Raw genomic sequence first — 144,179 nt, 5'->3', positions numbered from 1 at the left:
ATTTGGAAAAAGTCTGAAAGTATAAAAAGTATGAATATGAATATGTATGAAAAAAGTATGAATAATGAGTTTGGGTAATAGTTCAGTTTCTTAAAAAAATGTTAAAACTTAATCTTGTTCTCAGTCTCCAAACTGTTCTTCTACGATTAGTAGGAACAGGCCTTTATACATATGCCTGTATTTGTTATTCAAAAAGAATTACAAACTTCCGTGTTTCCTGAGGCAATAGATACTATGTATTTCCGTCTCTTTAAGGCATAATTGTTGTTTTTTAGCTCCGTGTCAAGTAGATGGACTTTAATCTATGGGAAGAGCCTTTGTGTTCTTTTATGTGGAGGCCTTTCAGATCTGCAGGGCACTGTGGGGTTTGGGACTTGTCCATAGGATCACTCTCTGCATTACACTTCTCAGCCATGCTGTGTGCAATCCATGTGTTGGCAAAAGCGGCCCAGCAGCATCTCTTCTGCTCTGGGTCTCCATATATAAGATGCATTAGACCACCCTGCTGGCCAGCAGTGTCTTCTGTGTGATCCTGGGAATCAGACACCACAGTGCTTAGCAGTATCTGCAGGATTTTATGCCTCCAAGTGAAATCCTGAGCTCAGGGAGATCTATCTGCCAGCAGGCATTTTGTCTGGAGTGAGAGCCCAGGTAACAGAACTGCTGTGTAAAGTCTTATACATTGGGACAGCTGAGGTGTCTGACTTGGGAAATCATTTCTCTGCAGTGTTCTTTCATATTTGCCACAGATTGGAGCAATCCATTGAGACATTTGAGCCGCTCAGACAGTTAGAAGCTCACAGCCCTGCTGCCAACATTCTTACCTGACCTCATGATAAACATTCTTCCTCAGGTATTTGCCCTGAACATCTGGAAAGTGCTTCAGGCAAGTAATGTGGCAGGTGGTAACTTGGTTCTCTTGGTGGTGGTAACCCAGCCTGCTCCGCCCCAGCAGCTGCTGCCAAAACACTGACCCTGGTAGGATCTGCACCTTCTCCTCAAGACAAGGGAGGACACCCAAAGCAATGGGGCAGGGGCCATGTGGAACAGAGCAGGGGGTGGGATGGGATAAGGGGAGAGGGTTTTGAGGGGTTGAGGAAGGCAGGGAGGGACTGGAGCAGGGACCAGTGCCATGGGATTAGCCATGGGAGAAGGGCGTGGACAGTGATTTGTGTAAATAGCTGGTGTAAGTAGAATCTGCCTTAGAACGATGGGAAGATGACAGGGTGGAGAGGTCTGTTCTGAAGGGAAAGAAGGAGCAGTACAGACATGTCTCCACCTGTGCACACTTGGCATTCATCACAGAACTGGGAGATGTCATTGCCAATGTGTTGGTACCAAGAAACTTCATTGCTTTTGGAAGAGTTTGAAAGCATTGAAAGTAAATGGAGTTGAGGCCTACTTATTAGATTTCCTGCTCTCTTAATGCAGTAGTACAGTCTTGATGAATGTGTTAACAAATTTGTCAAACTTTTGTTAAAAAACCAAAATACTGTGCCCTGGTGCCGTTCATTTCCCGCACTCTACCTTTGCTGCTGCTTTCAAGGGGTTTCATAGCTTTTACTCATTCTTCTTTCCCTCATAGTCAGCAGATGACCGATTTTTAAAAATTTTCTGCTGCTACTTTTGTGAGTCTTGTTGCTGGCATTGGGCTAATGGAAAGGTCTAGCAGGTACTGGATTCTGTTCTAAAGACTTTCTGTTAGTCTCTAACACAGGAGTTTTTTGGTGGATGCTTCACATCAACTTTGACAGCATAACCCATAATTTGTCTTCTTACATCCTGAAACTTGCCCAAATTGAATAGAGGTGAAAGATTACTTCCTCTGTCCTTGGAGCTACACATCTCTATTTAGAAACGTTAAAAAGATTATTGACTCCTTGTTTGTCAAATATTGCTGATGTATATCAAGCTTATAATTCACAGGAGCTCTAGATTCGTTTCTGAAAAACTGCGGCCTACTCAATTATCACAATTTTGTATTAGCGTCATTAATAATTTCTGCCCAGGTACATTACCTGTAGTCCTGTTGCATCTCATCCAGTGCCATTTCAGGTTTATTTTATTTGCAAGGTAATTTTGAATTTTATTCAGTTGCTCGTTGCCCTCCTAGGTTCATTTTTCTACAGGTTTAATAAAAATGTTTTCTATTCTGTCATCTAGGTTATTAATAAAAATGTCAAATAGAACAAAACTAAGGGCAGAAACCCAGCTGATGCATTCTTGGTAATTACTCCATGGATTCCCTAGTCCAAAATAGGTTTGCATCTGTGTGATACCATGGATATGTTTGTTTTGCTCCTAGCTTGCTTATAAAAATATTTAAGATGTCAAAGGCCAAAATAAAGTCAAGGTACGTGACATTTGCTTTCTATGAGGTTTCTTTTCCTGCTGAGAAGGAAATTAGGTTGTTTTGGCATGATTTGTTCTTAAATCAGTGTTGAGTGTTACTCATCTTTTATACTTAGCTGCTTAAAAGCTGGTTTGATACATTCTTCACTACTTTTTCTGGGAATTAAGCTTAAATTCTGTGGCTTGGAATTTCTCCATTCTCCTTTTTTGTTCTCCCCCTCCTCTCTTTTTGCATGGTAGGTACTAGATTTATTATTTGAGTCTTTTGTTGTCTTCTACAAAGTCACAAAGTCTGCTTTAGACAATTCTTTAAGGAGACCAGTATGAATTCATATACAAATGACTTGAAAAATATTTAACTTAGCTTAGTACTCTCTTACTTGTTTGCCATTTGTTCTGGAGTAAGACCATGCCCCTCTTTGTAGGAATTAAGTTAGAGAATAATTATCCATGTCTCTCCACTTGAAATTTTGAATGAATGGTGGTAAAAAAAGGTGTTAGGCATTTCAGCCTACTCACATCATCTGTCAGTTGAACTTCCTCTACATTGATTAACAGAGCCACATTTTTCCTCATCTACCTATATGTGCAAATAGAATGGATTCTTGCTATTCTTGACATTCCTTGTTAATTTTGTGCTTTGGATCATTATGACTTTGTCTCTACATGCTTGTGTAATTTTTATACTTAGATATTCTGATCCTCTATTTGCTTCAGGATTTTCTTCTTGTCTGGTAGCTGTAAAGAGCTCGTACTTTAGTGATGTTAAAATCCTGCTATTCTCTTTCTTTCCTCTTTATTAGGATAGCCTCTAGTTTTATTATTACTATATTACATTATTATTGTTGTAGCTGTTCTTGTTGTTATGTTTCATTATAAATTGTTGTTTAGACTTCGCTGTTAGAATTTTTTTTATCCACCTGCCACTTTTAGTCCTTGTAAAAGACCTTCCAGTAGGTTGGCAAGTTAATGCCCAGTCATCTTCCTCCTTTTGTGAGAGGTGAATGTCCTCTTGTTCTTAACCATATTTCTCATGGTCAAATAAATAAAATATCTCGTTAGAGGTGCCAATTGTATCCATGTGTGATGCAGTTATCTCTAGTCTTTGTGTCCTTGCCTGATCCCTGCCTCTGCTCTGAGGACACTGAGGAACACTGATTCCTTCAGTCTTGCTTCTAGAAAATGGTAGTCACTTTTGAGCCTTGATAGCCTTCAGGTGTTTTTTTGGGTTTTTTTTTGTAGATTTTTTTTTGTTGTTGTTGTTGTTTTATATTCCTTATGGTCTCTTTGTTGTATCTTCTTCCTGTGTTACCCCCCTGAACTGGAATGTTCAGGAGAGTACCCTGGCCTCACTTAAAGGCCACTTAATTCGTTTGCAGTCTGAATTTAGTGACCTGAAAGTGGCTTCTATTATTAATATATTTCTTTTCTTGTATTTCTGGTTTCCATTTTCTTCTTAAACTCCCCCTTCCTTTCATCTTTAATTTTTTTTCCTTTCTCTTAGCTTGCACATTCCTTGTAGCAAGTGTTTGTGTTTTCTCATGTCAGCTATGTCTTAACAGACTCACTCTTCTTCTCTCACTTTTCCTCAGACATAATTTTCTGGAAGTTTTTGGAAGTTTTGCAGATCAGTGCCATTGCAACCATATGATTTCCGATAATTGTCCTCTAAAACTAAACTTTTTTCCTGATTTCTGTCCCAGCTTTGTGTAAGTCTTCTCTGAGTAACTTTGTTCATGCTCATTTTCTGTTTCAACCTGTTTGAACCAGATGAAGGTCAAATGCTCTTCACCAAACTTCAGTCACTTAATAACTACTTCAGAGCATTTGAACCCTGCCTCTAAAGGCAGTGACAGTTTTCTGTCATCCTGAACCTGTCATGTTACTACAAATGTTCAGAGGCTTGTATGGAGGGAAATCTTTCATGCAAGCAGATATTTAGTAGTCCTTGATTTAGCACTTGGAAAGGACATCTGAACATGAATGTGTAAATTTTTATCTTTTTTTTGTCTTTTTTTTTTTTGGTTTTGTTTTTTTTGTTTGGTTGGTTGGCTTTTTTTGGGTTTTTTTTTTGGTTGGTTAGTTACTTGCTTGCTTTTTAATACAAAATAATTGGAAAATTCCAGAGAAGATCATATTTAAAGTGCCTGCACAACATGATTGCTTATTTTAATTCCTTTAGAGACCAACTGCTATAAATGATGTTTGGGTACAGGTTACTTAATTTTAGTCATCTTCAAGGAAAATGCAATTGAGACAGCTATTTAGTGTCCGTCTGTTATCAGTGGAGAGGAGGAGAAATACCTCTAGAGACCTATTCATCCTAAATATATTACAGTTTTAGGATGGGATTAATGGTTCTCTGGAGATGATTATGGTGGCTTCAGTTAGATATCTAACTTTTAGGAAGATAATAGTTAGATTATATGCATTTTGGTCCCATGCCTGATCAGATTTACCCGAAGAATATTTATACAGTCACAATATACAACACAGTAAGCTACCATGCTTTCTTTTATTTTGTAGAGATTTTATGTGCTTTAATTTTCCAGAGTTTGGAAGAGTTGTATCTATTTTAAAATATTTCCTTTTAAAAATGTTGCTTTGTCTCCTTACCTCTTTGATTGTAATTTTCTCCTTAGTTTGGTTTGTGGTGAAGAAACTGTTTGGATTCTTAGTTTCTGTGTGGTCCCTTTTCTGTGGGTCCTGTCTTTTGAGACTTCCCTTCAGCCAATTGCACTTGAGTATTGCAGGTAAATACTGTTCTGTGTCACCTTCCTCAGGGATGTCAGGTTTGAGTATACTAATCTCTTGTCTCTGAGTTAGTATTTTTACGTGGATATTTGTACTTGTGTTTCAGAGTATTTCATAATGCAGCCACTAAAAATAAGTGATCCTGAACAACAGATTAGACATATTTGTTGATTTTTGGGGAAGAGATAACGTAAATTTGGTGTTGCACAAGTTTCCCTCTTTATCTCTGTTAAGCCGTAAGGTGTCCATGACACTATTATTCTGGCCACCCTGTTGCCAAAAACTTGTCAAGAATTCAGTGGAGAATTCAGAAAGGAGCAACAGAAGTTAAGAGGCTTAAGAGATTGAAATATGAGCAAAGATTACAAGATTTTAATATGTACAGTTTGGACTAAATGATGACTAAGACATATGATAACAATCTACAAGTATTTGAAGGGTGTAAAATATTAAGACAAAAAAGGGAATTATTTTAAGATTTTCAAAGGGGTAAAACTCAGCAAGGAAAAATTTCAGCATGAATCATAAAAGACTTCCTGAGACTTACATGAGCTGAAGTCCTGGAGTGTATTCTGCATGAAGGTGGTAAAAAGCCTACACTCTACACAGCCCAGAGATCACACACAAGAGCACACAGAAGCTCCCCAATTGGTGCCACACATTTCTGAGAGTTGCCAAGACCAAGTGATGCTTCAGTGGTGGCTGTTGGACTCTGGGCAGGCGGGGTCACCTGTGTCCCAAGTTGGGCTTTCCCAAGGGCTTCTGCAGGATGAGCTGCAGCATGGAGGGTTCATTCTGGTGGCAGCAAGCTGCTCTCCACTGTTTTCCTTATGGAGAGGCCCTTTTCCCATCATATGGCTATACATGCACCCATCCATTTGATAACTATAGTCAGAATCAAGCTGTCACTAACAGAGTATGTGCAGAAGACTCAAGGAAATGTAATGAAGAATAGCATTTTGGAATATCCTGACAAAGGATTAGCATGACATGTTAGATGTTTTCTTTTTCCTTTTATCATCTTCTTTCATCTCTGTAAGTTGGTAAAATCACATTAAAAACTCTTTTTCCTAGACTTTTCCCTGCAATTCAAGTAATCAACACATACTTACTTATTCTGGTAAAGGCTGCATATTTAGACTGTTTAGTTTACTTAGGAGGTTCTAGTGAATTGTAGTGGACTAATTTAAGTCTAAAAATATTAAACTGTCATGACCACTGTGTAATTGGGATGGCATTTTTGCTAAATAGGGACTTCTTTACTGTTTACAGCTGGTTTTGCACTCATAACAGATACAGACAGAAGGAGCGAAGACTACAGTTCTTGCTCCCCCCTCTGCCCTCTGTTCCACATTTTTATTTTCCTGTGTGCAAAACCATCCTGCATGCCAGCTTGGGAAGCTGGCATCCCTCCTGTTAAGACCAAACTTGCTCTCTATTGCAGTATAAATAGTGCTTGCTTCCAACTTAAGAGCAGTACCCAGCATTGCAAACATACTGTAACTCACTGGGAACCAAGAGCTTTGTTAAAGGGTTTTCTGTGCATAGAATGGGTTTGTGCTTGTGGCTTTGAATTCACTGGACAACTGAGCAAACATCTGGGAATAGGCCCTTCAGCTTGTGTGATATCAGGTTACTGTAATATTTTGATTCTGGAGTGGCTGAATATAAGGAGGTCCTGCTTCACAAGTACGTACTGGAGAAAGCAAACCAAATGCCATTCTTTACAGTACTCCAGATAGAAATCTGGGAGCACACCCAACTTCAGTAATTTTTAAACTTTAAACTGCTGGACGTGGAGGGAGGAATTGCACCCGGTGAGCCACCTATGTTTTGAAATGTCCTGTAGTATTCTAGACTGGGGATTTTGATTTCATAAAAGCACATTCTTCTGCTTTGTAAAAGTACCTCGTTGGGCAAAACAGGAGACTGGTTGGTAAGACAGAGGCCACAAAGGAAGGCTGTTGAGGGACAGCTGAAGGGATGGGCCATTTTCAATCACAGAAGAGATTTGTTCCAGAAAACCACTGCAGTATTTCTTGACAGCATTTGAAGTGTTGCTGTGACCTATTTAGTACTTCTGCTGTTGAAAAATGTCTGTGAAAAGGTTACATGATGGATAGCAGTCACTGTTTTCCTTAGGTTCACTAGAAGTCCTATCTTCCCAACTGAAAATGCTGAGCTGTCTGCTCCAGTTGTACTCTAGGGAAAAACCTTCCCATCCTTAGCTATCAGTCACGTGTGGCCACCTACAGTATAAGACTTCAAGAATAAGAATTATTTTATCCTTATGTCAGTTGTTTAATTTTTCAGGTATGGATTATCTGCTTCTGCACCATCAGCCATCGTTTAGCTTCAGCCTGGATGTACCAGAGCAAGTGTTGCTGAGAGGGATGCTGGGTTTTTGGGGTTATGCTGTGTTGCTACAGATCATATCACCTCAGTGGGTAAACAGTCCAAAAATAAAACCAGCAAATGATACAAAAAGGAATCTGGTTATATTTTTATATCTCATTAAGTTTCACTCCTCCTTCTCTTTTTATGGGCAGAGATATCAGGGGAGGGTATGTCTGCATTGGAGAAGAGGTGAAAAGATTTGCAGTTGCTGTTTGGCTGAACAGTTTTGTTTTTTTTTCCCTATGGATGTTAAGTAGGAAGGGGTTTAGGATCTCCCACACCAGTCTCATTTGAGGAAATCTTTATTTTATCATGTTTAGAAAACAGCTGCTGATTTATGATTTGTTACTAGTAGCCTGCCTGGGGGTTCTTTATTTAGTTACTTGGCTCAAAGAGGTGGTGTCTCAAGCTGTCATTTAACAGAGACACTTGCTTAATATTGCTGGGAGCCAAAGTTATAGGTGGGTGGACTGTCTTAGGAAGCCTAAATTTGCCCTGTGTGGTAGTGACAGATAAGCAGGGGTTGAAAAAAGGTGAGATTCCACCAACACTGGCTTTAGGGTTAACACACATGACTTTTAATTTATGTCTGCAGAATACTGGCCACAAGAGCCTCTTCTCTTCAGTCCCATGTTTCAGTGTTAGATTAATAACTAATCAATAATACTATCTTCTGTTATTTTTTGGGGTGTCCCTGACTACCTACTTGTCCATTCCAGGGGGACAGCTGAGATGTGGCTGGACATTTTGTAGGAACTCAACCAGCATTCTTCATCCAAACACCTAGTGCAGCCTAAGTCAAGAAAGGTGGTAGGAAAGAATATTTGCATGTGTTTGGGTTTATGTCACCGAGTATTTCCTTACTTATTATGAGGACTTTGTTGTTTTTTCCCTAGCTTTGTGCTCCAGCATGCTCAGCACCTATGTGGTTAATGGTTTTTCTGAGAGTGAATTATATCTGTCAGGATAGCTAAGGCCCTATCTTAGATATGTTTCCACATCATGTTGAGAGTTCTTTCTCAGATTATGGTCCAGCCAGCTTTTGCTACTTTTAAGTTGGAATAGAGAACCTTTGTCTTAGGTTCATCTGTAGTAAATGTTTTACCTCTGTCAGATTTTGATCTTGAAAACTTGTTTTTCAGACAGTAGCTATGTGTTTGATAGAATGGGAGTTGTTATGACTCTCTTTATAATAATACTGTGCTGTAAGAATTCTGTTTGTCTCATGTCCCCTACTTATGATTTTTATGTAGTTATTTTTTATGTAGTTATCCATGCCTACTGGATCTGGGATGCATGTGGAAGGGGCATGACTCCCCAGTGTTTGGATCTGCAAACATGATGGTGCAGGAAAAATTGTATTTAATGAACTTCTTCATATATTCAGTATTAAGACATTGCTGAGAATACAAGCCTTGAAAAGTAGAAGTATCAGCTTTTTTGTCTCTCTTTGGTACTCAAAGCACTGAACTTAAGCCCACTTGAACTCAGTAGCTAGAGGAAAATATGCAATTTCCCTAAAATAATTTGTCAGTTGATATTGTAAGATGGTCTTGCAAAGGCCAAAAAGTGAGCTATTCCCAGTGAAAGTGTTAAAAAAACCCCTAATTACAGAAATCCTTTGGTATGTAGAAGTTGTGACTATTTTTTCTCTGAAAACACCACTGCTTCTGTCACTTCACTACAAGTTCCTTTGTACAGTAGACAAAGAGACATAAGGAAAATAAATGACATTATATCTGGGATTAAAAAAAGAACAAACAGTATTTTCTTTGTTCCAGTTAATCTATGCTGTTAATTCTAAAAGTTAAATAGAATATTTTTCTAAAACCTTAGTATGTAGTTCATGCATTTTCATGGAATGTCCTTAACTATTCACTGACTCATTCTCTATTCATTTATAGCTAATATATGGCACTTTTATTGTGGTTTCTCAAGTATGGAGGTTATGTGAGTCAGATGCAATTTAGAATAGAGATTATTTTTAAATAATCAAAAACATACTTTACCAAAAATACTAAAATAGGAAAGAAAGCATCCAGTGTTCTTAAAATATGAAGTGCTTTCTAAAATTTTTTTCAATAAATAAGGGGGAAAAATGTTATGTAAACCTAAGTGTTTGGCAGATATCTGTTTACTTCGTCCAAGGAGACAAGGAGTTTTAAGATTTTCTGAAGCTCATGAGAAAGGCACATCCTTGAGTTCTTGCACCAAGGCCATGATGGAAGCATTTTTCCTTGAAAATTTTCAATAAGGAGACATAAGGTTAGAGGTGGCATGAATGATAACTTTCTTAAAGAATGTAATCAAGGACATTAGGGAGAATGTGGGTGTTTGGATCTCTCCTTCATAAAGGGGGGGAAATTTAAACAAGCAAATACCTCTATGCATACCTATTATTATTATTATTATTTTTTTTTCCTTCTTAAGCTGATTCTTGTTCTTAGAAAGTTTTTCATTAATGATACAGTATTACTAATGGCAATAATTTTTGCTGTGACTTTGAAGTTCTTTTGTTGTGACAGCTGCTAGGCTGGCATTTCCTGGACATCAGTGGGATATGATGATAGCTTGCTTGCTTCCCTTCTTTCTGATGGATTTTCTCATGAGGGGTAGCAAACTGGCAGACTCAGAGTATTGTATATAAAAAAGCAGACACTGAATCATAATGGGCTAGAGTTGGGAGAAATACGGTGATCCTAAGAATTATCTTCTGTTTTGTAACATAATGAGCAGTTTGATCTACAGGCAGAATCAAAAAGTTCTCATCCTTCTGCTTACATCTACCCCTACTCCCCTCCCATCCCCACACCCCTTGTTTTCTTTTTTAAGAGTTTAGTGCAGCAACAAGTGGTGCTGGCCTGTCAACCTGATGCCAGCCAAAGTAGAAGCCACATTATAATAAATGCATATTTTCACTATCAAAACACACCATACTGTTAGCTTAAAAAAATTCCAAACCGCCTTGCACAGAAGGCTTTTCAGCAATATATTAAGCCCCATATTTTTCAATTACGACGGCTTTTTTTTCTCTGCTGATCTTTTTGTAATAACCCAAGGAGCAAATATGTCTTGGTTTTGAGCTTTAATCTGGTGCTTTGTGTACTCTGTTGACCTCCTAATCGCACTCTCTGTGACATGTCAATCTGCTGCAATGGAAAGTGGGTGATTTGGGCTGTCATTAAACTGTTGATATGCTCATATATCCTGTGCACTTAGGACAGAGGAGTTCAAAGAAATGCATTAACCAAAGGAATGAAATGTTATGGGAACCCGTAATTCAAATATCGAGTGTCCCTTTCCCAGTTCATTAGTGGTTCTATATCTGTGTTTTGACTTTAAATGTGAACACCAGGTGTGAAGATTCCTGTTTATTTTTATTTAAGCACAAACAAACACAAAATATTTCAGAGCTGATGCAGATGATGAAATGTAAAGATGTGTGATGTTTTTAGTAGTCAGGGTGCATATGTCAAAGTAAAGAAGGAGTTTGTAGAATGTGGTTTTAGTTTACAATGCTTCCCTTTCATAACTGTATAACCATCTGCCTCTGGCATGTTCCTTAAAATCTGGTGAGCCTACACTTCAGTCTGTAACCTTCACTGCTACACTGGTGTTTCCTTTGCTGAGCTAATGGGATCATCAAGATCCCACAAGCTGTCAACATCTGCAGTGCTATTCTTCATAAAAATTGAAGGGTAGGAGTGACCTGTGTTATCAAATGGAGACTAGTCTAGTGTGCAATTTGAGAGGGATGATGTGAATGTGAGTCTCAGGGCAAGTGTCTACTCCCCTGAATACTGATAGGACTTCCCCTTTAGTCTGAGGTGTGTTACCCAACTGTTCTGCCTGGGATTTCCCGTCTGTAGTGTGTAGGTGATGACACCTGCCTTCCTGGTGAAGTTTGTGTGTCACCATTAAACTGAAGACTGTCTAAGGGACCACTGTCACCTTTGTAATCCACCACCTTTTATGCTATTGTTTAGTGAGTAAGGCTTAGATTTATGACTCTGAGGTATTACTGTTGTTTCAGGAAGGCATGGTCCAACATCTCAAATACACCTTTCTGGTTTTCCCTGAGAAACAACATCGTAGTTTTAAACATTACTGAATCTTTCCCCTGAAATGTTTTACTAAGGTTTTTTCATCAGCTGTTCTGTTTTCAGCAAGAGATTTAAGAGATGTAGATTTCTGGGTCTGCATCTCAATCCATCCTTGGCTTGCTAGAAATTCTGAGCAAGATAATTTGGCTGCTGTGCACTGAATCTTGACAGATCTCATTGGATCTGCCTACTGAATACTGTGGTGAAGAAAGCAGAAAACTTGCCCATCGATACAAACTTGAAGCCTTGAAATCACTGTTCCACTTTTCCTGTCCATAAATTGTTTACAAGGGTGAAAAAAAAAATAATGATCTATATAGTATTTTAATAATTTACACACCTCAGTGAATACATAATGTGTCTTTAAGAGTTGTGAATATTTCTTTTTGATGCATGGTCTTGGACAAAGGGTTAAAGGATCAGGAAGGCTGAACTCAGGTTGGTGGTTCTTGTGGTTTTGTGGTCTGTTGCTCAGACTTTTTTTATTTTGTTGTGGGGTTGGGGTTTTTGTTTTTTGTTTTGGTGGTGGGTTTTGTGAGTTTTTTTTCTTAATTTTAAATTTTTATTTTAGATGCTTTTTGAAGAAAGTAAAGTTGAAGCTCCTCGTGTAGGCTGTTCTTGAGTTGTGGTATAGATGCTTTGAGGGTATAAACCACAGAGGAAGTTGGGATAAAATAACTACTTAAAAAGAGATTAAGGGATTTACTTCAGTGCCTCTATGGGTTGTGATTTAAAGGGAGAAGGACCTAATTTTTCATACTACAGCTGGTTTTATTAGCTACAGGTTTTAACTTCTGGAAAGATTCTCACATCTTTCTATCAGCCAATTTTGGGAGTTAATCCAGACCAGTCAACAGAACTGTAAGTTGCACTTGATTTATTGGTAATTTTAAAAGCTTTTCAGTGTCTAATCTGTCCAGTATAACTCCCTAGTCTTTTGCCACAGATGGTATTGATCAGCAAGAATAACAGATAACTATACTTAAACTCCATTTTCCAGAGTTAAAAAAAAAAATAAAAAATTGAAATTGGGGTGTGGAGGGCAGAAGGCATTACATAAACCAGAATTAAATACAGAATTATGACTTCAGATCAAAAGGCTTGAAACTTCTACTTGTGGTTAGTTACTATTTTCTTTTTCCTGCAGAGTTATGTTTGGGACAGGAGCTGAACTTTGTCTTCCTACTTGCTCTGCCAGTGTTGATAACAGCTTTGTCAATCTTTCAGTTTGCTGGTACCCTCAAAATTTTAGGACCACAGTACTCAATGCATTATTTTTTTAGAGGTTCTTTACTGGAAACTGGTTTCTATGTGAGAGATAAATTGAGGATGGAATGACCTTGGTCAGTTGAAATTGAAAGCTCAGTACTATTATCACTTCAGAAAGTGGAGGGTTTTTCAGTAGTCCCAAAAGAACAAAATTATATGCTAGGTAGCTGATATTTGCATTTGAAAGGGTTTTCTCATTGGTTCTTATTCACTTATATCTGCCTATTCTGTAAGAAAACCACCTTGAACCTCCTTAAATTTTCTTTCACAAAAGCTTTGCTCTAGAATTAGTCTCCATTTGTACACATTTATTTTGTCTTTTTCAAATGTCAGCTCAATATTTCAATAGTAGATTCAATCATGCCTGAGGTTCTTAAAATCCATTTTCAGTAGTGAATCATCTGTTAGGAAATAATGCCCTCTGCAATTTTTTTTTCAGGCTTGATTTGTCTTGGGATCAGAAAGAGCCAAAGTCTCTTTTGAAAATAAGTTGTAATCGAAATTGAGGTTTCTGTGGTGGCCCATATGCATCCCTCTTGTTCGTCTGTGTTTTGGCTACTTGTCTTGCCTGGAAAAGAGAGAAGAGAATTTGATTGATCCTGTGAACACAGTTGCTTTCTTTCCTCTTTGAAATACTGCTATTTCTTAGACTAGTTGGAATGTTCTCTAGTGGGTTCCTGTGGAAGTCGTTCAGTGGTAAAAATGTTTTCTTTCTTGGGAAATGTTTAATAAACATGAACAGAAATCCAACACAATCCAACCCCCAGTGGTTTCTCTCATGTAACTTTTCCTTATTTCTTACATTTCTTGTACTTGCTTTTAACCAAAACCAGCTAGCTTTAAGTCTACATTAAGCCCACATTAAGGTCTAACTTCAAATTTTGGTCTAGAGTTTGGAAATAGGAATGTCTGATGTTCAGAGAAATATATATATTTTTTTTCTGTGTAAATTAAAGCCCAGTTGATGGATTAAGTGTGGGGGTTTTTTTTAAGGTAAATGGGATAGTAATGCTGTTGGAAAACAAGTGGAAAGGATTAAAGCTTTGAATTCAGGCTGTAGTCCAGAAGTCTTAAAGTTTCTTTCTCAGATTAAACTTCTGGAAAGTTTTAGTTTAATATGAGAGCTCAATGTGCAAATAAGAGAATGAATTAAGAAATTTTTCAGGTTAAATCTTTTCAATCTTTTTTTTTCTCCATACTTCCAGCAACCTGTGTTTTCTCTTTGCATTCTGTTCTCTAAACGCCTCTTCTACTTTCAGAAACTGTTTAAATGCCTATTTTATGACTAGCATAATATTCAAAGGTCTCACAACTTTTGTGGCACTGAAACTACAGTATTCCCTTCACTACATTTCTCTAAAAGTGAGGGAGAGGCACAGATGAGAAAAGTTGCTTCTGAGCATGTGTCCTGTAGGTTTTGTCCAATACTTCCACATGGTTGGTTGTGCAATGCTGATAGAGAGGCAGAGCTGTTATTTTCATTTCTTAGATGATAAATTGAAGCATGGTGAGGTTACCACTTGCCACAGCATTTGTGCAGAGCCTCTGGGTGAACCTGATGCTCCACAGCCAATGGCTGGTGCTCTGGAACATTGATCATCCTTTCATGACAAGCTATTAGTACCTAACAGCATGTGCCAAGCCATTGTGGAGAGATCTATCACAGCCATTTAGGAAATCTTTTACACTGTTCTCTCACTCCTAGAGAAGAAACAAACATCTTAAGTCTCATCTGCTTTAAAATGAGGTTTCTGTGTTTATATGTTAAAACAGAACTTGTTTGTGTTGTGGAACTTCAGAACAGTTCTAATCTCTGCAAAGATTTGAACTTCAGAGGTCTGTATGGCACCATTATAGAATCCCTTTCAAGCATACACCTTCTTGAGTGAAAATACACCATGAACTAACCTACTGTAAAAGGGAGCACATTGAGAACAGTCATTTCCTGCCGGGGTGACACCTAGAGGGCAAATTTGGGATATGGACAGGCATTGTTCTTGGAAGCACCTTATGTCTGCTAAAGAAGAGGGGAAACACACTTATCCTCTAACTATCTTTTATGAAATAAAAATACTGGAAATCAGAAAGATTTCACCAGCTGTGAATGCAAAAGTCACAGCAGGATGCATTTTACTGGAGGCCCCCGGTCCCCACATTGTCATTATTCTTCAAGGTGTGAGACAAACCAGGAATGTAAAGCATGTGTGCTTGATTTTCTTCACCTACCCTTTGCATCCCAAGGCTTTTATTTTCAAGAAGCCAAAAAGAAATTGAGATTTCAACTGTATTGTTTAAAGACTGAATCAGAAAACTTGATCTCTGATTTGTTCTGCTATATCCTTCTGAAATGGATATACAATGAAAAAATTAGATCTGGGGGAAGTCCATTAGCGCAGCCTTCGCGAGTTGGTGAAGAGTTGGCTCTGCAACTTCTGAGGTTGGAACCAAGGCCTCATTCCAGCTCTCATTGCAGAAGTGAAAACTTCTGATTGAGCTTTAGTAATATTGGGTCATGTATAAACCTTTGTGATGATTTGTTATGGCAGCTGGTCCCTCAACTACTCCTATCACATTCCCTCTGCATCAATCTCCCTGTGTTTACAAGGGTGCTGAAGAAAGCTGGGCCAAGTCTGAGGCCTCCTGGGCCACCCAAAGGTCTGTTTGGACCTCTGTCTTCCATTGGAGTCGCTTTCTTGTTTTAAAGAAAATTATGCTTACTTCCCTTAAAGTTTCAATAACTTTCAAGTGAAGCTTGGTAGCCAGAAAAAGAACTTGCAAACAGATGTGTGCAAGTACAATTAGAAAAAGTTATCTCCTCAGAGAAACTAATATTTAATGGTAATATAGGGTAGTGCCATTAGTGGAGATTGAATTTTGTTAAAGTGGGGTTTTTACTGGCTGTTTTTTTTCCCCAGTGTTTTTCCTGATCTTAATTAATGATTGTCTGGATTTTATAGCATTCATTAAAAAAAACCCCAAAAACAAAAACAAACAAAAAACAACCCAAAAAAACCAACCAACCAACCAAACAAACAAAAAAAAAACAACACCAAAAAACCCAAGAATGGTCAGCTGTCTTATGATCAAGTCACTTTATGAGTGGGGGACCAGCCATGTACAAGTTCTCCTTTTCAATAAGACAGCAAAGTCTCTGGAAACAAGGAGAGAATTCCGCTCTGATCTAGAAAATGCAGAAGCAATGCTTTCAGCATTAAAGGAAAACAAAGTTTTATAAAATGACTGTATTTTAAAGCAAGATAGAGAATCACAGCTTCTACTATGCTACCCATGAGGAGCAGAGTCAACATTCTTTAAAAAGCAAGGTTGTAGTGAATAAGCACTTTTGTTTCATCCAACACTACAGTAGAAGGACCTACTAAAAGGGAGAGAAAATAACTAAGCCCTTGAGCTTACACACATTTTTTGAAGAGAATCTATAGAGATCTGCTGTGTATTCAGCTGAGTGCAGGGTGTGAGGAGACAGACCTTCTCACAGGTCTGGGACCTACTGACTTCATGGACAAGCTGTGAATCATTCTATTGCACAAGCTCTGAAATGCTCATGCACTGGAAATTGAATAATGGTTTCTCCAACTAGCATCTTTCAATTCTGTAACTTTTAAACATGTTAAGTACAAAAACTTGCAGGGAAATTTTTAGTTTTCCAAGTGAAAGACCTGTTTGCAAGAGGTTTTCATTTACTTTAATAATCTACTTACTTAAGTACCATACTGATTGTTAACATTCCTTGGGCTGAGAAGGTGGCAGTGCAGTTCTCTGACAGGAAATTTTACCCTTAGTTCAGTATCTGTAGTATACAGCCATTGGCCTGTGCTACCTGAAGTACACAGTAGGATTGTACTTTTTGTTGGATTGTTTTTGTTTGCAGTGATGGTCTTAGAGAAAGATCTGTCAAATAAGGTCCTGAATGAGGCTGAAAGGATGGGAAGGAAGTATTACCAAGTAATGGTGCTTCTGAACGGATCTGACTCTTACTCCATTTTCTTAATGACTGATAGCAAAGGCACAGTTAGGCTTCTTCAGTGACATTTATTTGATCCTAGTTAAATAGGGATTTTAATAATTGTTCTTGAAGTGACTGTCTGTGCCAGAAGAGCATGAATTTAGACAGAGCAATGAAATAATATGAAAATATCCCTTGATCTTAGCAAAGTAGAATATAACCTGTCTGGGCACTGTTTGCTGATAATTTGCTTTTTAAGGTGTGCTCATATTCCATTCAAAAATACAGTTGAAAAGATACTAGAATTGCACAGAGAAGTATTTAGAGTTCAGACAGTGGTGAAGTTAAGACTGGACATTGCATTGTCTAGGGAGACTGGCAGCTTTAAATCATCACTTTTCCCTCCTTGCTGTTGTTAATTGTATGTAGTGCTTTTATAGCTGAGTGCTGAAGAAAAGAATGTGTTATGTATATTTTGTAGACCATCAAGAGAGGCAGTTTGCCTCCTTGTTTTATGCATTTTACACTGTACATTGATGTCTCTCACAGCAGTAGAAGAAGGAAAAAGCAGTGAGAAAAGTGGTAAAACATTACCATTGAAGGAAAAAGTAAAGACATGATCATAAAACTCTAAACATTCATAGACCATCTTGGGAGGAACATTAAAACCAGACCTCTGTCTAGGTAATTTCATAAAAAAGAATAGATTTCACATGCATGGTACATCAAATGGTTTTATGCTATGACTTATGTGGATGTAGCAGTGGGTTGTATGATATCTTGTAATATTGGAGGAACATATACTAGACTCTGTATTTTTTGCATCTGCTAGAATTTTTTTTTCATGGGTACTTGGCTTACCTTGGCTGACCCACACTTTTAAAAAAAGTTACACCTTTGCATTTTCTCTCTTGGAAACAAAGTGACATTTTTAATGAAAACACATTTATCTGCTAGTAGCATGTTTTAGATTCAGAAAAAGGAAACCTTGAATTAAATATAAAATACATGTAAGTGGTCTAGTGGAAAAGCTAGAGCTCTATTTCATCCTGTGCTACGATTCAAAGACTTTAAGCATCTCTGAGGATTTGTTCCTTAGTTGTATCTAGTTATTCACATGTGTTTTGGCTACACTTCATTATTTCATCAATCCACAAGGCATCCATAGCAAGGGCAGAATTGTAGAAAGCCCTACAACATCCACCCGTGTGGGTGTGGAGCATCTTGTGAGGAAACCAGGATGTGGGTGAGAAACAGAGGAAAGGCTGCTGCATGTTTACTTTGGTTTGAGAGTGAGATGCTCTTCTGAGTGTTTTCTTAGGAATGTAATGAAGACCTGGGATCTGTGCCCCTCATTCTAGTTCATATCTCTGTGGCTTGGGAAAATTCAGCCTCCCCATTCTAATGCTGGCCTTTGGAAGTGAGCCAGCAGAAAGAAGAGCATTTCAGGAAAGAGCTGCTGGTTCAGCCTCCAAGACTGAGGTACTCACCCTGTGTGTGATGCATTCTCTGGCACATCACCTAACATAAAGAGAAGCAGCCATTGGTCCTGTTTTGTTGAATCTGACAACCCAGGAGCTCATGTGTTCATTATGAGCCAGGGCCCAGCCCTGCTTGCGGTGGCAGAGGGTGGTCCCTGGTGCTCAGCTCCCTTTCTCTGAGTGCTGGTGGAGGCAGATGCTGTGTGTGCCTTGCCTCTGCAAGGTAGTCCTTCGGATAGCTTTCCTCCCGTCTTCCACTTCTGCTCATTTCACCACTACCCCAAAGGCAAAACCTTAGTTTAGTTACTGATACTGAGTAGGTAATTTGTTATTACATAGATTTTCTTTGTCTGAAAGTCTGCTGTTCATTCTAGGTGGAGGTGTTTGGCTCCAGTCACATTTATCCGTCTGTGTCCACATTTCAAGGATTTCCATGGTATTGACATTTCCATTACAGGAATTTGAAGAATTGTTCAATTATAGAGAGGCCATGAAACATATTTACTTTTTTCTTTTTTTTTCTAATGTCTGTCAACTGTTCTCTGCCAAACTTTAAACTATGCTGCCATGGCTCTTAAGATTTTAATTTTTTTTACATATTTGCTGTATTGTTATATACACGTAGCGCACGCACAAATAAAAGCTCATACCATAGTATTAGGACCAGATTTTAGCTGGAGGATTATTGTAGGCCTGTTTCTAATTTATATAATGTTTTTGTTAATAACAATACCTCTTTTAAATGCCCAATAAAATACTGTAGCATTAACTTAAATAGAAATTTCAGTCATTTTAGATATCCCCCATTATAACAGGTCAGGCTTTTAACAGATGTCTCAATAACTTTGCTATTAGCAGGAATATTTCATGAATTAAAATCAGGCCTCTTTGTCTCTGTCACTCACTGAAATGACCTACATATTTGGCAGATAGAGAGGACTTGCTTGTGCATTAATATTGCTGGTGTAGGTTTTTTCAGCTGTGTATTTTTGGAGAAAAGAGAAGGATTTAACATAAGTTAACATAGTCTATTTTTTATTAATACCATACTTCAGTTACTCTTTACAGAAAAATCATATTAGGCACATCTTGCCTTTTAAGCATAGAAAACATTTAGGACATTTCTCCTGGGCACCAGGCTCCTGTCTTAATGTAAACCTTTCAGTGAAGCAGAGGACAACTTTTTGCAAGTGTGTGGTCTAATGGGGCTGGAGCAGAAGGTGCAGTAATTCAGCTGCTGCAGAGGTCCTAGAAGAAATCTCCTCTGGAGACCTGAGCACTTTCCAAGCCTTTCTGGGGTGTTGATTTTTGTGATTAAGTATTTTCATTCCCCTTCCTGGCATAAAGTGACTTTTTAAGCAGTATGTGAAGGGTTTTGCCTAAAATGGCTCTCTGATACGTAGTTGTGCTGGCACATGACTGTTTTCTTTGAAGAATCAAAAGGACCTCTTGAGTTGAATGATGGCAGCAGAGCCCAAGTCCTGCTGCAAAGAGGCGAACTCTAGAGAGAGATTTAATTGTAGATGTGACCTGTTTTTCTCCTGCAAAATTGCTCTCTGGCATCCTGTGCATTAGCTCAGGTAGAAAGGATTTCTTATTTTTTTGTAAGTTTGATTGAAATTTAACTAATTACGCAAGCAAGTAGAAAAGCTCCACGCTTGAATGTGCTGCCTGAGCAAGCAATATATTCCATAGTCATTAATCAAGAGGTAAAAAATAGGTGGAATCAAGTGAAGTTACTTAAGGGATACATTTGACCCCCAATTCAGTTTATTCGAAAGGCCCAAGTCAAGGAATGATACTAAGTTTCTACAATTTCCATTGAAATCAGAGGCAGCTGCAAGCTTTTACTATTTCTCAAATTAGACTATTTGCTGTGAAGTATATCAGTACTGTCTGATACAATTTAAGGGCCTTTAGCTAACAGGTTCAGAAGACAGCAAAATTAGTATTTAGAGCCATTACAATGGTATTCTATTGCCAAGGATTCTCCCAGTTTGCAAGTAAATTTAACTTTTCTGCCCAGTGAGAACAGCCTACCGGCCAGTTGGCAGCCAGGCGTGCTTTACCAGTCATCTCTCAAACCTTAAGGATATTGCAGGAGCTGAAGAGGCAAATCAGGAAGGGTGTTACGTTACCATAAACCTGCCATAATATAGTACTGTTCTCCTGGCCTGGACTCCCTAGGACTGCAAATGGAAGTACTAGTTGAATTGTTTTTCTGGTTATCGTGGTGGTGGTGGTGGTGATGATGATGATGATGATAGCAATGAATACCACAGTTTTCAGCTCTTAACTTCTTGTTTAGGAGTATATGAATAAATTCATACAAGGGGCCTGGTTCCCCTTCTTGGAATTTTAGGTATTTTCCTTACTTTATTCAAGTGGAATCCTAAGTCTTATCTGGAATGAGATAGCCTAGTACATTTAAACTCAAGTTATACTGTTTTAAGGAGTTTCCAGGGATATAGGAGTTGCCTTTAATTCCACGTGGCCAGCTCTGTTATATGGTCTGTACATGGGTGGTATTGGAGGGAAGAGGCTGAAAAGAAAGCATACACTTTTTCAAAAGGAATATCAATTCCTGAAGTGAAAACAGTAAATCATTGGGTTAATAATTGTCTTGCTGGGTATTGTGCTGTCTCTGAAATGGGAAAGGAGGTTTCTGATTTATTAGATATTTTCCTATAACAGGGATGGAAACACAGCCTCACGGAATATCACTTGATGCATATTATTTGTGTGTCTAAGTAAAAGTGTTGTCTTTTAATTCTTTTTTGTCTTGCACAAAGAATGGCTGTAAGGAGTGTGAAAGACAGAGACAACAGGGGAAAGGATGTGGTACATCCTGCACCCATTAACACTGTCAATTAGCACCATTTATCTTGAAATTTGTCCAGCTTGGAACACAAAGTATGTACATCAGGGTTTGGGCCAGACAGAAACAGAAAGCAAAAGGACACAAGTAATTCTAGAAAGAGCTGTATTTTTTTTTTGTGTGTGAAAATTTGATTATAAAATTATTCTTTCAACATAAACACAATTCTCTAAGGACTTATTAATGCTTCAGTAGCATAGTGGAAAGACTCTAGCGCAGTCCGCTTTAATAGCTTTCTGGCTTGAACCCCAATACATGATGTTCTAGTAATAGTTTATGGGTGACTGCAATAAACTGGTAGTGAGTGTTTTCCATTTTTTGGCTCTTCTTATCAGTTCTGCTGGTGGAACATTTTGTTTTGAGAATATTGCAAAGGCAATTGATCTGCTTTGGATACGCACTCTATAGAGTTTTGTGTCTTTTAAAATATATGCATATATGAGCATTTTCTCCATGTCCTGAGATGTACCGTGTAAAGCTGGGGGCCACTAAGATGTTTCAGGGGATTTGAGCAGTTGGTCAGGCCCAGCAGGACTCCACCTACCCTAACTAATATTCTCTAAATATTGCCAAAAAGGCAGAGCTTTGCTCCTTCCCTCGCACTTCCCAATACTTTCATTGTTCTAGTCTTTTCATACAGCAGTGAAAAATTTGTTCCTGTCCATGCAGGAATAAAGATATTTCACACAGATTCACTTTAGACCCAGATGGTTTTTTGAAATAGAAAGTGTCATGGAATATTTTACATTTAGTGATTAGGGAAAAGAGAGACTTTTGATTTGACATGGGCCTTATATGGTCACTTTTGATTTCTATTGGATTTGGACCTGAACTTAACTGTAATTACAGAGTAAAATTCCATGGCCTCTATTATGCAGGAGCTTTCCCTCTTGGTCTTCAAATCAATTAGTTCACAGCTCCAGATCATCTCTATAGCCAGGCTAATTGAAACAGCCTGCTTTCATCTCCATTCCCAAGACTAGAAGAAGAGTTGGGTAACTGAACCCAGAGTGGAAATGTCTAGCTGCTTTCTGTGTGTAAGGGGCCAGACAAAACCCACCAGCCTGATTGCCTCTGGATTCCAATCCTCTGGGTATGATAAATGAAGTCAAAAGTACCAAGAGAGCAAGCAAACATTATCCAGTGGATTTTGCCACTGAACATCCTGTGCTTGTTCCTGGCTCCATTTTATTTATTTAAACAGCTCTCATACTGACTCTTTGTACAATCATCCAACATAGTTTGTAGATCAGATTCAAAATGAAAATAGGTACATTTCTCCAAGATAATATTAAACACATGTAAAATTAAAGGACGGCTGAATGCTTCCTTCATTCCCTTAATCTTCTGCATGTACTGGAACATTTGTTTATAAAAAGGTTATATTGTAAAAATACTGGACTTGGGGCAAAAATTGGATTTTAAGGAATGTAAACTATAGTCTGGAGATCACTAAAGCACAGAGTGAATAGATAGTACAGAAATATTTAAAGTAACTGAATGTGGACTTTGACTAGTTAAAGCATCCCTAATGACAGCAGGGGAGTCAGTTTGTCATACAAAGTCAGTCTGTCATATAAAGCTGTAGATAGAGAGCTGGAGATAACAGAAAGTACTGAAAATCTAGCCTTTGAGACAATAAATGGAAGTGTAAAGTGGATGTGAGGGAGCATTGATAAAGGAAGTTAGAAATGGAGAAGTGCAAAATGAGGTTTGTCATACCAGATCCATTTTTAATGGTGTTTGCGTTGTCATAAGCCTAATAAATGTGGATATTTCTTCTCTGATGCACACTAGCAGTATTATAAAAGTGTGTTATGTTCACATGAAGAGAAGAGCATTTGAGTAGAAGGGTATGCAAGTTGGACTCTGACCACAGAGCCTTACTGCTACTTCTGAGCAGTTCCCATCCTGCAGCTCTGTGCTTTCACTGGCTGTTGTGAACATGGATCTCTTTTTCTTGTTGCTTACTTATTTAACTGAGTTATTAAGATAAACCTATCAATTACTTGGGAATACTGCCTTATACAATTTGATTTCTTTATTTTCCAATGGAAAAAAAAACGAAGCTGTGTTCAGATACAGGCCTGGGAATCTGTTGTATATTTCATTCATGTAGAATCTGCAGTTTTCCATATTTCATCCTTTGTAACAGAGGACAGCTTACAAGCACTGCTGCTAATGGTGTCCTAGGCTAGCTCTTTATCTCCACAAACTGAAATTTGTCCCATTTTAAATGAAGGATTCTGGGCAGGGTTGTCCAATAGGTAATTTCCTGTGCTAAACATTATGATAACTGGAGTTATTGTTCCAGAGCACTGAACTTTCAGTATCTTTTATTAGTGCATCACAGAAATCATGCAAAAAGCAACAGCAGTCAGATGTGGCCATTGTTATTAATTTCCAGTGTGCAAAAGCAAATATACAACATGAAAAATTCAGAAACTAGATGGTCCTATATTTATAATAATTTATATTATTAATATGCCCTTAAAATAGATGTGCAAGAACAGTCATGAAACTTAAAGAACGAAGAGGGTAATCCAAGAATAGTTAAAACCCCATTTCCACAAAAAAAGCCTGCCTTTTTGTGCTTCTCTTATTTATTAAGCAGTTTGTTTATTTTTATCGAGGATCAGGTTTGCAAGTATATGTTTAAAAAGCTACTCACATTACAGAAAATCAGTAAGGTCTAGTCTAACAGATATTAAAATGAGCATAATATTTAAATTAACAAAATTCAGAAATGTGATGATGTCGAGAACGAGCAATGAGTAGCCCTGCAAGAAGACTCAATGAGGTTTGATTCAAATTATCTGCTCTGGCTTATAGAGGGAAATATTTCTTTTTATTTGGGAGGGGGGGGGTGTTGATAGGTCAGAAGGAGAGAATTTGCAGGGGAATGTTCTTTTTTGATGTGTGTTCCTTTTGCATTTTACTATATTTCTCCACTGCGTAAAGTGGACTACTTACAATGCCAGGATGTGTTTGGAATAAACAGGAGAGTGTTATATTTCACTGCAAGTTCTGTCTATAGTAAGTGCTGGCTCTCAGATCAGCTGTTTACATTTTTCTGAAAAAGCTTCCATCTGTTACGTCAAACTTGTTAATATAGGTCCTCAGGATACAATAACATTAATGCTTTAGGTATCCAAATGAAATGTCAGAGTCCAGTTGCAGATACCAATTTCAAATGTGTCAGTGTCCTGAATCCACCTCTTTTTACTAACAGGCCGTTTAATAATCCGTGTATGTATCTATGAATGTCTAAGTCTTTGAAGGTCTGTGGGGGTCCAGATGTACAAATACAGTTACAGCAGCAAATCCTCACAAAAGCTTTTCCACCGATCTAGCATTACCACATAAAATTTGGCCTAATTTTTTTTTTTTCAACTTTGCAGCTACAACCATTAAGTCATTCACTATTTAGAGTGAAAATAGGTTTGGTAAGGGAAATCTCAGAGCTTCATGCTGTTCCCAGTGAAGTCAACAGCAAAGTGATTGCATAAATACAGATATACCTTAGATGCAATGTATATTTTTCCCCTCATTTAAAAAGAAATTAAACCCCACAGTCTTTACAGTTTTTGTTTCTTTCTTTTTTGTGTGTGTGTGTGTGTGTTATGGTTTGCATTCCTTCAATTTAAAACATAACTAAGTCCTTCATATTTTATTTCTTGTATGAGCTACTGTAATTTATTATTATAGTGGCCATTCAACTAGGATGAAGATGTATGCCCCTCTTTTGATCCTTGTAAAGATGAAAGGTGAAATGTAAGTTTATTATATTATCTTTCTTGTTTCTACTCTTTTGTATTCGTGGCTTTTTAATTTACATTCCATTGTGAATGAAAACCGTTATCTTCTGTAATGTTTTTTTCCTGCCACTCAAATTTTGCATCAACACAAAGGTTTTGTTCTTCACTTTGTGTTCAGTATTTGGTCATGTTCCTTATGAGGTGTATCTAGAATACACAGATCACATTCAGAAAATATCATTCCTCACTATGTTTTCCTTGATATGTTATTATTAAGGGCTGTTTTTTAGTGGGTAAAAATTCATTCTATGCATGAAACTGCATTCAAATGAGGTGTACACATCTAATCATACCTATTTTTATTCAGAAATGCTCAGCGATGAACAGTAGTTTCAAGTACAATGAATGGTGATAGATCATTTGAGTCATAAACACAATGGCATTGGTATAATAGGACCATACAGAGGGTTAATAGTACAGTAATAATTAAAATAATCCTTCTCAATTCTGTAATAACTCTGGCCATGTGCCTTCATCCTACCCTCAACACCACCCTCATGTACTCTTCTAAAAAATATTCACATTACAGACAATCTTGTGTAACAGATTCACATAACATATCTGGAACATTACTCAGATTTTTGGGCAATGGCAATCTGAACATGTTCATAAGTTTAGCTTTTTCTCTACAGCATCCTGCTGTTAATTCTTGACTTTTTCTAATTGTGCATGACTGCGTAACTGGGAAGTGCTGCCTGTGGTGTCACAGGGAGGATTGTTTAAGTGTGGGCATTGGAGGGACTCTGCTGAACAGAAATACTCAATGTTTTAAGGAGCTCACACAGGTAAGCAATATTGTAAGGACTGAAATTTTGCATTCACATTCAGATTTGAATGGCCATGATGACCTGTTTGGTGGATTATTTTAGTTGTGATATTGGATTACACTGATGTGGAAGCAAAGGTGGATATACAAGAGGGATGTTAAGGCAGAATTTTTTTCTTTAAAAAATAAAATTATGCATTGTCTCTGGTTTAGAAACAGAAATTTAATAATTTCTCAGAAAAGACTGGAAGCTAGGAAGGCTTTTATTTTCTTCTGTTCTTTATCTTACCCCAACTTGTTTTTCTGATAGCTTTTGCTCTCTTGTAAAGTAGGAATCCTGCCAGTGAGATTTCTGATGGAAAGTGTTTGGGGAGCCAGTTATTATTACTGAAGTATGATACAGCCTTCATTTTAATGTCCCTTTTTTTTTTTAGGTGACCAGACCTAAAAAAAAAAAAAAAAAAAAAGACTCTCTGCTATGAATGGGATTTAAATTATAAGTCCCATTTATTTCTTGTAACAGATTTCATCTTGCCCATTGGCAAAATAATTGGCCTCTGCAAAGAATCAGTAAGTAAACAGCCAAGCAATTTTTGCTGGTACATATTGTAATTCCCATTTTAAAAATTGCTTAATAAAGATTGCCTTTTATAAAAGCTATTTTGGTATACCAGAGGCATGTTGTACTAAACGAAAAGAGGAAAAAAAATACCTCTGTCATTTGAAAGAGACCATTTAGCCTCTGAACATATTTGCTCCACACTAAATAATAGATGTTATTCTCAGAGAAAGAGAAGATGTTCTGTATAGTTCTGTGGAAACTGTTTTGTTTTTTCTGGATCCTTCACCCACTCCATCTACCTGTCCCTAAAACAGCAAGCAGATTTGACTAGTATGTGTTGAAGGTAAATTTTAGGTGTGTCCTATTAATTTATTAAAGTTAATATTTAGATTTTTAATCATTAACAAAAGGGGAAAGTTCAGAGTTGAGGTATTTTTCTTCCTCCCCATAAAAATAAATGTTAACAATCAGTCTAATTTCTTTGCATAATGTTGATTTGGAAAGTTAACCATAGTAGATGGATGTGAAGATATTATTCTGCAAAGTCTTAAGATTACCTTCATGCCCTTAAAAAAAATTGTCAAAAGTGTTATTGACAGGGTAGTACCTGCAGGAGGAATTATTAGTGTTAGCATTATCAGTATATGGATTTCAGCATCATATCGTCACTGAGACCTTTTCCATTTGTTTTCTCATCCTGTTACCTGGAGAAAGACTCAAAGGCACTGTGGTTTTTTGATAGGTAATTTTTTGTTGAGCACAGCTCTGTTTGTAATGGCCAGGTCAAGTGAATACATTTTGCATGTATGGAAGAATGTGGTAAGGTCTGCAATGCAAGTTTACTCCTAGGAAAGGCCATTTCACTACACTTGCCTTGGAAGATACTTCTGCTCTTTGGCAAATGAGCTGATCGGGTGCTGCTGTGCTTCCCAGTGGCAGGATCTGTGGTCGTAGCCCAGCTCCTTTGTATCCCTCAGCCTCGAAACAGTGAGAGTTGATTTTTAGCTGCTGCTTTAAATACTGATTATTCTCTGCTGATAAGAGATAGCCATGGCTATTAGCAACTTGCTTTCATTTTAAGCAGAGGGACCTGCTGAGGCAGGGAGGCAGGAGCCTGTTATTGATGTTCCTAGCACTGGCTCTCTTGGAACTGCTCTGAATGGGATAAGCCTGTAGGATTCAGGCCCATTTGCCACACAGCAGTACTTGTTTAAAAGCAAGAGTTTAGTGCTTTTCCATGTACCTGACTGGGTGTTTTATTGCCAGGACCTGAAGAAAGAGAAGCTTGAGTTTGCAAAGTCTGGTTCTCATTCCCTTTAGAACCTTGAAAGTGATTGAGTAAAAGTGCTGGCATTTTTTCATGTGACTCCTTTGGTATCCTGTGATTTCTTTAGAGAGCTCCTTCCCAGGCTTTACTTGGCAAAAACACTGAAATACATTACTTAGCTTTCTATGCATAGAATAGAAGCTGTTAGTCAAAGTCATTCTTTTGTGGGAGAGGCAAGACAACAAATTCATTCCCAGTGTCTGTTGTAATGTTGGAGGAGGCATCACTCTAGTTTTGTGTTAACCAGTTTTCATTTTGAGAGCTATTTGAAATGCCACTTCACAGTTACTTCAGAGCTTCAAGGTCCTATCATGCACAGTAGGTGCCAGATTTTTCTGATGCATGCAGATCTGCAGTAGAAAAGTCAAATGTGTTTGGATCCCTAAATCTGATCTTTGAGTTGACAGAGAAAACTGTACAATCATTTCAGGCTTTTAAAAGTTGTTTCAGCCACAGACAGATTAATTTTCACTGATATTCAAAGGTATTTCCTTTTCTGAATAGTAGGACTTGTGATCAAAGTCTGATAGTAGACTTTTATCACCTTTCCTCACATTTTGATGTGAGTTTTATTTATTAGCATTATTTATATTGTGACAGCATTGCGAATATTCCTTCTGGTCTTGCGTTCTGGGCTTAGAGCAGCGCAAATCTCAGCTAGACCTAGAGACTTACAGCCATTTACTTGGTTGCCAGTACCTCTGGAAATGTCTGAATACCTGGACACTAAGAAGCTGGGAGTTCTGTTTGTGTAATTTGTCAATACACTCACGGGTCTGGCAGTGTGCACCTAACTTTCCACACGGATGTGCTCACTAGTCAGGACATACAAACCTTGGCCCATCACTATCTTTTTGTCTCACAGGAAAAAAGGAAGAGAACAGGGAATAGGAGTACTTTGTGATGGAACAGAGATCTGTACACTCAGCTAAACATGAGGCATTTATCTCAGCATCTCAGCTAGGTGGAAGGAATACACAGAAGAGAGGGTGACATTTCTTTGGTGATTGACTTAGCCAGGTATCTGAGAAGGAATTGCCCTCTCAAGATGCTCACCTTGTTCCAGTGGTGAAGGGAGAAGCCTAGACCCCAGTGTCTTTTAGATGGCCAAAATTAGATGACTCCACCCTCATTCCTCTATGTTTTTATTTCACTACTTGAAAAGTGAGGATAACCTAGTTTTATTTGGTTTCGCTTTAAAGTGCTTTGAGATGCTTGATGCTAGAGTTTTGCAAATCAGAAGTAGCATGATGTTTGGAATTGAATAATTAATGGGGTAGATGTAATACTGGGGTTTTTGGTTTTTTGGTTTGTTTTTGTTTGGTTGGGTTTTTTGTTTGTTTGTTTGGGGTATTTTTGCTTTATATAATTAATAGAGAGGAAGGAAGGCTTTGTTGTTAAAGCAGTGGAGTGTAATCTAAGATAAAAGTTCAGCACTGTACTTTGTCACAGGTTTCCTGAATAACTCAAATCTGTGTGTCTCGACTCATCTGAAAAAGTAGTTCCTGCTCTTTCACCCATTGGCTGGCTTGTCTAAAAAGTTTTGTTCTTGTGACAACTGTCTTCCAGTCTGTGTCACTGCAGTGCCTAATACATTAATCTCACTGTGATCTCAAAACTCCATTGCAATATGAAGCATTTATTATCAGAAAATGTAGTTCTGTATTATATGACATATTTCAAAATCTTTGTGTAGTCTCCTTTAACATACCAGGACAAAACCCTGCATAATCCATTGATCTGTATTAAATCAAAGAAAGGTGCAAGTCTGAGAAAAATGTAGATAGAAGTTATATATGTAGCTCCTATTAAAATAATATCAAGTGGAAGTGGATCACATGTTTTGAGGGGTATCACTTCAAGAAACAGATTTTACTATGCAAAGTACTTGTACTAAAGTTTTCTTGATTTAAAAGCTTTGCTGCGTAATAAGCAGTGAATTAAATTCATCCATGAATCTTCTTGATTTTGATAAGATTAAAGCAGAGTTAACTTTGATCCTCATTATCCCTTCAGTTTTGCTGGTGAATTTTCAGCTAAAAGAGGAGACCCTTTTGGATTGGTTTTTCAGATCTGAATCTGTACAAACTCTATATTTGTGCTATGAGATATGGTGCATTCTTGTAATGGAAATATCTGCTAGCTTGCAATATAGCTCCCAACACAGTTTTAATTCAAATACTATATATTGATGTCATCTCAGCTAAGGCTTTTACTAAATCAACTGTCCTCATGTCCTTATAGCAGAATGAATATTAGAACTAAAAATGTGCCACTGATCTGAACATCTCAGTCTTTATATTGATTAATATAATAGTTATTTTTGTAATATTATTAATTTTTAATTAGACCCATTCTTGTTACTTGGTTTCTATGTACTGGTTTTTATACATTAATCTTTATAAAAAATAAATATCTGTAATGAATGGTAGGAATGACTGGAAAATATAAGGGGAAGAGTGATGTCAGGATTGAAGATGTTATGTGGGTGTCATGTTTAGTGCTGTTTCAAGTGTGTGTTTTTGTTCTAATTCCTTTTATGTTTAGACCAGACAAGCTTATTGCAGCATGAAGGAACTGTTTTGTGTCCAGAAGTCATTGCAAAGTGGCAAATACTGAATTTTTAATGTTCCCCACTGAATATAACTGGGGAAAGATACATTTTTGAAGAGGTTTTGTAGATTGTTTTGTTTTGTGGGTTTTTTTCCTAGAGGAAATGCGAACTAAATGTTTCTATTGTGAGGCATTTTAGGTATGCCATCTAAGTCCTATACATGCATTGTAGTAATACTGAAAATTTCAATAAAGTTAAAGAATAAAAAGAATGGAAAATAGGCTCAATTTTGTTTTGTTTTTAAAAATAAAAATGTTTTGAATGTCACTTGACAAACATCAACTGATGATAGTGGGGAAAGCTTTGGAACTGATATTTTGTCAGGGATTGTAATATGCAGTAAGAGTCCTTTGTAATAATACAGCAAATACTTCACAAACAGGAAAAAAGAAGCTTTTGCTGTGATCATCTATTTTTGCAGAAAAGAAATTTGATATTTACTAAAGTCTTAGCGTAGGTCTTAGCAACCTTATTATGGAAGGGTTGATAGATACATTGACAAATTATGCAGCAGAAGAAATACAAAAAGCTAAAACTGATTATAAATAAGTTTCCTTGCCTTTTGATGACCTTTTGTTTCTTAACTGGGGTATTGTGAGCTTCAGACTCAACTAGAGACCTTATCTTGGGAGGTTATCTTCCTTTCTTTACTCTGTTACATTCGCCTGTCCATTGATACCAGAAAAACTTATTTCTGATAAATGTGAATGCTTCACTAGTTAGAGATCAAAAGTAAATATAAGAATTGTACCAGGACTGCTTGTGGGTGCTTTGGCATAGGGCTGATTCATGTCAGGCTAAAGGATTCTGTGATTTTCCCTTTTCTGGCCCATACAGATGCCTGAGCTCAGATGCATGAAAACCAGCATATTTTTCCTCCTCACTAAGGACTAAATTCAAAATCTCCTTTTCAGTGGTAATTTCTGAACACCAATATAACCAAAACAGCTATAACTATAGCCAGACAAATGGGATGCCTGTTCAGAGCTGCTCTCCAACTCAAGGAAAACTTGCATCTGCTTTGGCTGAGCGATTCTCCTTTGGTACCACCTGCTGCTCATATGCACTGGGCATCCTTCCCAGGGGTTTCCAGCTAGCATTGTGTAAGTACTCACTGGAAAGGCTGCATAATTCATGAGGACATAGCTAACTTGTCTGCCTCTTGAAAAATGTCCTGAAAGCACTTCTAAACTCAAAGAAAATCCTGCTTTGTCTTCTGGGTCTAGTAAAATACAAAAGGTTTTGGGAGGATTTGCTGTTTGTTTTGTTGCAATTGTTTCCATTGTGAGACTTCAGCAATTTTGAATGAAAGTCCTTTTCCTTCAGCTGAGGCTTACAGAGGAAGATTTGAAATCAAAGGTTAAAGAAGGGAAGGCATTGTGGATATATCACTAATGCCGCATCTTTCGTCTACTGAAGTATTTGTAAGCTAGCCTTTAAGTCCATCAAAGATGCATTTTAGTGTTTTCTCAACATGTCTTCTGCTTATCCTTATTTTCTGTAGCATTAGGTATAGAAATAAATGTATTAGTTATCTACACTCTTCTCTGTGTGTTAAACAGAATTTGTAAGTAATTTATGTGAGCAGTAGACAGTAAACCATTGTCATACAATATACTATATATTAAATATACAGCATAATGTGCTAATAAAATGTTGGTAACCTAAGTAGGCCACCTAAATTAGAGACTAAGCCAACTCTGTGATTAACTGTCTCATCTCCTGAATTGTACCTTTGGAAGGCTTTGGTAGGCAAAAAAAAAAAATTTAAAAAATGGGGAAAAAAAAAGTAAAGTACATAAATATTGACAAAATTGCTAAGATCTAAAACTGGGGGGGGGGGGGGGGGGAAGGGGGGGAGCAGGGGGAGAAAAAGCAAACAGTGAAACAGTGTTTGACCATTATAGCAATTAAGAGCAGATTAAAAGATATGTTATCAGATATCACATTGTACACGTTTATATCAATGCTGAAGGAATATTAGTATGTGACTAGTCACTGGAACAGGCTTCCCAGAAGACTGATTACAGCATCAAGCCTGACAGAGTTCAAGTAGGATTTGGACAATGCACTTAGGCACATTGTGTGACTCTTGGAGTGTCCATGCAGGGCCAGGGCTGGACTTTGATGATCCATGTGTATCCCTTCCAACTTGGCACAGTCTGTGATTTTGTGACAAGTCTTCATTAATCCAGGGCTTCAAAAGCAATATTACAGAATAATTTCTATGAAATGCTAGTTGAGAAAAGTTGTCTGAGGTTCACAACCATGTTTCTACTGTGGTGATGATGTTGATATTACAGACAAAAATTTGTGACTGTGTGATGGCCTGAGGTTACTAAGGAGGATATGGGTGGTGTTTTACACTACTGAATGCTGGGGACTTCAAAGGGTCTGTGCTAACTTCAGCAGGTAAAGAAATATCACTTGTTTTATCCAGCAGGGAACTTTGAACTTCCCTCATTTTCAGCATATCACCTGGGAGGGCTGTGTCACATCATCACTGCGATAGGCAGAACCATGTGTCAGAAGGGAGAACATAAAGATGGGCCCAGCTGGAGGTCTGGTCTAGAACAGCATCTTGTCAGAACCTCAGGGACCAGTGGTGATGACCTTTTTTTGTTTGGTTTGCTTCATCAGGGTAGCTTTCGTCAGTAGAGAAAATGTGATTGTACTGGGGCTGTTTTATCCTTTGTTGTAGAATTTCTGTCTGGAACTTTCACCAGGTTTTCCCTCTGAATCTGTCATCTTCTGAGTAGATGTACAGAAGCTGAAGAAAGTGCATATGCCTCACAGAAATCTTATTTTTGCTCAGCTGCAGTTCAGAAACAGCCATCCTATTCACTAGAAAACATGTGAATACAGGATCTTTATACTAAAACTCTTATTTCTGTATTTAAAATTCCAGTATGGTTTGGTGAGAGGAAGGTATGTGGGGGTTAATAAGAAATGTGTATTCTTCAAAACAACCCCACCTCCAAAAAAAATGTCCACAGCCTTATAAAATACCTGGTTTGTGTCCTAAAATAAAGCATATATTTCATGCTCTAAAAGTCTGAGGTTTGTAGCTGAAAAAGATTAAGTAAATAATTCAGAATTTGTTATGTTTACTTGTTAATAATTAAGCAGGTTAGTCTGTGTACTTTTTATAGACATTGAACTTTATTTATTTATTTTTATTTACTTGGCTCATGTTCTGATTTTTAAATTTGAATAATTTTCTGCCAAGGAAGAGATCAATAAAGAAAAGGCATCAAGGAGTTAAGTACTGCACAGGAAACAAAATCTGTAGGGACGCATAATCTCTGGAGAGAATGGAGAATAGTCATCATTCACTTCCCTTCTGCTTTCCTTCAGACTAATCTCTAGTGCTTTAAGGGAATTAAATTTTAAAGGTAATGATGATTTTTCAGACAAAAGCAGCACCTTTGATTCCTATTTTGTGTTTCCAGCAACCAGAGACAGAGAGGTCTCTCTTTGTTATGAGGTGACATTTGGTTCATCAAGTTCCAGCCTTGTTCCATTTCAGAAATAGCACAGATATTTGAAGGAAAAGATCAGAACAGACACATCATGTGTTTGTTTTTATGTTATTTGAGTGAGTTATGGTCTGGGGAGATGCTGTAAACTGACGGATGTAAAGTCTGAAATTCTTGTCTTTTGAGGAGGTATGGAGAAGCCACAGCAGCATGAGTTGCTCTCCCAGCCACATTTGGAACCATCCATTGAGAGACTGGATCCTGTGGCAGGCAGTAGTTTAGTCCAAGTGGATCAGTCTGAGAACCTCTTCTTTCAGTGGTAACGTGTTAGAACCCTGGATTAAAAAGTGATAGTAATGAACAGGCCAATAGCTTCCCAGGCTCCTTTTGGGTCTCAGTATCTGTGACTTGAGAAGAGAAGCAAAATAACTGTGTTTTCTCCAGTAATTTTTGCTTGTTGTTTTACAGTCTACCCTGAACATAGCTTGAAATAAGGAAAGAGAAGAGGTTTGGATTTGGGTTTGGTTCCCCCCTCCTCCCCTGACCACTGCTAATCACGTTCCCTTCCTACCTTAAGTAAGGTCACTGCCTAATATTTTTGAATGTTTGAAGTGTTCCTTTGGTCTTGGCAGAATAAGATATCATTTGATATTTTCACTCACCTTTTCCAAAGAGGAGACAAAGCACAGGGTAGTTTGAAAAGTCAGTTGAAGTGATTGGCATTAAAAGACAAAAGCTGCTGAAATGTGAGAATGATCTTTGGACTGTATATTTAAAATCAAAGATTTTAAAAGACTGTTTATGTGGAAATTAATAGCCTGATTTTGCTGACAGTTGAAGTCTTCAGCTGTTACCATGGCATGTTTTAATTCCCTGTCTGCACTGCTGTTTGCTTCTGAAGAAATACACAGGCTCATTGCTAGTACCTCTGATACTAAAAATGCCATTTGCTTCTCATGTCCCAAGTGATGATTTCTGTTTAAGTAAACTTATGGTACATGAAGTGAAGGCATATGAACCTCACAGACAGTATTACAGATGCTCCCCTTTCTCCATCATGTGACTGTTGCCTTTCAGGATCATTTTGTCCTGAGCCTAGACAGTTAATCCAAGTCTTACACAGAGATAAATATGGGCAGGGTGTATTTTTCAAATAAATTTGAGTAGTGCACAGGAAACTTAAATTGTTTCCTGCTAGAATTTTTCATATGTGAAGGATGTAACCGCAAAATGGTTGTTTCTTTAATTTTTTTTCTGTACATTTATGAAGCTTCCTTTCCCACAAAAAAGCCAAGTCATGTCCAGTCCATTATCTTATACTTGCAGACCAGGTCAGTGGTCTGCTTTGGGCAGTTGTCTTCAGAAATTCTTCAGACAATGTCTTCATCATGGAATTTAATGCTAGTCACTTGATTTATTCTTTTTGTTCCCCTCCAGACAGACAAGCTTGACTTCTGAGAAAAGTTACAGAAATCTCAAATCTAGCTCTCAGTGGACCAAAGCCTGTATCACAGAAAAAATTACTACAGTCAGTAAGAGTTGCCCTGTGTTTATAAGTCCAGTGAAGGGTTGAACCAGAATAAAACCTGGTGGTTCAACATGGTCCCTCAGTTCAAAGATGAGGGGTAATGGTGAGCCTGTGTGAGACAATCTGTTCTCCTACTAGAAATGCTGCCCTGAAAATGAGGGGATTTTAATCTTTAAGTGTGCCAGACAAGGTGAATTGTATCTGAGATTCTTTTTGGCTCCTATATTCTTAGCATTAACAAACAGTGATTTCTTTCATTCACTTGCTGCTGGACTTTAGTTTGTATGTGTGATGACTGTTTGGAAGGAACTGAACTGGAGTGAAGCTAATACAATTTATCTTACTCTTTGAATTTTGTTCTTAAATGTAGGATCTTAAAAAGAGATTTACCATTCTGCAACATCCCCTCCGCCCCACCACCACCCCGCGGCCCATCATAACCTTGAGAGAAAATGTAAATAAAATGACACATTCTTTACATTTTCTAGAATGGAATGTATTTATCTCAGTTTCACTTAATCTGATGATAGGTCACTGAACAGTGTATTTTTCATTAGTAGCATGTCTTGGTTTGAAAGACGGGTGTTTGCCAAGGAAAGCAGAAGCTTCCCCTTGGACTGAAAAAAAATTGTGATTCTTCCGATTATTATAATTTTGGAATTAAGAGAGCTCTCAGGCAAAGATACGGGGGTAGGAATAACAGTTCTTTACTAGTGTATCTAACACGACAAACAAGAACAACAACAGCTATGAAGTTAGCCACAAACAGAACAGTAACTCAGTCCCAGTATTTTTTGGCTGCAGGCACCTTTTCCCTGAGCTGCAGTTCCCGGTGCTGGGGGCGGGCGGGTCCCGCAGAGCCGCAGGAGGGCTGGGGGTGGTGGCAGCGCTGTCCCAGGGGGAGAGAGAGATGGAGAGAGAGCTCTCCGCTCACGGTGTGGGTCCCGATGCTCAGTAGAGTGCTGGATAGTGGTAGTTCACACCGAGAAGACAGCCAGGCAGGGTCCGATGGTGGTTTCCTGACGCTGGGATGGCAGGGATGGGACACCAGCAGCGATCGTCCTTCTCGTCCGAACTCTGCGGGGAAAATGGGCCGAGGCCCAGCCTTCCATCTGCTCTTCTGGCTGTTTGAATCTCGCGGAGTTTCTCTCTTCCCTCCCGTCCCCATCCCCTTGTCACCAGGGCCCAGTCAACAGGTATCTTAGCATGACAATGGGGAAAATTCCACAGAGGGAAAAAGGGAAAGAAACCAACCCCCAACAGTAGCATATGTCAGAAAGACGTGCAGCCTATAAGGCACCAACATGAGGAAACTAAAATGTGTGCATAGTTCCTCTTGTTTTCATTTTCAGCAGTACAGGATGCTCTTGTTACCATACAAGCAATTAGAATAGTGGAAGAGGCATTTTAAATTTAGGACTGTTTAAGTTACCCATTTCTGTATTTCTTAATTTTGTGGTAGATCTCATTCTGGTTAGATATTTAAAAAGCAGAGTTAATAAATGTACCTCATTTACTTCATCCTGAAAAGCACATTTTTCTAGGAAATCACTATGGCCTGCCTTGAGCCTCTCTGAGACACTTACAGCTTTGAGCCCAGTAAGCCTCTAGTGAGCCTATGCTGTGAAGTATTCACCTCTGCCTAGTACATGGAGTTAACTTTCACGTAAAAGTGAAAAAAAAGTGGTTTCCTGAATTGCATGCTGAATTTTTCACTCAATTGATGTCATACAGATGCATCAGATTTTGAGGGTATTACTTGATATGATTTGAATCTCCAATAAGCTGTTGATCTAAGTTAAACCACAAGGTTAAAACATGGAAGTTGGAATTGAAAGCAAAGTGTATGGCCTGGAAACAGATGTCTTGATCCAACAAATTACCATCTCAAATATAAGGCTTGATTAATTTAAATCATGTATAAAAACAGTTATAAAAACTGCGGCAGAAATATTGCCTCTAATTAAAATCAGGCATTCAAATGTTTAGAAAGGATCAATTAATGATTGTGAAAATAAAGTAACAGTTATACAGACTCTTATACAGAAGTTTCTGGCAAAAATTACAGCTGACGAGAGTAGCTTGTCATCATGAGTAGTTGTACAAATTTTCAAATGCCAGTAAGCCAGAAACTGAGACTTTTGACTTGGATTTAATCCTTTGCAAATCTTGAGGAGTCTAAAGACTGCTGGAGGTCTGACTGATCAATGGGTTTAAAAATAGAAAATTTTCTCACACCTTGTGAACAGATTTTCCCATGCTCTTTCCATGCTTTTCAGCTGTGCCAGGCTCCCCAGCACCACCCTGTCTTACTGGGCTCACTCAACAGAGCCATCTCTGGCTGCAGCACGCATGCACAAGCACAGAGTAGTGCAGCTGGTAGATAAGATAGCCATTAGGCAAACAGTACAATTTTATATCTAATAGTATCGCTTGAATCAAACATATCCTTGTGCAATCCATCCAGCAGCATTTAGAGGTCAAAATCTGATCCTCATATCTCAATATCTAAGCCTTGTGCTTTGCTTTATTCATTGCCTGTGCAGATCTGACAGACTGTTCCAGACCATCCTTGTGTAATGCTAGGAAGTGCTAACAGCCACTGTCCAGTGAGTCTCTCTCTATTCAGGCAACTGCAGACCTTAGGAAAGCTGAAGCATTTGTTGCACAGCCTTAGATCAAGAAAATAAGCCTTTTTCCCTGAAAACAGTGGAAGCTGCCATCCAGCAGACTGTGCGAAGTACACTCAGGACTGACCCAAATGGGCTGGGGGATTGTCATAGGGAAATTTCTGCAAATGTTGCTGGAGGCATTGTTTGATTGCAATGATCACAGGTAGAAAGCACCCAGAAAACAAAAGGAAAATTACAAGATCTGAAAAGAAATTGTGAGCATGTCTTAGAGAAAGAAACAGAAGCATCCCTGTAAGTAGCCAGGAACTGGTGGGAAGTGAGGCTTGGAAGCAATGAGCCTGAAAGCCTACTGGTATTATATCTTCTTTATTTGAGAAAGCAACACTTTGTGTGCTTTTTTCCTAAATAGTAAAGGTTCTCCAAAGATGAGTTCATTCTGATGAGTAATCTGTTATTACCTGTAATCCCTGTAGTTAAAATGTCTTCATAATTAGCTATGAAGAACCCCTAGTAGCAAAATATATACATTATTTTTATAATATACAAACCAATTATTAGTTTTAAAACTATTTTAGTAATTTATCTAAAAGTATATTTTTATATTTTTTTAATATATTGTTAAAGAATACCAGTAGTCTTAGTCCTGCCTACTCAAGATGGCATTAGCTTTGGACACAGGTTCTTAGGTGGAAAGTCAGCACTTGAGAGGAACAAAGGGATCTCACTACTACTGCAAGGAAGCAGGAAGCCTGACTGGAATGGATTTGAGCACTATAATCTGAGTGAAGCTCTTGTAACAGGGATTGGAAACTATGACAATCTGGTCCCCAAACCATATTCTGAATTGATGGAGGAGGGTGCTCAACTCCTACTTACAGTCTTCAACATGCTTACATTTTCCTCAGCTGTGTGACAGCCACTTCTGAATATTTTGGTAGTTAACATTATATGGTACTAGGTCTGCTTTTGGTTCTTTGTTTCTTCAATGCACCCTGTGGAGAGGTTTTCTAAACATTTTAGTAATTAAAGCCATTTATAGTTGAAAATATGAAAATGTTGTGCAATTTCCATTTAAAAAAACCCCAAAAAACTATTTAGACATAACCTGTCAGAGAACTTACCTCTTAACTTTTTCGAGAATGTATTTGAATGACAAACGTAAGTGGCAGAACTTCGATTGTGACTTGAATTTGCTTTTATCCCTAAGATGAATTAAACTACACTTAATGGAAAAAAGAAAGAGATTAACTTTTTTGAAGCATGGAGTCTTTGAAATCACTCCCAAATTATATTGTATCCAGCTGTATAACTTTCTTCTTGGAACCATGTGCATAGCATGACATTTTAAATACTAGTATATTTAGTTTGTCACCTGTGCACTACATATGAATGTGTAGGACTTTGTTTTATCTTCCTTCAGATAGCTGTATGTTTATATATATACAGCATTCCACCCACTTCCCCTACTGAACACCACCTATTTGACTGTTATGGAAACTCAAGGTATTTTGTGTGCAAATCCCTAAACATAATCCTTTCTATTCTTTACAGCAGCATAGGAAAGAAGTGTTGAGAACTGCTCTTAACCCTTTTGGAGGCCGAAGTCAAAAGGTAAAACTATGTTTAAATGCTAATGTTTATGTTTCTGAAGGTGTTGCTTTCATAATTGTTTGGAAATGCTCTTTCCTTATCACATCTGAACTGAGATTTCCTGCAGCAGAAAGCAGGGATATGGTAAGAGGAATCAAAACATTATTAGACCTCTTTAAGAGCCACCAGCATATCTGGGCATAAATTACACAGGTAAGTTACCACTGGTAAACTGCAATTATCTGTTTTACTTAATATGAAAACATTGGCATTGAGAGTCAACGGGAGTTTCAGTAGGATTTAATATTGCTAAAGATTTAATGATTTTTGTCTCACTATTACTTGATGGTTTTTATGATATATAAAGTTTTTTCAAATTACAGTAAAACAAATCCTGTAGCTCTTTTCTCAGGCAAGAATCCCTCAATGGGAGTTTTGCCTGAGTGAGAACTGAATGAGGTCTAAATAGTTAGCAATTAAAATACTCAGTTATTGTGCTACTGTATATAACAAAGCACTGGAGGTATTAACAATTGCTAATCTCCTTATTATTAAAATGTTAACTGCTAAGCATAATACAGTTTTTCATTTCTGTCATTCATTTTTGCAGTTCATTAGTAGAGGTGAAATGTTTGTGACAAATAGTCATTTGAACTTTTATGGGATTTACTTTGTTTATCAGCAGTTTCTTGTAATGAACTCAAGCGATAGGTTAAGGGTTGTCCATAGCATTTACCAGACAATTTTCAGTGAAACACTGGAATGTGAACAGTTCAGCAACAGGCTAAGGAGCAAAGTTGTGCATCCTAGGCCTGTTAGTCAGCACATGAGCTCTTTATTACCATGCTAGTTAGTGTAAGAGCCAGGCTGGCCCTTATCCTGGCTCTCATCCTACTTCACAGTGCAAAATAATGAGCTAGATGCATCTCCTGTCTCCTTCTTATAGCAGCAGAGGAAGTGTGGGAAGGGAGAGTCATATTTGGTGATAGAGAGCAGAGTGGTAAGTGAAGGTGGTAACTGGTAGAGGAAGAAGATAAATTTATGAAAGGATGTTGTGACAGGTGAATTTGCTAGGGGAAGGTGACACCTCAATGCTATTTCTCCCATAGTCAATCCCTGAAGTAGAATTTGTTACTTATTATGCCTAAAGGTTTGTGTTTGTTGTGTTTTTTTCTGATCTTTCTGTAGAGACATTTAGACCTAGGCAATTAATTGTGACATATAACTTTTGGCAATTCTGGCCATGATTCTGCAAGGATTTACATGTGTATTTTGCTTACAGAATTATGAGTAATCCTGTTGAAGTACATGAGATTAATTGCAGGACATAAAGTTAGGCATGTATATTTGTCTTTGTAGTAAAATAAGTGCAGTTTAATTTGTTTGTTTATTTATTTACTTTCAGGGTGGGAAATTATTTTTAAAAATACATGAATACATGGGATTTTTCACTAATTTTGTAGCAATAAAAGAGGAGGTGGATGGTAGCAAACTAAGCTTTCTGCTTGTTCCCCCTAATCATTTTTTTGTCAGGTTCTCAGCTGTAAAGTATGGGTAAGAATAGGCTGCTATAACTTTCTTTATTACATGCACAGTTAAACCTCCAGCTAGAATGAGATGATAATATGATTTATTATAGAGGAGTGGATAGGACAGAAATCAAACAGGAAGGCATGTGTACTTGTGTGGACTCTCGTTTATAATTTTATCAGATTGGGGCACACCTCAGACATTTTATTTAGTGATAAGATACACAAATTATTCTGGAACCAGCAGCAATACCTTCACCTTCTTCCAGACTGGCAGAGATTTTTACACCAAACCTCAATAACAACTTTTATTTTAAAGCAACTGTTCCTAAGATATTGCTACCAAGTAGAGACAAGTAAGTGCAGAATTGTTTCCTACTTTCCTTCATACCATTCTCCTTCCTCTCTTGTTTACATCTATGGAGGAACAAGGCCACAGGCTTACCTGTAAGTACTGGATGTAACTAAGGGCAACAGTGCAGAGGAGCTAGAAAGCTATGTGGAAGTTTGTGCAAAGCAAAGGAATGCAGTTGGAAAATGGGGAGACCTATGGACTGAGATGTATCAGAGGAGATATATTCTGTTGCTCCAGATGCCTACATCACATCTTTGTATCTGTGAAGGGTTGGGTAGCACAAACTCTTCATTTCAATTGCTTCCTCTGCCTTTGGTTGTAGTTTTCTTGCATTTTATGTCCTTAAATTGGAATGTGGTAGTAGAAGCGTGTAGATAGAGTGGGACATTTGGATGGTAGCTTTGCCCGGAGATTGAGCACTGAGATTCCTCAAAGCTGTAGATATTTAGCTGGTGGGGGTTTTGTTTTGAGTGTACATACAGTCATGAGAGAAAGGGTGTCACTTTCAGCCTGGGATTTAAATGTTATATGTGTTTATTTCTTGAATCCTTGTTCAAGTTGGTGTGCACAGACTGTAAAGTGATAATCCTGTGTATTTTCTCTAGATTCCTCCTCTTCTCTCTGTGGATGTGTGCACAAAACTATGTCAAAATGTTTCCATCTGAAGTTTTCGTAGGACTTTCTTCCCTTATTTTCTTCTTGTTGTTTTTAGTGTGTGCACCTAATTAACCAGAAAGCTATCTGGACTGAAAGCATCCAACAACTACTAGCTACTGAAGTTCCTGATTAGAAAAATATGAGCTGTCCATAAAGTGTGAGTCCTATAATATGTTCTCATGGATCTGGGTACTCTGTGTAAAAGCCAAAGCACTCAAGGCTTACTGCTTGTGTGAATTTGGGCCACCGCAGCAGAACATTTTATTTACATCAACTATTCCTAGGACCTGCTTTGGTGACTTGGATACTTAACTCCTATCCACTCAAACCAAAGCACTTCGAAATAATTAAAGTAAATGAATTATCCACACACAGAGCAAACCCTTTCAGAGGGATAGCGAATTTATGGAAAGCAAGAATCTGGGGGTTTTTAGTGTTTTTTTTTTCTAAACCATTTATTTCAAGGTCTTCTTAAATAAGAAGCCAGTGCTTTTGTTGAAACAAAAATTAAACCTGAATTTTTGACTGTCATTTCTGCCATGGCTGATGAAGTTAAATCATCAAAAACTAGAAAAAGAAGAGATTAAATCTGTCTTTTCAAGCTGAAGTCCAGGCAGTAGTGTATTGCCTCTCTGCAAAAATGCTTACTGAGTTATCACTGGAAGAAATACAGTGGGTGTTGTGGTATGCTCACTTTTAATCCATTTCTGTAAAAGACTTTGAAAGATTTGGAAGTATTTGAGGAACTTTCCCTGATAGGCTGTATGAATTCTCCTGGTTTAGTCTTTCACCTGCATGGATGCACTTTAACCCTCTGTTGCAGTCCTGGTGTCATGGTTGCAGCTACCAACACTGACACTCAGCCAGTTGCCACAAGAATTAATCACTTGCTGCTGTGTAGGAAATAATTGCCTAGCTCTGATACCAATAAATTTTTTAATCCTACCAAAACCTATGCATTCATATTTGATAAATATTGATACTGAAATCTATCATGTTCTTTCAGCATCAAGCTTCACAGGAAATCTCTGCTTCCATGCAGAAGTCCTCCTTACTTGCAGCTCCAGGAGGCAAAATTCAGCTTCCTTCTTATGTTGACACTACATTTGCTGGTTTTTTTTCACTGCTGAATTTAATTCCAGGCATCCAGTAGCATTCCAGAGGGAAAGGGGACCAGCACTGCAGCTTGCACTGCTGTTTTTCTGCTTGATGAATAATAGCCCACTGGGCTAGTTAACCATTACACTGACTTTTTCCTGTTCTTCATAGTTGGTTTGTGGCCAGAGGACATGAGTTACCAAAGCCTGGCTTCCAACCCAAAGTTCATTATTGTGTGTGCATGTGTGTTTATGTTTACCTGCACACATATCTGTTCTGTGGATCATGCATATCCAGGAGATATTCTAGTAAAACTAACAGTGCCAGGCCGGTCTGCCTGGTTTTCCTATATAGAAGGTGTAAGTCAGAGGTAATGTTTTACTCTCCCTCCTTTACTGTTTTCGATAATAAATGTGAAAGGATTGGCCTCTTAAATCAACACACTAGTTTCCTCGTTCAGTGCTTTAGACATGGAGTTTCAGAATGCTGAGAGTACATTTGTGTACATTTGAATCATATGGCCTGTGATTCATGTTAATTTGCCAGGGGCCATGACCTAATGCCTCCTCTGTGAAAAAGGTAATGTCCCTCTTCACTGAGAGTGAAAAAGTGATGGCAGGAAGTATATGTCAGGGAAGTTTTTTGGGATTTAGAACAAGATACTTAACCAGAATGGTTTTTGATCAGATGTGTGCCAGGGTCAAAGCCAAGAGGAACCTTTCAGTCATTCCCACTTTCTTCTTCATCTGAACTGCAGATCATCTGGTAGTATCTGGATGATGTGGCACAGGTGGTAAATGCCACTTTTGCCACATGGAACATAATTTGACTTTAAATTATTTTTTCTGTGCCAGTGACTCTGTTTATGTTCTTCAGAAAAAATAATAGCAGTTTTGCTGGCCAGATGTCACATTCAGGTGTCCAGACAGATTAAAGTACTGATCTTTATCTCTGGTGTTTGTTTTGGGAAACTAATTTTCTTCCGTGGGTAGCTCAGGACAGTGACTTTTCTTGCTTCTTCTCCTGGCTGATTTCTATTCCACTGTCTTTAAAATACAAAAGAGAATTGGCTTCTCTCTTTTTCTGTAAAACTAGAATGTGCCTTGACAAAGAATTACTTGTAAGTCCTACAGCTGATGGATTTTAACTTCAAGATTTTAACCTCAAATGTTACTGTGTCCTGCAAAGTTCAGGAGATATATCTTTCACTGAGTAGTATGGGGAAATAATTGCCTCCCTCCCTCCCTCCCTTCTCTCCTTCTTTTTATTTCTCTTCTTTTCTCTTTCTGTATTTCTTTCTCTCTCCCTTTCTGTGTTAGTATTTCCTTCTTTCTCTCCTTGTCCCCTCTTTGAGTAGATGGATATCTGTTTTCCTGTTGGACCTGAATCAGACATTTTGTGTGGGGACACTGTGATACTGCTACTGAACACCTTTCATGTGCTTTTGTTGTTCATTTAGAAAGGCTTCCAGTCAAAGTCGGTCTTAAGTTATACAGTAGTTTGATGAGCAGAGTAGCATTTTTACATAATTTCCTTGTAACTTGATGTTCTCAGCAGTGTGGGTCTTTAAAAGATCAACCCCTATTCCTCATGTACCACAAATGAGATGGCAGACAACAAAATGAGAGACAGCAAGTCAACACCAGTGGAGAGCTGGACCATTTCTGTGGCAGCAGCGCATTTTAGTGCCAAGAAGATGAGATAGACCATTTTGACTCTGAAAAACAGCTTTGAGGCCATTTTAGTCATTCCCTTTGGTTCTTTGGAATCAAACTTGTATCATTCCTGCTGATATTAATATAACTTGGGGGATTACACAAGTCTCTATGCCTTCCAAAGGCATATCTTTTGGATGGCAGAGAGAATTCATGAAAGTAGGCTGAAGCTCTTCTGAGAGAAATGCAACTGAAAACTTGTATTTTTTCAGTCAAGAAATCAATATTGAGAAGAGAGAAAAAGAAGCAAGAAATGTTGCTCCTTAATCACTTGTAGAGCATTTTAATTACATAACTTTTTATAAACCTGAATTGTGGTCATTTGCTGCAGAACTTTGATCTGAAACTTTTTCCTTCCTCTGAATTAAAATATCTTTACAGTAATGCTTATGGGCAGATTTAAATGTTTGGGGTTTTTTATTTTATTTTATGAGATGGGACTGCCCTAAGATCTCATTAGCTCTAAGTGTTCTCTTGTAAGTTACATTTTAGCAGTCTGATTGATATGTGGCTAAAACACAATATTCCAATCCCACCTGCCTGGCTGGGCTATAAACCTGAAATGTACTGTTTCCATATAAACTTTAAGCTTCCTTGTGATTCCAAAGGCTCCCAGACTGAATCACTCTCAGGTTATCTCCTCCATCAAGACTGGAGACTTTTATCATTACTTCACAGGTCATCAAAAGAAAGCATCTTTTTCTTTGCCAAGGCCTTGTACTGTAGCAGAGGTTTAGGAGTAACTGAACCTTTCCACATCTTGGGAAAAATATTTTTACCTAAGCAAACCCTTTATGTTTGAAGAACAGCTTTTCTTTGGTTATTTTGAAATTAGTTTTAAAATCTTCATCTTCCCACTATTCTTCATTATAATTGGTGACTGAGCAGAGAGATGTGTGTGAAGGAAACACTGCAATGTGAAAAACCTAGTTATTATCCACACTGATCCAAATAAGCAAGCCCACTGTCCTCTCAGGCTCTTCAGAAAAGTGTGGAACTTTTTTCCCAAGCAGTGGTCTGGAGAGGAGAGCTGTACAGGTTTTTGTAAAATGCCCACATCCATCTGTCTCTCAGGGAGATCTCCTTCCTGTAGTTTGGAGAGTTGCCTGTGGATTTTTGAGGAGACAGTTGCTCATGTACACTGAATATCCACAGCCTGCAGGTGATCCTGTCATCTCTAAATCTAGGAATATGCAGTAGTAAAGTAGATTAATGTTCAGTTACCCAAACTTTGTTTATGTCACTACTGAAAGGCAGCAGCAGGTGGGAAGTAACCTGAATATGCCCTCTCCTGGTGTTGACCAGTTGTATTAAGTGCTGTTTTCATTCTCCAGTTAGAGTTTCCATAATCTAGCCTTTAAATTATGAGATCTTTAAATTTTCCAGATCTTCAGAGCCATTCTGTTGTGTTTTAAGTCACTAAATTAAACTAAATGCTGAACTTTGTATTCAAAAAGTGACATGACCTCTTCTGCTGTCTTCATGGATACAAAATCTCTTCAGTTTCCTGAAGAATATATGTGCCTGTAAATAATCTCCATGTCATAATGAAATCCATGTTTGTCTGAATATTGATATCTTCAATGGCAAAAGGAAGACTACATTGTCATTTTGAAAACAGGTGTCTTTTCTTTCTTCTTAAATAGATATTAACAGTTTTACATAATAGTTAAACTTGTATTTACATTTTCATATACATTTTTGGAACGTGGTGTTTAGAAGGAAAAACATCTGTTAAAACATCACACTTCTCTTTAGAAACCTTTTCCTTAACATCTGGTAATATGGCTGTTATGGTTAGTTTGGCATATTGTAGGAAAAATACATATAAGCCTTGAGCTTGAATTTTGGAACCTGTACAGTCAAAACTATGCACAATTGATCTGAATATAGCTTGCAGAATTACACAGTTTAGCCTTTAAATAAAATCTTACTTCTGTTTTGTCAGTCAAGTAATTGCAGAATGGGTTCTTTTTAAAAACAAAAAACATTATTTAGCAAAAGTTTTTCCTGCTTTTTTGATCATTTTTTTAACCAGAAATATTTTTGCTTGAAGTCTTGCAATGGTAAAAATAAGGAGGGGAATATATGGGCTTACACAAAGCACTCACTAGGTCAAAAAAAAAAAAAAGAAAAAAAGAAAACCTCTAAGCTATGTATGAGGAAATGTCACATTTCTCTGATATGAATCAAATACAGAACTTGTTTCTTACTGCTTTGAAAAAATCAAATGAAGTAACCTCTCCATTTACAGAACAATTTCTCTCTGTGTTCCACTTCCATTTCTTACTGGAAATCAAACAGCTTTGTTTTTCAGCACTTTTGCAAACTTGGTCACTTGTGCTCACACACAAAGTCCCCTAAATCTATGCATCCTAGGGAATCAAAGATTTTGGAAAGTACATTTTTCATAGGTAGTTATAAATATGTATTAAAAAATTCCCATTGCATTAATTTCTTAAGGGGATAATATATGAAATCACAAAGGAAAAATGTTATGGCAGAAAGTACTGAAGTAAACTCAAATTTATATCTTCACACTCTGACTGAAGCAACAACATTGCACAGATGCTAAAAACAGAGCAGTTGAAATAGAACTGGGTTTCAGTCTGAAGCTTTGCTTTTGACCTCTTGCTGGTATGGAGTTGTAAGACAACATTGGTGTCATCTTTGGGTGGATCTAAAATCTCTTCAGTTGTGGAAGATACCTGTTTGTGAAATACAACTAGATGTCTTCATTTGTTTGTACAACTTGAGGTTATTAATTCTTAACACAGCTTTTAATGAGGTAAAAGATCACAGTAACTCCTACTAGAAATAGTCAAGTGGATGATCCCTGAAAACCAGGAACAAATATTTTATTTTATTTTATTTTATTTTATTTTATTTTATTTTATTTTATTTTATTTTATTTTATTTTATTTTTAAGGGGAGGGCCTTGAGGAATGTCTGTGGGAATTTTACGTATTTCAGCTTCTTTTCTCCAGTGCACTGTATCCACTAAATATGAGACAGTAGAACTTTTTCCTTACACAAAACTGTTATTGTTTTAAGGCCATTCTGCTCCCTCTGAACATGTATTGTAACTGGTGCCTCATTTTCTTGGCTCTCCTGGAGAAGTTTTATGAATTAAAGCACCACAAGTACCCTGCACAGTGGCACTATTAACAGTATGAAATGAGGTTGGGAGAAAAACTCATACAGAAGCTACACACCTAGGTGCAGTTAGTAAACAGAGATAGTTCCTCTCATTAAGCATAATTAAACCTAATACTGACTGGAAACTGTTAGTTACCTTAAACTTGTCTGCAGACATTGAGAGGAAAGGGACTAACTTAGCAGATAGGTGCACTAATTACTACTTTCTTCACACTAATTTCTTCTTAAAGTTACCATCAGCAAAGCCTGTATTCATAAATAAAACATAGTAGGGGATGAGAGACTGAGAAATATGTAAATTCATTTGCAGAAAAAAAAGACCAAATTAGAAAAAGAAAGTTGAGTGATGCTACTGGAAGCAAAATGGCACTCTAGCTAATTACCATGAAAAGTATGATAAATCATGGACGTGTATCCTTGACTTCTGACTGATAGAGCCTGCAGAGTAAAATCTCTCATGCGTAGCTGCCTCTGACTGATTTAAACCCCTACCACTCTCGGGTTTCATGGGAAAGCACAGAAGTGTGTTATTTTATTTCCTTGGGTATTGTTGCTACCTCTTTCTCCTAGAAATGACTTGCAATTATTGTAAAAATGCAGTCTGATTCCTTGTCTGCAGAAGAATTTTTGTTTGCAATTGAAAAACAAAGTCTCCAAAGATGGTCTACTTATGGTTTAATAGCTGCATTTTCAAATGCAATTGATCTGGTATATTGAGACAACTATAGAAATATAATAAAATGTCGAGGGAGGGCTTGCTTTTGCTTTTTTATACTTATTCTCACAGGACAGATCTTGAGTCCCATAGAAAAGATTAAAAGTCAGTATCAGTTTAATTTATGAATTTCTGTTTGGCTTCTGTAAGTGAGTCACATTGTTGCTCTGTGCTTCAGTTTTTTGATCTGTTTCCTCCCAAATGTCATAGTTTTCTGTACTTAAGAATTGTTGCAAGGGACTGCACACACTTTGTATTATTTAGATGACAGGCTTGCAGGATGAGGCCATACTCTGTGTTACTGTGTCAGTGCTTACTGCTTAATCCTGTAAATGCTTTAAATTTCAATACATAATGATGATGTGATGGTTGTTTGTGGGGTATTTTCTGTTTTACTTGTATATCTGTCTGGAGTACTTTTTTGGTTGAGCAACATCAGAATAAAAGTCCCTTTTGTGGAGCTAGCTCACACCAGAATAATCCAAGGAGAGAATTATCCTGAGTTTCCTGAGCAGAGCATTACCCAAGCCACAGGCATAGGGAGAAGCTTGAGTGCACTAGTATTTAATGTGCAAGGTGGAAATTTACCATCACAGTGGTGTTCTTATTATGTGGATATTTTAACACAAAATTATTACTGGCTTTTACTGAGTATTAGCCTTTAACTTTTTATGAAAAGGAATTTAGTCTTTGTAATGCTCTGCTGAAAGAAAGGGAGAGAAAAATTAAGTTGTAAGGTGGACATCTGCAGATCGGTTCTAACCAGTGAGTACCTTGTTTGTTTGTTAATTTGTTTAATTTATCTTTTATGTTTCTCTTTTTTCCTAGAGATACTTACTGCTGTGATATTGATATGATGCATAGGTGGGAAGGTGTAGTTCCCAGGTATGGGTGTTATGCTTCAAGAAACAATGCATAGTAATTTAACACTGTCTTCCTCCTCTGGTAAATCTTACTCTTTGCAGCTTTTTGTGTAGCCAGCTGCAGTGTTTGTAGATGTTATCTTCATATGCTTTTTGGAGTTTCATTGAGTTTTGACAGCACAGAATTTGAAGAAATATTTCAAAGTTGTTTCAGAGCTGCAAAGTGCTTTCAAAATTTACGTGGCTAAATTCTGCAGTGATATACACATCATAACAGGTGGTGAGCAAAGCAAAGAGATGTCCTCTGAACAACAGTCCAAAATTATTGCTAGCTAGCAAAATCACAGCATAAAGTAAGAACGATTTACTCGAGTAAATACAAATTCAAAGGCTAGTTTGTTCCACCATTAAAAAAATATTTGCATGACTCCTCTTGTTTAGGACTACACAACTGCAGCGAGAAGTTTTCAGCTGGGATTAATTTTGAGAAGCTATTTGTTGTGTCTGCTTCTTCAGAGAAATTTTGAACAACTCTGTTATGGGCTTGTTTCTTTTCTTCCTGGTTCCCTTTCAGGGAAGAAAAAAGGTTCAATGTATAAAGAGCAGAGAAACAGACTTGAGACAGGGATGTTATGAGGCTGCATAGCCTGTAAGTTTCTGTTTTATGATCAAGGTGCCTCGCCAGACTTTCCAGCTAAGTGTCATGGAGAGTCTTAATCACATCGTGCCTGTAACAGTGGACAGCCTAAATCCTGGGCAAGCATTCCAGCATTTGGCTATTCATAACATCTGCATGGTTTTTATGAGTAGAAATTGAAGTTGGTTATATCAGCTTTAAAGGGAAACATTGCAAACAAGTATTTTTGATAAATAATAAATATTCCATTATCTAAGAAATGAGAATATAAACACCAACCATGTTTTTGCCATGCAATGAATTATTGTACTTTGTATGTTAGTATTCTAAAACTAAACTGTGTTAATTCCCATTTTCTGCCCAGCCAACTGGTGTCCACTGGACACTTAAAGTCAATAGTAATTGATCTCTTTGCTATCTTGTCAAACTCATTCCCTCCAATTCTTTGAAAATCTCTTAAACTTCTAGCAGAACAGTTGTCTAAGTAATAATAAACTTGAAATGCAGTCAACTCTGCAAAGCATAAGCCAAATCCCATGAATTCATACTGAGGCAAAATTTACACTGAAGTAAAAATTAGGGGCTTTATCGCTCTCAGGATTTCTGTCAGGCAGAAATTCCTATTTATTTTCTTCCCCCGTGGTAAGGATGACTGAACACACTTATAGATTGTCATAAAATTTAGACATAGAATTTTTTTTTTTTTAATTAAGGCATATATTTCTATGAGCATTCTTTTGTGATTGGAGTATCTCATTTAAGCAATATTTCTTAAATAATAGTTAAGTATTTGAAGAGGATAATTTTCATTCTCATCAATATCAGGACAGCAGGATCCTATGACTGACTTAAGCCAGTCTGACTGAATATGCACATATTCACCTATACTTATATGCACATATTTCTACCAAGTACAACATAGAAATAGGAGGCAAGCTTTAAAAGATGGATGATACTTTTCATATGAATTTAAGTTATAATCTAAATCAACTGGTTCAAATTTATTTTTGTTAGACAGAATGTGTCTGTTTTAAATACTCTTCCATTTTCTACTGGATATGTAATAGGTTTCAAACCTTTATTCAGACACATTCAGGTCATCACACAAAGTCCATGATTTCTCCATCGGAAGTTGTTTCCAGTGGTATGCTCTCTAGAATGACAGTAGTAGAGCTTATGTATTGTTCTCGTATCAGAACCTAACAGCAGAACTGTGTGGCTGTGAGAACACTTCACCAGCATCTTGGTATTTTCCTGGTAGATAACAGTAGATTCAGTTATTTCTTTCGGCATGTTAAATATTAGTGCATTTTGAAACCTGCAGTTCCTTGCTTCTCCTGTTTCCTATTAATTTTCCTGTTTATTCTTACCTTTCCCCCATAAATTGTGTTCTCTGATGTCTCCTTCTCTGTTTCTGTTTTTCAGTAGCCCTGCTCTTTTGTGGCCAAAGCCCTGAATTTCATTGTCCTTATGCAAGTAAAACACCTCTTGAAGTCGGTAATGAGGTTATCTTCTCATGTTTTGGCCTTTGCTTGTTGTTGTGTGATTACATTATATCCATAGCAAACCCTCTGTATTTTGGGACATAGGCTTCAGCCAGCCTAAGGCAGTTGATTAGACATTTACCTGTAGAATGAATCTGCTTACTTCCAATCCCCTATTTGGAAGCCTGCTAGGAATGTGCATGCTGCTTTAACATGCAAATTCTAATAAGCAGGTAAGAGTAAGTTTTTTGTCTGATAGGTTAGTACCCATTTAAAGGCAAAGATGGCAATCTGCTTGTTTAATGTTCAGTAAGATCTCAATGCTGAGTGTCCAGGGGCTATGAAGTGCTTAAAACAAAATAACTTGGGAGCTGAGAAGATAATTATATATGAGAGGACATACTGGGAAGGGCAAAGAATGCAAATGAAGGCAGGCTAAGATAGATTCAGTGCCACAGACTAGCTCCTCATTTATCCCTCCCTCAAATCCACAGTCAATAGCCCTCAATAACCTATATGAGATAGTGAACATTTTGCTGCATCTAAAATGTTGATGCAAGTGATCAATTAGATTAGATTACTTCTAATCCATATCCAACTGTCTGAGCCCACCATGGCTCATTGGAGTCCCAGCTTATATGTTTTTTTGTGTTAGGAAGAAAGTAGGAAATGTTATTTCATTAGAGAAGAAGGATTTTCTTTGGGTGTTGAAATTTTCTGTTAAGATTATTTTCTTCTGGAGTGAAATGGAACATATGGGCCTTTTATACACAAAGGTATAAACTATGAATGTCAGGTCATTGTAAGAGATAGTCCAGACCAAATGCAATTGTCCATAGTCCTCTGCTTCATTTCTTCCTTTGCTGAAACATGAAAACCCCTGACCACTTTCTCTCTTAGCAAAACTGGAGGCTTTCTGTGTCTGCATCTCTGTTGTGCTGTTATGCTGTAGCAGAACACTTACAGATGAAAGTGTTCTTACCCCTCTTTCCTTTAGCATCTACTATTCACAGTGGGACTTGGGTTTCTCAGTGAAATAAATTTTGTCTGCTCCAGTTGCCTGTTCTTCTGCATGTCAAATCCATTACATTTTTGATGCAGTGGATTATGGTGCTTTAAGGACATAGAGTAGCTACTACATGCCTGTGAGTTAACAAAATGTATGTATTTAAATCACATAGGAAAATGAAAAATGGTTTTTCCTGTGTTTGGAGTGACTAGTAGCTTTACAGTCATCAAATGGAGCATGGAATGACTGCCTGACCCTTCCATTCTGTATGTTGACTGGTGACTATAAATGAGAAGTCTTTCCACCCCTGCCATGAGACATGACTATGTAGCAATTAATGCCACTGTATCATTTTTTAACTGCTACAGAAATATAATATCAGATGCTCAGATGGCATCAATTGGCTTAGCTCCACTGAAGGCAGCAAAATGCAATGCCAACTTGTACCAGCTGAGGATCTGGCCCACAGATAAAAAGAAAAAAGGGACAGGCTGCCAATATGGCAGGGAACATATTGAGATTTATGGTAGTGACTTAATCAGTAAAAAGTTCTGCTTGAAGTGGTTGTCTCTTTGCACATTCACATTAGTCACTTGAGCTGGAGATACTTGAAGCTCTAGCACAGTCTCTGCGGGCACATTTGTACTCTTGCACTCTGTTCTATGCTCTATGCTCTTGAATATCTGAAAACATCACACATCATTCCTGTTCTTCTAGCTGGCAATCTCTCTTTAGAGGTCTACACAGATTCTGGGCCATATATATTTTTCAACATAATTTTAATTTGCACGACTGTGTTTTTTTTCTCTTTTGTGTATGTTTCTGGTGTTGCTTTCTTAATCACACCTAAAAATGGGAGGAATTTCATATCTTTTGTAATTCTTATCTAGCTGTCCTGTTTGCATTCAAGTATTATGTTAATCTTGATAAGAATAAAAAAATCCAGTTTGCTGCCTTTATATTCAACTATGTATGTAATTTTTTACTTGGAGATAAGGTGACTGTACCTAATGTAATACCTGTAAGTTTTTATCTGCTATGAATATGATTGAACAACTCGAAGGATAGAAATTCTCTTCTCTGTATTACAGAGTTAGTGAATGAAATACTTATTAGAGGTGAAATGACTGTAGAACCTTCCCCAGCTTTTTTTCTCCCTCAGTAATGCAACTGTTGTAGCCTTTGGTTTATAATTAGTGTTGTCTGTAAACTTGCAAGCTGTCCCCAGTTCTGATGTCTTGTTTTTGATTGTTAACAATAGTCAGAGAATATAATCTTTCGGGCCTGGCAGTTTCCGTGCTTGGTCCCATCTGTAATGCAGGTTACTTGAGAAACTCTGTGATCCAGTTGCGTAATACAAAATTGAGGAAACACTTCTCTTCTGCACTGAAATGCATGCCTTAAAAATGAAACAAACTGATTGATGACTTGGAATTAGACCCACAATATTATGTCCAGGCACTTTTTGATCACACCCTACAAACACATATTTAAGCAGGATAAACTTTCTGAAGTAGAGGTCTTTGAATACCTGAAGCCTGCAAAGTTTGTTGAGTTTTAAACACATAATGAATTTTCTATTCTGTACTCTAAAAGTACAGAAAAATAGACTTAATCATTAAAACCTCTCCAGATACAAAGCTAATTTTTTAAAACATATCAAAGGATGCTTTGAAAGACGCTCAATCTTTTACCATGATATATTTTCCTGCACTTCAAAGTAAGAGTGAGTTTTCTGTGGCATCTGTATCATGTAAGTGCTGAAAAGAGTACTGGGGAGGCAGGACACAGTGTTAACCTCTTTTTCTTTTAGTTTGCTGGTATTGTGGGTTTCAAAGAATCCAGTGCTACCTCAGCTGGAGGACTGTTGTCTTAGGAAAAAAAATACAGGATCAAGTCCAGCTCTTACTGAGGTTCTTGAAAATATTTGTGTTTCAACCAACAGTTGGAAGTTTAAACTTATAGCATGTAGTATCTTCAAATTCCATATGCTGATAATTGTAAACAGTACTTATAAACTCTTGAGAATATTATAAAATACTTATAGGAAAGGTGTGAGTGTATTAAAATATTGCAACAAATGTTTAAAGTAATATTTATTCTTATATTCTCAGTGGGTTTTTTTAGAAATTGCATGTGCTTTGCAAGTTTCCAAATTATATGCATTTTTAAAAGAATCTTAGAGTGGTTTTACAAAGTATCATTGTCCCTATTTGATAGACGGGGAAACTGAAACGAGGAACAGTTGCGTAATTTTCTCAAGGTTGTAGGGTAATTCAAAGGTAAAATAGGGATGGATTCTTTCTTGGCATTGAGTGTTTCATGCATTATTCTGCTTCTTCTCTGTGTTAAAAGAATGATACCATACCTTTATGATACATTTTAAAAAGAAATGCAACTTGTGGTCTTATGCTTACAAGTCTCTTTGAAAATCCTTTTCTTTAGCTGAACATCTTCATCTTCTATTCTGACCTCTCATCAAAATTAAATTTTCATACACACAAACCCCACAATAGAGTGGAAGACTGAATGCCATCTTTGACTTGCCTGGGATTAGAGTCAAAACCAGAGGGCAAAATCTAGCTAAGAAATATTGAATTTAAATTCTTATAAATGTACTTTAATGCTTCAAGAATTATTTCCTGTATATTGGACCAGAACAGAAGGTTAGTAGGAGATACATGTCCCCAGTTATAAATAATTGTGACAACAACTAACAGTACAGTACACTTGAAAGAACAGTTAAGTCTTGCTGAAAATGCTTCCTAACTACAAAAATGACAGCCTGCATGATGCTGTGGATGGAGGGCAGCTTGAACTGCTATTCAGAATAATTATATTAGCTTGTATCTGCTTAGAATAACCCAGAGTTTTGTAAATATCTCCTAGAAAGTAATTCAGTGTTTCTTATTCTGGTATTATGTAGGAGTGCCAGAAGACATCATTTGTAAGAAATTTGAAATCAGGTTATAATACTTCTGGGGCAGAATGCATGATTGATATTCTTTTAAAATTGCTATAGCTTTTACCTCACAAGCAGTGTTGATGCTACACTTTGTGGTCTGGCTGGCACCAGTGAAGACTATGGTTAATCCAGTTTCTTATTTTACAAAAGTCACTGCAGGAAAGGATACCTTCTTCTTTCCAACTCCTCAAAGCTTTGCTGAGGTGTATACACTTGATGTAATTTGAAGGAAAGTTTCACTTTACAGAAAGCATAACTTCATCCTACAGTCATTGCCAAAATAGTGAATCCTGGCCTGTTCCATAATGTCAAGGATCCTTACTTAGAGTTTAAAGAGAGTTTATTGGACCACTGTTGTCATTAAAGTTTACTGCCCACTTCTGTAGGTTGCTTTCTGTTCTTGGCAAGCTAAGAAATGTCTTGCCTTCTACTAAGCTGTTAGAAACAAATTTGAGCTGCATTTACATTTTAATCCTTCCTAAGTCCTCTCATCATTTTCAAGCCAATGTTAAACTTAGAGAAGACATTCTCCAGTAAATGGAAGGACACAGTTCCCCTGCCACTGTAGACTGTGTTATTACGTATGGTGACCAGTAGCATTATGTACACATATTCCTAGGGTTACTGGTCACTTCTGGCCCTCCCAGCTGATTAGATCTGCATGTGGAACAATGGAATAAATAGGTGGTATCTTTTCAGATTTTTTTCTGTTTTAGATGGGATAAGTTCCTGTTGTAACCACCTCTATATCAGAGGGTCATATTTATTTGCAGGTATTGAGATGCATTAAATATTGTTTAGTATGATTCCTGTGTTCCAATAGGAACTTAGGAACTCTTACTTCCATAGAAGTAGAGATGCATAAAGGGGAATCCAGAGCTTGTCAGTATCTGTCAGCTGCAGATCTGGAAAACCTAAGAAGTGCACATCTCAGGCACAGAGAGGGAAGGATATACCCTGCACTTAACATGGAGAAACATGAAGTAATTTGTGTTGCTGTCCAAATATTTTGGAACTAATTCAAATGAATCAGATTAATAAAGCTGAAGTGATAACCAGTAAAATGCCTTCTTGGACCTTCATTACTGTCTGAAGTTTATGCAGAAAGAATAGGTAAAAAGCTTTACTAACACTGACTCCTTTTTTCCTGAGATAATTGGTCTATCAACTCAAGAAGAAAGTAGCTTTGGAAAAGCTGAGAAATGAGGCTGTGTTGAAAATTTCTATATAATTTATAGCCTTTTACTCTCCAGCTTCTTGCCTTCACAAGAATTATTCATTGTTTTTCTCACTGAAAGTAAACTTAAATCTTAGTTCATGAACTAGTCTTCTAGTAGAGCTAGAAGAACCTACTATTACTGTTGAGCACAGCTCTGACAGTAGATAACCACACCTCAACCACATAGGTCTTTTTCTGCTGGGGGATGTTCAGCAGCAAATTGAGATTATTTGGGTTATTTAATGCTCTTTCCCCACAACCCCAGCAACATGTAGGACACTGTAACTCTTATTCACTGGAGACACTCTGATGATTAGGATACTCTATCCTTCAGCACTCTGAGTTTCTCGGTCAGAAGAGCTAACATGTAACAGTGTAAGCTAAGTTAGTGCAAGAAGTTAGAGCCAATGCTTCTGTCTCCTGGTTGTACAGATGTCATTGGACCACCAAATAACAGAAGTGTCATGATGGCCAATTCCAGTTCAGGTTTAGATGAGTACATCAGACCATGTAATGCTGAATAAGACACCTCTAGAATTTACAATATTCAACTAGTGCCTAGCCCATGGCAATATTATTCACAATAATTATTTGCTACCACCAGCTCTCTCAAGGATCAGTTTTAAGAAGAAAGCAGTTGCTTTGCCCAGGGAAATTTAGATTAGATGTAAAATGGGATTTTTCATAAGGCCTTGTTTTTACCTAGCTACAAATGTTTCCTTAGCACAAGTGAAAACTTTACACATTTTAGCTCAAACTGTACTCTACTAAGCCTCCCACATTTATACCCATCTTCTTGGCAGTCATCCCAAAATATGTTTGGGTTGAAGCATTACACATTACATTTGGTGAAGCTTTAGCATTCCCTGTTGCTCACATCAATCCTTATTTCTGTTTGCTCTTGTAATTTACAGTTAATGAAAATTCTGAGTTTACCTTTGTTTTTGTTGGCATCTCTACAAGAGAACCCTTTAGCCTTTTCAGCCTCACATCCAAGTGAAAAGCTGAATCCAAAAGGGAAGGTAAAGCCTATCTGAGTGCTTTCAGTTTAGAAAGAAGCCCTTAGTGTGCATGTCCGCATTGTAACATTACATTTCTGAAGGAGCAGCAGAAGAGCCTTGCTTAAGACTCGACCTGTGCCTGGGCTTGTAAGTAGCAGGTAGAGCAGCTGATCCCAGCATGAGAATGCCAGATCTCAGCAGCTATCTGGTCAATGGCCTTAACCAGTTCCTGCTCCCTTCCAATTCAGGCAAGATTCTGCCTGAAATTAACAGGAATTTGCCTGATTACCAGTGTGGGAACATGGCTAATAACAAACTTGTAGTGATGACCTTAACACAGTGTAGGCAATATTGACAAAACAAACCATTCTGGAGTTAATGCTTTCTTTTCTAATGAGCCTGTTAAAAGTTGACTCACAGGTTTTCAGTTTGGGAGATACAATTTGTGTTTACCTACGGTACCACCTATGCACTGAGCTGCGTATGTACATGGTTATAATGTTAAGCAATGAGCTGTAGACAGATGGTACACATAGAATTTCTGTACATATACACAATTTGATAATGTACGTGATTTGTATTACGCTTTTTAAGATACTTATTTGAAAGACAGTTTTGTACATTAAAAATTCCTATGTAGCTATGAAATTATTATAGAAGTAGGCTTAAAATGCAGCCTTTTCATTTATTTTTGGTGTTCATTACGCATTCAGAATCACTGTTTGTTCAGATACATTACCTCTTAAATTCACAAAATATTTTGCAGGTGAGAAACACTGACAAATTGTTAAAAAATGTGCAATAAGAGTTATAATATGGTTACATATTTCTGGGAAAACCAGGTTTCATGAAGGCAAGCCTGACCAAGCCTTCCCTGTTCTGGTTATGGTGCTATGTACAACCTGTTTTTCACAGGTCATCAAAGTGTTGCATTATCAGTAGGAGCTCTGATCACATTTTGGAAGTTCATTTCCTGCTTTCTGGTTCTTCTTGTGTTGCTGTTGCAGAGACTGTGCAGTCTGACATGGGAGAAAAGCACTGTTTGCACCTGTTTAAAATCTCCAGTGCTTTGTGTGGTTCCTGGGCAACAGGCAGGAATCCTGAAAAGCTAGGTTGCACTTGCTCAATTGTCGCTGGCAGCTGTGACTTTGAGAGAGCACATAGCAGCTCATTAGCAGGTTGCTTGTGTTGTGTGACATGCACCAAGCCTGTCAAACTCTGAGCTGAGCTCCCTGTCTTTGCGGCCTGCAGTCGAGGCTGGGTTGCCTGGGTTTGCAGACTTGGCCAAGGAAAACGTTATAGGGATGTAAGGTGAGTTCCTCGTTGATAAAGGGGCAGGGAGGTGAGACAAGGAGCTGTGAATCGGTGTTTTCTGATTAGAAAAGGGAAGCGGTGGCACATAGGTTCTCTGCTCCAGTGGGTGCTATTTTCCTCCAGCAATTTTGTTCTTTCAGAGTGTATTTGTAGTGGTGGAGCATAGAAATGCAGGGGATAAGATGAATTTGAGTATGAAAGTGTGCACACAGGCACATGCATACTTTATATGTGCATTACAATGGGGAAATACAAGATGACTTCATTGGATAATTTTAAATTTTATTATGAGCTTTGATTTCTGGATCGTGTTTACTTTGAGGGATCATGATCAAATAAATCCTTACAACTTGATCTTGGCCTATTTAGGCAGCATCGAAGCAGCAGATGCAGTCACACTCTTTGACTGGCAAATTCAGACCATTTCATCTTCATATCTACTCAGTTTGTGCCTCTTGGCTCAATAAAGCATCTCTTTGCTCTTGTAAAAGGAGTAAGTATGTGATAAATCTAGTTAAACAAACCACAAAGCTACAGCATCCTTACAAGCTGCTGAAATCTATATGATGGGAACAGATCTGCCATTGTCTTGAGATCTGTTTACGTTCTATGCAGTTTTAACCAGGAAGGAGTGATCTATAGACTGATCTCTTTTCTGCAGCTCCAGAAAATCTCCCTTAGACACACAGTGCTGATATTGACAACGGAAGTCATTATCCCAAGATGAAGAAAAAGCAGAAGGAAGTCTGGCTACTAAGGAAATTAGATACGCTCATGGAAAAAAAAAAAAAAGGCTTATCAAGGACCACTTAATGAAAAGATCATGTAACAAATATATATACCTATCTGTCTATATAACATATGTAGCCACTTGCTCAGAAAATGCCTGGCTGGTAGTTTGCCAGCAACCAGAAAGATTTAGTGCAAGGCAGCAAGACTTCGCATTTGTCCTGCCCACAGGTACAGTGAGTAACTAGCTAGAGTCAGGAATATGCTCTTGAGCCTGTCTGCTGATCTGCAGAGGGATGTGATGTGGGCATGGTAGGTTTTCATTTGAACCATACTCCAAATGCATGCTTTAGTGCTTATTTGTTGTTGCTGTCTTCTTTATCTGAATATAGAAAGCACAGATTGTCAGGTACTGAGGGTAAATGTAATAAAATTAATAGAAACCAGAGTATGACATAATCATGTACATTCAGCATGAGTCCCTTGATTTATTTTGTGATCAGAGCTTTTTATTTCCTCATCTAGAAAATTGTGATAATTGGTATTTATCTCATATTGCTGTAAAAAAGCAGTTACATTGTAAACTTTCTTTTCATGGTTGCCCCGTGTATTTCTGTTGTCATTTCCTTTTCTGTCTTAAACTTGGGTTATCATCTGTCTTGCCATAAAGGGCCTTCTGAATTCATCTTCTGACATTAGTTTGGTTATCAAATCATTGAAGGGAATAAACTGAGATATGTGTGTAGGTCTGTGTGCTGTTTTTGCTGTCTTCTGTCATGCAGGCAGAAGTAAAAAACTTGAAAGTTGACATCCCTTTAGTGGGAACTCTCAGTTTTTATTCAAGAGCAATATACAGGAGTATTACTCTTCAAGGAAGTATTTACGGTCCCTTTGGTTTGCCTTGTTTAGCATTGCTCTTGATATCATCTCATCACTGCAGTGAGAAAATTTCAGGATTCCTCTTTCTCTGCAGGTAATTTGGCAATTAATATGCCTTTTAATATGGCTCCACTTTTTCTAAAATTCAAAAAAAATGAGATCTGTAGGACTTATTCTGTCATTTTAGAAGATGTTAGGTGGAAATAACTGTGCTGCACAACACACACAAGTCAGGGGCTGGACGTTTATGAAACACATGAGAATAGGTGTTGCATTTTCTTATGTACTGCTTCATTTTACATAAACTGTATAGCACCAAAAACACCCACTTAAAAACAAAGTGCAATAGAAAAATGGCATTCAAATGTTAAGGATATGACTTAAAGCTCTTGCAGCCAAATACAGTAAAGTTGAGAGACTTATTCAGTTTATAAATCATATTGTTGTCTCATGTATTCCAACTGATGCAGTGGAAAGGACAGATCCCAAAAAGAGGACTGTGGAGAGATTATAGGAGTTGCTCCATGTAGGTACAGTAAGATGAGCACAGTAGCCTGAAATTCTAGTGGAAATACATCTGAGAAGATTTTCTCTTTAGTTTCTAACTTGTGACCACTATGTTTTGATTCATTCTGTAAATTACTCCTATGTTTTAAACGTCCCTGGATTCTAACAGTCTGCAAAATAAAATGTCCCCTGTCTCAGAATGGCATCCTTGCTTTGTTACTATAGATGATATCTGCATTCATATGCCATGACACATCTTTCACTGCTTCCTCATGAATAGAATTGTAGCAAGATGATGTGTTTCACTGGGAGCCTAGATACGAAAGAACAGTTTGGATTTTTCAGGAAATACCAGACAATTTCTTCTTCATAGGCTCCTGGTGAGACTTTGGAGCAAGCAGATACATCTTGAACCCATCAGGGTGACAATAGACAGGCTGCATTGTAAGCTGAAGACAGAAGAGTTACAGTGATTTTAACCTGAGTCACATCCAACCACAATTTTAGAGGGAGGAAGGGAAAGTGAGAAGTCTGCCTCTAGGGTTGTGAGCATGCCCAGAAGCTCTCCTTTCACCCCGTAGTGTCTCATCTTTTTGGGTTTTGTTGTTGTTAGTGGTGGGGTTTTTGTTGTTTGTTTTGGGAGGGGAGTAAGGGAGAGCTTGTTTCCAGCATTGCATCTTCCACATGTCTAGACACTGATATGTAAAGGCACTTAAAAGGATAGTGTTCCTTCTACTCTGTGGTTCCACCATTGCAGCAGGTAGTGAGTGATACCTGCTGTCATATTTGTGGTTCTTAAGTTTACTCAGAGCCTAGAAAAAGTCCACCTTAGCACTTGGATTCAATGCTAGCCATCTTTGACTTTTATCTTCTGGCTTGGTTTATTCTAATGCATGTCAAATGGAGGAAGAGAGGCCATAGAAAGAATGTAATCATCTAATAAAACTATATCAATGCATGATATAAAACTAGAAAATGAATCAGAAGTTGAACTTTCTTTCCAAGCTACACAGTCCTCTCACCTTATTCCATCACTGAGTTTCCTTGTCAGTTTCTCAGAGGACCTGCAGCACTAGATAGTACTGTTAGTTTACTCTTTGTGTATAGTTCACAGCTTGGCTATTCTTCCTGGTCACTTGCGGGTCATGTCTTCAAATCGTCCATCAGACATGCCTAACTTCAGTAACAGTGCTTTAAAAGATAAAATAGTCTACTTCTCGGCACTGAAATTTCACTTCTGTTACAGAATGTGATCATTCCATTGCAATGATACTGTCTGGGCTGAATTTACTCCTGTTTGCTGTGTTATTTTTCTCCTGCTCCCTTTAGCTCTGCTACTGATCTGCATTGAAACTTCATAGTAAAAAGTTCTCTTAAGAAACCAGATTCTCAGAAAACAAATTTGCACGGGGTAATTTTCTTAGTAGTTGAAGGTTACCTCGCCCAGTCTGTTTGTTGCTTCAGCTTGCTTTTTTCTTCTCCAAGCTCAACTAAATTGACAATAATTGGGAGATGGTGAAGCTAATTGTTCTAATTAATATAAGTGGGCCCAGTTGGGGATAGTACTTGAGACCACTCAAATGGTATAGGTAAAAATAAAAACTCTTCTATTTGAGAACTCGATACTGAAATGGAGAAGTTTGGGGTACCTGAGATTGTGATATTCCTGTGGTAAGATTTTTAGGGTATTTTTCAGTTTGTTTTTAATTTCTGCTTGGATTGTTGTGTAATATGTTGAGTGTATGGATTTTTGGATATTAGAGGCCATATCTGAGAAGGAGAGGTTTCCATAAAGAAAAAGAGTCCTTTCAAATAAAGGCCATTGAGTGGTTACTCCAGCCTTGTAGCTTTTGTTGATCCTGAAGTAGTTAGTAGTGCATTTTATGTTGTATCAGAATGTGCCAGGTTCATGCAGTAGCTGGAGGTCTATGGATTAGCCACTGAGTGAAGAAGTACAAAAGAGTGCAGGATTTTGTCATGTTCGTTGTAATTCTGAAATGAAAATGTGACAATGCTAACAAGATGAGTAAAGGAGTGTCTTGTTTGAACAGGAGTTTTTCATAGAAATGGTTAAAAAAACCTTGGAAATCTTTGAAGGTGTAGTTCTTGTGTAAGGAGATGGCAGACTATTATGCTCATCTAACAAGCATCTATCATTTCATTGCTATTTACTCTGCTCCTTGATCATCCCTCTCCATTTCTGAGCTACCTTTATGTTGGTAGCTGTCACTGAAGACTTCTACTTGCTCCCTTGCATCTGATAAAGATCACACACAGGGCAGATTCTGGTTGTTGACTTTGAGAGTAGATTTTAGCCCAATTTACATAGATAAGATTTGGCATGCTATCCTATCCTGAGTGTCTGTTCAGCGAAAAACATGCAGTTATCTGTGTCTCTGTCGTTTTGTTTGCCAGCAACCTGGCAAGAAAAACTCTTTTCAAGTTCTGACCTGGCTGATGGCTACTTGATGGCATAAAATAAGAGGAAATAAATAGCAGCTGAAATAGTCCAAAACACAATAATTAGGTAAGGATTTAGACTAACATCCTGCATTTCCCTGTCACCTTCAAGAATGCCATTAAACTGTACTTCTAACCACAATACCTATTCTCTACCTGTAAGCTAAGGGCTTTGCCCTTGAGGAAAGGGACTTCCCCAACATCAGCATTAACACAGTTAAAGATCTAGGCACGGGTCAGTTAGTGCCTGCTATGATCTTGTAGCCACAAGACAATCTATCTTCCCCTTCATAAAAATCTGGCTGCAGTATTATTGTGTGTAACCCCTGCTGATTCCAAAAGCAGTATGAATTGTATACATCTTTCACATCTGTTTCAGTGTCTTAAAAAATGAACGGGTTTTTTTTCTTTTCCCCCCTTCCTTTGAAGTTTTAAAGCAGAACTTGCTGGTGACCCACTTTTGCTAACAGTTCTCTTAACTAACCCCTATACTCACTTATACATTTTTTTTTTCTCTTCCACCCACTGTCTGTCTAGCCTGGTTTAAAATTTTTATATATGTACTTTTAAAAAATTGATTAGTTGGAGAGCTGCCCGTTCTTCTGCACTGTATAATAAGGATTTTAAAACTGCACACTGAATTCTGTATAGTGTAATTAAAACTGACCCAGATTTGGACCTGAGAACACCAGGACTTAGCCAAACTTGCCATGAGCTGAGTTCTGATGGCAGATGGAAGCTAATGAGGACACACTGCACTCCAGAATTTCCCAGCTGCTTGGCCCATTTTTGTACAAACAAGGTTTGGAGTGAAGTCCCACTCCCAAGAGCATGTTCAAGCAAATGTACTTCACCTAGTGTTTTGGGATATAAGGCAGTGCTGTTGGACTGCTTTGGGAAAATTTTGAGGCATTATTTCTAATAGGCTTTTACTGTGTCATGAATATGCTGTCTTCCATCTTGTCCTAGTCTGAGTGTGATCATATGGTTTAGACCCTGTATGAATACCCTCCTCCCATTTCAGCTGGGAGGGCTTCTATGTTAAATTAATGGAGTATTAAGATCCCAAAGTACTGGGTCTTCCTCCAACCTGTGGTTCCCTCCAGTGGATTCAATGTCCTGGGATTATTCAGGCAGATGTAATTGAATCAGTTTGAAGCAGCTGTAGCTGGCATGTGGTCTCTTAGATTGCTAGCAACTGCTTGGTTGGGCTTTTCTTGTTGTTTGTAACTGCTAGAGTGAAAATAGTTCCAAAACCAGCATTGGTCTTGGAGCTGATAAAGCACTCCAGCTCCTATATCCCTTTGCCCTTCTAGCCCAGACACCTCATTACTGGTACCTGCAATAATGTTGTTGGTAGTGAGCAGAAACAGGTTTATGCTTCCCCTCCAACTGCCTCCCTCCCCTTCAAGCCAGTGCACTGCCAACACTGACTCTCTTCTTACTGCTTATGAAGAAGAATGAATCGTGCTCAGGTGTGCCCTCCTTAGAAAATTGGACAGCCTATGCTTTGCTGTGTTTGATGCAGGCAGCACCAAATTTATCTGCTGCTCTAACAGTCTCACTGCTGGCACAGCAAAGTTACTGTTCTTCATGTTTAAGAAATGACCAAGGAGTCCTGGGAGGTTCTGTTCAATACTTCTACTCCCTTCCTCTGGTGTAGTGTACATGGATTTTCATTACTGTGTTACTACTACAGTCAAACGTTTAATAGGGTAAGATTTCAGAAGGGACCATGAGTCACTTGGTTGTCTCTCTGTATCGTGTGATTGACTGTAATCAAAGTTCAAATGAAACACAGTAGTGCACTTGGCCAAATACAGTAACAACACACAGTGCTGTGGTTTTCAATGTAATATTACAAGATGGCATATTGCAACATTAATTTTTTTAATATATCCCTCCACTGACTTCCCCTTAGTTGGTGCATAAAGTTTATGTGCCTCCCTTTTATTTTGTCCCTCTGTGCCCCAGAGATAAAGGATGTATCTCGATTTTTAATTCCAGCTGTTTTCATCTTTGGTATTAGCCCCTTACTTCTTGCTCTTTTGCTCTCTCTCTCTCACTCTCCCCATTTTTTGGGTATTACCACTTATTTCTGGGGTTGAGAGGGTCTTGTCCTCCTTGGTTGATGTATGGGACTTTATTGCCTCCTGTAATAGCTTTAAAAATTGCTATTTTGGGGAATTAAAGGTCAGTTCCACAAAGTGTTCCAGGTTCTGAAGCTGTTTCTTTCTTTCTATCCTTTAAATCTATATCTTGAATTTCTATCACATAGTAAAAGGTTTTAATTTGCCTGTAGATATTTGGGATGCAGGCAAAGTCTGTCCTCCCATGGAATATTCCATCTCTGCTCCAGCACATGTTTTAATCCACAGATTTCTGTGGTTTGCTGAGCTCAGGTATTTGAAGCGTATTACTGAAAGCAACTTTTCTGGGGTTCAAAATACAGTTTCAATTCAGTGAAAGTTTAGTGCCAGTGTAAATATATGGAATTAATTTGGTTTTCTTTTCCAGTATACAGGAGATGTTTCCCTTTATTTATTTTTTTACAGTACAAAATACTCCTGGTTTTTGCATTGTGTGCTTAGATACCATGATAAACTACCCTGTATAACTTGTAATTGGAAAAGTGGTGCAGCTAAACATTTTAATAGTTGTCTGATGGAGCTACAAAGGAAAAAAGAAAAATGGAATTCCAATCAAGACAGAATTGTTTTTACTAATCCAGTAAGATTATGTCACTGCTTGATTTTTTTATTGTCCTGTGTGATTTGTACTGTTTTGTTTGTGGACTTATTTTGTTTTCTTCCAGTCTACACTCTATCTTTCCTGCACCCTTTTGGTTGGTCTCAAAATGTCCACCAATAAAAACATCCCTCTGTCATGATAGCTTTTGCTACTCTTTGTAGTCTCAAAGTGTTGCAGATATCATCTACTGAATAAAATGTCTGCCACCAGTTGTAAGAGGGGAAGCTACTAAGGCTCAAATTAAGAAATAGCCAAGGACTATTGTGGCTCTCCATTTTTAGAGATGCTATTTTAAAACATTTTTGCTAAAAGTGATACTTTTTGTGAATTAATAATGGAGAGTAGATATGTAATATTTTATCTTTTCCAGATGTTTTGACTACCTGGCATACTTGTATAAGGTGAGTAGGACTATGGAGGGGAAACTGTTCTTGACACCACAATTAATATAGCACCCATTGCTATCTAAATAAATAGCACTAACAAATTAGAAAATGTTGTTATTTGTATACAAAAATACTGGGGGTGTAGGGGAGAAACAAGCAAAGATTAAGTATGCAGGTGTCTATCTCAGGATTTCTTAGTGCCATTTGTAGCTAGCTAGAACAAGAAAGCATCTGCCACTCTTATGGTTGTCTTGAAAATATAGTCTTAGGTCAGCAGCAAGTGCTAGCTGATATATTTTATTTCGAGAATGCTTTTTTGTCATGTACTAAAGTTTACTTTAGAAATGCAGGCGCTAAATAATTGTAAATTCTGCACTAAGTATGAGAGATAGTAGAGAACCAGTGGGATTTATGTTCTCAAGAAGCATACCTGGCATAAGCAAAAAGAAAATCATGCAGATGTTCTTTTCAGTCTGCTAACATCCTGATGATGAGTTGCAAATGAAGTGATGTTTATTGTGCTGAACCATGCTCTTTGTACATTTAATTTGAAGGTATCTGTTCAGAGACTGTACATCTCTTACTTGGATACAGATAACTGATCGATTTTACGTGAAGCATGCTAGCTTTTTGTGCCAATGGAGTACAGTGCTTTGCAAACTAAGATATATTAGTAACTATATTAGTCACAGGAGGGTGACAGAAAAGACAATAAAGGAAGTTAATAAATTGATAATGAAGTGGGATTACAGAGGATTGAACATGGATATTAGAGCCATTTCAAACATACATTTTAATCACTACCACTGTACTCTGATTCTATCTAGTGGCACCACCTTGGTATGTATAGTTGAGTATTTGGTAAAAAACCACTTGACTTGTGACTTAGTGGCAAGCATGTCCGCATGATTGGGGTCAAGAGGTTAAATGAGTGACAGGCAAGATTCTTCTGTTTGCCATGCAGCTGGCTTCTCTAGAAGAGTCTTTACTTAAGTTGACAAAAATATTTGGAGAACTTGCAGTACACTGTCTGATCTACAAATAAATATTTTATTGCCTGGGCTTTGCCTTCCATCACTGCCCCATAAACATACAAAGTTAAGAAGTCGGTACCCAATTTAACACTGAAGTGAACATAAGATACTGTATTGTACTTCTGACTAACATATTAAACTGTTTAAGTGAATCAAACTAATGCAAAGTACAGAGGAGAAGGTGCTAACAAATGAAATGGGCTCTAAATCTCAGAGCATTTTCAAGAAGAAATCCCAACCTATTTCTTTCTGTTACCTTGACCAGGCAGTTTCTTGAAAGAGTTATGACCTGTCTCATACATACTTGGGACATGTAACTCTTGTCCACTTCCCAAAGCTTCAGTTTTTGCTTTTGCCAAAATCCCATGCTCGACAGCTGGACAGAAGGCTACACTGAATTGAATTTTATTGTTCTGGTGTGCTCCGTCCATTTGCAATGCACATAATCAGGAATTCAGCTATGTCCCAAGAAACCCCTTTAACCTAATGAGAGCAAATGGCAGTGGGTGTTCCTTACCCAAGACAGCAGTGCCAACGTTTCTGCTTAATTGTGACATATTTGGCTGGTTCCAGTGCTTCAAGTGGTTTTTAAACAGGTGTTTAATGGGTGTGGGATTCTTAACTCTGCCCTTTTGCTACAGCAGTTGCCAAATAAAGATTAACAGAAATAAAAAGATCTAATACAGAATAATAATTTTGTCTTTGTATATTTATTCAGCATAATTTTTACTTCAAGTCGCAGGCGGGTGGGGAGGTGTTTCTTCTCATAATTGAGAAAGTCCATTAAATAGAACAACAGGATGTCTAGCAGGGTGTCCTAATTAAAATTACCCTGTAATTTGAAGAAAACATTCATTTGCATGTAGCTAAGGTTGACCTAAACCCCATCTAAATCAGGAAAAAATTACTATACATTTTTTTTTCTGCTGAAAATGAAACTTAGCATTCTGCCAGCAAACGGCATGGTTCTATTATTATACAATATTTAAGAGTAAGGATTTTCTCCTTCAGTGTTCGAAAAATAATGTTTTGAGTAAATTTTTAAAAAGGTTTTTCTCCTACCTCTACCCTTTGATAGTATTAATTCATGGTTGTGTTTCTGTGATATTTGAAAGCAGAGACAATTTTGTTCTGTGCATACTGTAAACTCACCTGATGCCTTTGGTCATCGCCAGTGTACTGGTGAACTAATAAGCAAATGAGATAGCAGCTGCTTAGCAGAACCAATTAGCTCAGGTTTGACTTTGCTCTCTGCGACTCCACAGTTTCTGACTGGCTTGGAGTGCAAGCGGGGTAGTTTTGTTATCTCGGGGAGTGTGGGCCTGCACACATACTTCAGGCTGTCTACATAACTGAGGAGACTGTATGCTCTGTGTTGTGCTTTAAACTGCTGCTGAGGCAAATTGTATTTCGTATAATTTATCAAATCGAATGTTTGAAAGAACTAACTTCAGAAATATTGTTTGTATTTAAAAAGAAACTCACAGCATCTTTAACATGACTGCACAAACTGCAGCTTGCGGATTTTGCTTCCAGGGCACAAGGTGGTGGAAGTTCGTTTATTTATTTATGCCCACTTTCTGGGCAGGTTGTGGGAGGATTTTCAAAAGTGCTTGAAACTGCTCTGAATATGCTGCTGATGGATTCAACTTGGACTTCTTCACCATAATTTGAGTGGAAAGAGAATCACACCCTTGTTCGTTTGCATAATCCCACCCATATGCGCAAAAAGTGGTACTCGATAAATGCCAATACTTAATTTGTTGCAATAGGAGCTCCCTCCTACTGAATTATTCTTCTGCTTAAACCAGCTTTTGCATTTTCATCTCTCAGCTTCAGTGGAGTATATAACAACAAGAGAAAGGAAAGGGAAAAATCTGATGAACAATTTGCTTAACCTACTTTAAGCTCCAAAAAGAACTGTTAAAAAGAAGATTAACTTTGATACTGGTGTTGTGGTAATACACTTTTCACCTGATCAAGAGCACTTGAATAGAAAGTATTCAAATGTTGGCATAATTTAAAATTTTAGATTTCTGTAATAGCTTTAAAAACAGTCAATACTGATGTGGGCACCTGTTGTAAGGTGGAAAGAGTAAAATTAATTCAGTGAAACAGATATTGGCCAAGGTATTTTATATGTATGTCTGTATATATCTGTTATCATGTGGATATTTAAGTATGCATATTTTCCAATGGGCAGTTATTTTGCAGAGAAATGTATTCAGTGACACCACAGGAAAAATATATGCACAAATAGGTTCTACTGATAACTGTACCTTAACGGCAGCTGTAGGAAAATGGGAATCTCCCATCGGGGAAACCAGCCAAGACTCTTGTCTAGGGATTGCATAGCTTGAACATGTATAGGTTTGTGTAACAACCTATACAGCTGCCTGTGGTTGTTAGAATAACTGTGACCATCCTGAGCATGTGTAGAATATTGAAATGAAAAGTAGTAATTGTGTGAATGCCATTGCTTCAGACTCTCATATGCTGGAAAGCATTGTTTTGTTATTGTTGAACAAAAATGCCCTAAATTCTTATGCCTGGTCTGGTGTCCTGCCCTTGAGGCCTGGTTGTAATTTGGCAATACAAATTCTAATTGCAGTACTGAAAAAGTGGGTATTGGTTGTTGAGCTCATGAAAACAGGTGCAGATCAGGTAGCTGCAATGATTCTTTTTCTCAGTTACTTTAATTTCCAAAGATGTTGAATCACCTGTGGGTGCTAACTTGCTAGTGAAGCTCTTCCTTAGTGACTCCTTCTCCTGAAGTTATTGTGGATGGTGGTGTCAGGTGATTCCTTACCACCAAAGGATCTCTCTTGTAGGATGTAAAATATTCCAATTCCCTGGAGCAGGGAAGCCAAAGGAAGGGAACTTCAGTGTCTTCTGTATTCAGCTGAAATCCAGATACCCGTCCTGCAAAACTGTTTGGACTGAATAGCTTTAGAACTACTGAGGGATACAAAGTTAGTTTCTAGTCATGACAGAATTGACTAGAAAAAAGTCAATTTCTGGAAAGCAGTAAAAGAGACGTGTAGTATGGTAACTGTAGAGATGTAAAGTAATATTCCTGCTCTTTATCTTCAGGTGTATTTTCAGAAGTCCTTGAATGATTTTTCAGGAGGTTCACCACATTCTGGTAACAGTGGGTCTTAATCACATGCCTTTATCATTTGCCTTTGGCAAGAATGCTCAATTCTTTCAATTTGAATGTCGGACCTTGCCTTACTGCCTCAGGGAAGTGTGAGTGTAATGCATGTCGCTTGAGGCTAATTCAGCCTGCAACTTGGAAAATGCCCTTGGTGCAGGTTGTAGCAGTGCACCATTATCTCAAGCTATTTTTTATCAGAGGCAGACTGCATCTGTTCTGTATGATCTATGTAGCCCAACGGTTTATTTTAGGTTGGGTCGGAGGGGTGTGTGTGTGTGTGTGTGTGTGTGTGTGTGTGTGTCTGTCTTATTTTACCTATAAAGCTGTATTGGTTTTCCTTGCAGCTGTGTGATAAAGAGTCTTTCTCCCATGTCATAGCAAAGCACCCCTAGACATCACAAGGTGTAGGTCCACAGCAGCTTACAATGTTGATACTGCTCTGTTGCTGATCCTCCACTTCAACATTTCTGCTGCCTCCCTAGCATTAACCCCCAAGTTTCCTGCCTGGATCTTGAGCTGCAACGAGGGTTTGATGTGGCTAAAAACACATGGGCAAGAAGCCTTCATTCAGCTGAAAGCTCCCTGAACCAGGCACTTAGGCAGTCCTGGCTCTAGGATGGACTTGTGGACATGTGACAAGGAGAGGAAGGAGGTGAAGGAGGGGTGGGATTGTGACAGCTCCAGTTAAAATGAGTTTACATCATAACACAACCATGCTTATAAGGTTCTGGAAATGATAACCCAGTGGTTTCAAAAAGATACAGCTGTAAGCATAGGATATGATGATCAGGGGAATTGTGGCTTTGGAATTTCCTTCCTCCACTATTTTCTAATACATCATTTTGGTACACATCAGAAATGCTGAAGATCACACACCTCAACCTTTCCACCCTTGAAAAGGGAAAATTATATGAAGGCTTGATTAATTTCTTTTATGAGGTTTTGTTGCAGTATGTTACTAGAAGCAGATCAGACAGAGGGGAAAAAAAGAAAATATTTTTGTAAGCAGTAGGGAATTTTCCCCTTCAAAAAAGACCTAAAACTTCATTATTAACGTTTCAGCCAGCTTTAAATTAAAATTTGCATCTGAAAATAATCTATAATTTGTTTTGAGTGCCAGTGAGTCATATCAGGGCAGTATCAGCACAAGTTTCTTGTGTGTACAGCATGTGATGTGGTTCCTGTACTTGTCAGTGTTACTGTGCCACTTACGCTGGTTCCTGGTTCGAGAATGCCCATGGAATTAACACTTAGCTTGGTGCTGATCACATAAAGCCGTTGTGCCCCAAGCGATTGGGCTGACTGGGGCAAACTGAACGGAGCAGATGACTGCTGGGTCCTAAATTCTACACCTGATTTGTGTGCAGGCTGACTTGGCCTTGTGCTTTTTACCAAGACTATTCCCATTCCATTCCATTGCAGGAGGTCTGTTTACACTGGAAGAGATTTCTCTTGTAACATTTCTTTAGGACAGGCCCTTTGAACATGCCACCAGAGTGACTGGGTCATCTTTCACCCATCCCTATGCCACTGAATGGTGATACTTTAATTTTTCTGACTTACTGAGCACAAGTCATTGAGTTTGATGCTGGGAAGAGGAGAGATCTCGCAAGTGAAGCTAGCAACTCTGCTGTGCAGGCAGGACAAATGGGAAAACTGCTTTGTATCCCTGGGTTTTGCACATATGAGAGGTTGTAGGCATCTGCAGCATGCATCTTGAAATGTTCTTTTCCTGCAAGGTTTTTATATCAAATCTACATGGGTTAGGTTTGTAGCTGTCCTGAGCAATTGAGCAATCCCATCTGCAGAGCCTTTGGAGAAAACCGCTTTGCTGATTGCATCATGCTTTTGGTAGGGCATGTGTTGCAGTTCCTGGCAACTGTTTCTGAAGGGTTTTCCTCCGTGCAAGGTCTTCAAAGGTAATTTTCTCCTATTTTTTCCCCCTCTCTCCTGAGGGAACTAGAGGGCTTGACACATCCTTTACATCCTGCATTTACTCTGACCACAGTCACTCCCTGTTCTCACAAGTGGAGCTCAGCCCTGCTTCCCTTCCTGTTGATTCCCAGTCAGCTACATGGTAGGTTTTCATTATCTCTAGACTTGTTGCCACGAGGTAAAACTCTGGCAGACTCTCTCTAAAATCCATTAGCACTGGGCATTGAGGGCAGAGCACTTCATGCCCGTCAGAGATCATTCAGTTGTACTCCAGGCTGACTGCAAGAAAAGGAAGATAGTATTAAATTAGCATTGGAGCTGAACTTCAGCATAGATTGTTATAGGAATAAAGTATGAAGTAAAATATGTGACAGAATTAAATCCATCAGTTCTAATAAAAGAAACAGAAGAAAGCAAAGAAATATTGGACCCTTAAATCCCATTAACCAGGCCAGAGAGAGAATGCGTTGAAAGGAAGCTGCTCTGTATCTTTTTTCATTGTTTGATGAAATAATCTTTTTCACCCTTTAAGTAGTGTGTTTAAAACTCCTAGTATTTCTGAAACAAAGAGAATATACAGCCACCGAGCTAGCTGGTTTTTATACCTTCCTTTCTGAGTATTGTCCTTCAGTGCAATACAGAGCCATTTCTTTGTTCTCACAAGCTAGCAGTTAAATTGTATGTAAATGTATGCAAATTAGATGCTGTCTAATAAAGAGAGTCATTAGATGGAAGAAATATTTAGTTTAGGGAGAAAAAAGAGAAGAAAGCAGGTGTATTTTGCAATAGAAAAATGTAAGATTGCAAAAGTCCCTGAAACTTTGAGTGAAGGGTTTTTATAAAGCCATTAAAATATTTTCTAAAAGGCTTGCCCTACTCTTGGTCCTATTTGTTTGCGTGTTCTTTTATGTGGGTGCATTTCTGTGTTCCTAAAACTCACTGGCTGTGCTATATATACAGACATGTAAGTACTGTATTTATAAGCATTTTATTTCTTTAAATCATGCATCTATGAATTTACACACATATGCCTTGTACTAGGGTGTTTTCTGCTTATGGTGGAATTAATTGGAAAATTTTATTCATTCATCATATGCCCTGACTGGATAGATTTTCTCACTAAATCATCTTCCTTCATTTTATCATCCCTCTCCTCAACAATTTTAAAGCTTTATTTTTTTCCCATTTTATTTATTTACCAGATCTCATTGCCAGATGCATTTCCATTCTTTCACTTGCATTTTCTGCCAAGTTATCCCTTTTGAGGTATGGACCTGATTTAAGCCTGAAGCAGCAGTGACCTTTCTGAACATGAAGTTGCAGCTTTACTGTCAGGCATCATAACACTAAAATGCTCAGAATGTGAAGCTTTGTGTTACCCAAAACTGGAGATTCCACACCCATGGATGGAGCACTTGTATCTATATGGGTTCTGAAAGATTTATAATAGACAGACCTTATTTTCTTGCCACTTCTAAGGAGATGAAATTTGAGACTTCTCTCTCTCTCTACCTTTTGCATTTCTACTCTTGCTCTTTCAGCACTTCTGTTTGAGTGGACCAGTATATAAAGGTGATATATCTGAATTATCTTCAAGTCTTTGTTATATTTAGTTTCTGATGGTCAGTTAGCATGGTTTCTGACAGAGACAATAGCTATATGTCAACTTGCCTATTTTTTCTGTTGCAATTTTTCAAGTCTGCAAGTCTAAAGACATATATGCATATGTGTATAAAATATATGTATATAAAAATAATGTTGTTTAAATATTTACATACAAAGCCGAAGGATTGGCTTCTTTCCCAGAATTACTGGAACTACCTTCCTCAGGAACATTTGGACTTGAGAAATCTGTACAGCAACACATATTTACTGAAACTAAACAACTTGTGCAGTGAGTAACTAGCTCTTCACCCTTTATTGTTCATATGGATTCTTTAGCTTAGAGTGATGGAGAGACCTCTCTGCATGGGTAGTTAATTTCCAGCTAATTATGGTAAGATTATCTTTTATTGCCATTTCCACTCCTCAGTTTCTCATTGGCTTATTTTATGAGAGAGGTCTTATAAGGGAAGCTTGGACAGAGTGGGAGTATTTTTGCTGCAGTTCTAGGACAGGTCCATGCTATGTGCTGCATCTGAGCAGTGTGTGCAGTCTGGGCACTGCATTCCTTTCTGGACTGCTAAAGAACAGTCAGACTGATCACTCAGAACAAGCTGACCCCCCAGCTGCCCTATCACCCTGGCTGAGCAGTCAGCAGAGAAGCTATAATGTGTCTGCTCCCCAATGAGAAATGTAGGCAGAGTGATTGTAAGGGCACGGTGGAGGTTTGGCAGTGAATATTTCAGGTACTCATGAAGGCATAATAATAGAACATGTAAGGTGAAGATTGTGAGGAATGCAAAGGAAATCTGAGCTGTAGTATAAGGAAGCTAGAGAGAGATGAGGTTAAAGTGAAAATAACATGGCATATACTGGTAACTTGGAGTGTTGAGGCCATGTTACCAAGCAGAAAATGTTGGTTTACTGACTCACTTGGAGTACCACTCTTCTCATTTGCATGGCCTTGAATGTCCAGGAGAACTGAGTCATTAGTGGTGCAGGCATTTAACATGGATGTTACACAGAGTTTGCAATCTAGGTATGTGTAGTTATGCAGATTCTTCAGGGTTTGGGAGGTGGTGGTTAATCCTGAAACCCCAGTTGGGAGATTTACCGTGTGTGTGTGACAGGCTAGCAAACAAAGTACGTTCTGTCTCTCACATTCTTGATTATGTTGCAAAAAATGCATATAGATGACTGATACTCAAATGGGGGAGGAGTAATGCAGGCTTAGGGGCAGAAATTTGAGTAATTCCGTATTTCTTCCCATGCTTCCTGTGGTCTGGAATAATTGTCCAGGACAGGAGAGAATTCAGTGCCTACCTATTTTTGAAGATGTGCATCTTGCTACCTTATCCATCTCAACAATAACAATAATACAGCTTTCCTACTCTTGAAGTACATTGCAAGCATATATGTGCATTAAAAAATGTGAGACTTCTGTATCCTGTGATGATGAATCCAGTAGCAGTACAGTAAACAGATATGGGAACCAAACCCCTGGTGCATCAGATCAGGCATCCATCCTGTTAATGTCTTCAGCTTCAGCAGTGGGAGGCACAAGAAATCCTAAATTGTAATGGTGGAGCAACCAATTTTTTTTTTTTTTCACTAGTGATCTTGATAGCAAATGAGAATTTTTAAAGCTGTACCTCTCAGGAGCTGGTGTATCTTTAAAGAAATAGTTTTAAGAAATATGCCACACTAAACTAATCCTAGAGCTAACAAACAGGCATTGGGACTAGCAGCTTTTGCTATTACCTACTGCTTATTATTGTTATTATTATTATTTCTTTTTAATTATGCAAAGTGCTAATCAGTTTGATTATGCACAGTGCTAATCAAGTTAATTATGCAAAGTGCTAATCAGTTATTCTCTAAGCACATGAAGAGAGCAGAGGTGCTGGCAGTGAATGGTGGTTCTAGATGGGGGTAGTCACGGCAGTCATTCCTTATTGAAAGAGGAGTAGGTGAGATGATAGGGGTTTTTGCTTCCATTAAAAAGTAAATGAAAAAAAAAAAAAAAAGAAGAAAGCCATGAGGGGGATAGTTCTGGTGGGGTAGTTCTTCCTGCACAGCAAGACAGACTTTTTTTCCAAGTCAGCTCATGCTGTCGAGTAATTTCTGTAGGAGTTTGAGTGCACTGATTTGGTCAAATGTATTACAGGGGAATCTTCTAATAGCAAGGGTACAACGTGTGTCCACTTAATAAGTCAGGGTGCATGACTAGAAAAATCACAAATTAAAGGAGTTTGGTCAATCTAACAGAGTCACCTTTTAAGCACTGCTAAGTGGGATAGTGATAATGTAACATTGATGACAGTTGTTCATGTGTTTTTATGGCTAAAGTTCCTGTATGCTCATACAAGATGTGTTTCTTTCAGTGTGATACCTTTAAAAGCTGTAGCAACGTAGGGTGCCTCATCAGTGGAACATATGTAAGGCTGTGTTTCTTCCCCTTTAGCACTAAATTAAAAACTAGAATTTTGTATTCTTGTGAAACAAGACATGTTTTCACTGAGCTATGTTCTCCCACCCAACAATTACAGAAGATTCAGTGTGTCTCTCTTAGTATGCTTACTAATATCTGACCAGTATTCCTTATTTGATTATGTTTCAGTATTGGTGTGGAATAAGCATTACTTTTTGTAGTTAGTAATGGAGATGACCTTCCCAGAGCAGAAAGCTACTTGCTCATAAATGTGCTGGATAAAGGATCTTAAGAGCTTTTTTAAGTCATTAAAACAAAAGACTGCTTCATTTAAGGCCATCAGTACTAGAAGGTTACTGCATCAGCAATGCAAAAGAAATTTTCCTTGAAAAATTAAGCATTGAAGGTACTAACTTATGGGGAGTCATGAAAATTTTTAAAGTGTATTTAGGGTAGGAAGTAAAGCTAAGTGTCATTAATATACGGCTTAAACCAGCACATGAAAACTAATAATATTGCCTTCTTGGCTTTATGATTATTCCACAAGACGCCGATCCTTAAAAGTGAGTTTACTACCAAGTATGTAGTCACAGATGTTCATCTATTCTTATAAATTCTTTCTGATGTTAGAAATCTTGTGTGGAAATAGACAAATCAGTGCTCCAGCATCAAGTCTAGTGCTTTAGACCTGGAGGAGGGGAGTATGTGATGCAAATGAGCATAAGTGAAAAGGGAAGACAACAGAGACCAGCATCCTGAGACTCTGCATGCTTTGCTGTCTGAGTATCCACATCTCTTCAAGTTGGAGCCAAATCCTGAGAAAACTCAGAAGTTTTCATTTTCCTGTGGATATTTCCCTGTAGTATCTAAAAGCTTCTGTAAGGTCAGAAGACCCTTGAAAGGTCAATGGCATGAACTCCACACCATAGTATTTGCATCTTAGAAATATAAATCTACCTGAGACATAATCATAACTTCTGTTGAGTTTGACCATCTCAGATGGCTGTCCTTCTGATGGACTAGGGAACTAGAAAAGCAAAACTCATATGCTGCTCCTAATCTTACTGCTGTCTTTGTAACCCTGCTAATTTGCATTACCTTGCTCTGCCTTAGTTTATCTTGATGGCAAAGTATGGTTAATGACACAGACCTAACAGTCTTGATCGTTTGTGAGGCAAGCATGTTGTTTGCAAAGTACATTAACACCTCTGAACTAAAGGGGCTAAAGAAGTCCTGTGTACTATGGGAAGTTGTAGTATTAAGAAGCATCACCAAATCTTGTGATATTATGTAAATTAGTGCAAGAGGGCACCAAAATAATTTGTGTATTTCTAAAGAATTAAATAAGTGGATGGACAAAACTCAGTTGCCTTGACTTGACATGAAGCTAATGAGTTAGCAACAAATGAGGAAACCCCAGTAAGGAAATCTGTGCCTCCTGTGCTTGAAGAAGTGTGCCCTGAGTCAACAGGGAAGTCATTTGCTTGTATGGCGGAAAGTAATTACTTCAAAACTCCTTTTGCATTTTCTTGAGGACCTGGTATTCAGAGGTACAAGCTAACTGCTACTCAGCCCAGTAGGAGCTAAGTTTGCTCATTGGCATTCACACAACTGGGAGCTGGTGGAGAATTAATAACAGGATTTTAAACGTTCAACCTGACCTTTTAAAGTTACTGACCTGCATTCAGGTTACAAATACACAGCAATTTTCTCTTGAGCTGCAGAGATTCTAAATGCTAAATCAGTAACTTAGTCGGACTAGCAGCCCTCTGTTCTCTTGTGCCCAGCTGTCATGACTGCAGTAAAGGAACAAGAAAACTATTTAACCATATCCACATCTTACTGTGACACCAGTACTTTGAAGAAGGCCCACTGACATAAACTGATGCAAAATGAGTTTAAAAAGTTGTTTCGAATGTCTTCTCCCATTGTTCTTCTTTAAGGGAGATAAATAAACACTGTGTGTGGTGCAGCCAGACTGAGTATTTTTGCTCCTGTGAATGTTTATACATTCCCTGGTGGTTGTTTGTAATGCTGTTTGTTGACTGTAAATTCCAGATCTGTATGTTTGTAATGTATACATTTACAGGAGCAGAGCAGTTTTGGGGAGTGTGTCAGGGTAGTGTCTATTAGGAACACTACCAGGTGAATAATGAGTGGTTTGTTTTTCTCCTTCCAAAGTAGTGAATTTGTCTTTGTGCTCCCAGTGAAAGAGAGGGCTGTGGTGGCAGGAACTTTAGTAAAGCAGGACCTGCAGGTCCATGAGGAAAGCCATGTAGGACTTGTCTGATAGGATCAAGTTACTTCAGCTTTTCATCTAATTAACAAATAACTCTATTACACTGTCAGTTTATTCAGTGGTGATGAGGGTGATGTGTGCTTCCTCTCAGGAGTAAGTGACTGAGGTTGTTATAGATGACAAAATTCCTGTTGGCTGAGACCACTCCTGGCCCTCTGTTCCTATTTCACAGTTCTCTCCCCTGTCTTGGAAAAAAATCTTCCTTTTCTGACTTACTGTTACTATCAGCATCTTAATCCCCAGGGCAGTGGGATTGTGTAGACGATTTGGGGAATGATGCAGGTACTTTCTTCCATTAAACTGAATGAGCATAGCTGCCTGAACATAATGTATGTGTAGGAAGAGTTCAGTTTAATCAGTCACCATTTATCCTATTAGATGGAATTTCCCTTGAATCCATGCTTCTGTTATGTTTGTCTAAGTTAAAATTACATGTTTTGGATGTTCCAGCTTGCCCTGCACTTTACTTCCTGCTCTCTCATGCACCTTATCTACATTTATTAGACACGGGTTTCACTGCCTTGCATTTACCCTCACAGAAACCGCTCGCATTTGAGTATAAGCTTTATTAACATGTAACAAATTTTAATTAGTTTAGTAGCTTTAAACATAAGTTCTGGGAGAGCTGCTTCTGCCTCAGGTGGGCTGTTTATAAATCTGCTACTAGAAGAAAATATTTGGTTTTGCCCATGCTAAAATGTTGTGATAATATCTAAGAGTTCTTGTGTTTTCATGGTTTGGAATGAAATCAACTGAATGATCTTTGTGGCAGGGAATTATTATTATTTTTTTTATTCTACTCTATGCTTGTGCCTCTCACCACCCTGACAATAGCTGTTTCATGAAAATAAGAAGGACCTACTGTGTCTGTGAGCTTCGTAATTAAGCCTCTCAAAAGGCTGAAGTCTGTGTGGTGGTCCTGCAGGTTGCCATACTGTCAATGGCCACAGAACACTGATATGTTGGTCTGTAGCAGATGCATTTTTTCACTTGGCTCTTTGGAAATTCAGGGAATTAAATGCATGGGGGGAAAAAGTGAATTTTTAATTTACTTTAAGTCAATCCTGTGAATACTAGAACTGAAGTTGACAGAGCAACCTTAATTCAACTTCCCTGTGCATCTCCAGTTTTCATGATCACATGGTGGTTTTGGTGGGAGCCATTCTTCTCATAAAACACCTGATGGACCTGGTCTGTGGTGGAATAGAGATTCTTTAGTGAGAGGCTGTTTTCTTTAGGGCCAGTTGGCTCACTCATTGCAAACACTGGAAATTGTTTAGTATATGAGGTAGAACACAGCAGAAAACAAAGGGTGCTTTTATTCTCAAGATTATGGTGAGAGCATGCATGTGCTTAAAGCAAAAAATGTTCATGTTGCTTGTAAAATCTGACATCTTTAGGTGTGTTGCAAAGCAAGCTAGTATTTCTGCTTTTTCTTACCAATTCACTTACTTGTTTAAATTCTTCACTATTTCTGCCTCTTAAAACATCGTTTGATTTCCTTTAAAGAAAAAAATAAAGTCAATACCAGCAGTAACAAGACTACCCTGGTCTTGCACCACTTTGCTGGGATGTGAAAGACTTTTTTTTCCCTTACTTTTTTTTCCTAACTGTCCTGGTGAAATGCAGTTTCCGGGATTTTGACTTTCAGTTGGTAGGAAGTGCACTATATTCCACATTTATTCACTGACAAAAGTGCACACAACTCTTCCTCACACTTTGACAGTTTAGTGAGAAATGCTGCTATAATTAGAATGTGTCTGTCTGTAGCCAGGTCTGTTTTCTAAGCACTGGGAATTCAGCTGCTTTCATGTGAATTCTTGTTTTCATATTTTATTACTAAAGAGAGAATACAAAGAGTTTTCCTTTTCCCTTCCTTTTCCCTTCCTTTTCCCTTCCTTTTCCCTTCCTTTCCCCTTCCTTTCCCCTTCCTTTCCCCTTCCTTTCCCCTTCCTTTCCCCTTCCTTTCCCCTTCCTTTCCCCTTCCTTTCCCCTTCCTTTCCCCTTCCTTTCCCCTTCCTTTCCCCTTCCTTTCCCCTTCCTTTCCCCTTCCTTTCCCCTTCCTTTCCCCTTCCTTTCCCCTTCCTTTCCCCTTCCTTTCCCCTTCCTTTCCCCTTCCTTTCCCCTTCCTTTCCCCTTCCTTTCCCCTTCCTTTCCCCTTCCTTTCCCCTTCCTTTCCCCTTCCTTTCCCCTTCCTTTCCCCTTCCTTTCCCCTTCCTTTCCCCTTCCTTTCCCCTTCCTTTCCCCTTCCTTTCCCCTTCCTTTCCCCTTCCTTTCCCCTTCCTTTCCCCTTCCTTTTCCCTCCTTTCCTTCCTTCCAGTATTATTTGAATAAAAAGATTACACACAGAATGGGAAATAGGGTGGGGAAAATGTAATAGGAACTGCAAATCTTTTCTGTCTTGTCTGAGTAAATGAGAGCTGATGAGAGATGCAGCACAATGAAGTCTAGGGAATGCTTGCTGAACTGGTATATAAAGATTGTTTCATTTTGCTTCATTTCATTTTACTGTATTGAATTTGAAAGGGAAAATTGCAGTGGACATGAAAGTTTGCTGTAGAAACACCTTCACTTGCAGTACCCTTGACATGAACCTGGGCAATCATGAAAAGGAACATTAAATAAAGTAGTGCATGAATTGTGTAGGTGTGCTTCAGAAGCTACTTTTTGAAGAGTGCCCTTTCAAAAAGAGTGGCCCTGCCTCTCAGGTTATTCTGCTACTTCTGTTTTTAATCTCTTAAGGTGTCATTCTGTGTTGTCTTTTGGTTTTTTTGTAATTTGATAGTGGGGGGGAGAGTGAGTCAAAACCATACTGATTTGCAATGTGGTAACTTTACTATGTGGTAACATCATTTTCAAATGCCAGTTTTCAAGAGGACTGGAAGAAGATTATTTCTTCCCCCATTTAGGCCCACCCTAAAGGTACTTCTCCCCTATTCAAATGAGTATAACTCAGGGGAATTTGGTTCTAGGTGGGATACTACTACAGCAATGCACTCCTCAACAGACAATTTTACTTTCAACTTGCATGTTGCATGCTGCAGTGCTTCTGTCCAACTGGAGTGATTCCACGTTGTTTGCTGGAAGGAGCAGGTGTGAATCAGGTTAATCTGGATTTCTTTGTCTTCCACTACCTTAGGCATCATCAGTTCTCAAAAAATTGGGAGCACAGGATTTTTTATGCCTAAGTCAAAGTCAGTTGCGTATGTCTGAAGTAATGCATCATGAACAGCAAACATTGCTGCATAAAAGCTCTGACAATGCAGACTGTAAGATTTGACACGCCTGGTAGAACCATTACCCTTAGGAGAGATCTTTGATAAAACATCTAAAAATTAAACCTTTTTTCTAATTTAAATATGTAAATTGCAGTGTTCAGAAGTAAGATTCAGCATCCTTGTCTTCAGAGTTCAGCTGGTGTGTTCTCATGGCAGGTTTGTGTTATGAGCACATTTAAGACTCTTCTGGAAATGTTTTTTACCTTCTGGAAACTTCTGGATTTCTGTGAGGTAGGCATGCTTGGCAAGCCTTTGCCTGGAAAGCATTATGTTTTGTACACACCTTCCCTAATCGAAGTCCCAGAGAGTGATGAGGTGGGAGTAGCATTGGTGAGCACTGGAAGAGAAATGAAAGGGGGTGGTTTTACTTTTCTGCAAGCAAAGGGATGGTTTAATGGTATTGTGTAATATAGCTCTTCTGCCCCTCTGAGGGTTAGGGAACAATTGGTTAGGTTATTTAATTCCTCCCCACTCTGCCCCTGCCATTACCACTGCCTCTTAATGGAGACCTGCAAGTACAAGGGTACCCATAGGGTTGGCAGTGTCTCTAGATGTGATTCATTCCAAGGAGCGTCATTCAGCTCAGTGTCTAAAGTCTGGGTATTGCCAAGTGCCATGGAGTCATGATCCTATTTCAAGCACAATCCACTTTTTTTCATGGCTGTGGTTTTGGAAGAGGAAGGGTGGGATTTTTTTGTTGTTTTTTTTTTTTTTTTCTGGATAAACTTCATAGGCTCACACAGAGAAATCCTGGATAACAGAAGAGAAGTGACAAAAGCAAAATTTTTCTTGACCTAGGAGTGGATAGCTCATGGAAAAGGGAGAAAGTGTTCTCAGTGTCATGAGTAGATGTAATGGCTACGGAACATTAAGAAAAGATCTAAGAATTTAAAAGCTGATTGAAATGCAGAACATGTTGGGATATTTGGGGGATGGAGTAAGGCAACCACTCTTTTCTGTAAATTTTTCTAGTCTGAGTCTTTATGCTGTGCAGTCTCACTAGCTATGCTATTTCATATACAGTAGTAATTCAAGGAATATTCTTTTTAGCAGAATAAACAAATTTTTGCTGCTTGACATATGAAATGTTTGTGCTAGTAAATTCCACAGACAGCCTCTTCCCCCATCTGTATGGTTTTGTCTGATTATGCAATCTTGAAAATTTAGAATTGACTGGTTTACTGTAAGAAACATTAAGGAAATGCAATCTCCCTATTTTTAATAACAGAAACTCAAATTTCATGTGAGATTACACCAGTACTCCAGTGTAATTAAGTTTATGGCTTTCTTATATGCTTCAAATTCCTGTGATGTGCAGTTAATAGTATTTTTCAGACAAGTATTAGGACACCTCAGCAGTTGATGCCAGTGTGGGATGATGTCTAACAGCAGTGCAGACACCACAGAACAAAGGAAATTGCAAGACCCTGTTATAATTTGTCTAAAAATATGCATGACAGCAAAGCTCTTTTTTACCTGAGTTTAGAGAGTGATAAGGCTTTGAATTAAAGTGAAGCTTCATAAATGAATCAGGCATGAATCAAGGTTTTCAAGCTTGGCTTTAAGTCCAGCATATATCAAGAGTGAAATATGGCTGGATATCAGATCTTCTGCAGCTTGGATTTTGTGTAAGGATTGCACCTTTCTAAGGAAATAAAATAGTACTAAAAATTATTCAGATTTCCAGAGAAGTGGGCTGGAATAAGTAAAACAAAATATTTCATTTAATTGAAACTGGTGGAGATTTTTTTGTTTACATCAAAGAAGTTTTGATTTTCAAATATTTTGAAGATGAAGGCCAAAATTTTCATTTCATGAGGAGAAGGAATGTTTCTGACTTGGCTCCATCTGACATGCTTGTTGAATGCTGAAGCTTAAAATTGTACCTGCTTCGAAGGGCTTGGATGTAGAGCTGGATCTGCATATACAGTGTGTGTGACAGCTTTGTAAATTAGAATAGGACATGATTATTCCAATATCTTGGACTGTCTGAGCCTGAATCTGCAGCATCGAGATTTTGTGATTCTTGAGATTCAGCTTGGTTGTGTATAGAAGTGTTGGAAATGAGGCCCTGATTTCTTTCTGAAACAAATCTTTCTGATACAATAGGACTGTCAGGCTTGCCGACAGTAACAGCAAAGTTCTCACATGTCAGTTAAGCCTCTCCTGTCTTGGAAAGCTGAAGAACAGCTTGCTTTATGTAAGTATTTAGGGACACAGGAAAGACCAATAGGTGATGTGTGGGCCATCTTCTCAGACACCTTTCCAGCTCTTGAGCTAACTCCTGTGCAGTGCTTAGCTGTGTTGTAGGACACCAGATCTGGGAAGTCCCTGACAGGGAGCCACAGAATACCCCTTCCCTTACTTAATTAAAACAGCACATGCAAATGCTAACCAACTGTTTATTTTGTTCATTCAAATTTTTGCCCATGCAAATTAAGACTGCTGGTTTCCTTCATTATGTGTAAAGAGGTTGGAATGTCCTTTCGAGAGGGAAATAATAGCCAGGATAGTTTAGTAGCACCACTTTTTATTCTGTTTGTTCCTTAATCAAACGAGAACCACACAGACTTCAGTGTGAGTGCTGCAGCAGCGAGGACTACAGGGTTTGGCCCCACAGGTATTAACTCGTGCCAATCCTATGGGGAGTTTTCTTTGTCTGATATCTGCCTTTTAGGGTGTCTTTTTGGGGCAGGAAGCAGCACAGTTGGGACAGGCAATGGGAGTACCTGCTGTGGCTACAACTGCCGATTGCTGGCTGGGAAATGCTAATTGACATTTGAGAGAACATACTTTATATGAGAAAATGATGAGTGAATGGAAATTAAAACAAAAGGGTTGAAAATAGAGCTGTAATCAATCTAGCCCTGTATCTCAATAAGCCAGGGGCAGTCTTTCATAGTGAACCTGGGGCAGACATTGCAGCAAGTGACACAATAGCAGGGGGTCTTCCCCCCACTCCCTCCTCCCCTGCTATTAAATCTACATTTGGAAGGTGGATGGTGCTGAATCATAAATTAAATTGGGGTAATGCATACAGTGTATATATATTTCTGTCACTTTGTCTCAAATTAAACACGAACCTTCTCCCCTGACAAGATGATAGAAAAGTTAATTGCTCGCCTTGGCTTTAAATTGGAATTTGAATTTGCAAAATGCTAAAGGTTTATGAGATCTAAATCATGAGAAGCTTAAATTACATTCCTGTGATAAAATATTAATAAATCAATTAAAACATAACCCGAGTATAATATTACTTTTTTTGTGGGAACCTTGAACACAATAATTCATTAGAGTGTGCAATAACAATTATTGTATCTTTTTTAATTTTCTTTTTTATTAGTTTCTCTTTTTTTAAATTGGGGGAAAAGCAACATCAGATGGGAAAACACCACACAATGGTGGAATATTATCCTGGTACCAAATCTAGTCATCTCCTAGTAACGATGTGCATACATACAAAAGGATCTGAACATGCTCCACACCTTGCACTGCGGCTCTACTATGACAAGATTCTCTCACTGAAGGCTGGGGGCTGTTTTTCCCCTTTTCACCATGGGAAAGAGAGGCAGTAGCAGGGGAAGATGGGCAAAAACCTTACTGCTCCTGTTTTGGTTTTGGGATTTTTGTTTTTCAGCCTCTTTCCTTGCCATTTTATCATTCTTTTATTTTTCCTTCTCCCTTCTCTTTATTGGTATAAGATTGGTATGATTTCAGTGTCAAAACTGTCAAAAAATTCACAGATCTTTCTGTAAAGCTGGCTTGAGTATTATGTTGGGGGAACTCAGGTTAGAATTGGATTTAATTGCTAGATTTTTAGTTACATTTTGAACAACTCTCACAGCTCTAATCTTTACATAACCCATTTCTGTGTACTATATAAAGAGTACTTCAGGCACAGTATGGAACTTAGTTATTATTTGAGGAAGGAGGTGTTATGCTAGCTCAGCATGCATTTCTTATATGCAAACATTAATACACAAGTAATGCAATTATTACATATACCTGCTCACCTCTAGTGCCTGTGAAGGCACAGATTCCTTTGTCAAGTGCTTTTTACCTTCTGTGAAATGACTGGACTACATGTCTGATACACCTATGCTTAGTAAAGGGTCTAAATGCTATTATTACATTATTTGTGTTTGAGTTCTTGAAAAGTTATTTAGTGCAGATTATGTGTTAGTTCCAACTTGGAAGCTCTGGGGACTGAAGTCTGCTGTACACATCCATGGGGTAGGTTCTGTTGCTGAGTGTGCTCTGCCCGCCCTTCCCTGCACCTCAGGGTCGTGCACAGCCATCACTTCTGGCGGCCTTGGGGAGTCTACTTCAGACTCTCCTGGTTTTGCAGTTTGCTTCTTAGACCATGGCTTGTGCAGATCGTGTGTGCTGTAGTCATGGGTTTTTGACTAAACTAGAGCATCTAAACTGAAGGCGTCTAAACATCTTTAGAAGCCCCAGCCTGGCCTCCCTCCCTGGGGACAGAGGGCTGTGCGGGAGGCGGCAGGGAAGGGATGCACAGCTGCTGCTTCTGCCTGTCCTGTGAGCAGCCTGCAGCCATCTCCCTCCAGCAGCACGGGGCAGCTGCACTGGCCAGCTGAAAGCAGCCAGGGCCAGAGTCAGCTGGGAAAAACAGCAACAAGAGATCCAGGAGCAGGGGATGGCTTGTGCTTCTAACCACCTGTATGAGTCACACTCTCCTGTGCTGGCCCAGAAACTATGGCAGGTTCCAGTTTTCCCTGGATATGGGATCCCTCATAATGCTCAGGGCTCTCCTCCTGGTGAGACCATAATGAGTTCATTGAGAGATCCTGCTTTACCGTGCTTCTGGCTAACTTGAGAATGAACTCAACTTAAAATTCAGTCTTAGTTTTCAAAGGCTTTTGCATTTACTGTCCTGCTGAGGAGACCAGGCAGGGTCTGTTACAGTGATGCAGAATAAAATCAAACTTTGTGTTTCTAAGCATATGTACCATGTCAGTACTGCTAAGCTCCTCATCAATATTAAAGAATCAGTTGTTAGATTTTACATGCATTGCTTTTCATTTTCCCTGTTTCATGAAGCGAGGGATATGACAAAAGTCACTTTTTACCAGGTCTCAGTGTCATGTAGCAAACCAGTGGTGGTGATTCAAGTGACTACATGTCTCTCAGCTGCCCACCCTTGCACAGAACCTCACCAAAACTGGAGAAATGCCTGTTCATCAGGAAGTAAATGGTCATTGAACTTCTTTTGTGCAGACTGAGAAGCAGCCATTAGATGCAATTAGCTTCTTGTGGTTACCAGAATGAGATAGCATTTAAACAAATAAGCTAAAACTGAAGATTTTGTATCATCAACATGGTCTGATCTTCCTTTGTTATGATTACAGTAGATTTTTGAGGGTTGACCCTGTATTATTTATTCATGGCACTTGATAATTACATTTACTCAATAGATTCCATACTTCACAGTTTCTGTTACAGAGCATGACTGAATCTTTGTGCATTCCTGTAAATAATTATTTTTTATTGGATCAGTCGAAATTCATGTGTGTGTAGCGAGGTGTTCAGATTTTTCTTGTGTATGGGGATAACTTCTAGCACAAGTGAAGAAAACTTTCAATACAGAGCTGTTTGTCAGTGTGGCTTTTCATTGAATCATGGGAGTTACACTGGTGAAGTCACAGAATCATAGAGTGGTAAGGGGTTGTAATGGACCTTAAAGATTGTCTTGTCCCAGCCCCTCACATGGGCAAGGACATCTTCCATTAGATCAGGTTGCAGGCCTTCCTTATCCAACCTGACTTTGAACCCTGACAGAGTTGGGCAATCCACAGCCTTCCTAGGAACCTGTTCCAGTGCTTTCTCTGTGGCACACTGTCCTTGCTGGGAGGCGAGGTAGACTATATGCACAAGAGCATTGTTGACTGATGCACTGCATGCAGATGGAAGAAATTTTTTTGGCCATGGGTGACATCACATGCTTGAGGGAGTGAGTTGAGGCATCATAAAAATAGAGGGGAGGACGTGGACTGGTACAGTCCAGTGCCAGTACAAGGAGTACCCCAAAGTTTTGAGGACCATCCTGTCAAAAATTTTACTTCCCTGTCCCACATGAGGACCACCATCTCTTCTTTACTCTGCCCCAGGGAAGCAGCCAGAGGACGGATGGATGAGCAGATGCTGCTGTAAGTGCTTGTTGAGGGCACCGAGTTTCTTGCTGATGATGGTAAACATGATTTGGCTCCTGCGCTCTTGTAATCAGGCTTAGTCTTGCTGAAACAGAGATTGCTCTATTGCACTGCCAGGCCTGTAGCAATACCAGCTGTTTAATAATAAACAGGCCCTGGTTGTTGGCAGCAGCTCCCAGCCCTCCGCCCCCAAGGAGTACCTGTTCTGTGGGTTTACCTGCCCACCTGTGCTCTGGAGCGTGGAGCAGCACTGTGGTCGTCAGAGGTGGAAGCAATGTGGAGACCTTAGTCTCTGTCTAATCTGCTTAGTTTATTATTCTCCAGGGACCTGGGGTGGTACAGTGAACATGCAGTGCTTTGGCAGCACTAACAATGGCTGGGCTGTCATTCTAGATAATATTACAGACTTTTGCCTGATGCATGGGGTGTCTTAGTCCTCTGCTCAACTGCCCATTCTCTAAGGTCTTATTTTCTTTGCCTTTATTTTTTCTTCTTTTTTCTTGAGGGGTGAGGTATGTGGTAGGAGGGACAAGTTTCCTGTAAATTAAAAAAATAGAATAAATGGGCTTAACTAGTTTGTTCTCCTGATGTCAGAATAGTATTTATTGTTTTATTGCATTAATAAGTATTATCAAGCACTTTTCCAGTATTTTATTGTTAGAATGGATGCTGAAATTAAGAACAACTTATTTAGTGAGTGAAGTGACTTAATTATGGAAGTTATTCCACCAATGGGAAAGAAACAGCAGCAAATAAGCCTTCACTCTTATCTCTGTTTTGGACACTTCTGTAGTTTTCCTTTTATTTTCTTATTACTATGTACACTCTATCTATGTGGAAAACAGTATGTCCTGGTTTATGTAGAAGTGAAGCTTGAGCTTGGAGATCAGTTAGGAAAAATATTGTGATATTGTGAAGAAGAGATTATACTGCAGAGTTAAAATGTAACTGCATGAATAGACGCAAGTATACATATTAATTTTCGTTTCGTTTTCCAAACCTTGAGGAGAACACAAGTCAGAATTTTCAATTGGTGGGATAGTGATTTTATTTTTTAAAATCCATATATGAAATTAATTGTAAGCAAAGATTTTTTTTTTCCATTCCATGCTGCTACAGAGTTCTATATTTGGAGTCAGCTAAACTTTGCACAGTATAGGCCATTTTGGTCAGTGAGGGAAATCACTGAGCTGTGGGTTAGCCATGACATGGATGACACAAAAGATCTTTGTGTTTTTTACAAATACTGCACTGTAGAAACGTGGTATCTTCCGATATTCTGGAGGGAATTCTGTCATACAATTCCCTATCAAGTTTCCTTGAAACTCCACCCTTTCTCATAATTATAGCAGGTGCAAGTATAAGGAAGCAAATGTAATCAGACCTGTGAGTACTGCCCTGTCGCCAGTTTTTTATTTCCTCTATGTAGCTTTGCCATTACATATCTGAGAACCTTGTAAAGGCCTTGCATAATTAATGCTTAGTTTTTAAACCAAGAAGCCCCAGATAGTGAGGTCTGGGTCTGACTGATGCTGTTTCCTCTAAAAATAGAGGGCGTTAATGTGAGTATATCCATCCATTTTCATTAGGTGAGTCAAGGTAAATACTCCACAACAAGGTGGGAAACCTTGAGTTTGTCTAAATCTTTGGGCCAAATCTGGTCACATGGGGTTTTCAGATCATCTATATGATGTTATAAGACATGAGAAGTCTTTGCTTCCCATGCCATTTGTTTTCCTAGCATACTTGAGCACTTCTGAAAATTCTTGTGTGTTTTTTTAATCATCCCTGAAGGCTTTGGCCCGAACAAGCATCTTGCATTTGACGCAGTCTGTATTGAGATTGCAGTAATGACTTCTTCCCCTGTTTGTCATTTACTTGAATAGATCTCTACAGACAGTTTTTTGATTTATTCTCAATGTGAGCAAGTTGGAATTCAGTGCTGCTGGATGTCTTCAAAATATGGGAGAAGTACAGACAATGAACTTATTAGTTAGCATGTTCTTTCTGAGTTGTAGCACTGACATACTTTTATACTTTTATTTAAACTTTTTATTTCATAAGAATTTTGAAGCAATGCCAGCATATAATTTTCAGGAGTCTCGATCAGGGCAGCTACAGGTATGCAGGGAGAGGCAGTGCACTCAGGAGATTAATGAAGTGCCTTTTGCAGCTGCTATTGCAGAAGCTGGAAACCTTGTTTCATTAAGCAGAAAAATAAACTACAGAAACAGAATACTCCCTCTCCTTCTTTCTAAAAGTGCTTCCTTTCTTAAAATGCACATTTTTAATCCAGTGGGAAGAGTCTTTTCTTACTGCTGACATACTCCTTAAATCATATTGTTTTCAGGCAGTAGGTAGAGTGTGTAGATGAGTGACATTTGCTTGTAACTATAACTAAAACATAGTTTTAGTGACATCAAAAACTGATTGCATTTATAAGCTGAACCATTTACAGCAGGTAGAAGGAAAATTCAAAGCTAGAGTTAGGAATGGAAAATACCTCTTACCACTTTGAGTGCCTGCAGCTGTGCCATCTCGGGCTGTGATTTATTTAGAGTTGCTGGTCAGTACATGGTCAAGAGAATCACCAAGAATAACTGGAAGGACCCTTGGGAGCAATTCAGTAGGTGGTGCTGTTCCCTTGAAGCGAGCTCTAATGGTGTGCCCAGGAGAATATTTAGGCTGTTGTTTATTTCTTCGGCTCTAACTTTCAGGTAGGAAGGTAGGACTTGAAAATTAGTTATTTTCTGCCATTAAGAAAAAAATCTCATTGATGCCTTTTCTTTTTTTCTTTTTTTTTTTTTTTCAGCTGTAGTAATATTCTTAAACCATATGTGAGCTTTCAGTAGTATGGGTAGTGGGAAATTTAGTAGAGGATAAAAATAACGGTTTTGGAATCATCTCATGTATGCTTGAACCTGAAGCTTAAAGCAAATTTCAGGATCTGTGAATTCCAGGGGTCGTAATTGGGAAAACAATCACATGGGAACATATGGGGGCATGGAATAATGGCTTTAAACTGAAAGATGGCAGTTTTAGATTAAATATAAGGAAAAAAACTCTTCTGTTAGGGTGGTGAGGTATTGGAACAGGCTGTCCAGAGATGCTGGGGATGCCCCATCCCTTGAAGTGTTCATGGCCTGGTTGTCTGGGCCTTGGAGAAACCTGCTGTAGTGGAAGGTGTCCATGCCCATGGCAGGGGGGTTGCAGGATCTTTAAGGTCCCTTCCAATTCGGTTCTGTGATTCTATGACTTTTTTTGAATGTGCTGTGTGGGTAGCAGATCTGACTTGGCTTCCAGAACAAGGTGGAGTTGAATCCAGAGGCAGACCTAGAGAGGATTCCAAACATTCCACCTCTGGGAATTGCTTGAATATGAGCTTTCAGTGATGGCCCTCCACTGAGCTGTATTCTGGTAAAATACAGTCACTTAACTAACAAACAAAGCAACACATATTTTTTTCAGAGGATATGAGCAGTTTCTTTCCTGGCTGTCTCCAGAATTCAGAATTCTCAGAAATCTTCAGAAGCAGTGAAACCTTTCTGCAATGCTGGACTCATATTTTGTGGGAGGACTGCCTTGTTATGGTCACTCAGAAGGAAGAATGTTCTTTATGACTCTGACAGTCACATGTCAGAAATTTCTTTTTGTATGGTTTGAGGTCAGAAAGGTCATTTGTGTTTGGAACCCAGTTTTACACAAACAGATTTTCTCCATCTTTAACCCATCAGGAGGTTAAAGCTCCTCCCTTCCATTGATAGTTTTGTTCCACTGGTCAATTCCTTTGCTAGTGAAAAATGTCAGATTTGTTTCTGCTTTGATTTGACTTTTCTTTCTTTCATTCTTCGCTTCACATTCCAGACTTTGGTTCTTGTTATGCCTTTCTTCACCCAGCTGAAGATCCCTTTAGAAAACAATGCAATCATGAAAAGTAAAAGGGCCTTTCCAAGCCTACCCACCTACCTCTTGTTTATGCCTCCAGGGATTGCTTTGGCCATCTTTGCCACATTGCACTGCTTGTTCATGTTCAGTTGTGTATTTGTTGTAACCCTTTTCAGAATCTTTGTTTTTCAGGGTGCAACACATCCCACCTGCACCCATGTCCCATTCTCTAGTACAATAATGCATTCCTTTTTCTTAAAGGCTAGCCCTACTAAAAAGTTTTATTTGAAAGAGCAGAAGTTTTGAAAAACCTGACTCTCCTCATCTGTTGGTATCCTGTTCTCCTGATATTTTATCAGTCTTTGCATCACCTGGAAAGTTTTATCAGCAGTGATTTTATAACTTATGAGTCATTGATCAAAATGCTGAATAGTGTTGTTGTTATGACTAATTTTACCTGCATCTTCTTCAACCCACCTGTGTTTGAAGACCCCTTAGGGTAATAGCTTTCTGAGGGCCTTCCATTAGTTAGCAGTTCAACACATGATTTGATTGATGGAGCTAGAATGTTCTGCAGTAGTCCTAAGTCAAATGCCTATAAAACTGCAAATGTATAAACTCTTAGGCTTGTACAATACATATCCTTACCAAATAATGAAATCAAGTTTGTTTTACAAGACCTATTTTCCATAAAACTGTATCACTTTCTTACCTTTCAGTTCTTTATCAATAATTTCAGTCAACATACATCAGTGAAATTTTACTGGTATCAGTAGATTTGTACATTTTGCGCACTTGCAGTGTTCCTAATGAGTCTGTATTACTGAGGAAAGCAAATACCAAGGAATAAGTCAGTGCTAAGGATACTGCAATGTACTTGGGCACTTTTAGATTTGGAGAAGCAGTCTGTAACTTCTCTGTGTGTCTGTGGATGGAATGCACTGATAAATCCCAGCAGTACCCATAGGCAGAGTGGACACTGGGGAAGGTCCCTAACTGGAGTTTTAATCCATCAAAATGTTTATGGGATTTCTTACAATAATTATAATTGTATCTGAATCTTCTTTTATCTTGCATCCAGCATATATATGTACTTTGTGGACATTGAGACACTATTCCCACAGTCTTTTCTTGTTTGTACTGAAGCTCAAGGTAAAGCTTGGTTTTCCTGAGCTGGTCTGTTCTTCCATTTCCTGAAGTTCACAAAGGGAATATAGTGGGGAAATTCTCCAAACACTGCAAAGTTGTAGGTACTGCTGAGATAGCTGTGAAGCTGCTGTGTTGGTATGGAGGCAGGAGGCTGATGACTCCTGGAAACAGATGGGTCTTCTTTTCAGCTAGCTTCTAGTAAGCCTGAAATACTTACCATTTACATTAGTCTCCAAATGAAAAATATTGAAGGGCTATGTAAGCAAGATTCCTGGATGACTGCATTTGACTGTCTAGTGTATACAAATTTACAGGATGTGGGTAAGAGTTGTGTATAACAATATTTGAATTTTGTATAAAATAAATATGTGGTTTTTTTGGTTTGTTTTTTTTTTTTTCTCGAGGATGTGGAGACTTGGCCAAATCTGGGCTGGCACAGGTGGGGGAAAAAAAAAAAAAAAATTGAGTATACCAGAACGACCTACTTAAAAAAATTAAATTGGAAAAAAGAGTAATGGCTTGTAACTATGGAATAATGGAATTTAGGACACTTCTTCATAATCTTGCTTTTAATTGACAACAGGTGTGTTTGTGCTTGATTTGTGATCAACATCCATTGCTTCATGAAACACTCCACTTTTTATGATACTGATCAGAGAAAACAGTCCAGGATTCCAATCTGCAGGTCCAGGATTTTCATTTAAATCCATTTGCGTTGTATTGTGAGGAAGATTCACCTTGATTATTGAGAAACAAACCCCACCCAGTCTCCTTCTCCCTCAAAAAATCCTCACTTTCTTTCTGAGCATTGAAACTTCTTCCTGCTCAAAGGATGGAAAAGGATGGCTGGTGTTTCTGGAGAACATTATGTTAAAAATATTTGGTAGGGAATCTCAATTTCTGTGTGGTACAAGGGATTGTTGTTTCTGATCTGACTCTGGGCATTACTGTGATAGAAATATTTTAATTGCCATAATGTATGGATTGTAGAAGTTGAAATGGAATGTAACTTATTCCTGTGTTCTAATGATAGATAAAATTCATGAGTCTCAAACCTACTCTTTTAGAGTAGACTTAGTTTAGACTTAGTTTACTCAGTAGCCATATTCTGAAGCTTCATAAAAGCATTCTGCTTTCAAGCCTTTACAAGGAAGATCTTAGTGATAAACTAATTGAAATTGCATTTTAACTATTTTTTAAGCTGAGTTTTATTACCCACAAATTTATTATCATTTTCTCATTCTTCTTAATGAAAAAGGCATTTATGTCTTAGTTTATCTATACATTCAGTCCATAAGCCTTTCCCTTAAAAGTTCTCAGTAGATTTGGTGAGATACTATATGCCTTGGGGAGCCTGGATGTTTTATTAAAATCCCACCCTTCATCCCCTTCCAAATATGACAGTCAGAATTCAAAGTGAGAATAATTACAGCTGTGCAGTTACAGCAGTTCTGAAAGACAGGGTAATATGAAGTCTCCAGAGGAAATGTTAACAATTCTAATAGTTTTTTGTAAAAGAGAGACACTGTAGAACTAGAGGTTTAAACAAAGAATAGGTTAAAAAAAATTTAAGGACTTAAAGGCTGATAAGGACTGGTAGAGCCATGGAACAGATGATAAGCAAGCAAAAACTTGTTGTCCAAAATACTGATATCTTGCTGGCAAAAAAAGGACATGTCTGTTATTTGCCCAGCTAGATAAGTCACAGAGGGACAGAGGAACAAAATGAATCTCTTTCAGTACCTCTCTCTGAAATACTAAATTAAGGTTAGTGGTTACATTTGACAAAGAAAAAGTGTTTCATCTGTGCTGCATATAGTGAACTATTGGTATGACTGCAGCATTTAGACAAATTGAATAGCATGTTATTGTCCATCATCTTTTTATTCTCCTTTTTTCATCCTAATTTTGAATAATTCATAGGAAAAATGATCACTTCGTAATGCCACAAACTCACAGCAGGCAAAACTAATTTTGCGTGATACGAAAACAGATTTTATTTATTTAAGAGTAATATTTAAAGAAAACAACAACTTTTTTGACACCAGCTGCTGGGAAATAAATAGAATATTTTATGACAGAAAAAAAAATCCAAATGCATTAAAAGCTGTTCCTGAGGGATGGATTAAAAAGTAAAATATAGATGTTGGGCAGATAAATTTAAACTTAGTGGTCACCAATGTAATTTTGTTCCTTTGGGGGAATGAAGGATAGTTTTCTGGAGAAAAGGAAAGAGAAAAACACTCAAACACAACTACAGAGTTGTGCTTAAGAGCTTGTCTGAATAGCTGATCTCTGTTCTAGTCACTGGAGGCAATTTGGGTGACAACTCTAAGATCTTTTACATTCTCTAGACCAGATGTTTGTTTTTTTTTTTTCCCCTCATGTCTGTTGTGTGAGAAGCAATCCTCTTTTTCCCCCCCTAGTTTTTCCATATCTGACCTCAGCTCTTTAGCAGGAAGGAACTTTGAACCTACAGCTTTTTTGCTGCTGTTTTTTTTTTTGTTTTGTTTTGCGCTTTTTTTTGTTGTTGTTTGGTTTTTTGTTTTGTTTTGCTTTTTTTTTTCTTTCCCTCCTTCTTGGAGTGGCTTTGAGTGCAGCAAGAAGGCAAGCTGGAGGGATTTTTGTTAATTTTTTTTTTTTAATGAGGTCCTGCCCAAGAGTAGAAGGAGCAAGCTGGTTGGTACCCAGTTCTGGTGTCTTAGGATAGGGAGGAGAAGGTGGAGAGAAGGGGGAAAGTTGCACAGCGTTTTGGCACAAAAGCAGTTGGAACAAATGTCATCAGTAATATAAATGTTGTGTACTGCATTTTCATGTAAAATTGTTTAACTTAAAAACTCTTAGTGACAGAGGGAATGTAAATCTGAGGCTGCGAGCCTGAGTCCCTAGCAGAAGTTTATTATTATGTCTGATAACAGCTGAATTCCAGCCTTTTTGCATGCTATAAAATGGGGCAGTTTTGTCTATTATTGGTACCGTGTGCACCACGCAGTGAAGGGTTTGTTGGCAGTTCAGCTGTAAGCTCCCATTTTCACGGGTTTATAACTCTACTGTTAAAAATTCGCTCCAGGCTGGAACTTGGCACACGAGATGGAGTCTGCAAGTTATGCTGAAACTTGGGCTGTCCTCAGGCAGCTTCTTGATAGTGCTAAAAGACACAAGGGGTGTGTACAGCTCCTTTCAAAAGACAAGAGAGAGCAAGGACAAGTCCCACCATTTTGTGCCTTTGATTAAAAATTGTGTTCTTGGATTCTGCCTTGCTTAGAAGGAGGACCCTGATAGCCCTTGGTGTTCTTGCACATCTTAAATTTGGAAAGAATTTTATTTATATTTTTATTTAACTTATCTGTTCTCTTCCTCATTACTTTTACATGGAGAAAAATACATCAAAGGCTTTGTATACATTTCCTTTAATGGGATTTAAATGCAGTGTTATTTTGCTGTGCTTTAAGGTTTAAATATTGAATATTTAATTTTAACTAGCTATCATTAGTTAGTATTCATATAGAGTTTGGGTGATTATAACAAGCCCTAGGTATATGAAATGTATTTTATTTAATGCTTCCAGTAATATTTTCCAAGAGATTAATTTCTAGACTATACTACAGTTGTAACTGCTGAGTAGTTACAATGATGCTACCTTTGCTTTGACTTTAGTCACCTAGTACAAGGCATGCTGTGCTCTTGTGAAAAGAGCATGGTTTAGTGTATTTGTATAGTCTCATCTATCAAGGTATGAGGGTCAACTTTTTTTTTAAGGGGCTTTCGTTTTTCAAAGTGGTTGGGTGCTTTTATGGTGTTGTCATCTTGAAAGCAATGCCATCAGGATACTTTTGGTTTTGTAGCTGGTGATGGTGATCAGGGAGCACCTTCAGTGTTGCAGACCAGTAATAATCCTTTAAAGAGAGGAAGTAAATGTTGGGAACTCTTCATGAGATTGTACAGATCTGTAAGTAGATAGGTCTGGCTGTGAAATCTGAAGTTGATCTAGTAAAATTAACCTTTTTGTACATCACAATCAAAAGCATGGGCAAAAAGTTCCAAGAGCAAAGATCCATTTGAGTTGTAACAAGAGGCAAAGGGTAAAAAAAAAAAAAATCAGTGGGTTAGAATTCAGTCTCTGACATAAGGAAAGATAGTGCTTCTCTTGTTCTCACTAATAAATATAAAATATGTATCTGAAAAAAAATTGTGTCCATTCTTTGCAGATACAAATTTGTTTAATTTTTTTTCAGCATTTGACCCATTAAGTATCATATTCTTGGCTTATATCCATTGACTGAAGAGGAAGACTAGGAATTAAATAGGCTTAGTGAAACAAATTATATTCTCTTACACATGCATAAATAAGAAATAATCCTGGATTTTTGTACTAGTGTCAGTATTCTGGATTTACTCTAGCTTATATCTAAAATCAAAATTTGGCCAGTTATTGAAAATTTGGGAGTTTCAGTTTGTCTTGTGAAATAGGAGTTGGTTGGCATTGACCTCCGCTTGCTGAGGTCATCTGGTCTGTCTGCCAGAATCTGTGTTGCAAAAAAATTTCCATGATATTATCCATAATATGCACCATTCCTGAAGAATGACTCTTGTGCCTAACCTTGATTATCTCTGGGAAAAACAGTTAAATACAGTCTACTGGGATTTACTACGAAATATTTAAACTTCTTATTGCATTGGAAATAGAAAATCCATGTAATGAATTGTAACTAGCAATAAATCTGAGACGCATCTTCTGGAAGTAACTTGTTTCCTAAACTTTATCTGTATTCAGACACTGTTGGCAGAGCAGGTGAAAGGGCTTGAGGTCAAGGAGGTGCATAAGTGATAGAGTTCTGTGGGATCAGTCTTCGAGGTCTCAGTTTAAAAAGCATAATTAACTCAGTGTTACCTTTCAGTGCCTTTCTAAAATCTTCATTTTAGATGAGAGGCCTGCGTGCAGAATTTAAGAGGCTTATTTTCTTATACAGAAATAATGCTGCTAAGCTGCTAAAAATCTCAGCAGCTTAATATAAATGTTCAAATAAAAAAGTTAGTATTTTAACTGTATAACCTTCAAATATAATTAATAATGAAATCCTAAGCAGGAGCCTAGGGAAAGCATTAGGGTTCTTTCTATTTGTGGAATAGGTGCAGGTCTCTAGTGTGCAGTTGAAAATAGGGACTAAATATGAGCTCATGATTTGGAAATCACTCGTGTGCTGCTGAATACTGTCACAGCTGGGATGTAAAGTAGAGCACAGGAGAAAATGAAAACAGAGGGACCTGAGCCACTAACTTCATGCTTGGATAAAATACTGAACTTGTGTACTAGATGGGGATATTCAGAAACTTTTTTTAAATTTAATTTGGCCTGGGGATTAAATTAATGTTTTCCTGCTAGTGCAGGAGGTAGTATATTATTTTTTTCCTTCACTCTTTTACCAGTGCTACCCCAAATATTATTATGGACCTTAATTATGGGAAACAAAAATCATGGTAAGAGGATGTGTCATGACTACCTGTGTGATGAGCCTGTTAAGATTTGCAGCACAGCAAGACACTTTTCAGAAATACTGCTTCCCAGAAAAAGATGATGTTGAGTGCTAATCCACAGGTGGTGGTTGTGTTCTGACTCAGGAAGGAAGAATAGAAATTCTTCAGATAATGAAGGATGTTCTCCAGAGTGGTTGGAATACATTGCTCTGTCTGTGCTTACACTTTTCAGAATCTGTGCACCACTTCCATGCATGAAGGTTGCATGGAAGGACAGCAGTTTCTTCTGTGATTAAGTACTTAAGCTGTGCAGTATTGGGTGTAAACAGGAGCTGTAGCATTATGTGCCAGAATTTTTGTCTCTGCAATGAAATAAGCAGAGAGGAAAACTCTGCAGATTCTTGAATCATAGGGGATGACCACACAGTACTCTTCAAGACTGCAAGTGGAAAAGGTAGAAGCCCTGAAAAGAACTGGTTCTTTCTTTTTAATTTCAGTTCTTCAGGCATCTTGAAGCACAGGGTATAGGTTTGACTAAGGTATAAATGTGTTGTCAGGTTGGGGGTTGCTACATTACAAAAATCCTTTGAGTCACATGATTAGGAAGGAAAAGGAGAGAAATATGGAAGTGGAAAGTGAAGTTTGGTGCACACAGTAGTCATCATTCACACATCACTGTCACACTGTGTGACCTGAGGTATTGCAGTTATTTCCTATGTAGGTATCAGTTGCCATTTTACTGACAGCTTCTGGGAAAGTGATGCTATTGGCTAATGGAGCAATCATCCTGCTTGTCAGAGAAGAATTATTTTTAGACTTGTCTTTTATAACAACACCCTGAAATGGTTGATGATGCCTAAAAGAGGCAACACAGAAGTCAAACTGTTATTTCACATAGCCTGTTTTTTCAACAGAAATAAGCAAAAAATGTCATAAAATGTGGAAAGGACACTACAGATTCACTTCCAGTCTACTCTTTTAGACCCCCACTCAAAACCTGGTAGCTTCCAGGGTTGCATTTCAACCTCCTTTCTTGCATACCATGTTGTGTTTTAGTCTGTCCATTCTCTTACCGTTGGCTGCATCATTCCTCCTGCACTGCTCAGCAGCAATTACTCTTTAATGCAGGAGCTGTAGCCTAGGTTTTTGTGCCCATCTGTGGTGTTTATAAGAGAATCTCTTCTCTATGCTGCCTTTTCCATGGGAAAAAATATTTGCTGATTGAGCCCATACCCAGCCCATTGCTAACCGATTCATTAATGCTTTGATATTATGATGAATCCTTCTCCCACCTTGAGCAATTGAAGTATGTACTAATGGATGGCTGTTTAGCAAATTCAGATTGATTATGTAATCTTGAAGTAACTTATTTAACCTTTCCCTTGTGATGGTCACATCTGAATGTGCCTTGCACTACTGACACAGTTACATGATTTCTGAAGCCAAGAGGCAGACTGGTTTGAAGTTGCAGGAACAGAAATAATGTAGAAGTTAACTTTTCCCCTTACTTTGGAATCAGAAGGATAGTGCGGACATCTTAAGACATTAGTAGGTAATGTTACTAGGTAGCCAAAATATTGGGAGATTCCTCTAATAATATATTTTTAATGCATAATGATGTTTCTTGGTGATACATAATCTTTGTTCCACCTCAAGAATGTAGTGAGAAGACTACTTCTCATAGGATTCATTTTTATCAGGAATGCTGAAGTTTGTAGTAGAGGAGAATACACTTCCACTAGTTTCCTAGAAACAGTTAGTTAGTTAGTTAGCATTGGAATTTAGATTTTCTATGGATTAGTGTTATGGTTGATAGATGTCTTGACTAAGGAGATGTGACCTCTCACTGAAGTATTTCCTGGGTTCTGAGGTGTTCATAAATCCAATTCTGTGGTGCTTAAGGCATGAACTTGTACTGTTGGTTCTTGTACTGTTGTGTGGGGGGAAATTAATAGTGTCTCTCTCTCCATATGTGCTTATTTCATAATTTTTTTAAAAAATTATGAAGTTTATAGGAATCAGCCTTTCTAGTAAGGGTGATGACCCTCAAGCAAATCTGGTTGAAATTGGTAAATTAAGAGTATGAGTGAGGAGATGTATTCAGGCAACAGAATTCTAGCCTTAAGGAAACCAAGAGAAAAAGCCAGTGTCCAGTGACAGGGTATCTTTCCTCAGCCAATGATTTGCTCCATGACCTTTGGCAAACCATTTGTCTCTTTATGCAGTAAGAAAATACTGACTGATTGAATCAATCTCAGTTTGGGATGAGGGTAATTTTCAGATTTCTGACTGAGGATCTCAGGGTTCTTTATTGCCAAATACTGAGAAGGTGGAAGGTAGTGGTAAACAGGCTGTCAATGTTTTCTGAAGATATGATGTCATTCTCCTTGATAATGATTCATCCTGAAAGATTTAGGCAGGGTCTGCTGTTTGAATAATGCAGGTGAAAATGTTTTTCTGATTCAAGGACAGTTTGGATATGGACTGTGCAGCTTGGAGAAAGGAGACCTAAGATCATTTGCAGGATTGAAAGATTTACCTGAACACTACATTCCCATTAATAAAATATCTGGAAAATTAGGAGATATTTGTTTAACTCTTCCTGTACTATCTGTGACTTACTGGAATTTGCCATAGGAGAAACAGATTACTTAAGTTTACTTGCTTGGGGTGTTTTTTTGGTCATACACTGGTAAATTTATGAAAAGTAAAGCATGAAGGCTGTTTTAATTCCTGTCACCTGTCTGTAATGTATGTTGGAGCCAGTCCCTCCCTTTTTTTCTTATTTGATCATGGGATGCAACATGTGAGCCATGCGGTGAGAAGCTGGGTATTGGCATCAGTTATAGCAAACAAGTACTTAGAAGAACTGGTACGTCAAACCAGCTTCAAGCTTAAAAGCAAACCTTTACTAGACTGTCATTCATTAACAATACGTATAGCAAATAGTTCTTAATCATTATTAGCTATTACCACTGTGTATTCAAAAAGTTGGTTCTTAACAATCCCACATTTTTCCAAGCATTGCTTAAAAACTTGCATCTAGAAAATTAACAAACAGTAAAGAATAAAATCTGGAATATTTGAATAAATAATAGTAAGAATAAAAAGCTAGAAGAATAAAAATCACTCTGTTTCTTAACACCTTCAAGTTTAATATTAGATATAATCATCCAGTGTTCTGCACCCACCAAACCAGAAGTTTCCCAAAGTACCTTCCAACAAAATAATATTGTGGCATTCAAACTGCATTGGGACTGGATAAGGGAAAAGAAAATAAGGATTCCTTAAAATAAAAAAGCAGTAAAGGAAACTATGACAGCATTATACTTGTTACCTGAACTGTGTGAATGTTAAGTTTCCTTTTATAAGCCATATCTTATAAAATGAAAATTTGAAATTTGCATAAAACTTAACAAAATTTGGGATTGCTACAAATCTTGTCCCTCAGAGATGCCTACAGTTTTGTGAAAAGAACACCTGCATTTCTTTTATATATGTGTATTTATATCTACATGAGTATAAACAAAAACTTCCAAAGCAAGAGTGAAGAAGTTTCTTTCAAATCTTCTTCTTTCCTCATCCCTACTTCACTTAGTCTTTTCAGACCCTTTTTTAGAGAAAATAAAAAAAGGCAAATATTTCAGGTTTTGGGTTGTCTTTAAAGATTCCTTCTACTTTCATGTTTCTGGCTTCTGGTTTTCAAACAATTGTCATTTTACCTGAAAGGGCAACATGTTTACAGACTGTATGTGAAATCACTTTCAAGAGTAAGGCATTTCCTGAACATTTCCATTTTTAGCACAGTGATTGCTCAAAGCTAAGAACCCTTCCTAATTGAAATTGTTCTTTTAGGAACTTAAAGAGAGGGTTCCTTATTTTTTCCTGATATGGACACATCTTATTGTAGGAGACATCCTAGGAAATGAGTTACAGTTCTCCTCTTATTCACAGATATGAAGCTTTTCTCCCCTCTAGGTTAGCTTGTGTAGTTTTCTATTCAGGAACTAACTGAATGGGGTTGCTTCCATTGCAAAGTTCAAACTTGAATGTGCTTTTAGCTGTTTTTGCGGGGGATTTGTTGTTTTGTATTTGTGGGGCATGAGGTGGTGCTGTTGTTTTCAGATGAATTTTAGGAACTGCAAATAAGGTGAACCAGAGCAATGTGACTAATGAGTTTTCTGCAGGCCATCAGCAAGAGTCTCACCAGTGGTATGTGGACTGTCATCGTGCTTTCAGAGAAATGCTGGTAATGCATGACTCTTTGGAAGTCCTACAAATAGCAGCCTGGAACATTTCATTAGGATTTTAAGAACAAGGGGATGCAGATTTAATAGGCTAATATGTGTTAAGTGGCCTTGGTACCGTCTGATGTAAGATGGAATTTTCTGCAGCCTGAAGATCTAGAAAATAATTCTGCACACATTTACTGTGTAGTAGTCCTTCTTTTGAACTTAATGTGGCTTAGAACTAAGAAAAATACAAGTTTTCTCCTGTAATTCACAGGAGAATATTAGAGATATATTTATTTGTTTCTGTGAATCAGGGCCCTACTGTACTGGTTATTTTTTGAAGTATATTTAATGCAGACTTCCAGTCAATGAGGACAGAAAGGAGTTCGGTGACTACATAAAACCCTAAGCTGGTTTCAGTTACAGCTCAGGAAATGGAAAGTTTCTTTCTTGCCCAAATATGAGGCTCAGTCAGTCAGAAAATATAGAGACATTAATGTCATGGGGGCATTGTTAAAGAATAAAAACTTCAGCTAAAAGAGAAGTGCGTGAGGGAGAGTTTTTGTCAGATGGCTACAGCAGAAGATCTGGCTGGACTTCAGTGTTCTGCTCCAGCATCTCCAGATCTGCTGGGGGAATAATGGATCTGTTGTTTCCATCATTGAATCTCCTAATGGAAAAGAAAGCGTGTTTCTAAAGCATTTTGAGATTCAAGGAGGAAAGGCTGAATTTGCTTGGAAATTTTAGTTGTGTTATTGTACCAACTGATTATAGGGACGGTTGACTACAAGTAATTCAAACCAAACCTCCATTCACTTGATGTTATATAATATGGTATTTTATATTATTGTCTCTGTTAGTACACACAAATGCACAAGAGAATTTATAGGTACATGTGACTCCTAGAATGTTGTTTTTATTGTAAACTATTACCCTAAATTTTGGCTTCTTATCATATTACATTATTTTGCTTGCTTACATTACAATGAATACTCAGCAGTCTTAAAAATGGTCGTACAGAGTGGAATAGCAGTTGGTGTTTTGTATCCTGGCAGTCTTCATGTACTTTGCAAGTGCTTTTACTGTGGAAGGTACAGGTTCAAATTTTGTTCCTTATGCATTGTTTAATGGGGCAGGGGGCAGCAGAGCATGAGATGGTGCTGGCCTGTATTAATTCAGAAAGAGTTCCTCAGCACACGCAAAGAAACTAAGCAGTTCCTCCCTGATAGAACCACTTCCTTTTTATAGTTATTTGTACAGAAACTGCTTGAAGAGTGCTGAGTTCTTTCTGTGGGAGGTGCAGAGGAGGGAAGAAGAAGTGTTTAGCTCTTCCATACAAATTACAGGTGGGTTCATCTTTAGTAAATGTGGTAAAAGAAGATGCATCTCAGTTATGACAACAAAGTTCCTGAAGGATCTATCCTTCTAATTCTATCAAGGTATATTGAAGAAATAAAAAATTTAGTTGTATAATATGTAAATGATTCTTTTTTATTTATGAATATTATGTTCACTGTCTCAGCAATTGGGCCTGAAATATTTTTCTGGGCTTCGTTACAACATAAAGGCATTAGATCAAGAATGTTCCAAAATTCAGATTGGCTAGTATTTGCTTATATCACCATGACTGAATTGTTGCAAGTTTTAAAATGCTTTTTTTGTTCAGAAAATTTTAAAACAGCTTTGATTTCAAACATGAAACTTGGCAAGTGACTGGTCCATAATGTGTTCTAATCACTTCTGGTATTTTGGAAAAGACTTGAAAAAGACTGAAGTTGTTTTTTTATTAAAAATTCAGCTACCATTTGCATATCTGAACTTCTCATCATCTTTACCTGGAATACAATTAATATATGGTCTTTTAGACTTTGCCCAGTATTAGTGTCAACATGATGGAACTTAATTTTGTGTTTTTCTGTGCATGGGTTTTTGCTAGAATTTTTTAATTGCTAAAAAATTATATACCAGTTCTAATTCCGTAGTTTAATTGACCACTAGGAGGATGCATTTGATCTCATCTGTTTAAACACAGATTATGGAACAAGTTGAATACCCAAACTTTTTTTTCTTTTTTTTATCCTGATAGTAATATTCTGTTGTATGTTAGGTGTGTTTCAGGTTTTTGTAGGGCAAATGGAGCCAGAGTGAATTTTAGTCTTGGAACTTCAAGCAATTCAGTTGTTGCAGAAGCCCCACAAACCTGGGCTCATACCATGTGCTTCTCATTTTAAGTATCTGAAACGAAGATAAATATTACATAGATTTAAGCATGTGCACTCCATATCTCAAGGTCCCTGGAATAACTATAAATATAATTTGTATTTGACCAGGCCAATGGGATGCTGAGGTCTCTGAATCCATTCCTGCAATGTAGATATACTTTGTCTTCAGAAAATAGTACCCATTCTTTTTTAAAAATCCATTTTAAACTTATCTAGTCATTATGCTGTTGCTTTGTTACCTAGATTTTGCAGGATGTGGCTGACAGTATAAAAATATTTTCCTTGGTTTTACTAATATTGAAAGTAAATGGAAGATTGTTTTCTCCTTTTTTCTTCCAGATATTATTTCCTGTCCTGACACAGTGATGAGTTCAAATAATTGCTGATATATTCTCTTATTTTTTTCTGCATTGTCACTGGGAAAAAAAATTGCAATAGATCTTTGCCAAATCACAGTGCAGGAACTGAACTTCCATGAACTTTTATATAGTTCCAGCTGGGTTTGAATTTCTCTTCTTGTAGGATGATGTCTAATTAAACAAAAATTACATATATGGGCTTTATTGGGGAATATTTGAGAGGTTGCATCAATGTTGCATTAAAAGTTTAAGCAGCAGACTTACAGTACAGTCCAAATGTCTCAAAGTCCTCTGGTACTAAATTTGCGAAGATTTCTGAGATGAATGAAATTGGAGGGGGTTGATAGCATTGTCCCTGCAATATTGAATCTCAATAGCCTGTACAATAAGATATTGTTCAATATGCTCCTTGGGCCTTGATAGGGCAGTTACATAAATGAAATAATGTGAAGCATGACATTGTGCAACATGGAGCTGGTTTTGGGCTTCAGGTTAATGGCCTTCTGGCAAAAGCATAAACAATGTGCTGAAGTAAAAGACTGCATCGATTTGTGCTTCTCTATATGATGGAATAAAATCTGTCCATGTGTAATCTGTAATTATACCACTTGTGACACATCTGCCTGTATGAAGTCCAAACTTAGCCTGTAGTCCTGACTTTGCTTTTTATTACTTTTATTGAATCATAAAAGATAGCATGTCCCTTCTTACACATCAGAATCCCAAGTTCCATCCAAGACAGGCCTGTAGAGATAAAGCTTCTGCTTAGGGTAGCATAATAGTGGTGGACCTACTGTCCATTTGAAGTCCATCAGAGCCACAGAAGCCACACTTACACTTGCTGCTCCAGAGACCAGAAGTGTATATTGCCACCTCTGATTTTTTCCCCTTCTCTGACACAAGACCCACAGATTCCTGCCTCTCTGCTAATGCACTTCCCTCACTGTCTCTTTCGCCTGTGAAGGAAGTGTCACACCTTCATCCTATTCCCTTCTGTGCCTGCATCAAGAAGGAAAAAGGGAAGCTTTGCAGTGTGGATAAGGCAGATTCTCACAGTGAAGACAGAGGGAAGCAAGTGCTAGTCAGGGAGAGGAGATAGGCTTGGGCCACTGTATGAGGGTAGAAGATATACTGGAGATCTTGGGAGAAGGTCAGAGGGCTGAAAACCGTAGATGATGGAGTTCACAGATGATTGAGATTACCAAGTATGGTCTCCTGATGTCACATGTCAATACAATGACCATAAACAATAAGTCAAGAAGAGTTGTGACAACTTTCCTTAATTTCTTAAGGAAATTCTTAAAACATGTAGCTTTCACTCAGTTTTGCTGTCTGAAGAAAGAGAATGTTGAAAGTTATTTTGGCCTTATTCTTGAAGTGATACAAGTAAGCAGAGGCTGTGGTGCTGGGGTTGTTTTCTACACACAAGGAAAAAGAGACAGGATACAGTGAACTTCATATCCTGCTGATATTGATGACTTTATCCTGGAAATACTCAACTGCTATGTTTAATTGCTCAACACTTAGGGGTATCTAGACTGCCAAACAAAGGTTTATTGCTTTGACCTTTTCTGCCTTATGTCCCATGAGATTTATGTGCATTGCCCCAGGGTTTTTCATTTCACCTAAGTACCTTACTTGTCATCCAGGATCTTGCCCTTTCGCAGGTAAGGGTCAGGCTGATTTTTTTGGAACAGATCTGTGAAGGAACTGGAGAGGTAGTACCCATTAAACTTCGAGTGTATACCGTGTCTCTGTGGGGATAGCTCAGTGTCATCTCCTGTACCAGAAATCAGCAACAAAATGGCTTTAGCCGTGCAGGGCAGTGGAAATTCAGGAACTACAACTAAAAGAGTACCCTGTTTCCAAAGAAGAAATTAAGGATGTCATATGTGATTATTCTAAACTTTAAAATTGTAATCATTGGTACTGATATTCTAAGAAAATAGGCCAGATGATTATCCTTTACCACAGTGACTGAAATATATTATTTTATTTTGCTTTCCAAGGGAGCCAATTTCACAACCAGACTGTACCAGTGCATAGTTACATGATGAAGTCAAGCAAACACAGTGAAAACCTTCTATTTCTGAATTTGAAACAAAATTCTGTATTGGTTTTTGCTAACTATTTTTACATTTTAAGATATATTAAATGCCACATTGTTCTGGCTCATGCACATCTCCATTATTTGAATCTTACAATTTTGATACCTTTCACATTTGATAAATTTCTTTTTTTATGACTCATCTGTTTTGGATCCTTTTAATATTTACATTCTTTTTCTCATCCTTAATGAATCTATGTAGTGATAATAATCCTAGCACCTCTTGTTCAGCATCAGAGTAGATTCTTCTTTCTATTCTTTTGTAATACCATTGATTAATAACTCATTGCTTCCTATCTGTCAGACAGTTTTTATCCACCTTATTGTAATAGTATTCAGACTGTAATTCTCTAGTGCCTCTATGAGCTTCCTGTGTGGTGCTATGTCAAAGGCCTTGCTAAAATCCAAAAAAATTATATCCACCACATTTCCTTTATCCACCCAGTTTGTCACTGCACTGAATTTCATCACAATGAAACATTTATTGATGTAAGTTTCTCTGTTAAACCAGAATAAATGTGAAGGTTCTGCTGTGATTATGTGATAGAGCCTGGTTCTTAACAGGTATTATCATTTTATGCACTAAAGATAATATGAGCCATGGGAGATGATACCATTCAGCAGGAGAAGTGAGGCTGTGAAGATCAAAGCATTATGAACCTTGAAAAGAAGTGGGAGAAGCTTACATGCTGCAATAGCTTGTAAAGGGCACAAGTAAAGTCTTCAAGCTGTATTCCAAGAGATGCTCAGAGAATATCAGCTTCAGAGCTGCTTCACAAAAAAAAAAAAAAAAACAGCCAAAAAAAACCCCCAAAAAAACAACACAAAACCAAAACTGTATCTTTAGAGAAAGAATTGTTTGGGCAAGGCCTCGTGAAAGCTGCATGCTGTCACTGTTCTGTTCCTTGGGAACATAAACAGGATCTAGGGACAGCTTGTGCAAGAAAACAGTTGGAATAAGGAATATCATGGTTTTCAGCAGCCAACTTGATTACCATCACCGCCCCTGCGTAGGAGGAAAGTTTCAAGAGGTATTTAGAAGGATGCTGGGTCTCACCTAACTATAACAGAACTACCCATTAAACTCCTAAACACTGGGAGACCAGGTCAGATCCTAAGTGCAGTTATAAAGACCAGCTCTTCTATGGGTTGAGAAGTTCAGCTTCTCATGTGCTTTCACAGCTGGGCTTCTCAAGTGCTTGTTGCTTACTCTGTTAGCTGTAGGAATAAATGAGGGGAGTGGACTGTTCTGCTGAGAGATCCAACCTGTTTCACAGGTTTGAGAGCCCTTGTGGTGAAATTTAATCCAGTACCCGTTTCCAAGTGACCATTGGAGTGGAATATGCATTGCAGCTTTTACACAGTTTATTGTCTCTAACTTTCTGAAGCTGAAATTTCAAGAAGTCTTAGTCTTCTAAGGCAGTTTTTATGACATCTGAACAAAAATAGTTTAAATATTAATGGGGGATGTGAGGTGTGTGTGAATTGTATCCAAAAATACACCTTCTTCCTGATTTAAATGCTTTTCTAGCTGAAAGAGCCATGGTTTGGAAATTAAAATTTGTAATGGATGTTATCTTCACTGGGCAAGTAAACTCAAAGGATGAATGCCATGAGGAAGACAAAATCTCTGTGGGCGCTCATCTTTGCAGTGAACCAATAACGGATATTTACCATTTTGACAAAGAAACCTTCAATCTCCTATTGTTCATTCCGGCAGTGGGAGGAGCCCGTGATCACAGCACAATGCTGTAGGTTGTCCTCTGCTCCCATTCTGCCAAATTACAAGGCCCCCCAGGTTTCCCCAGTCAGTAGCCCTGTGACTGGTCTGAGCCACAAAAGGCTATGAGTTCGAAGGCAGAACTGGAAATAATAACCTAAATTCCTGCATATTTTGGAAAGTGTAGTAAGAGCTCCAATTCAAACTTTTTTGGGAGGATTTTTAAAGCACTGGCATTACTCTTTTTATTTATTTATCTAGTTAGTTACTTCTGTCCACTCAGGACAAGGGACAGGTGATAAAAATAAAGCTCTTTATATAGAACTAACACCAACTAAACAACTAAAGTGCATTCACCTATAAAAAGCAGCAAAGTAATGCTGTATCTGTGTTAATAAGATTTGTTCTTTTGTGTTAACAGTGCTCCTGAACAGAGCATTTTGCTGGTATGTATATACTGGTTCCAATTTCAGAGTTGGTATATTTGTTGTAAGATAAGGAGCCTGTACTGTTGGTTTTCCTTTTTCCTTTCTGTGACACAATTATCCTGGGCCATATCCTAAGTAATTATTTAGATTCTAAAGTTGGATTGAGGTCTCTTATCTGGCCCATGAGTATTTTTGAATATTCTCTTGAAGGCAAAGGGCTTGGTTATTTGTTTGTGTGTATACATCATCCAGTGCCCACCCTTTCCCTCATTTCCTGGTTGTTGAAGACAAGTTTCTTAATATTTTCAATGAGAGGGGTTTTTTTTCTTAAGTAAGGACATCAGTATTTTACCTTTGAATAGTTACTTGTGGCTGTGGCTTCATCGTTGATTTCCAGGTCAAGAAATGAGTTTGAAAAGATCAATTGACTGAGGTTTTAATTTCTATATCTAGAAATTTTGAAAGATATCAGAAAGTATTGTACTGTATTCTCCTCTAGTCTTCCTTCTCCTTGTAACTAATCAGCTATGTATGATTCTAACTGACCTGCTCCAGCTGACTTAAGGTACTCAAGGAAAATCAAAGCCTTACAGATATGGAACTTCTTTATTGCTAATAGTTTGCAGAAGGCTGACATCTTCTGAAATGCTTCCTGATAACAAATTACACTTTTCCCCCTGCTCTTTAATTTTTAGATTGAATGAGTCTGATTCTTATCAAAGAATGGGAATTAGACCATAAACATGAGTCAGACAAAGTAGAGTTAGGACCCTATGCAAGTCATGGAATATTGCTAATGAACTTCAGTCATTGTGGAAATGGTAGCTTTCCTCTCACAGTTTTCAGACTCTGCATAAACTTTATGGCAGGAAGGAATTAAGTGAAGCCTGTTTACCTTCTGATACTTGTTTTTGAAGCCTTTACTAAGAGGTAACACTTAACTCTGTTACACTCTGTTAACACTTTACTCATGTGGCTCATTGCTTACCAACCATACTTCTCATTCTTGCAATTCCAGCACTTGGGCTTGTCTCAAGCAGAAGTTCATTAACTGTTCTTGAGCCATGTCCCTTTCTTTTAACAAGGGGATTACCCCTTTCACTCAACAATCATGATCTCCTGCCCCACAGGTGTTAAGCATCCTCACTGTGCATAGGAAGGAAAGGTCTTACAGAGAGCTTTTCCCGAGGCTCCATTTCTTGTATTAGAAGACTCACAGTGTGTGCTAATTTATGCCTGCCTTGAGGAGAGGGACCACTTTATCTGCAGGCACTATGCCCTTGGGCTAACTTTCAGAGTAATGCCAACTATTGTGTTCCCTCCTTTCCCTTTCCAATCAGAAGAACATGGTCAAAGCACAAAAGACTTCAGGTTAAAACTGCTAAGAAGATACACTGAGGAGCAGTTGTCAGGATTGTGCTCAGCATGGGAAGGAGGTGCTATGCCTTTGTTCTTTGACAGCAGAGAGAGCCATGTGTTTCCTCATTCTCTACAAGAAAATGCAGATTTTGGACAAAATTCGCTGTGGTGAAGTCCATGCACCAATTTATTCCTATTTAGGTCATTGGAATAGGGCTTCAGTGTTGCAGGCTCTATGCTGGCTCTCTACACAGAAATACATTTCACCCCCTGTGAATGCTCTTTGTCTTCAGTTGAGGTCAGTTTTTCACTGCATTCATTAGAAGAAATAGCTTTGGATTTTAACTACTGCTGCCCCTCTCCTTCCCTACCAGTAAGCCAGCATTACCGTCGTGAAGATATTAGAAAATAAGTAAATCTGGAAGGGGAAGAAAATGAAAGAAAGGAAGTTCAGAGGCTGAAACTCTTATCATCTATGTGGCAGTTGTGCTGTTGCCTGCTGCTAATGGACTTACCATTTTTTTGTCTGGATTTCTTCACTGTTTGTCTACCTTATTAGATGTTAATCAGGAGAAAGTAGGAAAGTTGTTTGATATAAGGTTGCCTAAAGGAAAAGGAACATGTGTGTCAGATGGTTCCTTCAGGAAAAATTTCAACCAAGCCTATAACTGTGATCTTGTGGCAGTATCATCCTAGTGCCCCTGTCAGGGGGCTCTTGTTCATTCAAATGCTCAAGAATTGTTTCTGATTTTTCCTGTGTTGTCCTTCCATGTTCGCTGATTTGCCTTCTGATCTTCAATACCTCTGATCTTGACAGAGTGGAAAACTTAAACCTACAAATAAGTTTGTGAGCTCATTTTTGTTTGTGGTATTGGTGTGTGTATGTATACGTTTATGTGACAGTATGTTGTCTGATACAGTGTGTTTTATTTTAAGCATCCATGAGGATGGATTGAGAAGTCTCATATAACACTGACATCTGAGGAATTGGATTTTTACTTATGGGAGAACAAAGTAAAATTACACTTAGGAATTGCTCCCACCCTGTGATACATTTAAAAACAGTATTAGATTTGTATCCAGGATTTATTTGACTGTCTCTGTGAGAGTGCTGCTGGTGAGGAGAACAGCTTTAACTTTGAATGGGGTAAATTAGGCAAGTTCTGCTGTCACCTTTTAAAAATAAAATTTAATGAAATTTTGATTTGTTCCTTTAATGAGTTATTGGTACATTGTATGTGTCTGTGTACATTGTTGTATGGTTTGCTATTACTAGGGCAAATCCTGACAACTTATTGCAAAATTGTTTTAATTTATTATTAATATTTTTTTGTTTTTCTCATTTGTCCTGGTTTTGGAGCCTTTATAATTAGATATAATTAAAATGACAGGTTTTAAACTGCAGTCTAACATTTAAACTCATCTTTATGGTACAACCCCTGGAGTTAAATTGTCATTCCAACTATTTCAACTCCATTTTAGAAAAAAAAATTATTTTTGCATCTGTTCAAATGCTGTGTCTACAGCTAGCACTTCTTAATCATCTTTTTTTGCACAGTAATGTGGCGTTTATTTTTCACAATAAGACACCATGCAGTTTTATAGAAGAGCTATTTCATATCCCTTAACAAAAGGTTGCAAGGGACATTTTGCCTTTAAAACTTTAAAAACAGCTTTCCTCTTTTTTAACTTGTCTTTCTCTGCTTCTCCATGCAACAGTCTGAAAGTGCTGCATTCTCTAGAACAAATTTGTAAAAAATGTTGTCGGCTGGCATTATGTAAAACCATATTTTCCCCTTTGGTGCGTATGTTCTGGTCCTAGCAATATCCTTGTTTTGCGGAAATTAGCATTTTTATTCTCACAGTCTTTGGTATATGGTGGTGTTTTTCTGTCTTTTTAATTGTGGGTTTTTTTAATTAGTATAAGGTTGATTGTTAAAATTAAGTGGTAGAAGGCTTCTTTCCAAATTATTCAGAGATCTTTTGCTGAAGAAATACATTTTGCTACTCTCAATTGCCTTTTTCCCTTTTTCTTTCATTGCAAACTACTCTGGGAAGAGCTTCTTTTAACAAAAAAAAAAAGAGAGAAGGCTATGCTTGACTGATAATGCATTGCTTTGGATGGTGAAACATTATGAAAGTTTAATTTTTAATTAAATCTGAAATACCAATTATAACTGAAAGAGATTTTAACCTGTTTCTTTTCAGACTGCCTGAAGTTACACTGTAGATGCTGAAATCACTGCACCTTAAAAACAAAAAGATTAAGCCACACTGCATTCCTGTAAGTAAAAGCTTTTCTGGTACCTTTTGTCTGTATTTTTCTTCTATATGCATCCAAAGTGTTCGCACAGTAGCTGGTCTTGGATAAAGGTCAGAGTCCCCTTGAATGGGATTTAGAAGTTCAAAGGATGTTTTATTTAAAACTTAAAAAGGAACTTACATCTTGCAGATCTTTAATTTCAGAGCACTGAATAGATCTTTCTTCCTGCTTTGTTTTGAATAGTATTAGGAATACTGTGCATCTCTGTTTGTTGACTTACAGTTGCTCTTGCTTTGTCAGTGAGGATTTCTGCACATTGGCTCAGAGATAACAGAAAGTAACAGAAGATTCCTTATAGCAAAAAATACAGTTTATTCTCTTCTCATAATGTCGTAACAAATTCTTCTCCTCTGTATGAGAAAAAAAAAAACAACTTTCTGATGACATCACAGGGGACTTCAGCTTTTTTAGGGTGCAGGTGAAGGCAGAAATGCCTCATTCATCTCTGTTGTGACACAACAAAACAGTTAAAATAACATCTATGTCTCAGCAAGGAAGTCTTTTTCTAAGAACATAGTTATTCCATAAATGCAAGTCAGATTGCACATTACTCTGATCTACCATTATTTAGAATATGTTTATTGAATGTATTTGGGTTAATAATTAAGATTTGGAGCTTCAGTGACTGAACAACAGGCATGCAAAAAAGGACTGGAAAATGCAGCAGATTCAGATACTCTTAATCAATTGAAACAATATATGAAAAAAATCCTGAAGCTTGTAGAAAGAAGGAAAAATATCTATTTCAGTTGAACAATACAAAGCTGTGGAGTATTACAAAGCAAAGTTAGGTTTTTTCTTGTTTAAGATCAAAATGTGCAGTCTGTAATGAAATCCAGAGTCTTCTTCCAAAGTGGTACTTTTGTACTCCAATTTTAAAATATTTTAACTATTAGAGAGGATTTATCATGCCTTTACCACCACCCCCCACCCCTCTTTTTTAATATATTTTAATGTTTTATTGTAAACTAGCCGGAGGGTACAGTTACACTGTGGGCAGCTAAAGCCTGCCCCTCCAGCACACAGTGCCAAGCATGACTCAGACAGGCAGATTGTGCCATTCTGGCTCTACTCCACTATGTTTTTACATTACTGGCAAGGGCCATGCCATTGTGTTGTTTAAATATTGTGCATTAACTGCAGGCTGTGGCCAGTGAATGGTATTTAACATTTTCTGCTCTTCATTGCTGAATATGAGCAGATTCCTTGACCACCAGAGGTTAACCTTGCAATTAAACTGGTGAGCCAAATTGAAAACACTCGTGTATTTGCTGGGTCCAGCAGAAATTTAAAGGGAAGTGTTCAGGGAAAAAATGGGGGGACTCTTCTGAATCTGTGCATACCAAATTTCATGCTTGTCTTGCAATTTAGTGTGAACAACCAGGAAAAATTTTGCTGGAAAGCAGGAGTAATTCTCTTTCCAAAATGCAGCAGCAGCGTAAGAATGAATTAAAAGCAAGTTCTTTGAATCCTTAGGATCCAGATGATCACTAAGACCTGCCTGGATGGCCCAAGACAAAATAAGAGTAGCAATTGGTACTGGCTGGGATGAACTTTTTTTTGTTATATGAGACTCTAGATTTTGAAGGGGAAATAAATACACAAGTGTAAAACTCATGTTTAGGAAATATTTTTGTTTCCTTTTTTTATCAAGAGTGTGAAGTACCTCCACACAGAGATGTTGAGCAGCTTTCTCAAGGTCCAAGTAAATCCGTGGTCTAACTGGAAATGGAGTGTGGGATCATGACTCCTAAGACTGTTCTGCCTAGGTCTTCTTTTCATTCTGAGAAGTAAAGGGCCATATTTTTAATCCTTGCGTTTCTTGTGCTAATAGCTTAAAAAAAACTGCAAACAAAGAAACAAAAGAAACTACAATAACAACAACGACAACAACAACAACAACAACAACAACAAAAAAACCTACAACCCCCCCCCCCTTTTAAACTTGTAGCTGCTTTTAAGTTCTGTAGCCTTGGCATAGGCTGTCTCTGCAATACAGAAAAATAAGATGAGGAAAGTTTTACACAAGCACATATCCTGTAAACTGAGGATGTGGTTCTTGCTATACCTCATGTCCATGTAAATAGTTGCTTGACACAATAAAAACAGTGGCACTTTTTACAGAGGAAGGTATGCTTTAAAGATTTATTTTGTTTCCTGTATGTTTGCTGTAATCGGGTTTCTACTTGTAAGACCTTTAACAAGGTGAACTTGGCATTTGAACTTTCTTGTATTAATCCAAAAACAGGAAAGAGAAAAGGCAAGCCATATCCTTTTATCTTTGTATTTTTGTAATTTATTTCTTTAATTAAAGTGTGGAAATCTTGCTTTAATGTAGGAATGTCCCTAAATCCAATGATTAATATAAGATGAGCCAAATTTTGTCTGATAAGAAATACTTTGTACATGGCATTAGAAGAAACATTAAGATTAACATCACCTGAGTATCTGTCGGACAGTTGCATTAAAAACTCCACTTGCTGAATGTAGTACAGATATTCTCCTAATGCAAAAGGTCTGTGGGCTGGATTCTTGTTTTCTTGAGTTCTCTGAACTATAGTCATGTAGGCTGATAGGCAAGCAGATCTATTGAGGTCAATGGGACTACTCAAATACTCAACTTTAAGGATGTGGTCTAGTACTTTGCTGTTTGCAGCTAACCCCTAATAGGATTAAGTCAAGCATGAGGAGGTACCTCTGCTCTCACTCAGTGTCTGCATGATTTTGGAATGAGACAATGACAGCATACATACTGTGTGTGGTAGAAAAATATGTGCTTTCAAAGCAATAGTTTTAGTTATGTTGCCATGGGCTGAGGGCAATAAGGAGTATATGACATGTTATTTTTGTTTAAAAAGAGATTGGTTTGTCAAGGTTTCAGCTTCACACAGCCTGATCTGATCAGTGACCAAGAGATTCAGTGTTCTAATCTTTATGGATACTGGGTCAATGAGTGGCATTGAACAAGTCATTTAACCTCACTGTGCCTTGTTCAGCAGACCACTCTTTCAATCTGGTTCAAACTGATACAGCTCTGTGAACATTACTGAATTTGTGAATTTGTGTTTGCAGAGCTCTTGGGATATAAAAAGTAACCATTGTTATTATTAATAAGTACATTTTGTAGAGGAATGGCCATACAGCCATTCCAGTGGGTGATCTTTCACAACTTGCTTGTGCCTTTGTTTAATCTCATCACTCAAAAGTAGCAAGGCCAACTCCAGGTTACAGAAGTATTTCTTATGTAACTCTCCCCACTTCTGAGTATTTTATGGTTTATGTTCTCTGTTTCTTTGCTACTTTCCTCCTTGCTGAGTTAACCTTGCATACCAAACTTTATTTTTATTTTTTTTTGCATTATACAACAGAGGCATTTGCGTAACCTCCAAATTACAGAGAGCAAATTTGTTTTGTCTAGTGATTGTTTGCTGATGATGTATGAAACAGACAGAAGACAGTTTGAATTTTCCTAAGTTCAATTGAGCTTGCAGGCATAAGGAAAGTAAGAGGCAGAACCCAAGCCAATGTGACACAGTAAGCTGGCGTCCCAGAGTGCAGGCTGCATTTGTAGTGTCAGGGCTGGGAAGGCCTTCGTCCATCACAGCATTGCTTTTAGATGAAGGAAGAGTTTTGAAGCAACAAACAAGCACTACATGCACTACATTGTTCTTTAGAGTGCAAGAATTCTCACAATTCTTGATGGATTTTGGGACCTTTCCTTTTCTCCTATAACTTGCTGTGTTAGCTAAAATTTCAGGTCTAAGATGGGCTTTAAGTCCATTCCCAGTTCCTGGTCCTCTGACTAAATGTAGACTCTCATGAGTTTAAGCCTTTTTTTGGATGCATTTATTGGCTTGTAGAAGCTGTGCTGCAAATGTGAAATGAGTATGGAAGTATGCTTGCTTTGAACAAAGATCAGTGTCTTGGGGCCAACTATCCCTGAGGAATAGCATTAGCGCATTGACAAAGAGAATTAATTTTGTCTTGTCCCCTTCCTTTACCAAGGCATTAATCCAGAAACTCATGGGGATAAACTCTGCCCTGATTTCTACCCCAGTGGAAATGTGGAGAGGTCAAAAATGTTTGTCAAGCCAGTAATTGTCCTAGAGTTAAAATTGTGGAGAAAGCAGAAACTGGCCAGATTGTTATCTGGCCCAGGGGCAAGAGGGTATGTAGGAGACCTACCTGGCATTATATGCTTCTGAAAGTGTTGCTTTTGTTGCACCTTAAGGAGAATATACTTGAAAAAAAAAATCTAGTGAGTGAAAATTTATAATTAAGAGCACAGTGATTAATTGTTCTTCATGTCCACAGGGAGAAAGACCTAAAGAAATCAGTTCAACAAGCAGTGAAAATTACCAAGTTAGATATTAGGAGCCGTGTTCTGACTGTATGGGTTGTAAAGTGCTGGAACACACGACCTATAGGTACTGTGGAATCAGGGGAGGTTTCTTTTTTAAGGAATTGCTTGGAAAACCACCTCCCAGAGTGTGCTGGAACTTCCCATAAGACAGAAGACCAAACCGGATGGGTTCTGTTGCTCCCTGGCATTTATCTGACTCAGTGTACCATTTGGGAATGTTGGTATCTGGCAAGTACATTCCTGATTAATAAAGCCTAATGTTCCCGAAAGATCTCCAGGGCTTTCATTTTTCCATCCTCTCATAACTGGAAAGCACATTGTGTTTTCAAAGATTTCATTTGGCTGCCAGCATTTTGCTTTGACCCTTCATTTTTAGAGAAGGACAGAGGGAGTCATATAGACATAGAAAGACATTTTCAGTCATGGTGAGTCTGCAGGGCTTTCTTTCCAGCCAGTGCCCAAATACTGATTTGTTTCAGTTACTGGTTTTTAAAATTTGGTTTAATGGAGACACTCCAGGTATTGCCTGATACATGCTCCTCTGATAAAGAACATGGAGACAGCTGAAAGCTGCAAATAGGATTGATGATCAGAGCCAATATGTAATGAGGCTGGAGTAAAGCTGCTTCAAAAAGGTAAATGTCTCAGGAGATTATAAGCTTTGTAATTGTCTCTCTTTTCTTCTGATTGCCTCTGTTTTCTGAATTTTCATGCAAACATCCTAGAAAGATGTTTTCACTTAATGAAACTGCAAATCTCAAAATGCAGTTTGCCAAGAACTAAGGAAAATTTTCTTAGTTCTCAGGTTGGTTTTAATCAGTCTCATTCACAATTTAGCACAGAAAAGGTGTTGGGAATTATTTTTTAAGTCTCTCATGTTTTGTGGTTTTTTTTTGTTTGTTTGTTTTTTTACAAATGTTTAAGGGTTTTTTGGGGAGGTGGAGGGGTTGTGTGGGGCTTTGTTTGTATGTTGTAGGTCTGGAGGTTAAGGGCATCAGCTGTAGAGTACAAATGGGTCAAATTATGACTTTTTTCATAGATGGCAGCTCTTGTTTTTGCAGAATAGCTGCCAGAATAGATGAGGATAGGAAGATGGCTCTCTGGTGTGTGTTTGTTTCAGTATATAAAGGAGTATGGGCTGTGATTCACTCATGTTAAAAAGGCATGGGAATAAGTATTGATTCCCTTCATAGCACTGCTGTAGAAAGTTGCAGTAAAACAGTTCAGCATTTCAGCACCTGAAGATGTTACGGTGAAAGTGGAAAATGTTTTACTCCATTTATCAAAGCATTTGCTACTCTACTTCAAGATAAAATAAAGAGTAAATATTATTGAGCAAGAAAGGTTATCTCAGACTATGAAAGGAAAAAAAGCAGCACAGGCCTGCCCTTTTCTGAAGTACTCCTATTTTGTTCTATCTTAAATGAAATTGTTTAGCTAAACCAGTGTATAATGGGAGGGACTCCAGAGAAAGGCATTGTGGTTACTCTATATTTACATCAGTGTCTCTGAGGACACTCTCGCTGAATCATTTCAGATTCCAGAGCCTGATGTTGGGCAGTCTGAAGAATGTAAGTTACCCAAATTTTCTGGTCTGTTTTCTTCACTAGGCTAAATTATCTGGCTCTGAATTTTACTATAGAGGATCTCATTCTTACTGCCCTCTTTCCTGACATTGCCCCTGAATAAGATAATAGATTAGGAAGATATTTTAATCTGTTGTGCCAAAATTGGTCTTTTGTTTTAATAGTTTCCACTGGCATGAAAGACATCAGAATTTTTATTTTATTTGTTTATTTCTAAATAATAACCAAAAAGAAGTATTTGACTGTGCAAAATGTTTTGGTGCCAGCAATAACTGAAGGCATCCCTGGGTCAAAACCTGCATTAACAGTTTTTTTGAACCTGTTGCTTTCTTTGGCAGATTGTTTTTTTCATCTTATTTCCTTAGAAGTTTCATTCTAGTTCATGCAGTGTTCTTATTGAAATTTTGAATATTAAAATCTTTTGTAGAATGGAAGAGTGTTATCCCATTTCTTCCAAGATCTGCAGCAAGTAATCAAGAATCCTGTGACTCTTATCAGCAGAACCTTTTCAAGAACAAGGTGTACATTTCTCAACAGCAGTGATAGCAGCTGTGCACCAGATCACTGCATGTCCTCTCTGAATACAAACCAGATTAGCTCATGATCATGCAGCCCCAGTTCACTTAGGTGGGGTACAGTGGCACAGTTCCTATGTATAGAGTTTGTAAGATCAGACCATCAGTGGAAGAATTGGAATCAGAGACAGATGAATTCTTGTCTTCAAGTTCCTTTTTCCATTCATTAGGGTTTCAAGTGAAGAGGATAATCTGTTTTGTCATGTCTGCTGCCCTGTTTTAATACACAACTAACCTTCTTATGTCTGAGTGGCTGTCACTTCCCCAGAACAAGTGACACTGGATTACTGAAGCAAACAGTTCTAAAATAATCATCCTTTGGGGCGAATTTAGTGCCATACTGACAGCTTTAGCCTGCATGTTGTTAGCAACCAGAGGGAAATTCCAGCAGTTAGGGCACCACAAAAGCCTGAGGAATGCAGAGAGAGAATGCTGAGGGACCCAGGAACCAGGTGACCAGGAAGGTACAGAATTAGTCTATCAACTCGACTGGACTTGATAATACCATAATTAGAAGTTAAAAATCCCTGAGTCGATAGGCAAGGTTGCTGTAGATAGTGATGCTCATGGATGGCACCTAAATATAAAAGTTTTGATACCTTGTAACTGTTTAAGTCCTGCAGGAAGGAAAGGATCATTCTTTTTACTTTTGTCAGGGCTTCAATGCTGTTTAATTTGTCTTGGTGCCTCTTGGCCATGTGACATCACTCCAGAAACGATCCCCTTTGTGGTTTCTTCCTGTGTCAGAAATTGGTGTGTTACTACTTCTCAGCTTCTTTGTGTGTGTGTCTGTGGCTTAGAAAATACTGCTCCTTTACAACTACAGCTGCCCTTCCTCTGATTGTGCTTGCCATTCAAGAGCACATTTATCATGGCAAACTCTTGTTCACTTCAGCATAAATTCACTTTATTATGCTGTGGTGTTCTTGTGCCTATGTGCTGATACTCGGGGCTCCAGAATGGCACTGGAGAGAACATTCAGGTATTAGTACAGCTCTAGATGTCCAGCAAAGACGTAGTTTCGTAGGATACCAGTCATGGTCACCTCAAGTGTTTTCCTGTCCTATCCAGGGAACTGTCCTTTGGCAAGAGTTCAGGAAAATTCTTAGTGTGTAGGAAGGTAATCCCAACTAAATTATGATTATAATCTATAAAAGATACAAATAGATATGTTTTTGGACTGCTATTGAACCGTATCTTTGCATGAACTTCTTTTGAACTTCTGTGATGCTCAAAACATCATTATTTTCTCATATGTAAATCTCATACTATTGCAAAAATATGAAAATAGGTGGTGAGAGGGGACACTGTCCTACCACATCCAGTGCTAGATGCAGTAACATTTAGATGCAGGACTCCAAGTGGAATTCAAACCCCAGAGTTAGAGGCTTTGTCTAGTACTTGGTATGTATTAAGGGCAAAGGGAAGCATCTTGTTGGATGGTATTCAGCCTAGAGGCAACCAGAGGGAAGCTCTAGAGACTAAACACTTGGTGGTTTTCCGTGGACAGGATTTCTTACCAGCAAGATATTTTTCCTTACTGCAGTCCGTTCATGTCCTAGAGAATTCCAAATGTGCTAGTTACATTTTAATGAATGCATTTTCTATCCCCTTATAGTTTGCTTTTCATCAACATGCGATAGACATAAATTTCCTGTGCCTTAGAATGGTGGAAAACAATGTTGATGTCCCTGCATTGGGAGACTGTCAGTGGCACAGTTTTCTATGTGATTGTCTTCATTATTACTTAATTACATTTAAAAGCATTTGATTTCTAAAAATATCTTACACTATCTCTGTCATAATGTTTAGAATGTATCTATACTATAGAGTAGATATTCTTCAAGCTCCTTAAGCTTCTATTTCTTGTAAAAGAAATATACTGTACAAGAAAATAGAATTTATTTATTTAATGCTGAACTAATTCTCAAAGCTCTGTTGTGATTAATCATGGGTGCACTGGTGGAAGTTTAGAAAGGGTAGTAGGTTTTTCTCCCTGCTTTTTCTTTGTTGACATGGCGGGAAGCCTGAATATCCATGTTATGAAACACTTGAGTCTCCCTTCTACTGCTGCCAGTATTTGGTCCCACTGTCTGAGTGGGATAGGACTTTGTAATTCCCCTCTGCTGCTCCCTAGAGCTAGCAATTCAGGGCTGTAGAACTGGGTGAAATTCAGGGCTACAGGTAAGTGATGTGAAAAAGCCAGTGTTCTTTGTAGTGCTCAGAATATACAGCTTTCAAAACAAATTTATTTTTTGTTTTTTAATTATGCAGAAAGGTTCAGTATTACTTCTTGAATCGTGACTTTAAAAGGAAATGAGAAGTCAAATTTTCTCCCTTTACTTACGCTTTAAAATGCCTCAAAAGGCCTAGCAGTTCAGTAGCAAAACTACTCATAGAATCATAGACTGTTGGAAGGGATCCAAAAGGATCATCGAGTTCAACTCCTGGTCCTGCACAGAACACCCAAAAAACTCACACCATGTGTCCAAGACCACTGCCCAAATGCCTCTTTGAACTCTGTCAGGCCTGTTGCTGTGACTGTGTTCCTGGGGAGCCTGCTCCAATGCCCAGCCACTCCCTGTGTGAAGAAAATTTTTGTAATACTTGACCTAAACGTCCCCTGACACAACTTCAGGCCACTCCCTCAAGTCCTGTCACTGATCACTGCAGAGAAGAGATGAATGACTGCCCCTGCACTCACCCTCACAAGGAAGCTGTAACTGCAGTGAGGTCTCCCTTCAGTCTCCTTCAGGCTGAACAGACCAAGTGTCCTCAGCCACTCCTCACAGGGCTCCCCACCAAGGCCCTTCTCCATCTTGCATTGTGGCACCCAGAACTGCCCCAGCACTCGAGGTGAGGTTGCCCCAGCTCAGAGCAGAGCAGGACAATCCCCTCTCTTGCCTGGCTGTGATGCTGTGCCCGATGCCCCCCAGTACAGGGTTGGCCCTCCTGGCTTCAGGGCACTGCTGACTCAGGTTCAACTTTCCATCTATCAGGACCCTCCCCTGAGGCACAAGAAAAAAGATCTGGGAATGTTGCTTTTTGAAATTCTTTAAGGATGTTGTTCAGAGAAGTTGTGGATGCCTCATCCCTGGAAGTGTTTTAAGGCCAGGCTGGACAGGGCATTGAGCAACCTGCTTTAGTGGAAGGGGGAACAAGATGGAACAACATCATCCTGAAGGTTTCTTCCAACCCAAAATACTTAATTCATTTGAAATTTCATTTCTATGATTTTATTTATTTCCAATGTTCTTTGTGATGCTACAAACTGCATCTCTCTGCAGTTTTCCACAACCATTCTTGTATCTAGGTACATCTAATTTTTTTCTAATAGAAGATTTAGCATGTCAACCTCTGTTTTTGCTGACAAAGACTATTGTAATAGATAGTTGAGTATTTCTTGTGGATGCCAGGAGGAATGACTATTTTGTGGACAGATACTGTAGTAGACAGAAGTATTGATTGGGTTTCATTGTAATAAACACTGCCAGATGTTATCTCAGTGTGTACTGTTTGCATTAGTAAATAAATAAATTCTCCAGAGCACAATTATTCCCTATAATACTTTTTCAAAAGCTGACTCTTGTTTTACTATTGAGCTTCCTCTGCTTTCTGTGCAGCTTGAGAAAATAATTGGAGCATGTGAAGCTGATTGTAAAATTCAAATCTTGCTGTAGGTTCACATACCATGTCAGGGCCAAATCTAGCATGTATAAGTGATGGTATCTTCACTTGAGGTAGTCTTTCTTCACTGGAAACTTCATCCAGGAGAAAATAACTGAACAGGTTTTATTTACTGTTGTGTTGTTCTCCATACTGGTGAACACATTATCGTGGGAATGTCACAGTAAACATCTGTGTCCTCTGACTCTTGGTAAAGGCTCTGTTTGCAGGTCACTTGGTACAAAGTGATGGTCTGGTTCCAGCCTACATGCTGGTACTGAAGGCGTTGGTTAAATGTCAGTGCTTGAAGCCCAACATGTCGCCTATCAAGTTAAACCAGCTCTGAGTAAGAATCTGACCTTCCACAGAGACCAAGAATTCCAAGAGTCCAGAATCACCGATCAAAATGATCAATCACTTAAAACCAGTTTGAAAAGCACACTGGGGCACACAGCACATCATCACAGTGCTCAGCGTATCAATGTGGGCCTGTGTACAGCTCTGGCACCTGAGTTTGCCTAGTGCTGCTGTTTTCCTCACAATAAGTAAGGCACATTGAAGCAGACTTAGATCTGAGTTCTCTCTGATTGCTGGTGCTTTCAGCTTTCCTGAAAACACTGAGCAAGTCCACAAGTGCTTTACTAAGTGTAGTTGGTGTCCATAAAAACTCATGTTAAATGAGAGCTGAAGTTGTGTACTGTATATTCTGAAAATTATTACTTTTTATTTGCATATTCTGAAAATTACTTCTTTTACTTTCCCTGAAATAGTAGTTTCTTGCTCTGCTGGACTAACTCATCTCATAATTTATGATTTTGAGTTATGTACTGAATGCTGGCTTTCACTTAGATGCAGGTTCCCTTGACAAGTCGGCTCATTCCAGAGCCTTCCCAAAACAATTTAAAAGGTTTAGGAAGATGCAATGTGTATTTGAATTCTCTGCCAGTGAATCAGCCTTATTAACCTTATGACTCCTAAATTAAATCAACATTCTCTGTGTCACATCCTAAGTTTAAATTCATATAAAATATGTGGGGTTTTTTCAAATTCTTAGTAGTGTTACTATTGTTTGTCTGCTTCTTCCAGCTTCTTCCAGCAGCTGAATTTTCAGTTTTTAGTCTGTCTGCTTAGGTGTATTTAGAATTTTTATACATTTTACTGGAATTTTATGTAATAACAGCATTTACATGTGTATGTATTTACAGCTATACTTTGCAATCTCTAAGGCTACTCCTTCTGAAAAATTCTATTTTGGACAAAGATCATCCTATCAATACTTTTTTTTTTCCTATTTGTCAGTGTCTTCCTTTTACTTCTTACCAAAAAGGGAAAAGAAAAAAATTAATTAAGAACAAGGAAAGGAGAAAACGGGGGACCTTCCCACCAACTTTTTCTTTCTGTGTACACAGATACTTTCAGTAATGTCTCTGAAAACTCTGAACTACTTGCTCCTGAAATTCCCAATGTAAAATTTGCAATACCTGGCCATTTAAAAGGCAGCTCTTTTTCTCATCCCACTTCCCTTTGAACAGGCAAGTGCATATCCATGCTGCAACCACTGAAGAACAATTCCAAGTTGCACGCAAACATGGTGTGTCAGCTTCACATTTTTTCTTTTTTCTAAGGAATAAACATCACAAATGTGAAATGAAACATAACAGAGAGGCACCTGAATGCAGATAGAAAGGTAGAATCTGCATTGGCTCAATTTCAGCATGGACAGCGGGAAAACTTAAATCTACTTGTGAGTCCTGAGATCTTTACCTCCCTCAGGTTAGCAAATGTATCTAAGGCAGGGAGCTGGAATAGCTAATTCCCAAGTGATTTTAATGATTCATACTCCCTAAAAGAAGGAGTCATGGGAAATATGCCGGAGCATCACTGTGTTGTGTGCTATAGGATGTTTGTTTAGGGAAATGGCTTTGCTAATAGATTCATTAATCAGTTGTGTCCCAAATAAAATAAAAAGTGCAATACAGCCCTCCTTGGGTTTGGTCTTCTGCAAAATTAAATGCCTCATTTATGTCTTTTATCTAGGCAGGAAAATTGGACCAAATAATGACCAATGAATGATTCAGTAGCTCTGAGGATTTTTTGATTTTTAAGGTGCAAGGACTGCATGAGATTGCTGCTTCTTCTCAGGAGTTATGATAAAAAAACATTGCTGTATTCTCTCCTCCTGCCTTCCCTGTCTCTCAGCTCTCAAGTGACACAGGGCCACAACATTACCTGTACTTACACCTCAGGTAAATGTTACAACAACCTGCTGATGTGACTACAGGGGGTATTTTCTTTCTGGTAGATAGACATATACATTTCCTTTGTTCTACATTTGTGTGGAACAAAATACCCTGCTTTTTAATGATTGTTTCCTAGGATAAGGTTGGAAGTTTGTCCCCAGAACCAGTTTGGGTTTTGGTGTCTCCGTTGTTACTGTGTGCAGTGATGCTGCTTAATGGTCATTCAGGCAGTGGACTTGTTATTCTGCTTCTTGGCCTAAAGTGGATTGAGATTCATAAAAAACAATCTCAAATCACAAAGCCACCATGGGAGGCTTATAGCTTATGTGACTATCTCACTTGGGCTAGATTTGAATCAGCAATCAGGAGGTGAATGCTTTTGTTCTTATCCCACTGCCAATTTCCTGAACTAACATAATCTGAGTGTGTGTCACAAAGTTTTATTTTCCAGTTGAGTGCATCCATCCTTTAAAAACAGGTTAAAAAAGAAGAGACAAAATGTAAAGGAAATTTAACATCCAAAAAATACAGAACAGTGCTCAGGACTTTAAAATAAATGTAAACATCAGTTCCTGCCAAGTTAGTCATTACTAAGAGTTGTTAACACGGGGGATTGATTGAGAGAATGATTGTTCCTGTAGAATGATGATTTAATAGGAGAAAAATCTGATAGATTTGACATTGCTACATAAAATGTTCAGAATGGTTATTCTTTGGTAAATTGCAACTTTCGGTTGTACCCTGTACAGATGTATTTGTTCTTGTGCCTTGCCACATTTCCCTTTTTTTTTCCTGTTATTCTCTTTAATTGCTAGAAAGTATTGGTATTCACCATTGTTACACGTCACCCAGAAGAACATAAACACACCCCATTTTCCTTCCTCTTGTTGCCTTCTCTCACCCTTTGCTTGGCCTGTACTCGCCTACCTCCTCTGATGTTCAATAGAGCATTGCAAAATTTCCTGCTCTCCATCTTTAGAAGGTGTCTACCAGTAGCTTTATTTGCTCCTTACTAGCACTGCCTTCACATGCAGTGTTCTGGCTGATGATTATTTATCTGCTACTTAGTCCTAACAAAATGCTTAGAGCTTTATAAGCCAGAAAATGGAGGCTGTCTCAGCTCAAGGAAGTTGTACAAGACAAGAAGATGAAACAGCTCTTCTATTATTCCCATCTTTACTGACAGTCTGTATTTTGTCCTTCCATTTTTCAGCAATAATTTATGAGAGGTTGGTTTGGTTTTTTAAGTCTGAAATGACCACTGCCTCTGTGAACATCCTGTCACAAGTGTTGTTGGTGTCTTTGGTCTTCTGTAAGGTCTAGTGGTTTGTGCAGGCCATGCCCAAATAATAGTGATCACCTTGATTGGAGCTGCTGCTCGGCCTTTTTCTTGCAGACAGGGGAGGCTGGTGTCAGAGGCTGGCCACAAATGGCCTTTGGCTTGCCTTGAGAAAATGTAGGGCTAGCCCTGGTGCTTGTACTCGATGAATATGAATAATAATAAAGAATTCTAGAGTCTGATTGCAACAAATAAATTCCATAACACCCTCTGCACTGTGTTGGTTGTGCCAAAGAGCATATACTAAAATGACTGAGAACAACAGCAATTCAAAACAGCAGCACACAATGGTGTAATTGGACTCTAAGCACATAAAAATAATGGTTTAAAAGAAAGGAAATACAGGCAAAAATGGGACCATGGAGTGGTATCAGGGACAGTGTCATGAAACTGTGGTAAGATGCATGAGCCTAGTAGAAAGAAAAAGAGGGGGTGGGGGGTGAGTTACTTATGAATCAGTACAACTGTGCTTTGTTCTGCATGAGTGTTTTAATAGAGAAAGTGTAATATAAGGATCAGGTGGGCTCGTGGGAATGGAACAAAAGGTTTTGTAAAATTAAAGCAAAATAATTATAGCTCTAGGTGTAGAGTGAGCACACTCCAGCAGTTGATAGCAGGAACCTGCTCAGAATGGAGAAGGAAGGAGGTAGGAAGGTGCACTTGGGAAGGTCTTTTGGTTTGGTTTTTTTTTATAATCTATGCATACACATGCACATATACATACATACATGTGCACGTATAGTGCAGAGTCATACATGTATGGTGACAAAGACTTTATATCAGTGACAGTTTTTTTCAGCTTTAAAATAGATCCCTGGAAAAAAATGCATTAAAATGAAAATTTAAGGAATAGTCTCAAATAAATTAATTAACAAAAAAAGGAGAAATACTAGGACAGCATTACTTTCTGAAGGAATAAGTCTAAAACAGAGACTGTCATATGACATGAGAGATGTTCTTGCTGTAAAAAATCCCAATGATGAATATGTGCAGAGTGCCCAGTACACTAATAAAGCCAACTCAAAGTCCCGGTAATGAATGTGATCATAGGGGGTTCAGAAGAAAGCTGTCAGCAATCCTTTGTGTTAGAGAAACTGCCATATTTGGGCAGAGCATTCTGCTGTGCTCTTGTGCAGAAAAAGCTGTTTCCTACCTGAATTTAAGAGTAGTTTTACAACAAGGTGAGTGCTTCGTTGATCACCAGGTGGCCTCCCTGGTCTAGTTGTGAGCTTTTTCTTTACTGTCTCCCTATACATGTACCAAAGTGCATATGGATTCTGTATAAAAGTAGGAAACAAAACAAAAACCTGAAATAGAAACCTGACACACCATGCACTTTCTCTCTAAGTTGCTGATAGTCCTCAAGAGATGTCCAGGATCCAGGAGTGGAGAAAGCCTGTGCCCAGGTGTTCATTTTTCTCCTTCTGTCATGTTGGTCTCACAGTGTTCTGAATGTGCTTCTATTTTGGGAAGTGACTTCCAAATAAATAAATTAAATCTTTTTATTTGTAGGCATGCTGAAAGAGAAAGAAGTAGTGAATTTTGATACCAGCCCCATTGACTCCCTATAGTGTTTGTGGGTTAGGATGAGTTCCCTTCCGCTTATGCACTGCTTCATGGAATGTTATAAGGAATATGAGCAGCTACCAGTGATTATATGAACATAAAGTGAGAAACTGGGGTTTTTACAGCACTCAAATCACTTTCCTTCCATAGTGGATGGTGTCTGATGGGCAAGACTGATTGCACCTCATTGTGGTTCAGTTTGTGGAAAGGAGGTTCAGCATAGCCCACAAAACTGTAGTTGCAGGAACAGCTACTACAGATGGCTGGCATGCAAGATAAGGTCTTGGCAAGGGAGGGGGGACAATTAGCCTGCCTCCCACCACATTTCCCCTTATTCTGTAGTCAGATTTCCCTTATTCAGAGTTTGTTCAGGATAATTGTTCACTGACAATATATTTTTGTGCTCACAGTGCAATCAGAGGCTGTTCTCACTTGAAGCAGATCACATTTCTTAGGTAGCGCTTTCTGCCAGAACATGGAGGCTGAGATCAGAGTGAAGCTTTATGAGCTCCATTTGGTGCTTTTTACTTCCGTCTTGTTTCTCTCTCTGCAGGGGATGTGAAACTAGATTTGTCCTGTTTCCACAGCAGGGTTTTGGTTTATTTTGTTTTTCCAAAGCATTTCATTCGGTGGCACAAATCCAGAGGAGAGTGTGTTGCAGAGATGGATTTGAATGTCAGACAGAAAGAGTTGTGTTTAATAATTGTAAACTATAGAAACTTGAGAGCAGGAGGCCCCTGTTTAATACAAACATTCTGTGGCTAAATTATCACTCTAAGTATTTGCCCTGAAATTTAAAGAGCAGTGAGACATGGTAACTTTGCTAAAATGGATGTTTATGAGGTCTGAAGCTCAAATTTGAAATTATTTGGTTCTAGTTCTCCTCTCAAACTCTTTCCACCTTCCATCTACCTTTGTCTTTTGACTCAGAGGTGGCTGCCTAATAGAACTGAGTGGAATGTAGGACTAGTTAAAATGAAATTCAAAAAAGCATCACCAACAAAAAGCCCCACCAAAAATAAAATTAAAAAAAAACCAAACCACGAAGTTTTATAGGCTTTTAGAGGAAAAAAAACAAAAGAGAAAAAAGATGCTTTAGTAATAGGATGCAGTACTTGAAGATGATAGCCCCACATGCAAACAGCTGAGCATGTAGCTCCCATTATGTATGCCACTACTGCTTATCTCCTCTGCTCCCCTGCTTTTGAAAACTCGTTTCTGTATTGCAGCACAAGCTACCTATCTGTGTTGATCTCATTTTTAAGTGTTTTGTCAACATGAGCCTATTATGAAATTAAAGGTCAGTAAAAGGCCAGGCATTCGTTGGAGTAAGCACTGTATGCTAGAAAGGGAGGGGTCAAGAATGCCCCATCACATCCCAAGCTTTCAGATGTGCCTCATGAGCTGTGCATATTCCTGTTTGGGAACAGAGATGCTGTAAAGCTTCAGTCGACCCCTCATTCAAAGCAAGACACAATATGCCAGTATCTGTCACATTCCAAGTCCTTGAAACACTACTGAAGTCAGAGAATTCAAAGTCCCAGATTCTTGGCTTCTTTTGAGATCACCTTATTTTCTTCCTTGCCATTCTAGTAAATCTGACATACATACATACACATGCCTACTTGTGTAGATGTACTGACCTCTTTCCAGAGTATGAAATTCAAAAAAGGGAACAAAAGCTTGGGTTTTTCCCTTTGTCCTATCACTTTGTGACAAAAACAAAACAAATAACCACCACCAACAAACAAACAAACAAAAACTTCATACGTTGTTTATATTCCAGCTTTATTTTCTTCCATTCAGTCTTTGCTGGGAGCAAAGCATAAAAGATTAAGACAAGAACAGCCCTATGTATTTGTATTTGTATATTATATTTACATATATATGCATCTATATACATGTTATATACATATAATATGCATTATTTAGATAATACAACCTGTTCTAAGTTACACTGAAAAAAGGTAGTATTCCCACTTTTCCTCAGAAAGAACTGATGCAGTGCTGCTCACATTTCCCTGTTTTTTCTCCATCTATTTTGGAATTTGATGAGCAATAGCATACAGGCATCAGTAAAGTCAGCAGTCCCTCCCTTTGCTCTTTTGTCTGATTATCCTTTACCTAGTCTGTAGGAGAATGATTCTAATCTGGCTGGAGAATTTGTATCCTGATTTTCTCATACAGCACATGAAGTTTTTTAGATAACAGTAGGGACAATTTCTGGTCTTACTGAAGTTGTTGGCAGTTCTCCAGATGATTTGTTCTAAGATTTGGCCTTGAGAAAAAGGATCAAAGGATCAGTCATACTCATCTCCTTTTAATTCTGAACTAGAATGACCCATATCACTGCCCACTGATGGCTGCCTAGGATACTAGCAGTGAAATTTTGGAAAACGATTAAAAGTTAAAATATGTGCAAGAATGTATGAAACCCACTCTCTGAGAGATCAGAGAGAATACAGTTTGCCACAGAAAAATATGTGTTTAAATAGAACCAAATAAAACTGGAAGCTTGATATGAAAGAGATCTATGTCCATTTTATTATCATTCTATATAATGTCAATTTAGGATGAGGTCTGGAACAGTTCTTTCAACTTATGTATTTTTCTGTTTTTTTTCTAAAATCTTTTGATTGCAGAGCACTATAAATGGTGCAAAACAAAGTCTCTTTTCCAAGTTCCCTACAGTGAGCAACTTAAGAGCATTTAGCTTTAGTGTGTATTAGGACGTTGTGTCCTCAGAGAACAGATGCTGCCCCTTTGATCTCTAGATAGAAAAATCACAGTTTCCCAGTGGTTACAGAAGATCACTGGTGCACCAGAAGTGTGCCATGAAGATGCAGAATGAGGACCTCGCAGCTCTAGTCCATTTCCAGCATTGCTGTTGCTTTTTGTATGTTTTGAAAGAGAAATATTAGTGATCTCCAGTAATCCCTGTTTCTGAAATTAATTTAAAACTATTTATATAACTCAGTAATGTGCATTAGGGAAGGGAAAAAATAATTTTAAAGAAATAGTCACACTCTCCTAACTAAATCACAATTTCTTTTATGTGTTTATTTGTGCAGGTAGTCTGCAAAATAAATTTACAGGCATATAATTCTGTATGTCTGTATCCTATTCAGTGGCCCTTCCCATGAAAAAAGTTGATCTAAACCAATATTCAAATCTAACAGTTTTCCCTGTCTTTTGGAGGGAAGGGGAGGTAGAAAGTCAAAATACAAGATTTCATTACAATACAGTTCTGTCTGCAGCTGAAGGCATTTCTCTAGCATGTTGCTATCCAGAGTTTTCCTTTTCAAAATTTCTTGTTGGAGGTGACTTTTCCAGTTGGGTTGACTCTGCTGTTAAAACAGCCAAGCTGATTTTTTTTTTTTCTTTGATTAAGTGAATAAAATGTTAAGGTTAATTAAGCCAAGGAGAGTTTTAAATCTTATTGATTTTTTTTTTCTCAGTTCCTAACCAGGTAAACAAACTGCTTGTATCCATCTTTGCAGAGATATTTTAGAGCCACTGTGCTGAAAGTATAGTGTAAAAACACCAGTTTTCTCTTCAGAGACAGAAACACTCTGATGACCTTCAAACCTTGTGTGTTAAACTCACAAGTAAAAATCATGTTTTTCATTATTTCTGTTACCTCAAGGTTACTTCAGGGCTAAGGTTTCCTGTGAAGATCAAACAAGAGGTTTTTTCCTGTCTTGCACATCCTTACATATGCCCAGATTAAGCCCTCTGTGAAAATACTAAACCACAGGCGTCGTGGCCTTGAAGCTGGAGGGAGGATTGCTTAGTGTTATTAAGGCTCTGATCAGCAGACCAGACCAAGATTCAGCTGCTCCTGTCTGGCTCAGTAACCTTGGAAAAGTCAATAATTTCTTTGTACCTATGTTCCCCAGCTTTAAAAGGAAAGGGGATGCTCTTTTTCCTGCTGTGGAGGTACTTTGGAGACAAAGCTGCTCTCTGAAACTGATGGTGAGTATGGAACATGTGCGTGTGGATTGGGTTCCCAGCCTGTGCCACAGTGCCAGATTTTCCTGACAGCACGTGGTCCTGAAGATCCCCCAGAACATTATCCGTGCTGCCAAGCAATTGCAGCAGGCCTCTCCACTCCTTCCTGGTCACACCTTGTCAGCTTTGGGAAATGTCCACATCTCTCTCCCTGTTGCATAGGGCTTTTGGCACAGAGGATACTTCTGCATGCTCCTCTCACCCTTGCAGGATGGTGAGTGGGCTTGCCCAGCCTGGCTCAGTTGGAGTTTTTGATAAACTCTATAGAGTGAAATTGTTTTTTTCAGAGCTGCTTCTGTGATATATTATCTGCAAATGCTACTGTCCCTGATACATTTCTTTTTACATGTTTGGCTGTAACCTTGTTCACACAGGCTGATCATGTGTGCCCCAGATACAGACATGAAGACAAAGTTTCCGATTCCATCTGCTGCAGTCTATAGCGATTTTATCTACCATTCACTGTGGGGAAAGCAATTCTGATTTAAATGGCGCATAGGCTGTGCATTATTAGTGTGATAGGATAAAGTATTACAAGTTTATTCCTATTGAGTTTTTATATTTGAACAGGAAATAACTGTGCTGCATGAACTGTAAGTGGAGATGTATAAAGCAAAAAAAAAAAAAAACAAAAAAACCCAAAAACATCCCAAAACAAAACAAAAAGCAAACAAACAAAAAACCCACAAAAAAACCCCAAACAACAAAAAAACCAACCAAAAATAAAAACCAAAACCAAAAAGAAAAAAAAAAAAGAAAAACCTTGTGAAATAGTAGAGGCTGGAACTTTACATCACTGATGTCTGCTTGTTAAACCTCCCCAGAATGATTCTTCCACCAAAATACCCAACCAGTTCTTCTCGCAACTTTCAGCAGAGGTAGGCAGGAAATTCCATTTAAAAAAAAAATAAAAATTGCAGCTCCCTTGGAGACACCGCTGTTTGGAAATGAATAGTTAACAAATGCAACCTTTTCACTGATGCCCTAAATTCCTTTGTCACTTAGTAACAGCCTTTACAAACTACGCCTCCACGCCTGACCTAAGTTACATCATATTGCCATATTGTGAAATAATCTATTGTTGAATGTGTATAGAAAATTGGTTATAAGATCCATGATATCATAATGAATAATTATAATTTTTTTTACTAAATAGATTACAAGGTTTATTTAGTTAAAATATCATGTCAGTGCAGAGAGCAAAATAAAAAATAAGTTCATGTGCTGTGCTTGGATTGAGAGACATGTCATTATGTACCTTCTTAGCTTCCTAACACTGCTAATGGGAATAGTGATAACCTTTATCTCTCCACTCAGCTGCAGGAGACCTTGGTGTCTGCCAGGAGACAGCTTGCTAGTGGAAAGCTTCCTCCAGCAAGCTGGTTCTTACTAATCATCTTGTTAGTCCTCCCTAAGGCATCGCTGCATTAGTGCAGGTTTGGGGCATGATCACACCTTTCTAAATCTGTGGGATTTTAGTAGGTCAGGTTTGTATCAAGTGTTACTGTCCAGAAGTTTGTTAATTTAAATTAAAGTAGGAATTAGCCTGGAAAAATAAATGTATAATTGAGCAACTGGATTTTAGCTCAGGACCAGCTGAATCCATTACCAGGTTAGCATACCTCAATGTGGGCTTAATTTGCTTTTCTCTTTTCCTCAAAATTAATGATTTCTTTAAGTTTTTTGTTTGGAGTTCTGCTTGCTTCATTTCTAAGTAGGCAAAGATGCTCATGTGTGTCTAATGTTGTGGTAAACATTACATAGATAATGTTGAGAGTTAATCCAGTGTGAAGGTGGGCTGGTAGTGCTGAGAGCCTTTGTGACACAGAAACAAAAGCACTAAGTTGTTTTGAGAGCGATTTTCCCTGCTAGAAAAAGCACTGCAGAACGCCTGTCCGGCTTTGGGTGATTAAAGTACCTTTGAAAGTGAAAGCAAATAGGTGCTGCAAGCGGGGGGAAAAAAAAAAAAACGCGAGGTTCAAACAGCGGAGTGGCCACGCAGTCGGCTTTGTCTCGCTGGGGTTTGGGAGGGATTCCTGCCCAAAAAGGCGCGTTCGGACCGGGCCGCTCTCAGCCGTGCCGGGGCCCCGGGAGCCGCGTGAGCGCTCGGTCCCCGTGCCAGAGGAAGGAAGGCAGGCAGGCAGGCAGGCAGGCAGGCAGGCAGGCAGGCAGGAAGGCAGGCAGGAAGGCAGGCAGGCAGGAAGGAAGGCAGGAAGGAAGGAAGGAAGGAAGGAAGGAAGGAAGGAAGGAAGGAAGGAAGGAAGGAAGGAAGGAAGGAAGGAAGGAAGGAAGGAAGGAAGGAAGGAAGGAAGGAAGGAAGGAAGGAAGGAAGGAAGGAAGGAAGGAAGGAAGGAAGGAAGGAAGGAAGGAAGGAAGGAAGGAAGGAAGGAAGGAAGGAAGGAAGGAAGGAAGGAAGGAAGGAAGGAAGGAAGGAAGGAAGGAAGGAAGGAAGGAAGGAAGGAAGGAAGGAAGGAAGGAAGGAAGGAAGGAAGGAAGGAAGGAAGGAAGGAAGGAAGGAAGGAAGGAAGGAAGGAAGGAAGGAAGGAAGGAAGGAAGGAAGGAAGGAAGGAAGGAAGGAAGGAAGGAAGGAAGGAAGGAAGGCAGAGCGTATGAAGTCTGAGAAGTGACGGCATTTTGCACTGTAGGCAGCTGTGTGAGGTTACCTGAGGACAATGTCTGGCTCTACTGGCTGATTGCTTAAGGCATTTAAAAAAAAATCCAATTAATGGGGGCATCTCCTAAACAAATCAGATATGCCTTTCACCATGCAGTCCCTGTTGAGATGAGTATAATTTTACATTAACTACACTGGATAAGTAAGAATTTGTTGTGTTCTGACTTTATCCAGGAAATTCCCTTTTAACCTAATTGTCCCTATTAAGTGTGTCAGCACTTCTTTCAAAAGCTCTGCTCTGGAAAGGCAAATTAGTATATTAATATGGAAGCATATAATTTTCTGACAACAAAATTTGGGAAACCGTTGTCCATTTTTTCAGAAATAGTTATTTTTTACAAAATATTGCAACAAATTCTGCTTGCTTACAGTTCTTTATTAAAAAAATAAGTTTATTTTTGTTCATAATTATTTTTCACTTTTATACCTTAACAGCAGAATTATACTTGCCATTTTTATTTTCTTTAATGTACTTTAATTTTGTTTACAGTTGATTTAAAGTTTCATTTTCAGATTCTCATCTAAATATTGAAAATCTAACCTGAAGGTACCTCCTAAGACTGATCTGCTCTTCTTTGCCCTCTTAAATTATTCATAACATAAATTTGACAATAGTCAGGTTTAATTCTGGAATGCTTGTTTATGTCAGTGTAATTCAAAGCCTAAGGGAAAACAGTTAATCTTATATACAATTAGCATGTAGCTCTGTTTAGCTGAAATTCAGTGTATTTCCCTCACAAATGAGCATCAGGGAACAGGTCCACTGCCGCCTTCTTGAAACCTGTGTGAACTGTTGTCTACTTCGAAATATCCAGGATGGGCCCTACCCAGGCTCCTGGAAGTTCTCCTGTTTCCAAGGTACTTGTGTAGGTTGGTATGTTAGCCATGGGATATATTGTTTATGCACTGTTTTTTAGAGCTGTCAGAGGAAAATCAGTTTTAGGGAAGAAGGGAGAAGTGCTCTTGAAGTGGGGTTTTCACCTTTCACATGCTGTTTGTTTCCCCGTCCTATTTTGGATTTTGGAAGTGATGTCTTTTGTGGAGAAGATGCTCAGTGCCCCAGAAAAATGAACCCTATGGGTCCTGCTCTTCTGTGGCTGTTTGATTGAGGTGTATGGGGAGAAAAGTTAAATAATTTTTAACAAGAACTCAGAATCAGTTTGGGCATATGGCTCTGTAGGAGAGTGTGTACAATGTGTGTGTGTACGATATTCCTAAAAATGATTGACTAGTTTCAGTATGTTTCTAACTTGCCTGCTTCTTAGCAGTAGATACAAAGGATATACATAATATAAATGCATTTTATTAGGGGTTGTTTGATGCCTCTGATGTAGTTTGTGCTCTGAACATGTTGTTTTTAACTGCTTATGTGTATGTGAGGAATCGTTAACACATTTTATCATGCTACGGTATGGATTTGTGGGAATTCCATCATTTTCTACAATATCACTGCATCATAAGAAATGCCCACAGTCTTTCTAAACACAGTTAAGTGTTTATGATGTGATGTTAATCTTCAATTTGGGCCCCAAAAGTTGTTTTCACTCATGTAAGAAGTAGCCAGATGCAAGGTGATTTTAACAGATGATTCATTTCTATCCTAAAATGGATTCAGAGGGATTCTTTATCATACTCTTCAGTCCCAGGTGTGTCTTTTTTTTTTTTCTTCTGCTCCCAATATGGGTGTTCCTGTTTTGTATTTCAGAACCTAGATTTTCATTTAGCAATTAATGTGCATGATTCAAGTCACTCCTTCTGTATTTTATGATTTTTTTCCAAATATAGTATTTCTCTGCCTACTGTTGATTGAGCAGAATGGGACTTGCCTACACAAAATTTCTTAGGAAATACAATTTGCACATCCAGATTTCTGACTACACCCACTCTCCCCATTATTGCAAGGTGTTAATCTACTTGTATGATGGTGCTTGCACAGATGTATACATACATACCCTCCTCAAAAATAGGCTGTGTGCCTAAATCCTTATGGGAGAGCTAGGTCAGTATACTCACTGAATATTTAGCCCTTGTAGTTACTGCAACAGAGTTTTTGTGAAGACTCTTCCATATTTTTAGAAGGTGCTTTTAGTGAGCCGTTTAATCCTAAGTAACAACTGTGGTTTTTTGCAGCAAATTTTGATTTAAAACTGATTTTAAAATTACACATATCCTTTTTAACAGTACTTTGGATTTGAGCAGTTCCTTTCCAGAAACCTACCCTGGTGAAAATGTTTTTAATCAGGTTAAAATGTAGGCAAGATAGAAAAAAAAAATGTTTGCTGTGGCGTGACTGCAGCAGTGCTAATGAGCTCTGCTCTAATACATGAAGGAGCATATGGCCCCCATCTGAATACAAACTGGACATAAAGCAGTAATTCAGTTGAGATGTCCTGAATATTGTGAACTGGGTAAATGTGGTTGAAGGTGTTTATAAATGGTGGCTGAATCCCACACACTGACTCACTGCCTTCTAATGTCGGGGGCTCAAGGTGCTATTTGTAAGAGTATAGAAAATGACCAGTAGAGGGAATTCTTAATTAATGCTAACAAAATAGCAAACTCAAGTGTTTTGCTATGAAGAAAAGGCTTCTTGTGCTCATGACGCAGCAAGAGACGGATTATGGAGAGGGTGAGTTAGAAGAAGAAAAATCACAGGACAAGCAAATTGAGTATTTACTGGCAAATAATTGCTCTCTTAAGCTGTGGCTCTCTTCCTAAATTCTTAGCATTCCTGAGCACTGGAACCATTTTCAAAAAATGCATCGTTACAGAGTAGATGTATAAAAACCTTTCAAAGGCTGATGGTGCAGACTTGTACAGGTAAGAATGTGTGCATTACTGCCTATATTTCTTCTAAAGCTTTAGATTGCCGTGGTTTAAAGGACTGCTACTTTTCTCTGTCTCCGATAAAACCAGTGTTTCAGTTTCACAGCTGTATTTTGTCTGAAAGTTGAGGAAGTGAGGATAGTCTTTTAGGCAGGCTGCAGAGTGTGCTTTTCTGTTAGCGCAGAGGTATAGTAGGACAAGGGAGCAAAACCAGTTGAGGAAAAAATATATGGCCCAGTTTTATTTTGTTTAAATGGGTGCTGGCTTTTATGGAGGTGCCTCTAATTAAAAGACTACACATCACTTTAATGTGGGGCATGAACTTACTGCCCGTATGTGCTTATATTGTCATGCTGATTTCACTGGAGGAAGACTTAGGAGATGCTGCAGGGAAGGAGCTTTTTGTAAGGGACTCCGAGGGACTGCCTGCATCCCCATGGCTTCCCTAGGTGTGGCTCCCCAGGGAAATTAGATGTTTGGGAACCCACTCTGTTTCCTCCTGTCTGCACTTTGCCTACCTGTTTCATACTCCTTTCCCTCCCAAATGTCACCACTTTTAGTCAAGTTTGATGGGTGAAAATTTCCTATATACCTGAGCTTCCTCTTTTTTCTTTAAGTAGACAGCTGTTTAAAGGGATAAATTTCTTTTAACAGACTCTCTGTGGAACAGGCAGCCTCATAATTAAACCCAAAATTATACATCAGATACAAAACTCTTGACAAAAATCTGTAACACAGGAGGCTCATTTGACTCTTCAGGAACTGGCTCAAATTTATGGAGGATTTTATTTTTGTTGATTCCACATGCAAACTTAATTTTCTAATACTAAAAAAGGGCATGGTGTTGTATAGGTGGTTAAGAATGCTTTGTCTTAAAATATGACTCTTATTCACATCTTTAATTATCAATTCAAATTGCAACACTGCCGTTTTTTATCAAACCTACAGAATGCTGTCCCTCATTTCTTCTCCCCACTTCATCATGTGCATTGAAACTAACGGCTAAAACAATCACACTTCTTGCAAGTTAATGAAAACAGCATGTATTCCTAAAGAGCAGACATGTTCCCTTGATTTTACAGGGGGTTTGTTTTGATTGTACTGACCATGTTCAGTAGTGGTGAACAAGCTGAACACTTGATTGATGGGGGCATATGCATGTTGTAGACAGAGCTCTGGAGCCATACAGAGAGCATCACAGAACCCAGTATCAGATCCTTCAGAAAAAAATTGCCAAGTTGCCCATAAAGGTTTAACTTTTAACGCAGGGGTAACTTCTCATTAATACGTATCAAATTAAAATTGACTTGTGTCTTTAAACATGGACAGTTTTCAGTCCTTGTAGTTTATTGTACCATAATTGTAGATATTATGTTCATTCAGTATTATGCTATTTCTATAGTTATATTTATTATTATAAAGGCCTTTCTTCTTATTATTATTATTGCAATAATTAGTCCTTTTTGAACTGATAAAATCTTGGCCCCTCTGGGGTTTTGTGTACAGAGTACTTCAAGTTTATTATATAGAATGTGAATGAAAAGTAAAAATCATTTTATTGGTTTTAGCGTTCTGCCTTTTAATGACTGTCCCCTCTTTTCTTGGGGAGTCGGATTTATTTTCTCTGTGCAGTTGTATTTATATCACTTCCACTACATGCAGTCTTCTTTGTTTTCTTTGTCATTTTGATGCTTTCTAAACTTTTCTCGCATGAAAAGCTCTTGAGGGTTTTAATGAGTCTTTTACTCTCTGAACCCTTTTTGTTTCTTCTCTATCCTATTTGAGACATGGTGATCAGCACTGACTGCAAAACCCAAAGTGATGGCATGACAGCAGCTTATATAACTACATTATGGAAGTCTCAGAAGTATTTCCTTTGGACCCCCTGTTGTTCAGTGCGAGGCCCTGAACAGCCCCACTAAATCCCTTTTATTTCCTTTCCTGTATTAGCGTCTGTCAACTTAGCGAGGTACAGGAGATGGAAGCAGTACAAATTATTTCTTTTTTTCTGCTAACAGAAAGGCTGGTTACAGAATCTTGTAGAAAGTGGGGGTTTCTGAAGTCAAGAGAGGTATCTGTGAAGAAGTATCCTTGTACCTTGTGTGCAGCAAACTGGAAGGATTCCATAAGATAGGGATGGCTGACATGGAAAGGAAGTACAGCTTGTTCTGTGGCTTCTAGACCATCTGTAAGTGACTTGCAAAAGATGACAGGGTGCCAAATAAAAGCACAATTGTGATATGATGGAGGTATGAATCAGTCATTGGTCTACTCTTAGTGGAAAAAGCATGCAAAGCCCGGGACTGTTCCTCAGGTAGTAGTAGGATACTTCATTCCTTTGAAACGTTTCAAGCCCTAACTCCAGACCAGCAGTCACTTAAAAGTGTCTGGGGAAAAAAAGCTTTATTCAGTTTAGATTGTCAAACCTTATCTTTTTATTTCTGCAGATTTATAGAAGCATGTTATAGAAATATGTAATAGGAAGTCCCTGGGTCAGAGTAGAGCATATCAAGTTGAATTTTGCTGTAAGTGAGTTGTATTCCTATTCCTCTCCTCTCAGTTCACCCCCCCATCACTCCTCTTTTACCTCCTCTTCTTGCCTCTTCCTGCCTTCCACCAGAAATTTTCTTTTTTTTTCCTTAGTCAAAATTCTACCTGACATGGTATATTTTTCTAGTGTAAATGATCACTTTCAGCATTGAGGTGAGAAACCATACTTTATATGCCTTCTTGGTTGCCCAAGAGAGAACAAATAGATTTTGAAAAGCAGATGGTTGACTAGAGAGCCCTAAGGTATCACAGAGCTAACAGGTGCAGCTCCCTATTCAGACTCTGCAAAGCAAAAAAAAAAAAAAATCCTGTTTCCCAGACAAACCAGAAAAACAGCAAAAAAGATGGACTTCAGAGTCCAAATACAAATGTATTTTTAATCATGTTTATGGCACGTTGAGCAGGGATAGTGCATGTATGCTGAGAGCAGCCATCCCGTGCAAAGAACAAGGCAAGCTTCACAGCTAAAGCAGAGTGCTGGGAGGTAGAGACCTGCAATGAATTCCATCATGGCCATTGATGAGCGATTTTCAAAACTCTTTTCAGGTCTGTTTCCCACACAAAAGCAGGACAGTAGTAGAGGAATAACTAATGTATCCTTCCACAGATCCTTGTGAAGCCGGTATGGGAAAGACTAAGGAAGGAAAAGTGTTGAAACACCAGATACTGAATCAGCTCAGTGCATGTTTCTGAAATACAGAGAGTAAATTCTTGAATACCTTAAGCAAAACAACACATAGGTCATTAACGAAGAAAGAAAATCGTACCACTATTACCTGTTTCTAGTCACATCTGTGCTATGTCACACATTTAATATGGAGTAGAGGAAGTATCTAGTCAGCCTTCCAGTGGTGAAGGGGCTATGTCTGCACTTTTTCACTTCTGCAGCTATTGACAACTTCAGATGTAATTTATATTGAATTTTGCTCACACTGCCATAAATCCTAATTCAGAATGAGAATGAGGATATCAATGCTTCATTATTAATAACATCATTAGGCCCCAATTTTGTGATCTTAAGCTTGAGCCATCCAGCTGAAAATCCCTGGGATGTGCTTACTGAATCTATGCTGGGAGCACTTAATTGTTGTACTTGCTCTTAAGCACATTTGGTCTTGGAATAACAGAGGACTATAAAGTTATGTTTAGAGGTCTGAAGAGTTACCCTTGCAGGAGCAAGTAACATATACCAGTCAACAAAATAAGGTTTTTTGCATTGCCAGAGGTGGAAAAAACCAGAGATGCTAACTTCTTAGCTTGTAATTTGAGTACTGGAGTACTGATCTTCTATTTCTGGGCAAGATAAAGGAAAAGGAAATCAGGAGGATAACTAATCAGAATTTTAGCTAGTAGCAAGAAACAAGAAAAGGTCATATAATGAGCATGGCTGTTGTTGCCCAAGCATTAAATATTAATGTCTTTAAAATCTAGATTGCAAGGAAAGTATTTCAGTGCATTTAGGCCAGTTAGAAAATTGATTCATAACCATAATCATGTTTTTAAATTAATGAATACACAAATAAGAAAGTAATATAGATCGATAATCTTATGTAGAAGTTTTTCTGGGGGTTATGGAATCTGATGCATCATGCTCTCAATTTTTCCACAAAAACATTTTTCCATTAGTCATCAGGTTGGAGTAAAGTTTATAAAAATTGGAAAAACAAGTCATAAGAGCTAAAACACATTTTGAAAAGTTAAAATGAAAAGATTTAATAGGATGGAAAACTTTTTGAGGAGTTGGGAGAAAAGAAGGTAATAGGGAGATTTTTTTTTCTGCTTTTGTTTAGAAGATGGTGCCTTGCTGAAGAATCAAGTTGTAAGAATAATGTAGCTAACTGTGAATATCTGTGATACTTTTAGAGAAAAGATTGCTTTCCTGCTCTTGTTTTCAGGCATATTGCTTTAGTTGTTCTGGTCCTTCTATTCCACATAATTATCAGCTGAGTTGAAGGCGATATCCCTACAACTGTGAGTAGTAATGAGGCTTTAGCATTTCTTTGCACATCACTACAAGGATGTGACCTCTCTCCCCAGAAGACTCACCTTTTCATTATAAAGGTGTTACTTCTTTTCTGCATGTATCACTCAGGTGATACAATCCCTTGCCTCTGCAGATGTAGAAAATGCAAACAAGCAAAGAAGCTCCAGAGGGCTTCTTTAACCTTGGATGTGAAAGGTGGTCAGGGATGGAGGTTTCAGATTATTGGGGCAGGAGTTTTGAAGGAGAGCAGAAGAATGGATGCATTTAGGATTGTACTCAGCATATTGCATAAATGGTGCAGGAAATGCAGAGAAATGCCACAAACATTTCAGCATAGGAAGGTGTCAGAGATAGAATGACAGCTGCCATTCAAAACTCTGATGACATCTGAAATGTAAATAAATGTAAGACAGTGATGGTGTCCTTTTGTGCAGGCATTTGTTCTTTCTGTGGTGATCTTCCCCCTCACACCAGTTCAGCTACTCTCCTGTGATGCAGAATCAATGTGACATCATGAAATTCCAAGAATAGAAATCAGACAGAATGGATGCTTCTACAAAGGGCAGATTATCCTTTTTTTAGAAATAAAGGAAGTTGTGGTGTGAGTCAGTCCTCAGAAAATTATGTTTGAAATGAGATGTATAAAAAATTCAGGGGTACAGAAGCTCAAGTATTGTGGACAGGTGA

The 144,179-nt window shown here is 38.2% G+C and overlaps 1 long non-coding RNA gene across 1 annotated transcript; it reads left to right on the top strand.

Moving 5' to 3' along the window:
* Positions 1 to 39,474: 39,474 nt before the first annotated feature.
* On the top strand, positions 39,475 to 135,652 carry LOC134056120 (uncharacterized). Its single transcript, XR_009934127.1, has 3 exons — positions 39,475 to 39,536; positions 113,998 to 114,073; positions 133,347 to 135,652. It is a non-coding gene; the product is annotated as an uncharacterized LOC134056120 (long non-coding RNA).
* The last annotated feature ends 8,527 nt before the right edge of the window (positions 135,653 to 144,179 follow it).

The sequence above is a fragment of the Cinclus cinclus genome, chromosome 2 (genome assembly GCF_963662255.1).
Source record: "Cinclus cinclus chromosome 2, bCinCin1.1, whole genome shotgun sequence".
Classification (NCBI taxonomy): Eukaryota; Metazoa; Chordata; class Aves; order Passeriformes; family Cinclidae; genus Cinclus; species Cinclus cinclus.
The sequence above is the reverse complement of the archived record's forward strand: the minus strand, read 5'-3'. Positions and strand labels throughout refer to the sequence as shown.